Below are 144,179 nucleotides of genomic sequence, written 5' to 3' on the forward strand. Positions count from 1 at the left end.
ATTCCTTTTCATTATTTTGCAAGTACTTAACGAGAAATTAACATTTAAATCCTGGAAAAGTGATTTTTCAGCTTTTCCTCCATTTTCGTCATCATCAAATCACAGGCTATACACTTGCTCTCAGACGCTGATACCCTCAGATCTCAAGATCACAAATCAGGTTCCTTTTCATTATTTTGCAAGTACTTAACGAGAAATTAGCATTTAAATCCTGGAAAAGTGATTTTTCAGCTTTTCCTCCATTTTCGTCATCATCAAATCACAGGCTATACACTTGCTCTGAGACGCTGATACCCTCAGATCTCAAGATCACAAATCAGGTTCGTTTTCATTATTTTGCAAGTACTTAACGAGAAATTAACATTTAAATCCTGGAAAAGTGATTTTTCAGCTTTTCCTCCATTTTCGTCATCATCAAATCACAGGCTATACACTTGCTCTCAGACGCTGATACCCTCAGATCTCAAGATCACAAATCAGGTTCCTTTTCATTATTTTGCAAGTACTTAACGAGAAATTAACATTTAAATCCTGGAAAAGTGATTTTTCAGCTTTTCCTCCATTTTCGTCATCATCAAGTCTCAGGCTATACACTTGCTCTGAGACGCTGATACCCTCAGATCTCAAGATCACAAATCAGGTTCCTTTTCATTATTTTGCAAGTACTTAACGAGAAATTAACATTTAAATCCTGGAAAAGTGATTTTTCAGCTTTTCCTCCATTTTCGTCATCATCAAATCACAGGCTATACACGCTGATACCCTCAGATCTCAAGATCACAAATCAGGTTCCTTTTCATTATTTTGCAAGTACTTAACGAGAAATTAACATTTAAATCCTGGAAAAGTGATTTTTCAGCTTTTCCTCCATTTTCGTCATCATCAAATCACAGGCTATACACTTGCTCTCAGACGCTGATACCCTCAGATCTCAAGATCACAAATCAGATTCCTTTTCATTATTTTGCAAGTACTTAACGAGAAATTAACATTTAAATCCTGGAAAAGTGATTTTTCAGCTTTTCCTCCATTTTCGTCATCATCAAATCACAGGCTATACACTTGCTCTGAGACGCTGATACCCTCAGATCTCAAGATCACAAATCAGGTTCCTTTTCATTATTTTGCAAGTACTTAACGAGAAATTAACATTTAAATCCTGGAAAAGTGATTTTTCAGCTTTTCCTCCATTTTCGTCATCATCAAATCACAGGCTATACACTTGCTCTCAGACGCTGATACCCTCAGATCTCAAGATCACAAATCAGGTTCGTTTTCATTATTTTGCAAGTACTTAACGAGAAATTAACATTTAAATCCTGGAAAAGTGATTTTTCAGCTTTTCCTCCATTTTCGTCACCATCAAATCACAGGCTATACACTTGCTCTCAGACGCTGATACCCTCAGATCTCAAGATCACAAATCAGGTTCCTTTTCATTATTTTGCAAGTACTTAACGAGAAATTAACATTTAAATCCTGGAAAAGTGATTTTTCAGCTTTTCCTCCATTTTCGTCATCATCAAATCACAGGCTATACACTTGCTCTCAGACGCTGATACCCTCAGATCTCAAGATCACAAATCAGGTTCCTTTTCAATATTTTGCAAGTACTTAACGAGAAATTAACATTTAAATCCTGGAAAAGTGATTTTCCAGCTTTTCCTCCATTTTCGTCATCATCAAATCACAGGCTATACACTTGCTCTGAGACGCTGATACCCTCAGATCTCAAGATCACAAATCAGGTTCCTTTTCATTATTTTGCAAGTACTTAACGAGAAATTACCATTTAAATCCTCGAGAAGTGATTTTTCAGCTTTTCCTCCATTTTCGTCATCATCAAATCACAGACTATACACTTGCTCTCAGACGCTGATACCCTCAGATCTCAAGATCACAAATCAGGTTCCTTTTCATTGTTTTGCAAGTACTTAACGAGAAATTAACATTTAAATCCTGGAAAAGTGATTTTTCAGCTTTTCCTCCATTTTCGTCATTATCAAATCACAGACTATACACTTGCTCTCAGACGCTGATACCCTCAGATCTCAAGATCACAAATCAGGTTCCTTTTCATTATTTTGCAAGTACTTAATGAGAAATTAACATTTAAATCCTCGAAAAGTGATTTTTCAGCTTTTCCTCCATTTTCGTCACCATCAAATCACAAACTATACACTTTCTCTCAGACGCTGATACCCTCAGATCTCAAGATCACAAATCATGATTTTTCAGCTTTTCCTCCATTTTCGTCATCATCAAGTCACAGGCTATACACTTGCTCTGAGACGCTGATACCCTCAGATCTCAAGATCACAAATCAGATTCCTTTTCATTATTTTGCAAGTACTTAACGAGAAATTAACATTTAAATCCTGGAAAAGTGATTTTTCAGCTTTTCCTCCATTTTCGTCATCATCAAATCACAGGCTATACACGCTGATACCCTCAGATCTCAAGATCACAAATCAGGTTCCTTTTCATTGTTTTGCAAGTACTTAACGAGAAATTAACATTTAAATCCTGGAAAAGTGATTTTTCAGCTTTTCCTCCATTTTCGTCATTATCAAATCACAGACTATACACTTGCTCCCAGACGCTGATACCCTCAGATCTCAAGATCACAAATCAGGTTCCTTTTCATTATTTTGCAAGTACTTAATGAGAAATTAACATTTAAATCCTCGAAAAATGATTTTTCAGCTTTTCCTCCATTTTCGTCACCATCAAATCACAAACTATACACTTTCTCTCAGACGCTGATACCCTCAGATCTCAAGATCACAAATCAGGTTCCTTTTCATTGTTTTGCAAGTACTTAACGAGAAATTAACATTTAAATCCTGGAAAAGTGATTTTTCAGCTTTCCCTCCATTTTCGTCATCATCAAGTCACAGGCTATACACTTGCTCTGAGACGCTGATACCCTCAGATCTCAAGATCACAAATCAGGTTCCTTTTCATTATTTTGCAAGTACTTAACGAGAAATTAACATTTAAATCCTGGAAAAGTGATTTTTCAGCTTTTCCTCCATTTTCGTCATCATCAAATCACAGGCTATACACTTGCTCTCAGACGCTGATACCCTCAGATCTCAAGATCACAAATCAGATTCCTTTTCATTATTTTGCAAGTACTTAACGAGAAATTAACATTTAAATCCTGGAAAAGTGATTTTTCAGCTTTTCCTCCATTTTCGTCATCGTCAAATCACAGGCTATACACTTGCTCTCAGACGCTGATACCCTCAGATCTCAAGATCACAAATCAGGTTCCTTTTCATTATTTTGCAAGTACTTAACGAGAAATTAGCATTTAAATCCTGGAAAAGTGATTTTTCAGCTTTTCCTCCATTTTCGTCATCATCAAATCACAGGCTATACACTTGCTCTCAGACGCTGATACCCTCAGATCTCAAGATCACAAATCAGGTTCCTTTTCATTATTTTGCAAGTACTTAACGAGAAATTAACATTTAAATCCTGGAAAAGTGATTATTCAGCTTTTCCTCCATTTTCGTCATCATCAAATCACAGGCTATACACTTGCTCTCAGACGCTGATGCCTTCAGATCTCAAGATAACAAATCAGGTTCCTTTTCATTATTTTGCAAGTACTTAACGAGAAATTAACATTTAAATCCTGGAAAAGTGATTTTTCAGCTTTTCCTCCATTTTCGTCATCATCAAATCACAGGCTATACACTTGCTCTCAGACGCTGATACCCTCAGATCTCAAGATCACAAATCAGGTTCCTTTTCAATATTTTGCAAGTACTTAACGAGAAATTAACATTTAAATCCTGGAAAAGTGATTTTCCAGCTTTTCCTCCATTTTCGTCATCATCAAATCACAGGCTATACACTTGCTCTGAGACGCTGATACCCTCAGATCTCAAGATCATAAATCAGGTTCCTTTTCATTATTTTGCAAGTACTTAACGAGAAATTAACATTTAAATCCTGGAAAAGTGATTTTTCAGCTTTTCCTCCATTTTCGTCATCATCAAATCACAGGCTATACACTTGCTCTCAGACGCTGATACCCTCAGATCTCAAGATCACAAATCAGATTCCTTTTCATTATTTTGCAAGTACTTAACGAGAAATTAACATTTAAATCCTGGAAAAGTGATTTTTCAGCTTTTCCTCCATTTTCGTCATCATCAAATCACAGGCTATACACTTGCTCTGAGACGCTGATACCCTCAGATCTCAAGATCACAAATCAGGTTCCTTTTCATTATTTTGCAAGTACTTAACGAGAATTAACATTTAAATCATGGAAAAGTGATTTTTCAGCTTTTCCTCCATTTTCGTCATCATCAAATCACAGGCTATACACGCTGATACCCTCAGATCTCAAGATCACAAATCAGGTTCCTTTTCATTATTTTGCAAGTACTTAACGAGAAATTAACATTTAAATCCTGGAAAAGTGATTTTTCAGCTTTTCCTCCATTTTCGTCATCATCAAATCACAGGCTATACACTTGCTCTGAGACGCTGATACCCTCAGATCTCAAGATCACAAATCAGATTCCTTTTCATTATTTTGCAAGTACTTAACGAGAAATTAACATTTAAATCCTGGAAAAGTGATTTTTCAGCTTTTCCTCCATTTTCGTCATCATCAAATCACAGGCTATACACTTGCTCTCAGACGCTGATACCCTCAGATCTCAAGATCACAAATCAGGTTCCTTTTCATTATTTTGCAAGTACTTAACGAGAAATTAGCATTTAAATCCTGGAAAAGTGATTTTTCAGCTTTTCCTCCATTTTCGTCATCATCAAATCACAGGCTATACACTTGCTCTCAGACGCTGATACCCTCAGATCTCAAGATCACAAATCAGGTTCGTTTTCATTATTTTGCAAGTACTTAACGAGAAATTAACATTTAAATCCTGGAAAAGTGATTTTTCAGCTTTTCCTCGATTTTCGTCATCATCAAATCACAGGCTATACACTTGCTCTCAGACGCTGATATCCTCAGATCTCAAGATCACAAATCAGGTTCCTTTTCATTATTTTGCAAGTACTTAACGAGAAATTAACATTTAAATCCTGGAAAAGTGATTTTTCAGCTTTTCCTCCATTTTCGTCATCATCAAATCACAGGCTATACACTTGCTCTCAGACGCTGATATCCTCAGATCTCAAGATCACAAATCAGGTTCCTTTTCATTATTTTGCAAGTACTTAACGAGAAATTAACATTTAAATCCTGGAAAAGTGATTTTTCAGCTTTTCCTCCATTTTCGTCATCATCAAATCACAGGCTATACACTTGCTCTCAGACGCTGATACCCTCAGATCTCAAGATCACAAATCAGGTTCCTTTTCATTATTTTGCAAGTACTTAACGAGAAATTAACATTTAAATCCTGGAAAAGTGATTATTCAGCTTTTCCTCCATTTTCGTCATCATCAAATCACAGGCTATACACTTGCTCTCAGACGCTGATACCTTCAGATCTCAAGATCACAAATCAGGTTCCTTTTCATTATTTTGCAAGTACTTAACGAGAAATTAACATTTAAATCCTGGAAAAGTGATTTTTCAGCTTTTCCTCCATTTTCGTCATCATCAAATCACAGGCTATACACGCTGATACCCTCAGATCTCAAGATCACAAATCAGGTTCCTTTTCATTGTTTTGCAAGTACTTAACGAGAAATTAACATTTAAATCCTGGAAAAGTGATTATTCAGCTTTTCCTCCATTTTCGTCATCATCAAATCACAGGCTATACACTTGCTCTCAGACGCTGATACCCTCAGATCTCAAGATCACAAATCAGGTTCCTTTTCAATATTTTGCAAGTACTTAACGAGAAATTAACATTTAAATCCTGGAAAAGTGATTTTCCAGCTTTTCCTCCATTTTCGTCATCATCAAATCACAGGCTATACACTTGCTCTGAGACGCTGATACCCTCAGATCTCAAGATCATAAATCAGGTTCCTTTTCATTATTTTGCAAGTACTTAACGAGAAATTAACATTTAAATCCTGGAAAAGTGATTTTTCAGCTTTTCCTCCATTTTCGTCATCATCAAATCACAGGCTATACACTTGCTCTCAGACGCTGATACCCTCAGATCTCAAGATCACAAATCAGATTCCTTTTCATTATTTTGCAAGTACTTAACGAGAAATTAACATTTAAATCCTGGAAAAGTGATTTTTCAGCTTTTCCTCCATTTTCGTCATCATCAAATCACAGGCTATACACTTGCTCTCAGACGCTGATACCCTCAGATCTCAAGATCACAAATCAGGTTCCTTTTCATTATTTTGCAAGTACTTAACGAGAAATTAACATTTAAATCCTGGAAAAGTGATTTTTCAGCTTTTCCTCCATTTTCGTCATCATCAAGTCACAGGCTATACACTTGCTCTGAGACGCTGATACCCTCAGATCTCAAAATCACAAATCAGGTTCCTTTTCATTATTTTGCAAGTACTTAACGAGAAATTAACATTTAAATCCTGGAAAAGTGATTTTTCAGCTTTTCCTCCATTTTCGTCATCATCAAATCACAGGCTATACACTTGCTCTCAGACGCTGATATCCTCAGATCTCAAGATCACAAATCAGGTTCCTTTTCATTATTTTGCAAGTACTTAACGAGAAATTAGCATTTAAATCCTGGAAAAGTGATTTTTCAGCTTTTCCTCCATTTTCGTCATCATCAAATCACAGGCTATACACTTGCTCTCAGACGCTGATACCCTCAGATCTCAAGATCACAAATCAGGTTCGTTTTCATTATTTTGCAAGTACTTAACGAGAAATTAACATTTAAATCCTGGAAAAGTGATTTTTCAGCTTTTCCTCCATTTTCGTCATCATCAAATCACAGGCTATACACTTGCTCTCAGACGCTGATACCCTCAGATCTCAAGATCACAAATCAGGTTCCTTTTCATTATTTTGCAAGTACTTAACGAGAAATTAACATTTAAATCCTGGAAAAGTGATTTTTCAGCTTTTCCTCCATTTTCGTCATCATCAAATCACAGGCTATACACTTGCTCTCAGACGCTGATACCCTCAGATCTCAAGATCACAAATCAGGTTCCTTTTCAATATTTTGCAAGTACTTAACGAGAAATTAACATTTAAATCCTGGAAAAGTGATTTTCCAGCTTTTCCTCCATTTTCGTCATCATCAAATTACAGGCTATACACTTGGTCTGAGACGCTGATACCCTCAGATCTCAAGATCACAAATCAGGTTCCTTTTCATTATTTTGCAAGTACTTAACGAGAAATTAACATTTAAATCCTGGAAAAGTGATTTTTCAGCTTTTCCTCCATTTTCGTCATCATCAAATCACAGGCTATACACTTGCTCTCAGACGCTGATACCCTCAGATCTCAAGATCACAAATCAGGTTCGTTGTCATTATTTTGCAAGTACTTCACGAGAAATTACCATTTAAATCCTCGAAAAGTGACTTTTTAGCTTTTCGTCCATTTTCGTCACCATCAAATCACAGACTATACACTTGCTCTCAGACGCTGATACCCTCAGATCTCAAGATCACAAATTAGGTTCGTTTTCATTATTTTGCAAGTACTTAACGAGAAATTACCATTTAAATCCTCGAAAAGTGATTTTTCAGCTTTTCCTCCATTTTCGTCATCATCAAATCACAGACTATACACTTGCTCTCAGACGCTGATACCCTCAGATCTCAAGATCCCAAATTAGGTTCATTTTCATTATTTTGCAAGTACTTAACGAGAAATTAACATTTAAATCCTCGAAAAGTGATTTTTCAGCTTTTCCTCGATTTTCGTCATCATCAAATCACAGGCTATACACTTGCTCTCAGACGCTGATACCCTCAGATCTCAAGATCCCAAATTAGGTTCATTTTCATTATTTTGCAAGTACTTAACGAGAAATTAACATTTAAATCCTGGAAAAGTGATTTTTCAGCTTTTCCTCCATTTTCGTCGTCATCAAATCACAGGCTATACACTTGCTCTCAGACGCTGATACCCTCAGATCTCAAGATCACATATCAGGTTCCTTTTCATTATTTTGCAAGTACTTAACGAGAGATTAACATTTAAATCCTCGAAAAGTGATTTTTCAGCTTTTCCTCGATTTTCGTCATCATCAAATCACAGGCTATACACTTGCTCTCAGACGCTGATACCCTCAGATCTCAAGATCCCAAATTAGGTTCATTTTCATTATTTTGCAAGTACTTAACGAGAAATTAACATTTAAATCCTGGAAAAGTGATTTTTCAGCTTTTCCTCGATTTTCGTCATCATCAAATCACAGGCTATACACTTGCTCTCAGACGCTGATACCCTCAGATCTCAAGATCCCAAATTAGGTTCATTTTCATTATTTTGCAAGTACTTAACGAGAAATTAACATTTAAATCCTGGAAAAGTGATTTTTCAGCTTTTCCTCCATTTTCGTCATCATCAAATCACAGACTATACACTTGCTCTCAGACGCTGATACCCTCAGATCTCAAGATCACAAATCAGGTTCCTTTTCATTATTTTGCAAGTACTTAACGAGAAATTAACATTTAAATCCTGGAAAAGTGATTTTTCAGCTTTTCCTCCATTTTCGTCATCATCAAATCACAGGCTATACACTTGCTCTCAGACGCTGATACCCTCAGATCTCAAGATCACAAATCAGGTTCCTTTTCATTATTTTGCAAGTACTTAACGAGAAATTAACATTTAAATCCTGGAAAAGTGATTTTTCAGCTTTTCCTCCATTTTCGTCATCATCAAATCACAGGCTATACACTTGCTCTCAGACGCTGATACCCTCAGATCTCAAGATCACAAATCAGGTTCCTTTTCATTATTTTGCAAGTACTTAACGAGAAATTAACATTTAAATCCTCGAAAAGTGATTTTTCATCTTTTCCTCCATTTTCGTCATCATCAAATCACAGACTATACACTTGCTCTCAGACGCATTAGGGTTAGAAAGTTTAGGAAATTCGGGTGGATTAGGGAATGGGATCAACATCTAACATAAAACTGGGTCACTCACCTCAAAACAACAATTTTTTTCCGCAAAACAACAATTTTTTATTATCTAGAAATATTGATTATAAACGCTTATAGCTAACTTAGGGACTACCTTAACAGTTAAACTTAATCTAAGGAACAACATGAAGCTTAAACTAACTTATTACTAAAAAGGTTATGTGAAAACAAAAAGATATTAACATTTCATTTTGGAGGAAAAGTCGAAAAAAACCTGCACTCGTTGAGCATATATAAAAACGGGATGGGACTAGGAGGGAAAAGGACTGGGGTAGGATGGGAGGCATGCGGGAGAGGGATGGGAATTAGATGCTGGGAGGGGTGCTAATGATGGGAAGGTTTAAAAAATTGGGAGTCGGAGAAATTGGCTGTGTAGAAGACTACTCTACCTAGGGAATCGAACAGACGGTTCTGGGACTGGAGGGATAAAAGGATCTGGGGGAACAGATGAGTCCGGAGTAGGTTATCTTCAATGAACTCGATCTGCATGGCATTGGCGAGAAAAGGATTGGGATGAGCTTAGCACTTGGCCAGGAAGTTGAGGGCAAGACGAGCAAGGAAGGCGTCGATGCGTGGGGTTTGGCGGGATTCATAGAGGATCTAGTTGAAAATGTAATTGGAGCGGTCCTCGTTCTTAAAGATGTTGGCGCAGTGGGGAAATATCCTGCGCTCTCTGAGACAGAGTCGCTCCATTTGGGATCGGGAGCAATCGGACCAGAAAATGAAGCCGAAGATGAGAAGTGGGCGGATGAGCTGTTTATAGCAAAACAGCTTAACCTTTTTTGGGGTCGGGATGTTGTATTTAAGTATAGGATACAGGGACCGGAAGGCACCAGTTGCACGGCCTAGTGCCTTCGTTATGTGAGGTACGTGGGAGAGGCGGGAGTTCATTGTCACCCCGAGGTAGGTGACTTCTTTAACAGTGGGAATGGGCTGGTCGTGGATTGTGAGTGATAATGATCTGGTGTCACTCCACATCTTCGGTGTCATTCTCATGTCTCCATGGAGGACGATGGTCTCACACTTGTCGGTATTTAGGGAAAGTTTCCAACGGATGAAATAGTGGTAAAGTTCGTCCAAATAAGCATTCAGACGCGCTTCACCACGGGAGATGTCTTTGGTTGCCGTGTATATGATTAGGTCATCCGCGTATTGGAGGATCTGGATGGGACACGGGTGTGAAGGTGGTTTGGGGATGTTTGCGGTGAACAGAAAGAAAAGGGTTGCAGACAAGACTGAACCCTGGGGAATGCCGGCGGGGCAAATATAGGACGAGGAAAGGTGCTGCTGGATGCTCACTAATGATTTCCGCCCATCTAGAAAGCTAAGTATTAGCTTACAGAGGTGCAGATGGAAATTGAGGATTTCGGAAAGCTTGTACGTGAGTCCGTATTGCCATACGGAGTCGAAAGCTTTCCTTAGGTCAAGAAGACAGGCTATGGTGGGTGTCCTCCGATTGATACCCAGGAGGATATCAGTCTTGAGGACAAGTAGCGCGTGCTCAACCGAGTGTTTAGTTCGGTTGGCGAATTGGAATTCTGATAATGAGTTGTTGGAAGTATAATGCTCGTCTATGAGGGATTTGATAATCCGCTCGAAGATTTTGGTGGAGGAAAGAATAGAGATAGGCCTGTAGCTATCGGGATTGAGTGGATTAAGGTTCTTTTTTGGGATGGGAACTATGCGAGCATTTTTCCATTCGGTGGGGAAGTGAGCTTTGAGGATACAGTGGTTGATGATCGAGGAGAGTGTGGTGGAAATGTTGGGGGCGCACTTTTTTAAAACTATGGAAGGGATTTTGTCGAGACCCACTGATTTTTTGTTCTTGGAGACTGCAATTACAGCTTCCACTGAACTTGGGCTGACAAAGTGGATGGGAGAAACATTATCATGTTCATCGGGGGTTGAGTGAATAGGTTTAAGTTGGGACTGGGTTGGTAAAAAGTTGGTGTGGATTGAATTTTTCTATGTATTCGCTCACAACACTTTCGAAGTGTTGATCGCGAATGTGGAGGGTGCAATGGTGCGCTTGAAAGAAGTGGTCGGCTAAGTTGTGTTCACCTTTTCGGGAGTTGAAATATTCTGTGGAAGGATGGTGGTTTGCTGGGAGGAGTTACCTAGACAGGGGCAAGTTTTCCTGAGTTCCCTGAAGGTATCAGGGTTCAGCTCGATGTTGGAGAGGCATTTGTGGAGGTGGTTGGTATAGAGTGTTAAAATCCTATTGCGGATTGACCTGTCAAGGGAAAGGATTGCGTTACGGAGAGGAGAGGATTGCGGAGAGTATCTATTCCTAAATAGCCTCCGCCTTAAGGTACGCTTGTACTTGATATCCACGAGGATATCTTCTGGGAGAGAAATAAGGTTGCGGCAGTTAAGGGACCGAGAAGGTATCAGTTCGTCATATACTTGCTGAATTGCTTCAGTGTACTGACGAACTGTCCAATCTATAGTGTCGTTGGAAACTGTTTCATTGGTAATGAGGAGGAGAGGTTCAAGTCTGGATTTAAGGGTGCGGTTGATGAGTTTCCAGTTTGCCTTCTGGAAGTCAGGGACTAAAGTGGGTGAGGGCCTGGTGACTCTGTCGGGGAGTGAAACCTCTAAGACCACGGCATCATGGTCACTGATACCGGGGGCTGTTTCCAGGAAGGGATAAGTATTGGGATTGGTTTTGATGGTGAGGTTGCTGCTGATTAAGAAGTGGTCAAGGTAGGAATGGTAGTACCCTTTATTAAATGAAGGGAGGGCAGGGCTGAAGTGGGAGAGGTTAATATTGGGATTAGAGGTGGTTAGGAAACGGTGGAGAGTTTCCCCGTTCCGGTTCGACCGTACATCGAACCATGACGAGTGCCTGGCGTTGAGGTCTCCCCCTATAATTATGAACCAGGACTTGTTTGTTCTCGGTTGAGCGGCACAGTAGGATAGGATCGACCGGATGTCATGGGTATTAAAGGATTGGTCGGGACAGTAGACAGCAGCTACGAAGACCAGGGAGGATTGGGTTTCAAAGGAAATAAGGGTAACCTCAATCGATTTGAAGCTATTGGGCGGTGGGAACAGTTGTTTGGTAAGGAATTTGTCGGAAATAAGGATGGCCGTTCCACCACAGGTGTCTCGGCCTAGTGGATTGGATTGAGGACGGTCGGTTCTGAACAGGTTGAAATTTGGGAAGATTGGTCTATGTCTGTAGTGCAGCCTGGTTTCACACAGGAGCACTATGTGGGGTTTATGCTCGCCAAGAAATAGCTGCCTGCGGGCACGGCCGATGATTGAGTTAATGTTCAACTCGATGATCTTAACATCCATTATTGGACGTTAAAATACCGACCATCGCGTTGAACATTTGCAGGAATTCCTGCGATTACCTGGCGAACTCGAGGAAATCGTTGTTGGAAATGTTCGAGGGCTTTGGGTGTTGGGATGCCGGGGTGGACGGGTTTCTGCTCCGCACGGTGTCTGCGAAGGACACAGATGACCGCGTGAAAGCAGGGTTTTCAATTTTCCTAGGAGTAGGAATAGGACGGGTGGGTGGTGCTCGTTTTTGAGCATTCCTCCTCGCCACAACTCGGACGAACATTGGCCAGTTGGATCGCTCTGATGCTGGAGATCTGTTGCTCCGAGAACGAGGAGTCGAAGGTGACCAGCCACAGATCTAGCTGTACATTCATGGTTTTCGCCCAAGTTGTGACGAAAGGCTTGACACTCATCGCGCTGGAGGCTCCTTGTGCCTTCAGTTCTTCTAAAATCTCGGCAGGCGAGAAAGAAGCGTCCAGGCCTCTGACGGTGAGGCTTGTGGTTTTCTCTGAGGGAGGGTGTAAGTGAAGAACTTGTTCTTGTTCTCCACCAGGATTTTTTTCGCTACAGAGTAGTCTTCAGGCGTTTGTGTTATAATTTGATGGGAGTTACCTGATTTTTTAATCAGCGCACGCGCAATGGAATCTTTTATGGTTTTGAAGGTGGTTAATGGCTCAACAACTACTAGTGGGGGAATCTTTCGACATACCTCCTTTTTAGACGGCACTGCAGCAGATGATCTCGGCTGCTGTTGTCTCGGTGTTGGCTGTTTAGTTGCACCGGCGGGCTGGCGTTTTCTCGCTTCGTTGAGGGAAGGGAAGGCCTCAGGTTGCGTCCCCTCATTTGGAGTGACCAGCCCTTCACTGACTTTGGAGTACAAAGTACAACATGCAAAGTCTCGTCCCATCAGGAGCATTCTCATTTCACACTACTCTCTTCTTTCCTTTTATTTTCACTTTTATTTGATCTTGAAGTAAGATGTCGGAGGACATCGAGCTTCGATATTTATCATCCAGCCATAGGTTTGCCTTGTAGGTAATTCCTGGTTGATCCGACGAATACAAGGATGCCCATTTGGAACGAACAGCCTCTCACTGACTTTAAGGTATAAAGTACATTAGGGAAATCTCTCTCTCAGTGAAATGTAGCTGCACCTCCATATTGGACGCTCATACTATATCCAAATGAGAGGAGCAGTTGCTCCCATATGAGTAGTCTCAGTCACCTACGGTACAATCATACTCAACAGTATGAATATCTGGTAATAATATGAAAAACCAGATATCATGAAAGAATAGATCCTACTTCACTTTAATATTAAAGACTGCTACACCAGCCGTACGGCAGATAGTGTTAGCAACAACTGATAGGATGAGCTTGTAGCCAGAACACAACGGAAAAGTGCTTGCCAACGACAAGGACCCGGTACCGATAAGAGCGGGACCTTGTAAGAGAGTAACAGCTGTTGGAGTTCGTGGATATCTCTTCACGAGAACTGATATAATAATCCACAAAATGGTCAGAGGTTGATAGTCGCGGGTCAAGCCAGCTTGCAATGTAGAATGCAAGTTGTCGCCCAAACCAAAAAAAAAAATTAATCGCGCTACTGTATAAAATTGAATTGTTGAATTGTTTCCATTGATTATTCATCGTCGTCATATTTAAAATCAACATCAAGGATCAATTGGAATACATAATGCATAAATACGCATGTCTAGGATATGATGTATGTATGTACTTTCAATTAGAATACGGAAATACAAGAATACTCGTTATGTACATACTCGCCACATGTGTAGAAATATATTTCCTATATTGTATAATGCAACAGAACAGCTATCAACATCTACGTATATTCGCTTCCAATCATAGTCTGCATAACACTCTTATAATAGTGCATACTTGTACGTACATACGAATGTCATAAGTTTTTCCAATATGTACACATATATTTCACAAAAATCTAGCATACGGAAACGTTCAAAAGAGTCTAGCTGCAAGGGGAAAAGTTGTCATCATCTACATTCAATAATACACACTGTACAGGTAAATTTCGGGAATGAAAGAAAACAAACACAGATATATTTCGGAAAAACGGCAGGAAATACATTTGATTATTTCCAAAATCAAGTATAAAGTAGCGTGCGCAATATATAGTGGATCTTGGGATATCAGAGAGAGTAACGCTCGGCAGTAATATTATTTTTTCGTCGGCGATCGTATATGTTATCACACAGTGGAGCAATTATAGAGGTATCACGTTGCTGAGTACCATATATAAGATATTCTCCACTATCTTGCTAGGCCGGATAGCCCCATACGCCCAGAACATCATTGGCCCATACCAAAGAGGCTTCACTCCAGGCAAATCAGCAACAGATCAGTTTTTCTCTCTGCGGCAAGTGATGGAAAAACTGTTGGAATATGGACAACAGTTGCACCATCTGTTCATCGACTTTAAAGCCGCCTATGATAGCATAGCCAGGGTAGAACTGTACACGGCCATGAGAGAATTCGGTATCCCGACGAAATTAATAAGACTGACTAGGCTGACCCTGACCAATGTGCGAGGCCAGATAAAAGCAGCAGGATCACTCTCAAGACCACTCGACATCAACAACGGTCTACGACAAGGGGATGCGCTATCATGCGTCCTCTTTAACCTGGCCCTCGAGAAAGTGATCCGTGATGCTGAGGTAAATGCGAGGGGTACGATCCTCTTCAAGTCCACCCAACTACTGGCCTATGCTGACGATATCGACATCATGGGAAGAACCACCCGAGACGTACAAACTGCCTTCATCCAGATCGAGCAGGCGGCGCGAGATCTTGGGCTGCACATCAATGAAGGCAAGACAAAATATATGGTGGCAACGTCAGCACCGAAGACGAATCAACCAACAACATCAAAGCGCACTGGTCAAACACAAGCACGAACAAGAATAAGGATAGGGGAATACAACTTTGAGACCGTTGAGAATTTCTCCTATCTAGGGTCGAAAATCACAACCGATAACAACTACGATGATGAAATCCGCGCACGGTTGTTGTCAACCAACAGAGCCTATTTCAGCTTACAAAGACTGTTCCGTTCGAAACGTCTCACCATAGGGTTAGCTCTTACTGTACAAGACTATGATCTTGCCAGTCCTCATGTATTCCTCGGAAACTTGGCTTCTTAGCAAGAAAAATTGCGAACTCTTGGCCGCGTTCGAGAGAAGAATCCTCCGAAGAATTTTTGGCCGGATGGACGATGGACGATTCCGTAGCCTACACAATGACGAAATCTATGAGCGATACCATGACCGTCCGGTTGTGGATAAAATCCGGCTCAATAGGTTACGGTGGGCGGGTCACTTAATCCGTATGGATGAAGATGATCCCACCCGGAAAGTCTATAAGGGCAATATCTATGGTAGGAAAAGAAGACGAGGCAGACCCTGCCTAAGATGGAGCGATGGAGCGATGGCGTGGGCCAGGACGCCAGACAGCTTTTAGGGATATCGAATTGGTGGACCTCGGCGCAAAACCGGGATGTCTGGAGTTCCTTATTAAGGCAGGCCTAGACCGGATACCGGTTGTTGCGCCGTTGATGATGATGATGATGATTACTGGATGTTATATACGTGTGTATTATAGTATCTTTGCGGTTTGAATATATCGGATCCGATAAGTCTATATTCTTGTTGCCCTACTGAAAATGAAAATGAGAATATATATAAAATCATATGCTTCCAGTGGATACTCTTTTCCAAATCATTTGTACGCTTAACCATCCAGTGATTTTTACGCGAAAGTAGAATCCGCCATATGCATTGTGCATGATAAAATGCTTGCATAAATAGAACAGCTGACATATACTTACTCAAATGATATCATCACATTCCAGGAAGGAATAGTTTTTCCACTTCTGTCATTTTTTTGCAAAGTTAAATAAAGTTCTTGCTTTGCACTATTACCATATTTTGTCCCAGACACTCATTCACTACAAAGTGGACTGATATGGGATACTCATTGTTTGAAGCAATTTACTGTTCACTCTTATCACCATTGCGTCCGGAATTAATCAAAAAGTCGTCAATTTTTTTAAGACTTTCGAACAAAAGTGAAGAAAAATATTTTTCGCAAGGGAAAGTGAGTTCAAGCTTTAAAGAGTTTTGCGCCCTGCAGCAGCCGATACCGCAGCTCTCACAAACATAACAAAATTCCATCAAAATCGTGGTACTAATTCTTCACATTCTAGAATATTAGGAACCTTATCTTAAATTAAATCTGAATTGGCTCTTATGAAAGGGCGTGGTGTCATTTGGATGACGATTTCAATCAGATAATAATAAATACAATGAACAAAATTTTTCTCGTGTACAAATCACTTTGAACCACTTGTTAGATTCTACATATGGGCCTGCAAGTGAATATGAATAATTTTAGCGCAAGATTGTCTTGAAACATAACTTCACTTGCCGGTGTTCCATGACTCGCATAGATGATCCGTTCCGTCATTGTTATCAAGGAAAATACAAGTTTAGCTTCCACTACTACTTAAGGATAAAATAAAACGTCCAAATGTTACTCATCCGTAAACGAATGTTCTATTTCAGTGTTATTACGCTTCTTATTCTCTAGAATTTTTGTAGCTTGCTCTAAAGTTTCATGATAGAAAAGGGTGTTCTTTTCACCAGGCAGCGAATACTTCGATTCTTCATGGTGCCATGTCAGCCCCAGCACTATATTAAAAGCTGATACATCATAAGCGTGACATCCCGAATAACGATACTGCGGTTTCTTGTTATATTTACATCCAGCGGACTGTGCTCCTGAAAATAGTAATTTGCAATGCACAAGTTTCTCGGAGTTTCTAGTCTGCACACTTCAAATTACTCACCTATTGGATCGATACATTCGAGCGTAAGTGTACATTTTATCCACGGTAGCATTATTTTCCTATTGACGACGTGCGAGTCGGTGAAAAAAACCGAATCCAGTGTAACCATTCTTACGAAGAGAAAGCTGTTTGAGTCCGTTTCAAAATAATCAAACATTTTCGGATGTGTTCTTGTAGAAACTGCTTTCGCTATTGTCCAACCTAAAACACCGTGTGATTTTGACTTTATTTCGTTGAATTCGCGACTGCTGCCTTTTATACGAATGCTGTTTTCGGCAAAAAGTATGGATTTCGAACGAGTTAATGCATCCTTTATAATCAAGGGGCGATATGCGTGCATGCGTTCGTCAGCAACATGTGATGGGAAAGGCGATAAGTCGTACGGAATCACAGAACACTTAGAATTATTGCAAAAGGCAGACAAAGAATGTGCATCGTCTTCAGACAGACCTAAATCGTATATTAAAAAGTATTCTAAAGGAAATTTCGCCGCTATATTTTGGGATAAAAGAATTGCAGATGCTGCCTGCCCACTTCTGACATATGTTACAATTGAAAAATTCGCCTTCGTTCCATTATATATAGGAGCATTAAATCCAAGTAAAGATAGATATTTCGAGTCAACATTAAGTTTTTTTTCCTGTGTCGCGCGGAAGTTTTCCTGAGGAGAAAGAAAAATTGAACATCGTGAATTGAAATTGTGTTTAGACTGATTATCAATAAGGGTTGTTCATATGACTCTCTTTCTGCTGCTGTTAAGCAGGGTAGCATAAATAGAACAAACTGCTTAAAATCCAAATAGTTAATTTATCTTGCTTTTTATGTAAAAGGTAGCGCGGTTTGCTAACAAGTATATAAGTGAAATCCTTTACTGAAAATTTTCAAAATAAAAGCAATGAAAAACGGGAATCAAAACTTAAGTCAAATTTGCAAAAAGTTGCTCGTCAATTACGTAAAATACAACATCCAATTAAGACGACACTTTTTTTCCTCAGATTCTGCCGACAAGATTGTCCTTATTTGCTAACTCGCGCTAGAATGAGATTGCAGTGGTAACGATAATATATCTTTGATTTGTCAAATAGTTACCTGCAATTCCTTTAGTTGCATATGTGTTTGCGAAACAATGTTTTTCAGAGAGTCATTTTGCGGCCCAGCTGGACTGAGAATGATGAAAATGAGACTAGTTAAAATGATCGCAAACAAAATAAGTAGTAGATTTTTTGTTCGCATGATTAGGACTCAGATACTGGCTGATTTTGTGATTCTTCATTGCAGGCATTTCTCCCTAGCGGAATTTCCAATGTGCACATATTTCTTCAATCGTTCCATACTAAGCTTGTGGACTTTTGCCGGAACATAGGCCGAACGTTGGCGAAAAGGTAATAACAAGTGCAAACAACTGAAGCTACACTTTGAATGAATCACTCGTGGGGCACATTCACAAGGCCATAAAGGAAATGTACGAATATGCGAATACTGGTGTTGTTTCTCTAATTGACAGCAGAATTATAATTGCCGGATTTAAACTAGAAATTGCTTGTTACGATGTTGCACGACCACTGATTGGCTTATCTGCATGGAACACCCGCGGCTGTGATTTCGATGCAATCCAAATAATTCACTCCAGTTGCACTTTTGTCAAACTATGCCGATCTGTCAAACATTACACAAACACCGCAACACCGCAGGCAGTCAGTTTGAGAAGCCCTGTTCGTGGGTGCACTACCCGTGCGATGTTATCACATTCAAATTTCAGCTGCAAACAAATATTTAAAATTGCCCCACTGGCGTACGTACGCAAATCTGATCCCATGTGATCCATTGTTTGACTGCGTCTAGCAAGCGATTGAACCAATAATGAAGGTTGAGCGCATTCGTTATTAATTGATTCAAACAGTTTTTTATTACATAGACACATAAACCCAGTACGAGCTAAATCGGCCAAAGCGACGGCATTTTATGGACTGCCAAACTAAAAACTGCCCTTGACTAGGCGTTTTATGTGCCCGTTTCTCGCTTTCCAATTGATTTCATTATTCATAGATGCGGTGATCCGAGAGTGCACTTTCCGCGACATGGCTACGATGTCGGCGTTACGGAGTTTAGTACTGGTAAGTGATAAAAGAATGAAATTTAATTGGGGAAGGCAGGTTAGCATGACTTCATTTGTAAATGTTATTTCACTTCACTTATATTTTTTTCAAGATATAAAAAATCTTCGCACTATCTGGTAATTTTAACCTTCAACATAATAATAATGTCCAATTGTTGTGTTGTACGGAATTGCTTTCTAAAGAATCAATTAGGTTAACTTGCAGAGCTAACATAGAAAATATAATTTGAACGAGGGAAGCCGTAGTAAGAAGTGGATGTTGGCAACATCATTCAAGTTGAAGAGTATATTTCTATTCACCACGCATTTTACGCAGGCAACTGCTTTCCAGGAAAATAGACCACGATCATGTTGGCGAAATAGCAGTCATAAATAGATGAAAATAATTCTTGGAAGTGCTGCTAAATGGTGAAAGCACTCAGGTTATACAAGATGCACGCTAGGAACAACTACACCACAGGATATAAGGTGTCATATGATCACTTAAAATAATAATGATCCAAAGTCCAGACAACATATGTATTGCTAACATGCTCTAAATAGGGAATAGCTATGTCTACGCGGCAGTGATACAATTTTCAAAATGTTTTTCAGCTCGCTCTAGGTCCTACCGGGAAACTAAACATCTTTAATTTGATATTGATTTTGAGGAAGAAGACTACATATAAAAGAAAAAATTCAAGTATTTAGGGGGATCAATGAACTTCACTATATGTTATACGGTTGAGAACCGTGCTTATCAACATAGATGAGGATCGACCGCTAATGTCCCTGACCCGGCTATCTGAAAAATCGCGACCATCGGCAAGTTCTCGGTATGCGGTATATTATAACGAAACCATTATTATTTGCGGCTGCTTTTGTCTCCTTGACAAGCACAATGGCAAAGTCTTTTTTGTCACTGTATGTACACACTACACTTTTCGAGGTTTACCACAGTACCCCAGCTCAAAAGTATTACGTTTGCTGGCCCTTCGTTCCTTACAATCGTCGATCCCCTTCCGAGTTTCGGTAATTAGCAAGATCTTATGTGCCGCTTCGGGAGGTGGTCACCAATTTGACTTCTACTAGAGAAAAGGGCGCTTTGATAGCGATCCAGTGCTCAAAAATATTTGGCGAGCTGTTTAACATGTTTGCTGTCCGGTCAACAAGATAATTTTCTCACTATCGAACGACAGCCTGGTGTTGACCTTGGAAGTTCGAGGCCTTCCACACCTACGAGAAGATGCAGACGAAATAGGCAATTACAACTCCTCCTTTGTTTTGTACATCCAGCATACAACTCATAGACTACGATTTAATTAGATGTATATTGCCGGTCAGTTGAAACCAAATTGACCTCATGACAAAGACTGTGGTCGAATAGGGTGCCTGCAATGACAAGGCGGCCAAGGCTGCAAAATGCCGTAAACCTTTCATCACTGTCATTATGGTCCCCAGCACGGTGTTTCCCCATCACAATTCCGAGCAAATTGTTAGCAAAGCACAGTCTCAATATTAAGGAAGTTGGTGCATAACACCAGACTATTTAGATATTTCTCACTCTGAGCCGGAATCTCATGGTTAATATTCTACTTGATAGCGGTTTCCAGGATATGGTAAGTATTAATCCGACACATGATTCATATTTACTTCCAGCAGACTTCCTAGGGTACGATAGAATGGTACGGCAAAGTGGAGATGAGAATCCCACCATCCTACCTCGTTTAACTCGAGAAGGTTTACCGTGTATCGACAAAATTCTCGTTGAATTTCAAATAAGCGAGCAAGTCGAAGAACGATCGTGCATTCGTCATGTCAGCAGAACACAGAGTTTCTGGTTTAATATAGTTGTAGGCTTTAGAAATGTCAAAGACGCGATTTTTATACATGCCTCGGAAGTAAATATTCTCAAGAATATTGGGTTAAAACTTCAGAAAGATTCAGGCAATATTATCATAGTTATGTTCGGCTAATGCGAGCGAATTCGTGTATACATTACACGCAGATCTATAAGACTTCGCCTCTTTGAATATCATTTTTTAAACAAGTCAGCGATAAATGGAAACTACTATATTACATTGTAATACTGCATTTCAAAACAAAAATGATGGCCCCTTATTTTCCTTAATCGAGATTCTGAGCGTTAATAACGCATTGAATTTTGAAGCAGAATCGTCGGATAAAAACTTCTCTCAAAATCGCTTTGTTCATACGATGACAGTGATTTCCCCAAAACTCCTGTGCTGAGCCTCCTGCAATTTTCATCATTTATTGTAAACATGTAAATCTATCCTGTAAACCAGGAGTCGGAATTTAACCAATTTATTCAATGAAATTCCTAGTGTTGCACGTTTATTCGAATTATAATACCTCTTCCCACCTCCTCTACAAACTAGCTTGGATCGTTCAAGCATGTTGAAGAAAAACTAATTGAAACACTTCATGAAATTATGAAACAAGTATGGTATGGTACCATTGAGATGTACATATGAGTGCAGAATTGCGACAAACCAGAATCCGAAGACCGGGTTCTCTGAAGGAAAAGGTGGATGGATACAAGTGCTATAAGGCTTTTATAATGCCCAGCCAGACTTACCCAAAGACAACAAATATATGGTATACCAATCGAATAATAAATCGGCTATTTGTTCAATTATTCATGTGTTACTAATTTAAAAAAAATCGATTTTTTAACTAATTTGTACTGAACAACCATTTTCAATACAACGTTGAAACTATAGTCGCTACCCGCATTTTATCTATATATTCAAATACACAACTGCAAACGGCGGTATATTTTCTATGATCTCACATTATATAACAGTTTATTTCTGCATTTTTTCAAGATCGTCCAATCCCTACCAAATTTAGCCAGGACTGATTGCAACTTCTAAAATAACTTCCTTTGAAATAAAAAATCATTACGATATATGAAAAAATGCTTTAATGTTCACAATGAAGACCCATGCCCTCAAATATTCGGTACGCTCTTGTATCAAAAAGGATTTCAACGAAGGCCCACAGTAATATCCTTCCTAATCTACCGAAATAGATCATCATGGAGCTGAATTGTGTTTCCCACCATCAATGAAGCCATACGTGCTGTTGAAAACTGAAGAAAATAAACTATCCGTTTGATATTATACCGATTTTGAAAAATGTTTATTCAGATATATATAGATATATATTTAATAAATATATTTTAACATATATATCTTCATTGATTTACAATTAAAATTTCGTAAAAACTTAAGACCAAACTTTCTAAAAAAGTTGAATCTATGCAATATTTCTATGTATCACAGAGTTTACTTATATTGTAATCTAGCGCTAATATAAGAACTAAATGTTATTTCATCTGAAATCAAATCACTGAAGTGATTTTCATGAAATGAATACATTTTTCCTTAAAATAAACATATAAAGTTGCAATAACTTACAGAAAAGTAAAAAATCTTTATGTATTCTGGGCAATAAGTACTTACTATCTACAAATAGCTTGGCTTAAAAATCATCTTATTTCTACGGAAAATGTTAAAAAGGCACTTTAATTTTATACACTCTTCGATCCTATTTGAAAATATCAAAAGCGTTGAACTTTTATTTTTCATTCGCCGCACATATTTGCAATTTTTAAACCCGTAATATATTTTCTATAAGAACTTGATAAAACGGGAGAATAAGGCACAAATTGAAGTAACACAAGTGATTGCTTTGTTTTTCCACTTTAAAATCTCGTAATCGTAAAATCAAACTGTTGTTTCACTTCGATGTAAAGGTTGCAATTCGCGTTGAAGGTCGTTATAATATTCATGATCGGAACTAGTTTGTTCTCCTTCGCTTGATAATACTGGGATGCCAATTGTTTGTGTTGGCACTGCACTATCTGTATCACTGGGTCCTGGGCCAGAGCTCATTAGATACTCTGGATTATCGATACTCGCTGGAACACCTATCAAGTCCATGTAGCCGCTTGGTGCTGAATTCCCATTGGTTGGTTGGCATGTAGGCATCAGATAGTCATCCTCATCTAATGGTAAATCTAAATGCAGGTTTCCGATACCAACTTTACGATAATTGGAGTCGGTTTCATCATCACCGGATGACGTTCTGTTTAAAGAAACACTACAATATCTAAGCGATTTAGGGAGCGATTCAGATTGCTGCTGGCAACTGGGGCCTGGTTGAACTTTTGGCTGCAGATAATCTTCATTTTCAGCTTGTGGTTCTTGGTTATAAAAAGGTGAAGAAAGTCTTCGTATCAAATCTTTTTCATCCTGACTAGTATATGGAGGAAGCCTGGTGAACTTGTCACCAGGAATAACTAAGTATCGTCCCGGGTCTCGCGCATAATCAGCAAATGTATCGACCAATTGTTTGAATGAAGGCCGCATTTCCGGTTCTAGATGCCAACATTGCAGCAACGTGCAATATACATCAAGTGAACAAATTTCGGGCTGTTCTAGTTTTGCTCCACTTTCAATCAGATCGGGTATATCCTTGGCAGGAACGTTTTCGTGAGGTCGTTGACCAAATGTGAGGAGCTCCCAAATCGTCACACCGAAAGCCCAAACATCTGATTTACTCGTAAATATGCGATGTCGAATGCATTCTAATGCCAACCATTTAATTGGCATTTTCCCACCTGCAGCTTTATATTCGTTTGTCTCCGCGAGCAATTTTGCTAATCCGAAATCAGTGATTTTCACGAATGACGGCGTTTGTACTAGAACATTACGAGCTGCTAAATCCCTGTGAACAAGTCTCCTCTCTTCCAAGTAAGCCATTCCACGTGCAATTTGAGCAGACCAATTTAAAAGCGCTTTAGAGCCGATGTTATTCTTCTTTTCTCTGACATAGTTAAAAAGGCTCCCAAGAGGCATCAGCTGTGTAACCAACATCATTTGGGATGCCATGCAAACTGCAAGTAATTTCACCAAATTTGGATGTTCAACTGATGCCATTATATAGGCTTCGGCTAGAAATTCTTTACTCGACTCGAATCCCGATTCATTGAGAAGTTCTTTTATAGCAACTGGAATCTTGACATTCTCTCCTTCTGGGACCCAGACACCTTTGAATACTTTACCGAAAGCACCTGTACCTAATATGTTACTTTTACTCAACTCCGACTCTTTTATAATACGTAGTTTATTTAAATTAGGAGCGATGTTTGTCGGCCGAAGTGGCTCTGCATCCTCGCAACCTACTATTTGTTTAGACATCTTAACTGCCTCCTTTTTTGCTCTAGTTTTTTGTCGACAGTGATAAATCAGAGCAACCATTACCACCAGAAGCCCTAATAATAGCGCTAGCATACCGATCAAAATCATCGATGACTTCGCGGTGGCACCTTGCACCAATCCCTCCATTTCAGCGGCACAATATGGCCTATCCGAATAAGGAACTGTATTCACATGAGGGTAGTTGGGTGGGCATTTATCAGTGCAATTGAAGGCAGTTGTGTTATCGGGGTGATTTTCTCCGTCTAGAAATAGCTTATATGTGCGACATGAAATACAGTTATCTGGTCCTGGACCATAGCAGCCTTGACATTCTTTATGACATTCAAAACATTCTTGCTTCTCTTCATCGGCATAATAATTCATAGGACATTCATCCTCACACTGTTCTCCTCTTTTATATCCTGCACACTTTAGACAAACTGATTCGTGAAATCCATAACCTTTGCAAACCTTGCATCTTGGATGACATTTCCTGCATAAAATTTTCCCAGCTAATGCTTTCAATGCGTTGGTTTGTTCTTGAGACATAAAATATTCGAAGTAATAACCGATAGGGCAGCTTTCATTCTTCCCTAAACACCTTCCGATGCTAGCGTCGTCATTTATAATCGCTTTTTCACATGTAATACAGCCATCATGCGCAATAGTATTCCGAGGTCCTGTACAACCATTACATACGTCACTGCATGGTCGGCAGATTCCGTTATCTGAATATTTTGTTTCAGGGCACTTTGCTAAACAGATGTGACCGTCTCTTACATGACGACATTGCGTACAATTATCTGGTCCAGGTCCAATACATGATTTACATTCTCGATGACAAGTTTTGCAGGTCTTTGAATCTGCGTGGTAAGCACTGGTAAAGAAAAAATAATTGAAAATATATATTTTCACGACAAAAAATCTACATACTTTACTATGCTGTCACAACTGGCTATACATGTCCCGTTGTATTTATAATTCTTGCATTCCAGACATTGATCTGGTCCAGCACCCCAACAGCCAGAACTGTCACATTGTTCAGAGCAAATAAAATTGTCTTTTCCTGCAAATGGAAAATATATTTATGATTATTTTAATAAAGTTTACGTTGCACTTTAAGTTTAGTTTCCCTGGCGTTCCAAAACACTTTCCGCGTGGCAATAAATCTCAATTAAACTGTGTTTAGTTTTGTATTATATTCTAAACAACTATCTAGCTTTAGCCTAGCTTAGGCTCCAACTACTGACGGTTTAAACTTGGATATAATTTCCACCCTTGTCATGTTTTTGTGATTATATAAAGGAACACTTTCGGTCACGTTTCTCCCAGGCCAGAGGTGAGGCAACGTCTAATGAGTAGCCTCTGCCTTGGATGAAACCGTTAGTCTTTTATGTATTATACGATAAACACGATAGGCTTATCATCTAATTCGTTTTTCTACATGTTTATTCAACTGTATAAAATGTGGCTCAGAAAGTTGTTATTTTATTATTTAATTAAGCTTATCACTCAATTTAACAAGAAATAATAACATAAGCGGAGATCCGCCTAATTCAAAATGAACTCGTAAGATCGTAATAGAATGCTACCTTTATAAGATCTTAGTTAAATTTGTAAATAATCAATACTCACTGCACTCCTTTGGATCTCTGTTTTTAGCTATAACGTATCCGTGTTCTGAAGACTTTTGTATTTTAGACCAGTCGATTCCATCAGCATAACAAATATTTGGATTTTCTTGTATAACGACCGCTCCTGAGTTTATTCGTTTCAAAGATTTCAACTCTAAAGAAACCAGTGAAGATTTTACAACTGAGAATGAAGCAAAGTAATTTTCCATCAATTGGCGGCCATGAATAACCTCCAAGTTCCTAAAGTAAGATAGATTCTTGAAATCCGGGTGTTCGCCTTGAATATCAATAAATCCTGTAACTTCTTTCACTGTTGAAAACACTTCAAGCCTGTCTGGGTGCATTTTAACATAACGAGGGCCGAAGGAAAAATTTCTATACACCTCTTGATATCCAGCAAATGTTTGATCTAGAATTCGAATTGACCCATCAATAATAGTGCATCCTTTGAAGTCGTCAATATTTCCTGAATGAAGAATTGAATGAATTGGACATGTTTTGGGGCAGGGGCCGTTGCAGGGAACACATTCACCATCTTTTGCCATTTTCTTCGATGGGCATGTTCGGACGCAGGCCCCATTATCGCGTAGTAAGTGTTCTGGGCAGCTTTTTACGCAAGTTGCTCCATAAGCATATTTGCCTTCAGGATTTGCTTCCCACAAATAAGTGATTGGATTATAACGTTGCATTGGAGGACATTCCTGTTTACACACTCCATCGTCGTAAAAATTGCGACACGCTAAACAATCTTTCTGAGTAGGCCCTGTGCAACCACCAGCACAAAATAAATGGCAACACTCTCTTGGATTCGGCCCAAAGCACCTGCCTTGCGCACACTGTGGAGAGCATGTTAATTTGCTAAACTTTTGACAATTATGAGGCCCTTCGCCCCAACACCCCCTTTCGCATTGTTTGTCACACTTAGGACATTCACGTTCAGGAACAGTAAAATTGTAAACATATTTATACTTCCCTTCGGGATCTGAAAAATCATAAAAAATTAGCAAGTTATCGAAATATGAAACATGTTTGCCTAACTTACCGCTCATAATTTCTTCCCACTCAATTGTTTTAATATGGCACAAATTGAAATTATTATACAATCCAACTGAGCCTTGCAGAATATCCCTCAACGCAGGCAGTTCCAATGTATGCATTTGTGAGTGTGTAACGAACAATGAGAAATTTTCTTCTTGTACATTAAGTTTGAAGAATGTGCGACCGCGAATTATTTGTAATCTAAATCAAAATAATAAAAATCAAATGAGAAATATTGTCCGACAGTAATCAATTGCAGAAATCTTACTTTGGAAGTACAATATGCTCAACATCAACGTGACTTATTAAAATATAACCTGTCACCTCTCGAATATGTTCCAAAAAATTTAACTTTAAATTTTTGTCTTGAAGCCATGTCAACTCTAAGTTGCCATCAACATAAGTGCAATTTATGAACCTTTCACGTAAATTTCTGTAGTGGTGTTCTCGATTGGATGGCACTGATAAGCGACTATTCGTCCCGATACAAACTGTAAAAGAAAATATTTTTAAAAAATAATGTAAAATTCCATCTTATACAGTTTTATGATTGCGATAGGTATGAGGGACAAGACTTACAAAATTTGACTAAAATCACATAATAATTATTTTAATTATTTAAATATAAGAAATTGAAAATCAGGTAGTTTTGAAGTTTACGTGATATATAAGTTTTGAACGTATCGCTTTGACAACCTGTCTGTTTTATCCAACTTCTGAAGTCGCACATTGAGCTCTTTGGAGTTAATTTTTATTCACTGTCTTTATCCCTGTTTATCTACTCCAATCATAATGTTTTATTATTCAACATTTTCCATTGTGTATTTATCGGTTATGTGAAATATATGTGGGACATTCTACATAAGAGTCGGAACGATTTGAAAATGTATTTTTTTAATCCTTCAAGTCTGAGGAATGTCCGTTGGTTAGAAAATATCAGCTAAATCAGGAGCTGAAATACAGGTGAGCGTGTTATAAATATAACGATTGTAATTCGACGAGAGAAGAAAAACAAAGATAAAACTATGGGGATAGAGAAGGCTGCAGTCTACTACTTTTATCCAGCTTTAAAACTACAAAAGGATTTCAAGCGTGTTATTCTCTAAACCGCATTTGCGAAATTGGTGGGCAGAGTTAAATCAAACAATTATTTTGACTTGCACGAAATCGGATCTGAAGATTTCTAAGATGTAGTCACTAAAATTATCCCCCTCCTTTAATCACTTCTTCTTCAATATATTGGAAACCTGAGATATGGGGTGATAAGTCCACTAATTGACATATAAATGTCGATGCAAAGTATTTCGAAGTTTTCTTGTCAAATTTGATAATAATGCGTTGACTGAATGTGGAAAACATAGATAAAGAGGAGTGTTAATTAAACATTTTTTTAATGAGAAATGATTTTGTGCAAACCAAGCAGAATGTCTACAATTATCATTTATGCTGATGCCAAATTCTTTAACGAGTTGGCTCCAATACCAAAGGTACCATTTAAACACTAACCTTTCATTAAAAACGAAGGACGATATCGACAATGCAGTTCGAACGTCATATAGACCAGTGAAACTTCTATTAGTTATCTCAAAATGATTTAAGAACCTTTTGCTGTGCACGTTATTGTCCTATTTAAACAACATAATGCTATCTCAACAATCCTGGGCTTCAGAAGAGGACATGGGACAATAAAATACCGTTTTTCCAATTAAGAAGGATGATGGCAGTTTTTCAGAAAGTTCTACGATACAATAAAGGGAGAACGGAAAGTCCAATAATTTTATTCCACTTACAAGAATTAATGATGAAAATAATTTAATTTTTTGCTAGAAGATACACTTCACCAGGCGCATGAAGATTCCGAAATGTCTATAATCAAAACGGCTAGACGTTTAAAATCACCCCCAAGTTTTACCATGAAACAGTATGTGAAGCCGAAACCAACAAATTGATTAACTTCCTTCCGTCACCGCGCATATTACAAAAGAGCGAGACATTTGAGTCAGGGATAAAAATACTCTTAGCGCTCACCGACATCCTTCTGCTTCACGTTCAGCGTGCGGCATAAAAGCACAATAGAAGTTCTGTTAGATTCTCCAAGAGCTCTGTCACCCGCGCTTTAAGATAACTGAACTAAAGACTGAACGACAACTGCATTGAAGAAATGCCTCCTAGTTAATTTGGGACCAGAAATTCACCAACGCATAGTCTTTCATTATTTATTATTTTTCCCTCATTTCACTTTCAATAAGAAATGCTTCAATTTTATTATCATCCCACTTAACGTTGTGTAAGTGGAAAGCCTACATCATCATCAGGGATTCGAACTACGAGCAACGATCTATTGCTGATTAAAATAACAGCTGACTTTATGGCAAGTTCTGTCTTTCCTATATCGGAAATTTTCATTAGTATGTAGTACTGTACAATTTCGATGCTCATCCAAGGCATGAAAGCTCATGATAGTCTTTAGGGTATCAACAGCGGCAATATTTCCCGAAGGTTAACTCAAGTACTCTCCTATTAAATCAATGTGCTTTATTTTACTTATTTATTTAAGGACTATACTATCAGAAATTCGCGAGTAACTTCCATATAGGTTGATTTCTGCATGTCTAGATGCTTAATTTCCAAAAATCAAGAAACTTGCCCAAACACTTTCCCACTCAATAACAGCTAATGAGATAGTAACTATAAGCCTTTTAAACTCCTTGGATATATAGGTAAGCTTGTTTTCAGTATATTTTGCCACTAAGAAAAGCTCTTCGAACTGTAATAACATCCCACATATAATGTACACATCTCGACATATTTTACTAAAACAGGTAGACACTGGATATCGTGGGCGTCGATACGTTTGTAGCTTTGTCCGATTTTCGAAAGAGATATTTTGAATATGCACGAGGAAACGGGGAAAAAGTCGAAACCGGCACATGAGTTGATAGAATCGGTGGAAAGTGCGGCTTATTGTATGGGGTTTTGAATCAATTCGACACTTTCAGCTCATTACAGGTATGTATTTATTTACCAATAGATAAAGGCCATTTTTTGGTCCCGAAAAGGCCTTCTAAAATGATAATAACGGACAGAAAATGAAATTGAATAATACTTTTCATCTCCAAAAAAATATGAGATGTAAATTTATTCTCGAGTTTTGCTGTTTTCGAAAACAGTATTCATATCATATCGATGGGAAAATTGTTTTAATGTAGCTCTATTGCTGTTCATGTTTCAGTATCTTAGAAACCAGCAAATTACATAAACATTCCCTAAAACCTATAAATGGAAAGAGAACAACAATTGCAAATGCTTCAAGTATAAAACATTTGATGTTCTCGTATGTATACATATTATTCTCTACTAATGAATTCAAGCTTACTTCATATCAACAAATATTGAAAGCGTTTGCACTTTGATAGGTACCTTTCATTTCATTCTATGCATCAGATTAACCGATCTGATAGTTCCGAAATATGCTTTGAAACTTGTGGGCATTCATCCATCATTCTTCTCTTATAATGAAAAAGGGCACATTAATATTAAGTAATTCCGAAACTATCTGGTATGTCAGGGTTGATGAAAAAAATCAATTCAATATAAAGGAGGATATTTTCATGGAAAAGTAATCTAAACTTTTTTTTGTGATTTTTGTTAAAATTATGGATGATTATACCTCATCATTTTTTGATATTTAAATTAGTGTGATAAAATTATAATTATAATTTGAATTCATACACTTTAAATATATTAAGCTTTATTAAATTTTCCTATTTTTTACGGTGGTCTCAAAGTTTTGTCCGGCAATGTATATGCGTGTTTCCTGCGATAGTTAGGACAGTAGCGAATAATTAATCTTAGAGCATATTATGAAGCACCACGCGAGCTATATCAACTAAAAACAGATTGACACTAAACACAGAAGCTAAGGTGACGAATATATCTAGTAAACACAGAACGTAGTAAAACGCATATTTCATTAACCCAAACAAACAATAGGAAAAATTAGGGCAATACAACGGAAAAAAAATTATTTCAAAGTCCTTTAAAACACTTCATATTCAGTATGTAGAAAGGCAGAAAATCTTTAGTAAATAAAGAAAATCTTTAGTAAATAAAATCGTCGTACATACTACAGAAGGCACAATAGCATTACGAAAGATCCAAGACAGAAACTCGACTAAACCGTCGAAATGTAGACGTATTAGTATTTGCAGAGGTGGCATAAGTTTAGAAGAACGAATACGAATACTCACGAAATACGTGAACAATGTATGGAAACCTAAATTAATAATTTCTTTGGAGGATTTCATTGCGTTGACTTTTCCATTTCTATTCATAAAGCTGATTTAACAAAAAATAAGTATTTTTTTATCCTCTATCATAGTGTCTGTGTTCGCATTTTCAATAATATCATCCATTGTCGCACAGGCAAGGTGTACACATGGAATTATGCTTGATAAGTCACTAACATTGTTTACTGGTGTTCTCATGGTAAATACATGGCGTGCAAAACTAGTTTGTGGCGCCGCGTACTTGGTACTTTCATCTCAAATGTTTTCAATTTTATCGATATTCTCAAGCAAATCTAAAACACCATATAAGGTTGAACTGTTCCTCTGCATCGAAATCACATCTACACCTAAAGCAGCATGCGCGTCGAGCAGCCATTTTACAGAATGTATCACCTTCCAACAACTTCTAGTGGAATACAGACAAGTTTTATACAAATCTTGGTCACATTCCTAATGTGAATTTATGTTTTAGTATGTGTTTATTAGAAAATTTATATCTTTAAGAAAAACTTAAAATTTCCATGGCGAGAAAATCTTACCGAATGAAAAAAATAGAATGAAAATGTACATAATTGGAAGTCTTCGTACTTTCTAAATCGTTGTTTCAGATTGGCGATTTTCAGAGATTGACATAAGGTATGGCTTCGTGATTGACTAGAAAATATAAAAAATATTTATCACGCTTTATTTCACAATTTTATCTATATCCACCGCCATTGGATATGGTTCTCTACATAACAAAACTACTAGTTTTCAAACTTTAAGCATTCCAGTTTAGAAATACATAATATATAAAGATTTGATGTGCGCATCAGTTACATTTTTTACAGATAATGTAAATTAAACGATCAAAGCAGAAAGAACAGATCTAATCGTGGAAAAAAGGAGCTTCGTTTCTCTCAATTAGAAGGGGTATCCCCGAAATATCACTTCTTCATAAAATTATAAATTGTTCAAGTTCAGTTTTGCGCAAATCGCTTCACGGTGTTACTGTATGTATATCGAAAACGATTATATCTCCTCACAAGAAATTTGATGGAAATATTGGGTTTAAGTTAAAGGTTCGTTATAAAGAAACAAGTCGGGAAACCGGAAGCTGGACGCTGCAGGTACGAAAGGTTTTGTGTATTTCTTAGTACGTAGCACGTAATATATCCGTATATTGTGTGAGAGTATCCACTTTCGGGTGATATTGACATTCATAGTCTTCAATTTTCAAAGAAGCAACAAATTTGAGGTATTATAACTTTGTTAGTAATAGTGCGATTTCCACCAAACTTGGTAAGATCATGCTCTATATTATAGCCTATATCACTGCATTTCATGGTACTAGGATGAACTTAAGGGGGGTTTCTAACCAATTACAAAAAGTTGTAGTAATATACTATTATTAACTTTATTTAAACAGATATCGGCATGGAAGGTATTTCGGAGCCCAGGCACCATATAGTGGCAGCCTCCTGATTTTTTTCAGATTTTTCGGTTTGGTAGTTTCTGAGAATGGCCCCCTTAAAGAAGTAATCACTTTCAACCCCCCGCGCTCCCCACTCTTCCAACGAATGTCAAAACTAAGATCGGCTTTGAAAAGTACTAATCGAGACCTTTAATTTGATACCCCACATGACTATATTTGATGAAAAAAAATTTTACACCCCCCTTAGATTCAACGTAAAAGGATGTAATTCACTGTATGCGTGAGCGTTCACAGTTCCCACCTTCCTACCAAATTTGGTGTCAATCGCTATAACCGTCTCCGAGAAAAATGCGTGTGACGGACGGACAGACAGACAGACAGACAGACAGACAGACAGACAGACAGTAAACCGATTTTAATAAGGTTTTGTGTTTACACAAAACCTTAAAAACTGGAAGCTATTTGCTGGGACGGATTTATGTGTGCTATTCAGGGCGGCGTGGTCGCCACCTGAGCTTATAAATAGCTCATAATGAAAGAGCGAGTGGGGAATGTCCAGTGCAGAGTGTGTGGTTCGGCGTTAGAGACGTTGGGCCATTTCATTTTTGGCTGCACTGTAATGGCACCGGTGCAATACATAAACAGGCATAATGCTGAATGGAAGGTAATTCATCAAAGCCTTGCATATAAACATAGGAACAGTATCCGTTTTACCGATATGACACCCAGGCAGTACTTGATAGTTCTGCTTACACATGTATTGAGGGCGGCAAGTTCTGACTTCTTCTTCTTCTCTTCAGCCTTTGTCCCGTTCACAAGGGGGGTCGGCTCGTCGTGATCGGCTTCGCCATTTGGCTCCATCGAATGCCTGATCTCGGTGCAATCTCGAGGCTTTCAAATCCCCATCTAGCGTATCAAGCCACCGTTGTTTAGGTCTGCCTTTTGGTCGTTTACCATCGACTTCGATGTTCAGACCAATCTTCGCAAGTAAATTCTCGTTTGCACGAATTGCGTGACCATACCATCGAAGTCGCCTCTCTCGCAACTTTTCCACGATCGGTGCAACCCCATAACGATCGCGGATATCCTCACTTCGGATGTGATCTAAACGTGTGACGCCACTAGTCCAATGTAGCATCTTCGTCTCCATTACCGCAAGACGCCGTTCATTGTCTTTTATAGTCGGCCAATATTCAGAACCATAGAGAACGACTGGATGGACAACATTGCGGTCAATTTTCGATTTGAGACGTTCGTTGATACGTCGATCACAAAGAATACCAGTTGTGGAACGCCACTTCATCCAGGTTGCGTTAACGCGTGAAGCAATTTCATAACGCAGTTCTCCATTGGCTGATAGCGTTGACTCGATGTATTTAAATCGTTCAGTTCTGGGCAGATCACTGCCGCTGATAGTGATTATGCCTGTTTCATGGGGATCGGTCGTCAAAAATTCAGTTTTGTTTAAATTCAATCTGAGACCGTGTTGCATGAGGCGATCATTCCATTTTTGGACAAGTTGCTCGAGATCATTTTTGCTATCAGATGCTAGAAAAACATCATCTGCGTAAAGCAGTGTGTAGGGCGCTGGACCTTGGATATCCCATGTGACGGTGTTCATAACAAGAACAAAGAGGAGTGGTGAGAGGGCGCTTCTTTGATGAACACCAACAGAAACACGAAGCGGTTTTGATACACCCCCCATACTTCGAACTTTACTTTTCGGATCGTGGTAGAGTAATTGAACCCAGCGCACGAGTTCTCCTGGCACGAAGTGATGTCGTAAAGCATACCAGATGAGTTCGTGTGGTACACGGTCAAACGCTTTCTCTAGATCCAGAAAGGCAATGTAAAGAGGGCGATGCTTCTCACGGTATTTCTCCATGAGTAACCGGGCAGCGTGTATTGCGTTAGTTGTTCCGCAGTTCTTGACAAAGCCGGCTTGATTCACAGTTATTTCAATGATTTCCCGAATACAGTTGTCAAGAATGCGTTCAAAAATCTTCATGGTATGGGAAAGTAACCGGATCGGACGGTAATTTGAACATTCTGCTCGACTACTTTTCTTTTTTCATATTGGAACAATGGTACTTTCTTGCCAGTCAGATGGTGTTCTTCCTTAATAAATAACCCGGTTAAAGAATTCACTGAGCCATAGTGTTGGGTCCCAGCTCTTCGCTTTCCAGAGCTCAGATGCGATGTCGTCAGGTCCTGTTGCTTTCCCCAATTTCATTTGTTTTATTGCCTCCTCGACTTCAGTTGCGTTGACTGGTGAAACTGCTCCAAATGTCGGCAATGATTGTGGAAGTGACGGATGAGCAAATTCTTCAGTTGAAATCTGCTCGAAGTATTCTCGCCAAGTTCTGACTGATCGCCACATATCACAGAACAAGTCTGATGTGCTGCTAGTTGGCAAGATGGGTCGGTCCGTGTATATTATTGACGTTGCTATACCCCATAATGGTAACATTGAAGGGAAATACGTCGAGAAGAAAATGAACTATGAACCACTGGCTCGGGAAATCAAAGAAATTTGGTGTTTCGAGGAAGTGATTGTAGTTCCTATATGGTTGTTCCTCTGCTGTAGGCTTATCACTTACACAGTATGAAGGGTAATGATAATGACACTGAAGCGCAATCCAAAATACAGAGTGAACAGGAGACATGTGTGTATTAGTATCAGGAATTTGAGTTACTTTTTTTCGGGCTCTGGTCCACTGCTTTTCGAAGTTCAATGTTGTGTATGCAATAGCAAAAATTTCACATTATGTTGGCCAGGGAAGCAGAAGTGGCCACGAATAAGAGTAATTTCGACGCCTGATGTTGTATTTGATGATGCGATGGCCGAGTCCATTGAGCGTGAGCAGCTCACGATGTCGTCGCTCCGGGTTAGATTCCCCGTTCGCCATGGATATTTTCTTTCGCATTTGTGCTGTCTCGCTGGGTAGGCTTATTACTTGCGAAGTATTAAATGCGATGATAATTATAACTGAAGTATTGAAAATTAAAAATGGAATGGAGAGTACATAACAACGCCACAGAGGCCGTTTCAGAGGACATATATTATGTAAAGCGAATTAAGAGCTTCTTATAAACACGACGGACATCGTCGTAAGAAATGTACTCGTTTTCAGAAAGGGGGAAAAAGGAATTGTAGTCGTCTGTAGTGTCTTTTGCCCGAAATGGACTGCTCGCGAAGTCAATCGTTGACGTAATCCCACCGGTTCTCAATAATATTGCAACTCGAGGATTTTGGGGAGGTTTCGCCTATCTTCGGGAAATTGAACAATAAGCAAGTGCATCTTTTCCATGCTTTATGTTTCGGGTTATAGTTTTGCTACATCTTGAATGATTGACGAATACCCAAGTTCTGTGTGCTAGCATGATTTTTTCCTAAAAATATCAATGTACATATTCGTCCACAAATACAAAATTACCCACACCTTTCGCCCAGCATCAGTCTCACACTATAAAACTTTTCAAATTGCCCGAAAACGTTTAATTTTCAAAAAGATACTTCTGCGCAAACTTAAATCGCTTTACTTGATTGACCTCATTAACATAAGTTTTATTCCGTGCCATACGGGGGGAGTATGGATGGGAAAATGTACATCCATATTAGAAACAAAATCTGCTTACCAATGCAGACAAATTGGGTATTTGTCAAATATTCAATATATGCCAAAACAATGACCCAAAAATTAAAAGATGAAAAACGCGCGTGGGATAGTGTTCAATTGTTCGACGCTACTCGAAACTTCTCCACAATCCCCGGACTGCAATATTATTCAGAACTTGCGGAATTATGTGGACAGTAGGCTTCGCGCTTTCGAGCAAAAAATATTTGATGTTTTCTCGAATAATGAAAAAAATCAGCTGAATATCTCCAGCGTTTGTTCGAACCCATGTCATGAAGAGTGAAAGCCGTATGTTATGCTAAAATTCTCCATACGGAGTATTAATTAGTCATTTTTTTGAGTTTATTATTATGATTTGTTTGGTTCTGTCCGGATTTCAATTTTGCCTACGAAAACACGGTTTCTAGTGTAATTTGCTCTCAGTAAGGGTTTTATTTGATAATGTTTTATTAATTTTATTCGTATTGTATCCAAGGTGCTGCCCCGTTTGGAAGTTTTTGGAAAAAAAAATCAAATTCATATAATTACTTTTACCCTTTTTTGAGCACTCATGTATTTCTTACGACATTGCCGATTTCAATTTTGCTCACTTTATGTACAAAAGCCATTGATATTTTCACCTGTTAAGTAATTAAGATTAGGGTATTTAAAAGACAAGCTATAGTAAGTAAGCTAAACTCAGATTTAATGATGAAGAGGACATCTGATCCCGATATATATCGATCGATATTTGAGGAATGCAAGAAAAATGCCGGAAATATGGGAAAGATTAGTCTTTTTTTAACGATAACCAAGCCCAACAAAACCAACATACACAACAGTAGGGTTTTAGACATGTTTCATGGTAAGCGTTTATAAAATGGCTAAGCAGTTCCATAAAATTGTGATATAGGCAAAATAAGAATTAAAAACTAGAAGCGCTACAGATTTGGACATTATCTTTTATTTGTTTTTTCTTATCCAAATCACGAAAAATTGTTCGTTTAGATTTCTCATCATTGCATTAACGAAAAAATGTCCTATCCATAATCCTTGACTCTTAGTAAACATAGGAAAGTTTACTTAGTCGACCTATATTTGATATGAAATACAGATTAGAAGATATATTGTACGAAATTTACGCAATATATTTTCGTTATCTATTCACAATCGATTCAGTTTAAATCATATTATCGACTTTCCAAGAAGCGTTTTTTACTTCATCTTGGTATATCCAAGACTAAGTGTATTTGATTTTTATGTTTAATTTTCAAAGCAGGAGTGGTGAACACATTCCCTATCTAGATTTTTAATACATGTTTACGTGAATCAGCTCTCGAACCTATATGTATACGTCAAAAAGCGTCATACATATGTGTATACAAATAAGTCAATTCTTCGTGGTTGCTCCATCAACAACCGCTTGTCGAATAAGTTGGAATTGAGTAAACATTAAAAATACAATTTCAAAATCTAGAGTACACATTGTATGTCGTTTATTATAACTGTTGTGTGTAATGTAATATTTTCACCAGCGTCTTGAATTTTATCATTAACGTCCGATTACGTTATTTACATTTCATGGAATGCCACAGAAGGGATGAAGTGTCTCCAAATACTGAGCTTTAGGTACTCCGTGAAAATTGAACTCGAATGTTTTTTTTTTGGCATAACGAAAACCTATTTCGAACTTAACGCTCAAAGGTTCTGATATTTTTGTACATTCTAGTTATTTAAGGCTGGTTCGGGGAGATCCGAATTGGATATTTTACTTAGAAGACAATACATTTAAGTGGCGATTAGATGAAAGTATGTTTGTTTGCACTCCATCCATTTGATTATATGTGTATATGCGCATTAGGAATTTCTAAACAAAAATAATGGCATCCACATGAATATTTCAATGGAATTATATATAATTAAATGATATCAAATGAAGGACCTCAAAAAGTAATTTCGAACACTTCAGTTGAGATGAACCGAAAACATGGTATCCAAAGATCGGTCTTGCAGTGGTCTTTCATTGTGATTTTCGTTATTCGATTATCGAGGTTTTAGTTACGTGATGATTCCATTCTGGTTGCCTTCCGCTATTTAAAAATAAAATCAACATATGCTCTGCCGTTGGTTTCAATCTCATTCATGCTACATAGATACCTATGTTCAAGGCCCTGATCCAATTGAATGGTCGCGCCAACGATTAATATTGTTATTTTTCTATAATATGTATACCCACATTACATTTTTAACTTCGAATTGGAGATTTTTACTGTTGGTAATTTTCAACTTGATTAGTTCAACTCCATCATTTGTTCTATGGTTTTGTTGTTTAGGGCTACTTTGAAATTGCTGGCACTTGGCTTATTTGTCGAAAGTTGCATATTATATTCTCTAGCTTTTGCTTCAAATTTGTAAACAAACCTTAGTGGATTGCTTCGTTTTGAGCAATAGAAACACTTTCTTCAAATATGGCCAATTTTAGTTGTTCTGTGCCAGCTTTTACCTGGCTCCGAATGCCTTACTAGGTGAAATAACAGGATAGATCTTTCTCTGTCAATATTTTACCATTTTTGATGTAGGTACTGTCTTCAGCATTTAGTTGTTTTTGAACCTTAATACATTCATTTTGGCATGGGACTAAGTTTGGTTTCTTCGGGTTTTGTGTAAATGCCATCATTCGAGCGCAGGGCCTGCCAAAAAGGCAGGTTTACGACTGACCGACAACGAACATCTAATCGTATCGACTATGTGGTGATCAACAGTACATTTATAAGTTATGAATGTTCGCAATAAAAGATCGGCCATATCGTGATCAACAGTAAATTTAGGAGTTTTGGTGTGAATTTTTGCAACAAGAAGAGTGCTGACATCGCCTTCGAAAAGGACTGGTGGCTTACTTTCTTTTGCCCGTCGCCACTGCGTCTTCTCGCAGGGAGCAGAGACCAGAACCATCAAATTCAACACGGGCCGCCTCCGCGATCCGACTGTCCTCCAGCGAAGGGAAAACTTCGTTGCTGCGCAAATAACACAACCACGAGCAAGAATCCTTATCTCTGGCACAGATTAAGTTGTCGGGTACGTCGGAAGGGGACGCTACAAGACCTGGCTGAGTGCAGATGCAGGTAAAGGACTAAGAGTAATGTTAATAACTGCAAGCAGGACTGAGCACGACGTGAAACTCCGTTACCAAGAAACAGCAGGAGAAGTATAGCGTATCGTTAGTGAGCAAAGAGGAAGTTGCAAGCAGCAAATAGTAACGATTTCGCTACCGTATCCCGCATCATGAAAAAGCCTTTCGATGGTTCTATGAAGAACGTTAACGATTGACTTCTCATCCACAATGGTAAGCAGCTTTGTGAATGATATAACAATCAACCGTAACATGCGGATATAAACTTCTCCTTCAAACAGAAGCGAAATTATCGCTCAAACGGAGATGTGTGATCGATCTTTTCGGTTTCTCCGCACAATTTTTTCGTGCAGAGCTGCTACTTTCACTCATTCGTAAATTCTGGGAATCTGAGATTCCACTGAGAAGGAAAGGATGATCGTCGAGATTTCGAAGAAGGACCCTCGTCTTGAGTCCGACAATTGGAAGGGTAGGGCACATGCGCGCACTTGGCTAAAATCATTCTGTGGGGCGGCAGGAAACACCTTGAAAGCTTCATCGACAGGGAGCGAGCTGATTTTTGCTTTCAATCCTCCTCTACCCACCACATTAACACCCTTCGGATCAGTGTGAAGAAATGTGCAGGGTTTAGATTCCCGTTCCACCTGCTCTCGATCGATTTTGATGTCACGCCGGAGTAAATTATCAGAGGATTTTTTTTAAATTGAAGAACGTGGAGGGTTTTAATGGCTGACTTCATCTTTCCTCAAACACCTCGACTTCTCACCGAAGCAAGCAGAATTGGACTGAAAATAAACATGAGTAAGACAAACTTGTCATTATACTTTTCCTATTTGCATCAATGTTTTCGATGTTTTAGAAGCTAGCTACTGTTATTTCTGTCGACAATAGCATCGAACTTTATGATTCGTATTAAGGGGGTCATCCCATGTGAAGGCCTTTCTTTGGCTTTTTTTAGAAATTTTTTGTGAAGAACTGGAGAAAGATACAAATACGAATTTTTCGCCATGGGTTTACTAATATCTTGAGCGTGCATAGTAAGTTTTCAAGCCCGATCGCAAAGTTCATTATTGAAATACAGAGCAATTTATACACCTATCTCCAAAAAAGGTGTTTTTCTGCTGCGCCGCTAGAAGCCGCTGTGATCATCTTAAAGAAAAAAAGTAAACGGCATTTTAACGTACAGACTTAACCACAGTCCGCAAACTAGGATTATTAAAAAATATTAAAAACTAAATTGTTGGTGGCTTGTTAAATTTTTTTTTTTGAATTTTCCTGTCTTTTCACGGCTTCTTCAATGAATAAAAGAAAAACTAATGAATGAATCACAATTATCCTATCCTGGCTTCAATTCTTGTCCTTTTAACGAAGTCATTCGAACGTCATTTGGACTGATAAATACAAGCCTTATTACGGCGATCGACAAAAATCTGGCGTGTGACTTATCACGTGTTTAACACAATAATTTCCAAACGACTCCGAATATCACTACACTATATCCAGATACATTGATGCCAAAAAAAAAAATCGATTCCTCGGATCCGACACACGGGATGACCTCCTTAAAAGCGTTAAATCCGCTTTCGTCGTTTTGTCTCCCTAACACCAACAACAAGTTGAGACTGCTCCGCACCAAAGAGCAAAACTAAGGAAGATGCAGCAGTTTAAACAACTACGTCCCAAACAGGTATGTTTTGGATGGCATCAAGTCTATCAATGAAGATCTGAGCCCTTCTGAAGCGATGTTTCGGAGGTTTTACGTAGAACAACAGCGAGAGTTCGAACCAACTTATGTGGAAAATTTCAGCAAAGCACTTGAGTGGGACCTTTGTCATCGTTGATATTGCAGCTTATGTCCCACCCTGTGTTTTCAATGAAGATTCTTTGTTTTACTAACTTTTATGCAATGAATGGTAAATAGTAGTGGACCATGAATGGGCGTGATAAGCCGAGCGAGGCCGGGAGCTGAAGAACAGACTAGAGAAGACAGGATTCGTCGTAGACAGGAAAAAAAGATGTTTTAGAGATCATGGGTGTTAACAGTATACTTTATGGAGCTAAACTAAGCCGATACAACTCGCTTATGAACAATTTATTAAAATCTTTTTAGTGTTCAAAACTTCAAAGCGTTTTTTCCCCAACTCACGGTTTCAAAGTCGGTGCCCCTCATAGCTCCAAAAAATTTTCCTAAAAAGGGAAAAATTGCAATTTCGAGAATCCCTTTCAGCGTTACCTGGGAAAAGCGATCATCTAATGAAAGAACTTTGATTTTTTGATTTCAGATGATCCAGCACCGAATTATGAAGGGCACCGCAATTCTACTTTTTTCGGAAGGCTTCCGATCGTTTCACTGTATCCCTCACGCGCACTTTTCTCCAAAACGGCTAAACCGACCCGAACGATATTTGGTCATCATCATCAACGGCGCAACAACCGGTATCCGGTCTAGGACTGCCTTAATAAGGAACTCCAGACATCCCGGTTTTGCGCCGAGGTCCACCAATTCGATATCCCTAAAAGCTGTCTGGCGTCCTGGCCCACACCATCGCTCCATCTTAGGCAGGGTCTGCCTCGTCTTCTTTTTCTTTTTCTACCATAGATATTGCCCTTATAGACTTTCCGGGTGGGATCGTCTTCATCCATACGGATTAAGTGATCCGCCCGTAACCTATTGAGCCGGATTTTATCCACAACCGGACGGTCATGGTATCGCGCATAGATTTCGTCATTGTGTAGGCTACGGAATCGTCCATCCTCGTGTAGGGGGCCAAAAATTCTTCGGAGGATTCTTCTCTCGAACGCGGCCAAGAGTTCGCAATTTTTCTTGCTAAGAACCCAAGTTTCCGAGGAATACATGAGGACTGGCAAGATCATAGTCTTGTACAGTAAGAGCTTTGACCCTATGGTGAGACGTTTCGAGCGGAACAGTCTTTGTAAGCTGAAATAGGCTCTGTTGGCTGACAACAACCGTGCGCGGATTTCATCATCGTAGTTGTTATCGGTTGTGATTTTCGACCCTAGATAGGGGAAATTGTCAACGGTCTCAAAGTTGTATTCTCCTATCCTTATTCTTCTTCGTGTTTGTGTTTGACCAGTGCGGTTTGATGTTGTTGGTTGATTCGTCTTCGGTGCTGACGTTGCCACCATATATTTTGTCTTGCCTTCATTGATGTGCAGCCCAAGATCTCGAGCCGATTACCGCCTGCTCGATCTGGATGAAGGCAGTTTCTACGTCTCGGGTGGTTCTTCCCATGATGTCGATATCCTCAGCATAGGCCAGGAGTTGGGTGGACTTCTTGCATTCACCTCAGCATCACGGATCACTTTCTCGAGGGCCAGGTTAAAGAGGACGCATGATAGCGCATCCCCTTGTCGTAGACCGTTGTTGATGTCGAATGGTCTTGAGAGTGATCCTGCTGCTTTTATCTGGCCTCGCACATTGGTCAGGCTCAGCCTAGTCAGTCTTATTAATTTCGTCGGGATACCGAATTCTCTCATGGCCGTGTACAGTTTTACCCTGGCTATGCTATCATAGGCGGCTTTAAAGTCGATGAACAGATGGTGCAACTGTTGTCCATATTCCAACAGTCATGTGGGGTATTAAATAAAAGTCATGTGGGGTATTAAATAAAAGTTTTCGATTATTACTTCCAGAAATCGATGTTAGTTTGGACATGGATTGTAAAGTGCGCGAGTAAGGAGTAAAAATGTGCTCATTTAAAGTGAGATAAGGCTCATTTTCCGAAACTACCCAGTCCAAAAATCTGAGAAAAATCGTAGTGGTGCACTTACATGATATCTAGGCCTCAAAATATGTCCTATTCCGATATATGCTCGAAAAAAATACTAATAGTATATTAAAAATCCCTTAAGTTCATGCAAGCAGTACTAAATTTTGCACTATTAGAAAGGGCAGTGCATGCCTGCCAAGTTTCATGAAAATCTAGTTACTAATGTCAAGGTTATAGCAGTTCGAATTTTTCAATTTTGCGTGATTTGATAGGAGAATTTACACCCAATTGTATTTTTTTTTCATTTCAAATAGGAATGTTCCATCTCGATCTCGAGAGTTTAATCTGAACGAAATAATTTTCTTAGCAACATTCGGAGTATTCTTTTTTTAAAGAAAGGGATTACTGATCCTTATTTTCGAAGGTGGGAAAGAAATTTTTGGAGTTAGATATCCATTTTCAATTTTTTCCACTTGATAATTTGAGATGTGTATGCCATTTGCTATAACATATTGTAATGCTCCCTAATGAGTCAATTTCCAAATAACATATTTCAACATATTCCAACGTTACCATCAACGTATTACGTTGGTAGATTTCTTCCCACATAGAAAAGCCAAAAAGTCTCTCCGGTGTAAAAATGCTACATCTCGCTCACTTTTCAAAAACAGACTTTCTCATTATTTACGACTATTTGTGCTTATAATCGAGTGTTTGAAAAAATGTTCAAGTTTCTACATAACTTACTTTTCCCTTTGACGAATTCTGTGGGATTATCTTCTTGTGGATGTGAGCTTTGTGGTCCACGCAACTCTTTGCGCCGCTTTCCTTCATTATTGCGGATCTGACGATCGCCATTGTTTCGTTCGCTAGGCTCACTAGCTTGATTAGACCATACGACTAAATTCAGAAGCAATAGTCCCAATATTAGCACCAGTTTCATTCTGAACACATTCTACTTCTTCGTGTTGTTACAAATTACGTTAATTGGGAGAACATGAGATGATGATCGAAACTTCGCAAATATTTGTAGCTGCAAGTACGGGGTCACTTTCCGCGCATCGTACACCTCGTGCGGGGGGACATTTCGAAAGTTGTTGTCTTACTAGAAGCACTACAGACTTTATTCCTAATATTTTCAACAAACTTGAAATGATTTCAATTCACTCAAAAAATTCACGAAACTTTCACAAAAAGTTAACATTTGGCCAGTACAAGACACGAATGCAAAGTATATACGAATATACAGCGGGAAACCAACATGTGACGCGGACGTTCACTTTACACTTCGGTTTAAATGGGAAACACCTTTCAAATATAATTTGGAATATTCGTTGAAGAGCAGCGCAGAGGTGATATCCTTTAATTATGTTTAGTATGGAACGATAGTCACCGAAATTCGAATTTCAAAATAAACTGACCAGCAAAGAATCCGGCGCCTGCGCAGCACAATTAGAATGCCGTTGTTAACTAAAATTTAAGTCCACGAAACGTGACAAAGTGGTGAATGCAGAGTTATTAGTTCGCGAGCAAATGGCTAAGCGGCGGCCACCATCATTACTACACCTCTCTCAGACTCGAATCTTACGTACGGATTCTGTTCGTTTGACACTGAAGGCAACATTCAAAGCGGCACAACCTGAACTGTAATCAAGATCGGAAAAATCTACCGGTTTTCAGTGTACAGATTCAAGCTGAAGACAGGTATTAACTAAGGTGCGCTCTCTTCTCAGGTAAGTGTGAGTCCCGTGACGATTATGTCCAGGGCAGAACTTACGCTCACTTTTCAATTTTTATTTAAATTGAATACAGTATTAAAAAAATTGAAATCGTGCATGATTTTATTTCAATATTATACATACAGACCGCGAGGAAATGGCCACTGCTTGCTTGAGTTTGAGCGTTTTAGAGGAAAGTCTCAAATCGATCATTTTGGTAGCGTAGTAAATCAGGAGATCTTTCCCCCACCGATGATTTAAAAGATTGTCCTTATATTTTCTTATATGATGCTTTTTCTCATCTAACAGATGTACTGTCATCTATAATGAGTTTAAATCTTGGATCATATAATAAAGTTTTTATTCTCATTATCGTTAAAATACACTTGGGGTTATATTCCAATTTAACAGTTATTTTGTGAAAGCATTTGGTTACTAGTCCAGCCCTGTTCGGATATTCACTAATGCGTGGATTGCTTCGATGTTCGTGCCCCAAGTTCGTGAGGTACTCGTTTCTTCTTCTCAAGTTATGTATGTCCAACTAACCACTTATTTTGTTAGTTGCCTACAGCCAAAAATGAGCAATATATTATAGTGGAGTTTGTTGGGAGATGTTGAGATTTCTTCTTTCTTGTTGCTCGGGAATATGTATGTAAGCATGTGTATGTATATTCGGTTTTTACGGCTTTAATAGGAAAATATTTTTCGACAAAAACACTAGTCCAATCCGAGTCTTGACTTGGTTTTATCTTTCACTCTTAACTTTGAAGAGGTGAAACGGGGAGAAGGAATTTGTGATGGTGCGATGAGAGGAACTAGTGTTTTTCTGGTCCAAACGAACACGATTGTCCAGAAGATTGAAATTTTTGCTTTTGTTCTTATGGTCGACCTTTAGGTTATCCAACTTGTAACCTCTGAATATCTTTGAATATACAGACAAAAGCTTGCTTTCATTTTATGCAAGATTATTCCAAACTGCTCTGGCTGAGTATGTTTCCAGCCAAAGTATGTATGTAGTTCACGCCGACTGAAATTAGATTTGGAAAATATAAACTGCCATAGATTCACACCATCTCTATTCTGGTGTATTCTTCTACTAAAAATGAATGGATATAAAACAGTACAAAACCACAGAATCACTAACATAACTTAAAACCGGGCAGTACAAAATTACAATATGTGCGTGCACAATACGAATTGTCGGTAATACTTACATTGCCAAACATGTACTCATATTGTATATAAAACCGATATTGGTAATATTTCCTTTTAAAATGTTCCCTTGAGTCATTGTATATCTCCTTGCTTGAAAATTGGCTGTACTGGTTCAATTTTACAAGTCAATTTTCACACGGTAAACTTTACTTGGCTCTAGATCCCGTTGCGTACTAAGCAAATTGAATGCCTTTAATTCTAATAAGTACATATCGACTCTTTAACTAAGTCTGTTTTCGTTACAAAGCGGCCCACTTTAATAACCATTGTTTTAAAGAACTAAAAGTTTGGATGGCTGTATAAGTCACGATACATTTATAACAGGCCAATAAGTTATTTTAATAATAACTATCAGTTGAATCCGCCGGAAAAAATGCATGGTTGAAACTTATTCCATTTGAAATATTAAAGGTACATTTTACTGGCATCAACGTTTTCGAGCGATATTATCATACTGCTCTTGGATACAATAAAAAACTCCAGAGAAAAAGAGATACTTGATATAACAAAAACAACAAAGTTCATTTAGTCGAAAAATTAATTTTTGACGTGCTTTTAACAACTGAATTGACTCGAATTTCATGTTGCTCGTGCTGTTTCACGAATGTGGGCAATATCCTCTACTCAACGATCTAAACTTTAATTGTGTTTTTGTATCACAAAACAAGATTTCTTATAGTCCCAAATTTTTTCGGCAGTTAAATACACAAGCGCGCAAATTTTAGTAGTTAAAAATCTCTGACAAGGAATTCGTTGAAACGCTGAATTCAATTTAAAATTTGGAAAGACTTAGACAATTGGTTAATACAGAACTATTGCAGTTATTAGGATTTTATACTTTCTGATTTTATTTAGAAGAAAATAGGTTAGCTATGATCACAGATATGCTAACCCTTTCCAACCTAGATAAAAATGGCAGAAATATAAATGCTTTCATCATGAAGAAGATGTAAATTAATGTTTAGTACAAAAATACAGTAAGTGTAATTAGCGGTTGGCTTGTTTTAAAGTGTATAATAATGTAGTGAGCTGCTTCAGAGTGTTAGTAGGATAAAACGCAAATTGTCCATATTAAGTGACCTGCCCACCGTAACCTATTGAACCGGATTTTATCAACAACCTGACGATCATTGTATCGCTCATAGATTTTGCCATTATGTAGACTGCGGACATATATGCTCACCAAATTTCATCTTAGCAGGTGTAGCAGTTTCCAAGAAAAGTACGTGAGCAGGTTTTGTTTTTATACAAAATTTTAAAAAGGCATGAGATATGTAGCTCCTTCAGAAATAAGCCTCTCGTGCTATATGTCAACTATTCACGTTGATTATGACATCAGTATCACATTTCTATAGCTTCATCATCATCATCAACGGCGCAACATCCGGTATTCGGTCTAGGCGTGGCTTAGTAAGGAACTCCAGACATCCCGGTTTTGCACCAAATTCCACCAATCCGATATACCTAAAAGCTGTCTGGCACCCTAAGCTACACCATCGTTCCATCGGAGGCAGGATCTGCCACGCCTTTTTTTCTAACATAGACATTGCCCTTATATACTTATAGACTCATTTCGTATTCATATGATGAGTTTGGGGAAAGTTTTTCGGTTAGTTAAAAAAGAATTGACAAGATATTATTATTAACTTTATTTGAGTAGATATCAAAATGGAATGTATTTTAAAACCAACTCTTTTATAAGTGCATCGTCGTGAATTTTTTCAGATATTTTTCTTGATTAGTTTCTGAGAATAAATCCTGTCGAACGTTATACCTTTTCATCTTTCACAACCTTCCTATCAAAGTACTAATTGAGATTTCACATTTGATATTCTATAAGGATACGTTTGGAGAAAAAAGCATGTGAACCAACCTTAAACTGCAACTATATTTATCTTACTTACTGTATGTGTCGGTTTTTGCATATGTTCACCGAATTTCGTTTCAATCAATGCAGTCATTTTCAAGAGAAATGCATGTCACAAACGGATAGGAAACCAAACTGAATAAAAAGGCATGGCGAAAAGAAGTTCCATCGTATGGGGGTTCAATATCACATTACTATAGCTTACAATTTAGCAAATGCAAAACAGATAGTAAACGGATCTTAATAAAATTGTATTTTACTCAAAACCTTAGAAAGAGGGGGCACCAGACAAAGCTGATAGGTGAATTCCTACTAGCTAATTTAAATAAAGACAACTGTCAATCCCTCTAGCCTGCAACGGTATGCTCAGGGTTGAAGTAAGTCGTAAAAAACCAGCGTTTGGTGAGTTGTCTCTGCCCTGGACTAAACCGCAAGTCGTCTTTTTGTGAAAATTTGGATGATCGCTCAGAACATCGGATCCGTGGACCAAAAATAGTGGAAGAATATTTTTCTTCCCAATTCGTGCGGTCCATTATCAAATGGACGGTGGACTCAGGACTCCCTCAAATTTCTAAGCAAAATTAAGAGTTAGTTTTTGCAAAAAATCTAGAAGGCGTGGCACGTCGATTACGCAGGAGAAATAGTTCAAGCTAGCCAACAAGAGTTTGAAGATGGCTGTATTTAAAAACAAAAAGACAAAATTCGAACAACTCTGAAATGATCTAAACAACATTCCTTAGGAATTAGGACACAAGATCGTAATGTAGGAGCTGCAAAATAAATCCACCATCGTGCTAATGGATAGTGAAATGGAGGCATAAATGGTTGAGTCTCTGTTCCCTACGCACGAACGGCAAGGGAACAACTTGAATAACATCTAATCTGCCTCCTCTGTTCTTTGAAGAAGAATTGACCACCGCAGTGAAAATACAGAAAAATAACAAGGCACCGGGGTTTGAAGGGGTTATACTAGCAGTCGAACGTCCGTGGATGCTGCAGGATATATAACCCTCGATTATTCAAAGGAATTTTCCAAAGATATGGGAAAGCAATAGTTTTTTTTTTGCTTAATAAAGGCATATTCTACCCAACCATCCGTATACAGATTCCTATATATACTGGACAAAGCTGAAAAGCTGCTTGAAAAAATGCTACAGTCGTGACAGGCGGAAGCTATTCAAATTTTTGGCAAGTTTTCTGAGAAGTAACACGTTTTCAGACATGAAAATCGACGATGTAGTGGCCAGTCTTAGTGGTAGCGTTGGACACATAGAGGTGCACTTTTCATGTCTCGAGGCATCTGTTATGTGTCTTGATGAAGTATCACAAAGATCAAATCGAACAAACAATCTAAATCAGGGCTCCGAAAAAGCAAAATGGAATTGAAGACTTCAACAAAGTTTCAGAGCCTCGATGGCAAGCATAGGTCCTTGCCTGGAGCTAGTAAAACCAAGGCACGGTAGACACGAAAAAAAAATTAAGTCAACTCGAAGTAATGCGAAAAAGATCCAGGGGTGGATAGTCCAGTTTGAGAGGAAAGTGATTTTAGTCGGTTTCCGTCAAGAATTTTTACCCTATACGTACAAAAAATCCCCCGTGTACAGGAATACATTGAGGTAGGATGGACATTTTTGCTCGGAAATTTAAACATCCATCTAATTTCTAATAATTTTAAGCATTAAAGAAATCTTTTCCTTCATCTAAATTTGTTTTTCATTTTATTTATGTTTTTTTTTCGTAATTTGTAAATAAACCTTCTTCTATTTGGAAATGTTTTTTATTGTGATGGATTTATCCTACTTACTACAATAGATTCAACCGTTTCCGATTGTTTAACAAAGGGCCAAGTTCTGAATCGGCTCACTGTATGCATGAAAGGCACTTTGTGTTATTTCCAATTATAATTTTAATGCTTAATAAACTTATACTACATATGTGCTTCATTTTTGGCAAGTCCAAAACTCTCCACATCTTTCTTATAGATTTTATGTTTAATTTCATTTTTATATAAGACATTGTAAAGATAGTGTTTTTAATTTTGTCATCGATTCCGTTAGAGATTGGTGACTGGTGTCGTATATACTACATCCTCACTTTATTATTGGTATACGGTAAGTGCGCAAACTGTCTATTTTCTTTTCTTTTGGTCACTGTTTGGAGGAAAATTTTAGTTAGGAAAGAAAAAGTCATTTGTGATAAATGGCAATCGTCATCCATCTTTTTTCTGTTTAAAGGTATTCCACTATTCTATTCTTTTACAGGGAACATGAAACGCAACTATTTTAAACCTTTGTCTAGTGCTGCATGATCTGTACTTTAAATCCAATTTGTTCATTCTTCTCGTTCCATTATACTGCTAAAGGCATCCATCCCATTTACTCATGAAAGCGGCACAAGCAAACGAATTTCTTTCAGGCAGGTACAATCGCTTTAACGATCTCAACGATCACCTTTTCGTGATAAACAAGAAGATTTACCTGTACAAAGGCCGATGGTATAGTGAAGAGCAGTGAGATGAGAACGAATATGGTAAATTCCAATGCCAGAGGGGCATTGAAATGTTAAAAGTTAAAATCTATCAATTATGAAGACACTCAAAAACTAAGATGATGGATATCGATTTTTTTACGTTGAAGGCGATTTATCTAGCTGCCAAACGTGGCTTGTTCTTGCCTCCTTTGAAAATATTGGCAAATTAAATGGGAATTTTGTATGATATATAATGGAATGACCACCTGAGGAAAAATGTGAATACCACATACGATATAATTAAACTTCATCAATATTCGATTGTAATAAGAGAATCTCATTTTCAGCCCAAACTAGCAAGGATCTTTCTCGAAAGCTAAAATGAAAGCTGTAAGTTTAGTACATTACATATTGTTTTATACAATATTTACGATTGACAAAATATTACGAATTTATATTAAATTCTCAGAATTTATTCACTTTTCCACTGAAATACTGGCAAAGAACAATACGTGGCCCCACAAATAGAGAAAATTTATTTTTGGAAGGATTTTCGCCCGAACAAATTCTTGAAGTTTTCAAGGAAATATATGTATGTTCTTGAATAGCTCTAGAATAGGATAGTCCAATATGTTGAGAGAGCATGAAGAAACGAAATTTACATTCAGTAATAATTATTCATTTATGGACAAAATTGTTCTGTTCTTGTATGAGCGTGTTACATATAAATATGCATCTACAATATACAATACAATAAAACACGGACTTTTTGATAACAATTATGCTATTCCAGTAAATCTATATTTGTAGTCAAAATATTTGCTATTAATTTCGGTAGAATCTGTTCAATACCATAACGCGAAACTAATTTGTACTTCATTTGCTTAAGTTTCGGAATTAATTACGTAGATAAGTTTCCAAAAGTAAACACACGTTACCCCATAATATAATAAAAATTTGCTCTGCATGTAACACCGATCGGAAAGCGATAAGGATGAAAGCGATTTCTTTACTAGGGAAAAGATACCAGCTAAAACATTAAGCAATTACTAACAAACACCCATTATGAAGCGTATTCTCAATTGTGTTATAATGCGAATGCGTTTAAAGTATACATTGCGAAGTCAAATATATGCGACAATTGCTGGCAATTGCAACTTAGAGGCTACAATATTAGGCACAATGTATTTTTATGGCCCATATGATTCAAATATATTGATTCATTTTTGAAAATATAGTTTCCTACTTCTTCTTTCCTATTAACGAAGGCTGTCCCAGAAGTACCCGGCCTAACAGAGAGAGTACAAAAATGTTGGGAAAAAAATGTATTTATTTTTCAACATTATCTCTTTGAGCTCTATACGCTTTTTCCAGCGATATTCAATAAGTTCCATGCCCCTGTAATAATAAGAATTGACTTGCTCCTCAAAATAGCTATCAACTGGCGATATCACTTCTTCATGGAAAATTTTTAACATTTGAGTTGTTTTTTTAAGTTTGGGGAAGCAAATAATCCGGGGGTTAAATCTGGCAAATATGGTTCATGAAGTAGCAATTTCAACTTCAATTCCTTAGTTTTGGCCATTGCAATAACGGATTCGTGAGTTGGTGCATTGTCTTCATAAAACAACACTTTCTTCTTAGCCAAATGTGGCCGTTTCTCCTTAATTTCTTCGCTCAAATGTTGGAATAATTTTGCATAATACTCGCCATTTATTTTTTCCTTTCTGAAGATAGCTATTAAAAATTAGGCTACGCACATCTCAAAAAACCGACACGATCACCTTGCTTGCACATGAAACGGTCTTGAAGCCGATTCTCCCTTTAGAGGCCATTGTTTTAACCGTTCTTTGTCTCGGGTATGAAGTGGCGCATCCATGTTTCATCCATAGTTATGGAACGCTCAAGTGTGAGCAAACGCAAAAATGGACTGAAAAAATTCACGATTGATAGCTGCCAAAAGCAAGTACTAAATAAGATCGCGTCTTCAAACTTGAAACATAGGTTTTATAGATTGTGTACTTTCATTTTTGAAACAACTACCATCATCTCTGTCAGGCCATGTACTTTTGGGCCCAACCTCGTAATTAACAGGTTGATCAACTAATTTTTTCTTGGCATTTCCAGATAATAAAAATGGAGGATGCCTCTTAGGAAGGATAACCCCAAAAGCCGCGCCTCATGAAGAATTTTTGCTTGAGACTAGATACCATTTGTTGCGCGCTAAATGATGATGATGCAGATTTGAGGGAGGGGAAACATTGATTTTACTGAAACCAGCGCAAATATTTTTCTGACACAGAGTTTTGTACGAAATAATCAAACTTCTTCTTTTTCTTCAGCCCTTGTCCGGTTCACAAGCGGGGTCGGCTCGTCGTGATCGATTTCGCCATATAACTATCGAATGCCTGATCTGGGTGCAATATTGAAGCTTTTAAATCCACATCCAGCGTATCAATCCACAGTTGTTTCGGCCTGTCTTTTGGTCGTTTACCATCCACTTCGGTGTTCAGACCAATCTTGGCAAGCACGAATTGCATGACCATACCATCGAAGACGCCTCTCTCGCAATTTTTTCACGATCGGTGCAACTCTATAACGATCGCGGATATCCTCATTTCGGATGTGATCAAAACATGTCACGCCACTCGTGCAATGCAACATCTTCGTCTCCATTACCGCAAGACGCCGTTCATTGTCTTTTATATTTGGTCAACATTCAGAGCCACAGAGGTCGACAGGACGGACGACATTGCGGTAAATTTTAAATTAGAGACGTTCGTTGATACGTCGATTACAAAGAATACCAGTTGTGGAACGCCACTTCATTTCATAACGCAGTTCTCCATTGGCTGATAGCGTTGACTCGAGCTATTTAAATCGCTCAGTTCTGGGCAGATCACTGCCGCTGACAGTGATTGTGCCTGTTTCATGGGGATCGGTCGTCGAAAATTCAGTTTTGTTTAGATTCAATCTGAGAACGTGTTGCATGAGGCGATCATACTACTTTTGGAGAAATTCCTCGAGGTTATTTTTGCTATTAGATGCTAGGAAAACATCATCTACATAAAGCAGGGTGTAGGCCGCTGGACGTTGGATGTCCCGTGCGACGGTGTCCATAACAAGAGAAAAGAGGAGTGGTGAGAGCGCGTTTTCTTGATGAACACCAACAAAGACACGAAGCGGTTTTGGTACACCCGCCATACTTCGAACTTTACTTTTCGGATCGTGGTAGAACAAGTGAATCCAGCGCACGAGTTCTTCTGGCATTAAGTGTTGTCGTAAAGCATACCAGACGAGTTCGTGTGGCATATGGTCAAACGCTTTCTCTAGATCCAGAAATTCAATGTAAAGAGAGCGATGAAATAATCAGACATTTATCTCAAACAGGCACAAACATTTGCCCATCGGTTGTTTGAGGCAACCGGAGACATTTACATACGCCAGAAATAAAAATAATGCTTTCAATATGTATCCCTTGTAAATACACTAGGCAATATTCTGCCGTGTCGTGTCGTTCTCTATGGGCTTTAGCCAATCTGTCGTGTTGTTCCTAGTAGCCGTTAACAAAAATGTCTTGTCGTTTCCAGTGAGCGCGCTCTTTTACTCGGAAACGGCTGAAGTCACCGTCATGAAATTCCGTGAGGACGTGTGGTTTGCGCATCCTACACATGTAGAAAGGGGTTGCTAATTTTTTTTTTACAGAATATGGCTATGTGGAGTATTGAATCGAAGAGCTCAATTAGTTCTCGAAACTGATACTATTTTTGATCTTGGGGTAAACATAGTGTGTGTAGTATTACCATATCTTTAGAAATTTACCCGAATATCCTTCTTAGAGGCACAAAATATACAAGTAGTCTTCAATTCAAATGAATATACAGGGTATGCGAAAAGTCAACCATAATACTTAAAGGGCTGGTAGAGCAACTCACAAGCATCCAGAAAAAACATTGAATGGTCTTAGTAAAAAGTTGACGGCTTTCGAGATATTGGCTATTCAATGGAATTTGTTAAAATCGTTCCCTTAAATCACTCACTCCTAAAAAATTCATATTCCTAGATTCTCATATCAGTTTTTCTTTACCAATTAGCCATTTAATTAATCAAATAGCAACATTTTATAAAAAAGTCAAAATTTAATAAAAAATCTGTTTTAAACCAAATTAGGACATTTTTGTATTTTCTATCTTGAAGCTTGAATCCATACAGAAAAAAGAGAACTCAATGGATCCTCCTGGAAGATGCCTCTCCGTATGTGAATGGGCTCTGAGGCGTTAGATCCCTGAGATGAGTGTACTGATAAGTTGGTACGCCACCCTACAATGACGGTCGATAAAGACGTAGGACACGGATCAGTCAGGTGTACGGGACGCCTTGGTAAAATCGATATAGCAAATAAACAGATTCTTAAGATCTCTATTTGCCTGTCCTACAACTACTCTTGCCAATCACATGATCCGCCATCGCCATTAGCACCTCCGCTGTTCTTTGGCCAGAATATCATTAGTCTCGAGGTATACACTGATTATACCACTAACAACGGGCATTATAAATTTGCAGAAGATCTTGTGTGTGCGGGATCTCGCACAATGTCCTTCTTAGGAACGGTGTCTAAATACATTATTCTTGTATCACCTATCGGGATCTTCCCTAAGGACTGGCAAATTTGTGCGAATTAGCCATAAATACGAATAATCGAGATCGGGAATATCGGAATTCCACTGTATTATGAAAACGATCAATAATGAAAGGAAATTAAACAGAAAAGGCTATGGGAATGGTCGATACTGCAAATAAAAGTGAACAACGGGGCACTCCCAACATTATTATTCGTTTCAGTCTATTAATGTGTATCGGATAAACTTTACCACGCTAGAGTATGAATTGAATATTCAATCGAATACTAATCTTTTTTATGTTTGATAAACACAATTGCCAAAATTTAGAACTGGATTATCTACAAAAACGATTGACTACCCCTGGAATCTCAGATATAAAATTATTGGGCATATGCCTTAACACATAAGTAAGTTTATGCATATATGCTTTGCAGATATATTAGCGACGCACCAACAGCCAGGAAAAAACAATATCCGACTAGCATTACGGTCTTACTCCCAAGATTTTCTACTAGCCGAAACCACATGACATATTACACCATAATCTGCATTAGTGCCTCTAAGAACTGAAGCGCGTTCCCATCCTGCATATCGAAGCTGGAACTGCATTATGGCATCGTGTAAATTCTTTAGTTTTCTTTTCACCTCTCCAATAAACCGGTTTTCACGAAGCAAAATTCCAAAGAAACCATATAATGACCTCACCACAAGGTAAGTCTGAAGCAAACATACGCCCATCTCATTCTTATCTATTAGGACGATGGTCCAGTATGGATGCTGTGGCAGTGTTTAAATCCCCTCATAATATAACGTGTTTCTGGTCTTTATCAATAAGAAAAAGTTACAACTACTTTCAAAAGAAGAGAACGAATTTTATATTAGCGCCATCTTCACGTGAAGTAGCACATTATACAGTCAATGCTTAACAAACTTTAAAGCATGGTCGACAGCAAAGACATCGGTCTGCGTCGTGTGCATCCAATACTAGAATTAATTTCCAAGTATGCTGGAAGTTTACTCTTCTACAAAACTGTTTTTGAGGTGTGTTTGGTTTATTTGTAGGAATATATTTGATTGTGGTGAACTCGGTTTGTAAATAATCAAGCATTAGAAGTTTGAACCTCGTAATCGAAACATCTTGCTTTTTTCTGACACCCTGGACTTTTTACTTCTTTTTTTCGTATGATATGAATTTGTTTAGCATGGAATTTTCTTCGTTTTAGACCAGATTTTAATCAGAAAATCGCATATTAAAATTTTCCATTATGCGTACTTTTACTGCAAACATATTTCACCCTAACTTTGATCCTATTCTTGGAACGTTATTCGATACACCTTTCCCAAATAAACAGGAGGCTGACGGAATACAAGAGTTGTTTTTGAACAACGATTTTCAGACATGATCGACTGGAGATATTTGAAACTTAATATGACCTCAAAGCACTGAAATAATGCTTTCGCTGCCTTTTTGTTTCAATCAATTACAGATGCTCTCCTGAATGTTTATTAAGTAATTTTAGAAAGCTACTAGGTGAAAATGGAAAAGTAAAGTTTAGTTTGGGTAGGCTACTAAGAAACAAATCCGTAAATTGCGAATTCATTTTCTACAAGTTTCTTTAAGGTTATGCAGACGTGGTCAGCAACTCCGCCGATAGAATATTAAATCCAAAGGTATCGAAGAATTATAGATTTTGCAATTCTGCTTCAGAAATTTCCAAACCAATTCAACATTTTCCTAACTGATTTCAGAACTTTCCAAACCAACTCCAGATTTTTTAAAAAGCGTAAGCGCAAGGATGCCAGAGAACCATTATATTGCCAGACGGATTCGTTTAAACCAAATTATTGCAGAAAATTGATGAGCAGGACAGATATTTTTCAAAGAAGTTCCATCCTTATCCAGTAGTAAAAACTTGATAGTAAAACATTGAAAAAAGTTTGAATTTGAAATGAAATAATCCGAAATGGATTTGAAACAATCTGAAGTTAGTTCTGAAATTAGTTTGGAAAATTACGAATTTGTTAGGAAATTTCTGAATTTGATTTGCAAAATGTACATATGGTTGCCGTTCATCCCTTGATAGGGTGTAGCGCGTCAACCACACCACAAAGAAGATTTAGTGCACGGAAATGACTCTATCTGTCTAGTAGTCTGCAATTAGTAAGAATGTTAGCTAACTATGCATTTTACAAGAAGACTGACATTTTACGATATCTTAGGATGTTCCTGCAAAAAGCATAACATAATGGTTCCAAGTCCAGATAAAGGAGGAACGTTTGATGCAATGTACTTGGTATTACTCTACTACGATAAATCCCTGTACTCCTTTTACGCGGCAGGTCCCTTCACGCGGCAGATCGACTTAGAAAATGAGTTGAATGTAATTAAAAATAAAACGGATCATGCCAGCTAATAAGCCTTCAAAAAATACTAGGATGACTACCTCAGTCGACGCCGCAGGATGCGCTTTGATACTGTCGAGAAATCAGCAGAGGTTCTTAATGCATGCAAGAGCTGCGACATAGAACATGTTGTCGGCATGGCTTCTGTCACCGTAATTGAAGAAGTCAGTCAGAATTGAAGATGACTCATTCTTTTACCGCCACGGATAGATTGATTCGATGCCGAGGAAGACGCTTTCTGGCAACTGCTTGACACAAAGACTTATAACTTTTCCTGCCGATAATTATATCAATGGTAATGACTTCGTAAGGCTTCGGTATAAGCAATGGGATATCGAGGGCATTGACGACTTTGCCGAAACTCACGTTTCATTTTCTTTCATTTTATAGTGGGAACAGTAAAATGCAAACCGACTATTATCTCAGAAGATATAGCCATTTTTTCGCCGGCACTGAAAGCAAAAATATTCCCTAAGAGACCTCGCTCCCCAATTTTGGTCGTTGATTACGGTCCTGCGAATTAAGCCCCTGAACAAAGATTACTATCCGGTTGAGGTAAGATGACTCTATGTAACGTGGATTTAACAGAACGTCTCATATTACTCACTGTTCAAATAAAGTTATATATATATATAAGTATATTATTGTATTTTCGAATTTCACTGGAAAGGTGCCCTAGAATTCATTCTATAATTTTCCAGAACATAAAGCATGATAATCGAAAGATTGAAGGGAATCGTATTATTAATAATAAAGTGATAGTAAATGAAAATTGTATATTTTGTGTGAATTTACTCCTTTACTGTTATACATTGTCAAGACATGTATATTGAAGACAAAATTATTATGCTCATCCTAAACGAACAAATATTCGATATTGCAGCTTATTGTGTGCGTATGTATATAAACACCTGAATGTTGTGGTTTACTCCATTCGTATATTCAGTATGTTTCAAAACAACCAGGCAAATGGTATGCCAGCAAAAAAATATAAATAATTTTTTTTTTTATTTCCTATCCCTTTAGCTTTGACATTTGAACTTTTTTAAAAAAGATTCGTCTTCAAAATACTAAAATCACAACGCCTCAAAAACTACAATACCTAGCGTATTGAAATAAACACTGGATCATAACTAAGATTTCACTCTAAAAGATGAAAGTAAATTTGTATAAATGAAGTGAGCCGTTTGGAAGTAAAAAATTTCCAAACGCGAAAATTGTGTTTCTTTCACAAAACCTTTTCTCTATTGAACCCAATTATTCTCGAAGTTTAATATGGACAATGTATTATTTTTTGAAAAAATTAATCTTCCTTTTATTCTACTAAAATCATGTTGAGATTATTTTATCCTAAATACTAAATTACTGGCAGTTACAAACCTGTAAGAGTAAGCCAGAAGGAAAAAAATGATGAATTTTACATGGCAACGAAGAAATTGGGTCCTGACGGACAAAAAAAAACCTTGCCGATATTTTGATGGATGGAATTTCAAAGATAATTGTTATCTGAATGTTTCTATTAAAAATGTTTATAGAAAATCTTCAAAATGAGCACCCTTCATTAATAGACAATGGTAGGTATTTTTGCGGAAAATACATACACAGTAACATTAATAATTTTCGAGAGAAAACCTCTTCTAAGGATCTTTGAGTCTTCTTATAAACCATTGCTTTTAAATATCCCGACAAGAAGTAGCTCAGTGGATTTAATTCAGGCGAACTTGAAGGCCATTGCTCTGGCTCATAACGGCCTATCCGCCGTTCACCACATTCTTCGTTAAGAAGGGATATAACATTTCTGCGATTATATGCAAGTACCCCATCCTGCTCCTTCTGTTAAGTGGCACATTTTCAACTAAATCGAGTGCAACTTCTACCAAAAAAAGATTTATACCCCGGTTTGGAAGAATAAAAGGCCCTGTAAGTTGGTATCCAATACTGATATCCCAAGCTTATGAATTTCATCGGTTTTCATAATATGCATCATTGGCGACTATCGTGATAATTAAAAGTTCCCAAAAACACCATTTTTGCGTTTGGAAATTCGTAACCTCCAAACGGCTTACTTTTATTTATACAAATTAACATTCATCTTTTAGAGCGCTGTGATACAGTGTTTATTTCAATACGTTAGTTAACATACACTTGGGAGCAAGAAACATCACAATGCCAATTTTCAATGTTTATTTCTCTTAATTAAAGTGTAAAATTAAGATATTAGCTGAAAGCCAATTCCATTGGGGTATAAATCGGCCCAAAACAGTGATTATTGGAGATAACATCCAATCTGCATGAATAACACCTAAAAATTGAATTGGAAGAAAAGAAAGGCAAATCAACAGTAGACTGCAATTAATGTTTTATTTTTATCAGTCACTCCCCTTTGTTGAAATATAGTTTCCATAATAGATTCCACTAAATTTTTGATGAATTCTTATAGGATTGCCTCTCATTTTTCTTTAATGGTTTCTTCCAACTCCTGTACCTTCGCTAGGGCGCAATTTCTACCCATATTCTTCTTTTAAGTTTATCTCCAAAATGCTCGATCGGACCATGGCATTATCGGTGCATTCACTTCCTCTAAATACAATAGTAGCCATGTGCGGTTTTGCGTTATGATGTATGAAAACAAAATTTTCACCGATGAATCCCCCAAAAGAAATGACTTGTAGCCCAACACCTCGTGAACATTGCATTGTGCAGTGAGTCCGCGTGATCTACGGCCGCTACTAGACCCCGCAATGAAGACAAGATCTGTTTTCTTTTCTAATGTCATGCCTCCCCAGAAGGTACAGGATCCACCGCCAAAAGATAACCACGACAAATCGATTTAGAAATCTTCGAAATATACATACTCGACCGTCATTACTGTGCAAACACATCCTACATACTTCTGAAAATAAGACCACCGCTTATTGCTTCATCGTCCGATTCACATGTCCCCAAAGGAACTGAAAGCGAGCTCACCCTCACTGCTAAGATGTTGTCAATTTTGGGTCATGTGTTGACCTCTGGGCTACCAAGCCTTCTTCAACTAAACGTCCTCTAATTGTCTACCAGTTGATGTTGATTCCCCGAACTTCTTGTAAATGTTGTGTTGGGTTGAAAGGCATTTAGGTACCGATTCCTCAATGAAGTGGTGACAACGTAACGATCATACCTTTGAGACGTAGTGCATTTAGGGACCGATTGACACAACGTAACGATCATCCCTTTGAGACCTAGTGCATTTAGGTACCGATTCCTCAACGAAGTGGTGACAACGTAACGATCATACCTTTGAGACGTAGTGCATTTAGGGACCGATTCCTCAACGAAGCAGTGACAACCTAACGATCATCCCTTTGAGATGTAGTGCGTTTTGTCCAGATATGTGTCGTCTTGTGTAGCCTTCAGTCTCCTGTTACCACAGAACAGTGTAACAGTTGTCGGGCAATTTCACCTTGATTTTCACCAGATTCAATATGCACGACAATTGGCGCAGTTTGCATTATCTTATTTTTTACTGATAATGGAATTGATAAACTAATGTAGGCTGAGTGCTAAGATGCAAATGATAAACTTTTACCTAAAAAATACTCTTTTTTTATTTTACTTAAGAAAGATCACCAACGCTTGCTACCTGAATTGAGAGATTTGGGGGAATGCCCTTTGTTCAATGATATTGCATGGTTTTTGATGCTCAGATGAGTTTTTATGCCACATGAATGCCTACCTTGTACTACTTAAAAATACGTACGATGTATTTTGATTACAGATACAATAAAACAAAAATTAATATCTGAAGTTAAAACATAGCGACTGTGCAATTTTTTGCTCTTAAGTGTAGTTTTTCAGTTATTATGACTTCAATATTTTAAAGGCGAACCTTTTTCCAAAAGCTTAAATGCCTGTTCCAACTAAAGGGTTAAGAAATCGAAAAAAAAAAATGCTTTACATGCTTAGGATTACGTAAGAGATCACCTGGCATACCTTTGTCGGGTTGTTTTGAAACACTCTGTATACAACTATGTATGTATTTGAATTGCCCATTGCCGATTACTTCATTTGAAATCTTCTTCGGACAATAGCTGTAATTTAGTTTCAGTTATAACTAATGATTGGTAGTTGTGTTTTCTCAATAACTTTTTTCATTGTAATTAGAAATGGCAGTGTTTACAAAAAATAGTTGCTTTATACAACTACAATTTCCACAAAAATCTGGTCGGAAATGGGCCTTCAATAAAGCCAGCTATAGCGGGTACATTGAATATTGAAATAATTCATGAGAGATACGTATTATAACACATATTAAAAAGGGTCAAGAAACTACAAAAAGTCGAGAAATTCCTTCTGTAGCAAAATTAGCGGCTTCCATATCATTTAGAATATAGTGGTCGTAAATGCATAGATATGAAGGGATTCCTATTTATGTCAAATTTCGAATAACGTCGGCCCTTTGAATCCAATTTATAAGATACTTGCTTTTGGGACATTTATGCTAACTTCTCATCGTTTCTGTATTATTCCGATTCTTCATATTGTCAGCAATCCTTTACTATATCCGTTTCCATCAGTTAGTTTTCTTATAAAAATTTAGCAAGAATGTGCTTAATATCAAAATGTAAATTTCTTCTATTAACTAGCAGCAAGATAGTCACCTATTTGGCTAACAAACTACGATACAGACCATTAAAAGGTCTCTTTTTTTAGCCATCTCCTTTTTACACTGTATGTTATATCTATTTATGAAAATTGATACCATTTCCTTGAAAGGAAGGCGTCCTTCCGGTTCCCTATTCAAAAGATCCGAAACATATTCATTAAAATTTCATTATGTTGATATGCGGATAGGCATGTAATGCGCAAAGAGATTGGATTTTCCGGTTTTTAAAAATGCATTACCCTCGTGTTTTTTATGCCGCGGGATAACCTGTTTGAATCCATATATTTCTATAGTTTAATAATATCAACTTTTCAACAGTTAATTCATAATAAAACAAGTAAATGAAGTTTCAGAATAGGCAAACTCACCTGAATGACTTCTAAATTTACGAATTTCTCATGCACTCGTGCGCAAATAGATCTAGATCTAAATTTGAATAGAAGATATATAGTTTATGAGAAAGAATACTGCAGGCGCTCACAACTTGGAGCAATTAACCCAAACAATTGACTACAATTAATCGGGACTTAGATGCTCCTACTCACAATATCTTGCCTTTCGTTGTAATATATGTGTAAGTGCATAGATATACCATAGAAGCATCCGTGAATTGAAGACATTCCATCTATAAATGATTATCTTAAACCACTCATCACGCATTTTGTAAACAATTCTGTGTGTGCAATCAAGCACAAAATGGGTTCCATAAAAGTTTCTTAGTCACGACCTGGGAAGATGTGTGAGATGAAAAAGCTAACGGCTTCTTATTTCTTTCGTATCTTGGTACGTACTTGAAGCACTAATATTGCCGATATGTGCGGGATGCTTTCCACTGAGGCAACTACAATAATAATCGGTTTTGACTTAGACTCAGATTCCAGGCACCAGCATCTTTTCATTCTGAATGCTTGAGCAATAATCTTATGGGACACTACCAAGTTTCACTTCAAGAGCGCCATGTGCGTTAATTTCAATTAGAAGCAATTAAAAGTTAGCTTCTTGAGCAGTGTTTGTATATTGAATATTGTTGCTATTGGTGTCGAGTGGTAGGGTGGTGGTCATATGAATTCTGTGCTGCAGTGGGCACCTATATATGTAGTTACTTGAATCAACTCGAGCCGACGTTTTCCCTAAATATTGTATTTATTGTCGAGGTGCAGCAATGTTCATGCCGCAGTTCCTATACAATTCATCTTGCCCCCTCGAGACACTATCGTAAATTGGTACAATTAATTGGTAAAGAATTGATTGACCAACGGGGATGATTCAGATCCATAGCAACTGAAGCAGAAATTCCGTAGAAAGCTTTAATTGGTGACGTTATGTTGTTATGTACTTGATATTCTATGTATTGGATATTAAAATCACGTTACTATCAGAAGTGAATATTTTCAGGCAAGAATTAATCAAATGCACATTGAAATGAGATCCATGTAAAGATTATATTGGAAATAAGTTATTCAGAAGAGAATAAAATTGTAACCATGCGAAACACCCCACATCGGGGTATTTACGAGTATTCCGGGTCGACTAGCGAGAGATTGCTCGCTGTTTTGGCACACCTTTCAGTTTACGTGACAGTATGGACAAATATACGATAAGAAGAATTGCTACTGTATTTATGTACCCATTTATCGAGATCCGACGCCGCTTGTTTTATAGATAGCCTCAACGGATTACAAATGCTTGAGAAAATTCTAAGAAATTATTGTTCAAGCAAATTGCCATTTTTGAATGTGTGATCAACATTAATTTTGTTAGCAAGCAAAGCGTCGCCAAAGGTTGCTTTACTGTAACAAGTCCTATCAACAGATATTCTACTGCTGATCATGCGACGTGATTAGAATGGCATTTCCATATTGAAGTATGCATACGCAAACCAGGCAGTCAAGTAATTTTTTATATTTTCCATCAATTCAGTGTGTAATTGCCATTGTCAGCAATACTCTCAGGTTACTGAATTCCACATTGCAAGGTTCTAAATCTTACTGCTACGATATAGGTTTTATATGTATTTCTTATAGCCCCACGCCAGCAAATTCACATTTTGATATCGATAAATTGTTATTCATTTGCTTATTTAAGCATATTCGGTTACCGTATGAACTCCGGTGAATGTGTTACCAGCAAATTTCACTTTTGAGTTGAATACATTTCAAGATTATCTCTACGTGAATTATGCAGTGTCGTGACATTGCGACTGATACAGTGATAATTACCAACAAATAGTCCAGTTAGATACGCCTCATCTGGATGACCTCTTCTTGAATAGTCTGCTTTCGTATTCAAAGTCAAGGTTTTTATGGGATTGCGTGTAACAGAAATACTTTTCAACAATGTCTTATCCGAGAAATGAATACCTGAATTAAGTTGTTAGTATGGATTTACATTTGAAAGCGAGGCCTTTTGAGTTTCCCGACTGAGAAATGTTTCGTTTTTTAAACTGAACTTCGCTCAGGACCCCGAACGGAAATTGTGAAACGGAAGAGCATATACTTACATATATATTTTCATAGCAGAAGCCCTATTTTTCAAGTAATCAGTTTGAGTTATAGCGCAGTTTAGCGATAAACATTTAACAGCTTTATGATCATTTATACTTACTTTTCAAACTTGCAAACAAATTATCTAGTCTGGAACCATTTACATTTCCGTAAATTATAGGAAATATCTCATTCATTTAAGGGTTTGTAGAACGATATTCTTGGAAAATTGAAAAGAAAAAAAAATCAAGCAACATGGTGGAAATGGAATGGAAATTTTACACCCAGATCATGTTTCAACATAAAATCTGATATGATTGAGTACATCACTTGCTTGTTCTGCTTACTCTTAGGACGGGGATTTTTTGTCGGCGGATGCTGCAAACTCTTCAAATGATGAAATAGGAATTTCTCTGCACAGCCGTTCAAGTATACGACATATATTAAAGTGCATAAAACGCAAGCAGCAAAAAATCCGACATGAAGTGTTCTTCCCCGCAGATACCGTGTGAAATCCGAGATCGGGGAAGATTTAAATTCATCATTATATGAGAACAAGTCTGGAAACCGGGCTCTATCTGGTTTGTACTTTCTTTACTTACAGGGCATGTGATAGACATTTGACGCAACTAAAGATGGACATTTGGGAACTTTTTCTGCTTTATATTTTTTATGTTTCATTTCTTGTCTTTAGATTTATTTTCGTGAACGACGAAGAAGGTGAAAACTAAAATAGAGACATACACAATTATTGAATATTAGTGGTCGTTATGTTCAATATCAACTAATTGTGGAGACTAAGAATTTATCTCGCGGGAAATTCCAAAAGTCAGAGTGAAATTATGCGGTGTTTCCAACGATTAATTAATTGAAGTAATCAAAACTTGTTGTTTCTTTTTCGTGGTTTCCGAAATATCGGTATTTGCAAGAATAAATACCCACACAACGAAAAAGAAACAACAAGTTTTGATTACTTCAATTCCAAAAGGTTTTTCTTCTTCTGTTTTTGAAAGGTTAGGAAATGCATTTTGATAGTCGTTTAACTTAGTAATAAATAGTATTTCTATGTAAACACATAGCCATAATCACGATTATTTCCTGCATGCTTTAATTTCCATCAAAATTTCACAAATAATTCGCATTTTTCTTGAGCTTTCATATTATATAGCTTTTACTAGTAAAAGAGTTAGTGTTAGACAGAAACTAGGAAAGGTTTGAGCAAAAGTAGAGAATATTTTTTAAATACTCTGTTTTTCTAATATCCAGAGAAAACATTGTCCATAGAGTTTGATATTAGTCCAAAGGTAAACGCAGTTTCAATCCCTGGACAGAACACAAGTGGAAATGGCGACCGACACTGACCGCATCGTCATTGTTAGCGAAAGCAATAAAATCTAGCTAGATTCAGGCCAAATCCTTTCATAAAAAGGTATGACAAAGTCATTGTGTACCATCAGGAAGAATACTAATTGAATATTTTGAGACCCTGCTGCAATGAAGAACAAATAATGGGCATATGTATATAATAGCCGATGTAAAACTATCGTAGAAGGGTTACTGTTGTTTTCGGGTGCCGTAAAACCTGTTCAAATTTTGAACAAGATTAGCCGAAATGGTGAATAGTGTTGAACGCTGTAGAAATAACATTTTCTGGATAGATCCTCGATAATATTTTTTTATAACGTTTTAAGTTTCATATTATCATTATCATCGCTTTAGGTGTGCACATCCCCTTGTGACACCAAATATAAAGATGCTTTTGCTTATCAGTGTGCCATAGGGAACTATTCAGTGTCTGAAGTCCCTAAAACAATAGGATAGGTTTATTGAAAAACAAAAATAAACTGCTAAATCGATTCATATCAAAATCGGAGACCCGAGTATGCACAGATGCAGCAAGTGAGACTGATGTTAACACCAAATAAAAGTGAAAATCAGAAAAAATCCTTCTATATTTATCGTGTATATCTCAATGTGTCCATTTGATTCGATTTGTTAATGGCGAGTCCAAATCAGAAAGTTTTGTGCTCAAGCTCCATGCCGTCAATACAACGAGTACGTTAAAAATGTACATCATCTGTAGATTCATAATGGTGTGGCGTTCCAATAAAATTTTTCATATGATTTTCAATTTAGACCGGTTTGTCTCCTAGGATTTAAAGTGTGTCCTATCAGATTTATTCATAAGTTTCAGTGCCTATTTATCAAATAGTAAAATTTACAAACATACATAGGTGCCCTATACACATGGAATTTTGACATCATTTGCATCCAATATAAAACATTGAAGAGTGTGGTATATATTCATCAGATTTCGGAGCAAGAAAAGTAGTTAGTGTTCAGAAAACAAAAGTATAAATATTACAATAACACCGGCGAGACTGTGTGGATGTCCTACAATATTTTTTTGGTTAACTTAAATTACCCTAGCCTTCGTAGGCAAAAGTAATCTTCAAAAATCCTTTCTGTGTAAACCATTCCATAAAGTCTAAAATTGAACAAAGATAAAAACCAGAATAATTTTTTTCATTTTAAAACGTTTACTCGAGAATTATTTTCGAGTTAAAAGCTTGCAACAAACTATTATAGTAGAAAGCAGAATCAAAACCTTAAAAAAAATGTCGTAATTTCTAAATTTATTAAAATTGTTTTCGATATAATACGTGCATATTCTAGTATGATGAATTAGATAAGAAAGATGCGTCATACAAAAACCAATTCTTTTTCTACGAAATGATCATATACTCGTATTCTAGTCTCTCATTCCTCTCTATATTCTCTAAGTTGAATGTTATCGAAGATTCATGAGAATCTTTATAGTAGGTATTATTTTCAGCGCAAAAAAAGAGTCACTCCTGTTTCAAACGTGTGAGTATGTATAGAAAATCGTTGAAATATATTATTTTCTAGATACACACTAACTTCTCCGAGGTGGTTGTGTTTATTGATCCATATGTGACTTCTCAAATAAATTGTTTGAATTTGGATTGCCCATATTCACTTGATAAAAACAAGAAACACCGGTTAATACGACGACGAACTTGTTGAGTTAACATGAGACACACATTTCCGCTTTTACAAACAAACATTCATTCATAAATGATCGCTATAATTCCAACGAAAATAAATAATATGAAAGGGACAAAGAGCAATTGCGAATATAAATACTTTCTTGAATTCATTGCCTTTTATCGATAAGTGTTTCTCCGAAGTTTCTCATCAAAAACAATACGAACGCGAATGGAAAGTTCACACCAGGGCAATATTACTTACAGAGTTAACAAAAATTGTTTATAATTTGAGAGATAAGAAAGTCAGCTTATTTTCATTGATTTGTATGTAAGGTTTTGTAAGAATATTTGTCACAACTATTTTCAACCGTTTCAACTGATTGAGATTGTGGAGATAGGGATAAATGAGAAAATTATTAATATGATTATCAGCATGCTATTGATTTTCATTTGAATTGAATAGTTCAACGGACTATTTAGCTTTGGTAAAATGAAATTGGACATATATTTTCATTAGTTTTTAAGGCCCTTTCGTGTTTTAATATTCGCAACTACTTTACACTGGAGAAAAGTATTTTCAAAATCTCTGTAGATTTTTTAAACACATTTCACGACAGTAATTGCATAAAAGAATTACGAAACTTTTTCAGGGTCAGTTTTTGGATTAAAATAATAAATGAAATATTAACTATCCAGAAAGCGGATAAATGAGTAGCCATATATGCAGCGAATCATACATACAACATGTGCATTGTTAGACACTCATTTCCACAAATAATGAGGCCGCGAAACGTATCAAAGCAGCTATCGTACAGGGCAGTGCGCCTACGTCAGCCACTTCTATTCAACAGACGAGGTGAATACTGATGAAATGAGGATATTTCTAATATTTCTCATATAGCAATCTTTAGAGAATTGCTATTTTACAATATTTTTGATATGCCATTATGGCTTGTATCACCTAAAGTGATACATTCATTCCAAAATGTTTTACATTGAATCAATTTCTCGTTGAAAATACAAACTTGGCCTATTTCGGCTTTGTTGATGGTTCGATGGTTAGTCTTTAACAGACGGGGAAGAGTAACGTCTATTCTGTCCACTCCTTTGTGGAATATAGAACATAAACTCTTGCTTTTATTTTTAGCGAGACTGCGTTCTACTGTCATTGTTATTGCACTTGATGCTGTATAAGCGATAAGTTCACAGCAGAGAGATAAGTGCAAAGAAAAACATAAACATCCATAACAACCAGGATTTCAACCCAGAGCAACGAGTCTGAAGGGTTAGCCCGCTACCCCATCAACCATTGCATTGTCAGGATGAAATTGATAATTAGTGGCGACCTGATTAAAAGTTCCAAAATGGACGTGGGTTTCGAACAAAGCGTGATGCTCGATTCCCATGCTTTCCAACCTTGCGCTAGAGCACGCTGTAAGAAACTGATAGTCGAGGAACATTGCTATATATATAATAATATAATTTAATGGCGCGCTCAATTCCTGACATCAGGGAAGCATTTATTTGCTGGCAATCGGAAGCAGAGATGTCGGACTATTCTAACCCAAAGTATTGCGCAGAAATATGGTCTCTATAAGGATTAGCGAAAATGCAAGAGCAATGTAACGATGAGTTGTATATGCTTTATAACGATCTAGTCTTATAAAGCTCAACAAGTTGTAATGATAGTGTCCGGATAGCTCAGTGATTAGAGCACAAGGCTGTCGTACGGAAGGTCGCGGTTCAAATCTCACTGGTGACAGTGAAATTTGTATCGTGGTTTGAGGTCGGATACCAGTCGACTCAGCTGTGAATGAGTACCTGAGTCAAATCAGGGTGATAATCTCGGGCGAACACAATCCTGATCACATTGCCTTCTAATAGGGTAGTGTAATCCTGTAATGTATCGTTACGGTCTTGAATGAAGTGCACTAACACACTTCAAGGCCCTGATCCAATTGGATTGCTGCGCCATCGATTATTATTATTGAGTTATAATGACCCCGGCATGTCGATTATATAAACGATACTTAAATCCCAAAGCGAACAATATAGGCTGCGCAAGGGAACTGTCTAATTAGCAAGCTGAGGAAATACACACAGCCGATCGATTCTAATGTTCGTGGCACGGTTGAAAAATCGTTCAATAATAATAATCGTTAGCGCAACAATTCAATTGGATCAGGGGCTTAAATGGCGTTAGAGCAATTCATTTAAGACCGCAGCGGTATCCTACAGGATTACAGTACCCTGTAGGAGGCAATTTGGTTAGCTTTGAGCTCGCCCGTGATTGTCACCCTGATTTGATTCAGGTACTCATTCACAGTTGAGTCGACTGGTATCCGATGTCAAGTCACGATACAAATTCTACTACTACCAGTGTGCTTTGAAACGCGACCTTCCGTACGATAGCCTAGTGCTACCACTAAGTTATCCGGACACCTAAAATCGAATAAGTTCATCATAAAAATCTTTCCTTTTCGAAAGGAAACACTACTGTGCCTGCTGCAAAATTGTTTTTGTTTACTTTAATAGTTCTATGAAATTTAATCATTTGAGTTCTTATAGTTCTTGCTGATTTGGTATCTTACGGTCTTCCGTCGATTGCAAGGTTATTTTATTTTTAATGTTTTGTGTGAAACAAAATCTAAATAAAATCGATTAAATGCCTTTCTGTCTGTTTGTCGCACGAGCCTTACTCCGAAACGACTGGAGCTAACGTCATGAAATTTGGTGATAATATGTAGTGTGTGAACCGCTACACGTACAACCAGTTGCATCATTTCGTGTTGGGTTTAAGGGGCTCCCGATATGTGCGAAAGAGGGAATCCATTTTTTTCTACAGAATATAGAAATTCTAGAGAAACACAGTTTGGCACCAGTAAACGTAATAATATAAGACATAATTCTGCAATTTGGAGGCAATCCAACTATTATTTCACGTGAATTTATTACACTCTAAGGCATGTATGACGTTATTATCACATGAAGTGAATTGATATGAACGACGGAGTAGAGTATGGACAAAGTAATATTTTGAATTTTCAGCTGTTTAAAATTGGAAAACGTGCATAGTAGCTTCTCACCAAAGATGAACATAAAACATTTATACCTGAAACGTCAAGCTTCCGGCATTTCTTCCTATTTATTTTTAAATGCTTACTATAGATATATTGAGTAACAAGGCCCCAGAAACTCGTGATGTACAACAATTGAAGTGAAGTGCAGGCTTCTAGGAGTTGAAGTACGTTTTTCGCTTAATACACGATAATTTATCTTATTTATTAGTAGCACTGAAAGATCAGTGTTTTGTGTTATGTTGCTCTGGGCCGAGCTCCAAAGCAAACTTTTTTAAATTTGCTTCGAAACAAAGTTTAAAACAGTGTGTGGTGATAGATGAAAGGATTAGCGTGGTTAACGAATTTAGGCTAACATTATGAGCTGATACCAATTTATTCTATGATATGCATTTTTATTTCAATTGAAAGAAAGTCAGACAGTCCTATAAACGATACTATTTCTTTTGAGATCCGTGGCGGTGCTTTATTTCGCCTTGTCTGGAATTCAAAATACAACGAAATATTTTTAAAGATAGCTTAATCCTACAACCCACCCAGACCCCCTTCAATAGATACATCAGAAATTACCTTTGATTTTACAAAAGGTAAGGGTGTTCGATGAATATGAAACTTAATTTTTTTTGGGGGATCCAGAGTTCTGAACATAAGAATAAACACAGGCAAAAATTAGACTTGGAGGACTTTAACGACAGCCGAAGAGATACATTGTTTACACATTGAATGAAATATTTCTTTAGAATTTATTGATGCAATACTGCTAGTCAGTTCATTCTGCCATTCAGAATCGATTACTTCTCTAATAATTTTGTCAAATCAGAGAATTCATATTCATACCACGAGAAAAAAATTTGGTATTAAGGTGTTGTGGACGATGTGAATAGATCAATCCTTCACCCAAATTAGCTGATCCGTTGGCAAGCAGACCTATGATTCCAAGTACCCGTTATGTTTTGTAATTTTATCTTTCCTAGCTAGCACAAATCTATCTACATTCAATTGCTGAAAATCGGCTTGTGTTATTGTTTAATTATAGATTGGAATATAAGTTTGTTCCGAGAATAATCATATCTATGCTCTACCAGGAACTGGAAAATAGTAAATTCGAATGTATTTCGGGAGTGATTGTTCCTTCCTTTTAAATGAACGGCCTGACTTGTATTGTAGTAGGGAATTTAAGTCTTGCAGTTACCGAGTAGTACTTATGTTTCATTTATTTACTATAATTAGAATACCAACGAGGAAACTTGGTCCGTTTGAAGTACACACACGGGGGGAACGTTACTTGTTTGCATGACATTCATAGCAGAGGCTGTGCTACTCTCCTCAATGCTTCTTACCAAAATGCTAAGCAATTCAGGCAGTAGAATTACTTGCACTTTGTTATCTTCACGTTAGTACTAAAAAATTTAAAGGAGCGAAGAATAAATCCAGGTGTTTCCTCACGAGTAAATTCCTTTGTGTGAAAAATACTCTAAAAAACTAAGAAACCTGTCTGGGGTTCGACCTACCTGACCATTACTTTTCCCTGAAATTTTTACCTGTCTGCATCGGCTTCCTCCGCACGCAAAGATGAATGAACCACTGAATGAACTTTGTTCAAATGTGTGTCCCTTCTTTTCTATTGATTCTCTAAGAAATTGCAGTGAATTTATTTTTCTTTTCTTTTCTTAATGGAACCAAGCAAGACTTGAAAGTGGAAATTAGGTCTTACGTACATACATAGAAACATGCTTGTAGAAGTGTACATTTTAACGAAATGATTACCTTTCATGTCGGAGTGCTCCATATACTCCGATCCAATGCCGAGTGGCAGGAGAAACGCTAGAATAATCCCTAGGTGGAAAAACTGTTTCGAATTCCAACTATCCATCCTGTTCTTATTAATTTGTTCCAGATAGAAAGTATCGTTGCACAATTATTGTCACTCCGTGCCTTTATGTTTTGCCGTCACAGCACAGCACACGAAATTCGTTCAGTTGCGAGATAAAACAGGTTTTGTGCCGTCAAGCGGACAATGTACAGGTAACCACCATCGCGATAGTTGCTGGCAATAGTGTAACTGATCGATTCATTCATGCAAATCAAACTGAGTTTTGAATGAATGGAAAACACGCCGAGGATAAATCTTAAAAGTCCGTCACACTTTCTGGATTTTGAACTCTTACCAGTTTCACCAGTTTTGCTTACAAGGCAACAAATAGCGAGGGGAAGAGATCGCGACGGTACTAACCACGATAAGCGCAACTACCAACAAACGACGATTCTACCTGCGATTGCGCGCAGCCTCACCTTTGTGCAATTTTTTCCCGAACCCACTTGATGACGTAGTTCAGCGCGAATATTATCCGCAATTTTTTTCGCAATTACATTTGGCTCTACGCGTCCATTGTCACTATATGTTTTTACCGCAGACCGACACTAGCGATATTGGCATTTTCAACCAGAACATCCGCAACTCAATCCAAGGCAGGTCGTAAGGGAACTGAGTGGGAACCCCGAAATTGCCACAATATCTCACGCACAAATTTTTGAGTACCACTTGACTTCTTCTACACCAGCCAATTCAAAATGGTTTTACCGTATGCCTACAACTGGCTTCACTTATCTTGTGCAATAAAATCCGATAGTTCCAAGGAAAATAAGAACATCCTTACTAAGCCACCCGACATTCGCTAAACCCCTACGTCCACTCAACGGAACACACCGTAAACAAGTGTTTCAGTCGTTGGCGTCAGCGCTCAGCGGTTGGCGTTGCCCGACGCGCGTTTCCCTTCGAAGCAGTTCAGCATTCCGCAGACGACGGCGCTTAGGATCCGTCGCTACTGCGTGATGAGATCAACAGGTAGCCTTGTCAGCAAAGAGCCAATTCAAAAGCTATGGTTCGAGTATAAAAATAAGAGAGGAGCGAGCCGCCGCTAAGTTACTTCTCACAAATGTTGATCTCACCATAGATTTCAGATTTCAGATTTATTTATTGAGCAAAGAAAAGAAATACATCTGCGGCACAAAAGGAATAATAACTTAAAAGCTCAAGCGGCCTAGCCGGTTACATGTTATAAAGTGAAAAGGTGGTGCATGTCAGTGCTCATTTGACATAACATGTGCTTAAACCTAAGAATAATTTATAACTAAACAAACTAAACAAACATAACACAAAATAGTACTCCGTACTGGGAAACGGGAAAAAGGGAGTTCTTAGGCACCGGTGGACAGGATTGATTAACGGAATTGGAGTAAAGCGCAGTCCTTTCTCAATGGTGTTAGCATTCTGAGAAAGGGCTACCTTTTACTCGATTTGGGCCTGTGCGAGGACCGTGACCCAAGGAGGGAAGGATGAAAAGGACTGTGGGATTGCGGGGCATTTATTGTGGGGCTTAATTGGTAGAAGGAGGAACCTTAATTTAGGGTAGAAATTAATGCTTGTAGGTATTACATTATGTACAGGCTAATTAGTGTCTACTGTCTTAATCTGGACTAAGTAAAGAAAAAATAATAGAAGGTGATCTACACCTGCGCGGGGGATTGACTGCCAGAACATTGGACTTATGCGGTTAGCCTCTGTGAAAGTCCGGGGAGGAGTTTTGATAAAAGGAGGGGATGAAGGAGGGAGAGGAGGCGTGATGGTTGAGAGGAGAGTTAGTGTCCGAGAGGAGAGTCAGCCCTGACACGTACTACCTCTGCTCGAGTAATAGTGCATTGCGTTTAGCGAGATTTTTTATCAGCGGGTTAGGATGGCACAGCCACTTTTTCAGTCTGACGCGCGACAACTTGATCATGTGCGGAATTATGGGGCAAACCCCGGAAAGGTCGTACAGAAGAGAGTTTTGATGAAATTTTAGGTTTGGCCTTCTGTATTTGGCCGTGCATTTCCTGAGTATCGTCCTTTCAAAGCGTTGGAGGGCTTCTGCTACGTTCGGTGACATGTTAGCCCATGCTGGGAAACCGTAGGTCAGGATTGGACGAATGAGAGTCTTGTATAAAAGGGTTTTGGTGGCAGGGGGCAGGGCCCGGGATGAGAGGAGGTTTTTTAAGGCAGCTGAGGCCTTAGAGGCCTTGGCGATAGCAGATCTGACGTGAGGGTTGAATTTGAGTTTGTTGTTGAGGGAGATTCCCAGGTATTTAATATTTGATTTCGGCTTGAGATTGTGGTTAGCAATGCGTAAATGCAGGTTTTTGCTTTCTGGAACTGTGCGCCAGTGGCACTTCCCACTGGGGTTTCTGAAGCAAATAACCTCAGACTTAAGGGAATTAACGGTAAGGGCCCACCGGTTGAAATAAGCGATTACCCTATTGGTTAGGATATTGAGAGAGAGGGAGGCTATTGAGGGCCTGAGACCACTCGCATATAGGATGGTGTCATCGGCGAAGAGGATCCCTCCTGACGCGGGAGGACCATTGTCGTTGGGGGGAACAGGGAGGGAGAAGGGCTGCCTGAGTTGCCGTTGTCGTGGGTTGATCTCACCATAAATTTATTTGGCTGAAAGCCCATCCAAAAACCAAACGCCAGTCTCGTATGTTGAGTTCGCATGCTATGGAAATCGGATGATTAACGGAATGTTTAATGAAACTGCGGCGATTGACAATTATAGGCAGAATGGCGCACTGTTGTAATGATTTTCTTCCACCATGCAACATAGGGTCGGGAGTTGGATCTTCTGTGTGTATCAGTCTTCCTGGGCTGGCATTGAAAGCCTGATGTCGTTTATCAGCTTTTTATTTTGTTTTGAATCTTTGAATTTTCATCCTTCTTATAATAACGAAACGTCTAATTCAGCTTAGATTGTTTGGTTTTGTATAATGTAGTGTTCAGTACTGCTGGCTTGAGGTCACCGATGTTATTATAGGCCGTGTTGTCGTTACAAATACTGGCAACATCTTGTGTGAATCTAAACGAGTACAAAGGGAATTCAATGAAAATGATGGATCATCATAACTTCTGACTTCAAGAGTCTTATAACATTACTGGACGAGAAGGAATATGTAAGTAGGTCATTATCTTTGGGAGAGTATTATAATATGCATCAAAATACCCCTGAAATTAGCCTTTTTTATGGATCAATATCCTCGAACAATTAAATCATTAGAATACCCTTCAGAAAATTAGAACAATTAATCTGATTTGTTAAGTATGACTGTATCTTGGAGGTGAAGGTACAAGTTTAGAAAATTTGAGACTTTGATGAGGAATTCATTTATGTAGATAGATAAGACGTGAATGAAGCAAGTTTAAGAGTAAATTTAAATTATGCTGTCCTAAAAATATTTCACGCCACCTATCGGATGAAGTAAAATGCGTTGGGATGGTAGCAACTTCATTGGGTATTTTTCGAAATTCGTAGATGCCTGACGTTTTGACAGTTGAAATCAGTCGGAAGAGAATAAATAGCGGGGTTGTGTATTCTGCAGTTTGGGTGGACGGTGCAAAATTCGGCTCTCCCTTCATTTGTGCGATATGTTGCAATTTTCGTTGGGAAGCGTGTAACATGGGAAATAATCTAGATGAAGGATTTGTGTGGAATAGCACGGTGGTATGAGTGAAGAACGAATTATGGGAATATGGTTGCTGCGACCTTAGTCTGATTATTCCGATTGCGCAAAACGTCGTGGACCGAATGTGCGCCCCTACTTTTGCTGACGGACTGCAGTCACCTTTATGTAAGTTTAAAATCAACAGACCAGTATTCCCTAAAAAAACGTTAAATGCCAAATGATTTCAGGAGTGCTTGAGCGTAGTAGGGGGTTATTTTACTTTGCATCCATTGTGTTGACATACATGGGTTGCACTCAACGGTAATGTAGGGAAATCTCGGTAATTCAATTGCTTCTAAAATGTCCTATTGTAATGCAAATCTGCCGCTCATCCTATTATCAGCTGTGAAAAACTATTCAGCCGACAAATGAATGCATGCGAATGCCATAAATGATTTTCAGGTCGATTAAACTTGGTCTTCGAAACTCTGCTATTGGAAGTAATACCAATATTGCTCTTGATCACTGCTCTGGCTTTAATCTCTCCGTCAATACCAATGTAGTGCAAAACCGTCTAAACAATTGCTTATAATATTTCAGGCATAGTAACCTTCCTATTTGGGTGAACATGGGCACATAATGTAAATAAATTGATTGTTGACTATTTGGAAAACACTTGTTTGATCTAAATAATTTGACGCCTCATTTTGAAAATGCTTGCAATGTCTTGATTAGCACACGCTAATTTCTCCCTGCTCCCTGCTCATACGTAAATATTGTGCTCATCCTAGATAAACAAACATTGTATATTACCGCATTGATAGATTGATCTAACGCATCTTCACGCATTTCCATTTTACTTTAAAACCGATGGGAACCAGGTACAAGATGCACATATCTATTATATGAGTTACTACTCGCAAGCTCTATTACACATATACATACATACACAAGTCTTCCTCGGGTAATTGATACAAGTAATTGCAAAAAAGCCAAAAAAGAAAAACTAAAACATCCCCATGGACCCCGCCGTTCATATAAGTTCAATTTATATGATGATGACGTCATACATTTCTTAGGGTGCCATAAATCTACCGGAAATGCGAAATCTCGACCTTTTTTAATAATAGTCGGATTGCGTTCAAACTATCGAGAGTTATGTCCTATATTATTGCTATGCTGATGCCAAATTTTGTACTTCTGGGATGAATTTAAGGGGGGTTTTCCGGTAAATTTCTAAAACATGGTAATATACTATTATTCATTTTATTTGTGCAGATGTCGGAATGGGACGTATTTTGAGGCCTAGATTTCATATAGATTCATCACTATGATATTCTTCAGATTTTGGTTGGATAGGTTCTGAGAACGAGACCTGTTTCACTTTTTGCGGCACACATTTTGAGCCCTATCTCCCCTGTGTTTCACCCAATATCAAAAATAAAACCAGTTTGGGAAAATACTATTCGAGCCCTTTCATTTGATAACCCACATGACTATACTCTTTAAAAAAAAATTACACCCCCCTTTCGTATTTAACTTAACACAAAATGGTGTCACACGCTTCATGTGAAGGGGCACACAGACCACATGTTTTCACCAAATTTCGTGACAATCGGTTTAGTCGTATCTGTGTAAATTGAGTGTGATAGACTGACAGACAGAGAGATATTAAATCAATTTTAATAAACCTTAAAAACATCTGCATTTGTTCCATCTAACAAATAACTTCCTTAAACTTGATAACAAGTTCGGCGAATCAGAGTGTATAATTAGTAATTTTGATATCGATCAATAAATGAGTTTTATTCGAGCAGCAATTTACAGCTATATGTATGTATATATAGTATGTGGCCCTTCAATCTGTGATTATAACGGTAGCGTGCAGTGAGTGCAAAGGAAACGACTTTGACTTGGATCTTTGTTAGTAATAGCAGGAGCAATTCACCGAATTTTTCGGTTCGTTCCATGAAACTTCGCAAAGGTGAGGACTGTATTACGGCTGATATTCATGCCAAATTTTGGCTTGCTAGGATAGTGGTTTGACACTAAATTGTGCCCCTTGGAGGCTTCAATGTCAATGTTTGGCAATAAGAAATTTTTGGTGTGTGCTCTCTGTGAATGAATTCTTCTTTCCACATACCGATCTTCTTCTGGAATGTAGATCGCAGTTTCTGTTTTTAATTCTAAGGCGTTAAGTTATTAACTGTTAAGATGACAGCCTGACGTATTTCGCAAGAAGACTGTTTTTCATAGAAAAACTGACAAAGAGACTATACTCGATCTTAGCGTAACTTGCCACTTTTGTCCTTTATTACGTGGAGTAAATAGTAAACCCAAACTTTTCGGTAGAATTTGTTGATTGCAACATGCAGAGATATTTGTATGTGATTTATGATAGTTTTGACTGTATCCTCCAATGTTGATGGCTGTCCCACGAAAAATTATCTTCGTCCGACATTTCCCAAATCCAACTGCCCTTCTGAAAGTTATAGTGATAGTGTTATCTAGCAATGAACTTCTTCTTTCATTTTCTTTAGCCTTTGCCTCGTTTACAAGCGGGGTCGGCTCGTCGTGATCGATTCCACCATTTTGTTCTATCAAAAACCTGATCTGAATGTAATCGCGAGGCTTTTAAATCCCCATCCAGCGTATCAAGCCACCGTTGTTTCAGCTGGCCTTTTGTTCGCTTACCATCAACTTCGATGTTCAGACCAATCTTGACAAGCGAATTCTCGTTAGCGCGAATTACATGACCATACCATCGATGACGCCCCTCTCGCAATTTTTTCACGATCGATGCAACTCCATATCGATCGCGCTCATTTCGGATGTGATCAAAGCATGTTTCGCCACTAGTTCAACGTAATATCTTCATGTCCATTACCTCAAGATGTCGTTCATTGTCTTTTTTAGTCGGCCAACATTCAGATAGAGTTCGAAGAGCGCAATAGAAGGTAGGCATGTGATTTTCACCCAGTGTCTGGATTCTCTAATGGTTTATTGATCTTTGGCGACAAAGCTTTCTAGCATTGTTAGGGAATGAAGTGCTTTAACACATTTTCAGACCTTAATTCAAGTTTGACGTGTGCACTATTACTTCTTCTTTTTCTTCAGCCTTTGTCCCGTTCACAAGCGGGGTCGGCTCGTCGTGATCGGCTTCGCCATTTGGCTCTATCGAATGCCTGATCTGGGTGCAATCTCAAGGTTTTCAAATCGCCATCCAGCGTATCAAGCCACCGTTGCTTAGGTCTGCCTTTTGGTCGTTTACCATCGACTTCGATGTTCAGACCAATCTTGGCAAGTGAATTCTCATTTGCACGAACTGCGTGACCATACCATCGAAGACGCCTCTCTTGCAACTTTTCCACGATCGGTGCAACCCCATAACGATCGCGGATATCCTCCTTTCGTTGTGAAAGTAAGTGTGAAAAGTAAATACTGGAATTAACTGGTGAAAATATATCTCTGGTTCAAATCGTACTGGTTAACATAAATCTTATTTTAGATTTCATCTTGCATTTCCCAGCATAAAATTTTCCAAATACAATTTATACATTTTGCTCAATTTCCTTTCCAGTGGCGAAAGTAAGTTAATAATGACCTATGACCTATGATGTTGCGATATTCAGAAATACCACATGATTTTTCAGCAGAGGACATAAAATTTGTTGCAGTAGGTCGATTTGGAAATTTGAAGAGGTTTCACTGTTGACATTTTTTATTCGCTTTAGTTTAGGGACGATTATGCATATGAGAACTTCGAGAACGATCCACGACATGAATCAAATTTAGCGCAGGGCACTATTTCTAGTCCTTATAAGCTGAAATTGAAAGCGAGTGCGGTAAATGATGAGCATGTTATAGACAATAATTCAGTGGATATGAATAGAGAGGACAAAAGGAATACCAAAGTAAATAAAGTTCGTGACGCAAAAGGCATACGGCGGAAAACTTCAGACGAAGTTTCCATTGCGAACGCAATGAACACTTCGTCTGGATATAATGGCAATGGGTAAGTGTATTGGTATGGTATTTGGTGTTTGGAGGGGTAATTTTTGCTGCAGATCTTTACAAGCAGGAAAAACTCAGAGCTTACCACCGAACACTTCGATGAAGGATTACGACTCGGTCATTTTGAATGCACTTCGCGTGCCCGCAGAAGATTTGGCTAGACAAATTACACTTTTAGATCTTCCTATATTTGCCGCAATATTGCCTGATGAATTGACAAGTTGTGGATGGACGAAGAAAAATAAACTGGAAACGGCACCGAATATTGTGGCATTCACTAAACGCTTCAACAACACGAGCTTTTGGACGGTGCAAGAAATTTTGAGTGGTCAATCTGCGAAACAGCGAGCTGAAACAATAAATCATTTTATTAAAGTATGAAATTAGATGTAATTTTGATTTGAAATTTTGAATGAATACTATTTTAGGTAGCAAAAAAATTATATGATCTCAACAATTTGCACTCATTGTTTGCAATAATTTCGGCGCTACAGAGCGCAAGTGTCTTTCGCCTAAAGAGGACGTGGTCGTGTCTTTCGAAGAAGGATAAGCAAACTTTTGATCGTCTGGCAGATATTTTCACAGATTGTAACAATTGGGAACTACTGCGAAAATATTTAGACAGCTTACGCTTGCCTTGCATACCTTATCTGGGCTTATTTCTTACTGACCTAGTATATATCGACCTAGCGCATCCACATTCTGGTGGGTTGGAATCAGAGCAACGAAAAAATAAAATGAATAATATTCTACGAATAATATCAAATTATCAACAGTCGGACTATAGTCACATACAAGCTAACGAAGGCATCCAAAGTTATTTAAAATCCATTCGTTACATTGAAGAGTTGCAGAACATTTTTGAGGAAGAACAATATAAGTAAGTGGATAGAAGTTTCATATGCCCCAGTTGCTTATAGCTCTAAATTTGTTGCCATCATATAGAAAGTCGTTAATGTTGGAGCCGTTATCGTCAGTTCCTAGTTCTTCGTCCTGCAGTTCAAAAGAATCATTCAGTGTGGACATATCTGGCATCGCATGTTTGAACCTGTCTCCCGCTAAGACTCTTGGGTCTCTGAGGATACCGTCGACATCCGGGTCAAAATTCATACCGACTCATCGCAAATGCCGCAGTCTTGGTTCAAAGTGCGTATTTCTACCATACATTTTATTATATTGTAAATTCTTCCATTGATCATCAATTAATATGTTTCTATCATGAATTGCATTCGTTTCTAACACATTCCATATTTCATATGTGTTTGTGTGTGAAAATGTTGCGGTTGTTGTTTGAATTTTAAAAAGATTTCGTAGTACAAGCTTACCTCGAAATTTTGATGAAAAATGTCCGGTTATCATGATTGCATCAGGTTTTGGAACAATCTCCAATAAACGATGTAAATGTCGGTGAGTGCTGTCCATCATATGCTATGTAAATAAGTCATTTTTTTATAAAGTTTGGAGCACGAAACTTGATTTATGTCTCTAGTTTTATTTAAAATTTACCCTTTCGTTGCTAACAGCACGCATTCCATACAAACATTCTGTGTAGTGGTAATAGGATCTTGAGGGGACTATATTTTTCATTTTTGCTTGATAAATTAAATTTAATTTGAAACTCTTCGATAAGCTGTTAAGCGAGTCGTTTGTTTAATAGATCGCTAGAATTCATTACATTAATACTTTTTATAAGTTGCCTAATTTGATTTCAATTCCTAAAAACATGACCACCATGTTATGCGATGTAATGTTTTCAATGGAAATTACTTCCCCGAACGCCCCTGTTTTCATGTAAAAATATTTATAAAATTTTATTTAATTAATCTGTTGGCAATTTTGTTTTTATTTAGCATATTCGGAAAGGGGAATGTACACCAGGTTAATTCGCAAACGATGTTGTATGGAAGTGACACGGTTCAGCCCCGTCATCTATTAGATGATTCGGTAATAGAGAATAACGCAAATGCAGTACATTCGTGTGACACTATTTCAATAGAAAGTTCGGATGGTGGAACTAGTCCAGTGGAAGGTGATAGAGACGTTTTACTCAATGATAATCAGCACAGTTTCCAGGGCTGCGTCAGACGAAAAACTGTATTGAAAGACGGGAGAAAACCAGCAGTAGCATCATGGCAGAGATACTGGTTACAGATTTGGGCCAACTCTTTAGTTTATTTTGCACCAAAGTCATTTAAAGGTTCAGAGCGAAGCGACTTTAAACATGAACCATGTAAAGTTTGTCCTCTTGATGGATGGGCAACTAGACGGGTTGATAATCCTAAACATAAAAACACGTTTGAATTAGTGAATTCACAAATAGGAACGATATACAGATTTCGGACGGATTGCCCTCAAATGATATTTTCTTGGATGGAGAAAATTCGTCTTGCTTCCCAGAAAAATACGACTAAATGTACATCGATAAACCTAATGTCTTTTGAATAATGTTTTTTTATTTATGAATGGTACGTAAATACTTAATTGGCTTACTCATTTTACACAAGCGTCAAGTTAGGTGCCTGATAAAGGTGTGTATAGAGATTAGCATTAGTTTTAAGAAAATATTAAACTATTCCGTGATTTGAACGTACTCATTGGAACTATATTTGTTGGAGGGTATCACCTTCTATACAAGAACTAGAATCTTGCCATTAAATGCTCTCTTTTTTCTACATGAGGTAAAAATACCTATTTACCATACTATATATGGGAAATTATAACAAAAACTAATCTAGGACACTAAATGTAAGTTTCTTTTTATATGAATCTCGATTAATGTAGAGAGAGATTCGAGGAATATATGTGATTAGACAAAACGAATATGAATAAATGTGAACAAATTTTTACTCGTAAAATGGAGTATTTATTTTTTGTGTTCAGAAAAGAATCAGGTGTCTGCAAAGAGTAGTTACACTCTGGAATTCTAATTAGAAGAAATCACTTCTGGTATATCAAAAAGCAATTTCGACTGCAATGGCGAGAACTATAGCAAAAAGGGACCAGTGGAATTTCGAGCATTCAAAAGGCTCACTCAAGTTTGATTTTATTTGTTGATTTGTCATTGTTTGTTCATGTATACACTTTTGTTTATTTTTCTCTGTGGACTCGTTTAATATTCAGCAAATGTAATTTTAATCGCAAAACTGCATAGGTTGGCAAAATATTTCTTCTCTCGTATTGGGAATACGACGTGAATTCAAAATGAGTCGGATTTAACTATTTTGAGCAGCTGGGAGACGTCTTGAAAGTTATAAATGTGAAATGCTGTGCCTTTTGATGGTAGAGTTGACTTAACTTTAGAAACTTACACATAATGAATCTTCGAGTGAGTGAATACAATTGAAATTTGAAGTTGTTATAAATGTAGAATTAATTCTTTCAGGGATTTTATGCTTTCATCGTCGTTCTGCTTATTTGTGGAGTTAGTGCTGCTTCAGTGAGCAGGTATGTAACTGAGAATTATTGTTGCTTGTTAAACATGTGCAAAGGTTTCTTGCTTTTATATGTTTACATTGTAAAACAAGGAAACTTCCGTTTCTCGCCAAAGACGTTTATACGTTTATAAACGTAGTAAAATATTTGTTTTGCAAGGAGTGAAATTTCTTCTCTTGACTTATATTTAAAAATTCACTAGCAAACCTACTCCATACATAAGAATGATGTTAACATTGCAATATACATACATATTCTGTTGTTCAACTAAAACTAATAAGGCGATGCGTTCAGAGCGAGAATATTATGAGTAGTGATTCATAGGTACATTGGATTAGAATTAAAAAAAACATTCTTTGGCCTTATCTTGTTTTAGTTAATGGCTGTTTTCGAGCGCTGTTTGAACCTAAAATCTACATTAATTTTTATCGTTCGCTATTATAGAGTAGTTCATATTGACGCAAATACTGGAGCAGACAAGGGATTTTGGCGGAAAAAAGTCATCTGGAAACCACGAATGGTTAAGGATTGGGAAGAACGGCGATATGTTGTAGGAATTTGGAAAAAAGTTTGGGGGCCAGTTGAAGTAAAGGAGTGGGTGCCGTTTCCGAAACCTCTTCCCAGTTGGTGAACCGATGAGTATTGATAAAACAAAGAGAATTGCCAGTTTATGGAGCTGAGATAATGTAATTGTAAACATATTTATTTTTCATTTGTTAAGCAAACATAGTAGTGAAGTAAAAAAGAATATGTCTATAAAAGTGATTTACATATTCCAAATCATAAACATAATAAATTTTTTATTTGGTTGTACGGTAGAATTACTCAAATTAGCTTTTGACAATTTTATGTCTATTGTCGGCTCCACACGTTTGGCACTTACCGAAAGCCACCAAACCACCAAAAACATTTGGCGGACCAAACATGTTTCTGAGGGGTTCCAGTCAATTTCCCCAAAATATTTACATATAATATTATTAACTTTGAACGGATATCGGAATGATGGGTGTTTCGTGGCCTAGACACCGTGTAGGGGAAGCTTCATTATTTTTTTTCAAAGTTAAATAATCGATCATTTTGTAGCATCCGAACTATTGTTGTAAATACTATTTGTATTTGGAAGGTTAGATGTAAATCTTTTTGTAAAAGTCTTCCTTTCAACGGGCAGCCCCGTAGACGGCAGAAGCGTGTGATAGGCCCCGCATCGGCTGGTATGAATATCAAACCGGCACTTAGTGTAATCCGGTACTTTAACCTTGCTGACGGACGTCTTTCTCTCCTGTTGTTTGATCCTTAAATGGGCAGTGAAATCAAGCTATTCTAGTAGATATTCACTGAGAACTATTTATTCCTGTAAATCCTACTATTAACAAAGTCAAATTATGTTACAGATGTGTCATTCATCAGGAAACACTTTACACGAGACTATCCAACGATAGTCTGTATATTTTGTCAGATAACTGACTTTGGGATTTAGCGTTCCAAAAAACAGTTTTTAGTGACCTTATAATTTAGTATGCTTTTGAGTAACATGAAATTATTCCATTACAATTAGAAGAAGTGACTTTAATTTTATTTTTATTTTCCAACCGTGGGGTTTTACTTAATGTAATTTCTAATAACGACGGCTTAACGTATGGTGTAAGGAATTCTCGTCATCGCAGTCACATTGTTATTGGAAAAGAGTGGCAGGACAAACAAGTTGTGTAGACACATAGACTAATTCGGACAATATATTATTGTCCGAAAGGCGAACATCCATCAAAACATCGACACTGAAGCGTGAATTGCAAGCGTGGGTAATGGGGCTAGTGGGTGGAAAACTATTATAAATATTTTTCCGTGAATTTTGGACCTTGTTTCAGGTTTGAAAGCATCGTCAGTCGTCATTCCATTGGATGCAAGGTCTTTATAAACATGAGCAAATAGAGAATAAACGGCAGAATAGATATTGGCAATTTTTTTTTTTGAAAACAATTTATTTTAACAAAGGTAATAATAACAATAACATTTGACATCACCTAAAAGCGGTCCATATAAATATTGAGTTATTTCTATGACTGGTATGTACAATGGGATAATTTAATTTCATGGAAATATAAAATAAAAGTATGAAACTGTCAATAAATAGTTTAACTACTTTTTTGTTCTTCTGGATGTATGATTGACTTTGATGAAGATTTGTCAATTAATGGTGGTTTGATTTCAGTATCTTTGCGATCCCAGTCATGTGAGACAACATGATCATGATGAATATGATCGTGATGAATGTGATCATGGTGATCAGGTGAAGGGAACCATTCGGATATCCACACTGGTCTCCAGATTTTTTTCCAAGCAGGCACCCAGATCTCTTTCCAGCCTGGAATCCACGTTTGTTTCCATGCTGATTTCCATTCTAAACGCTTGGAATCTTCATAATCTAATTTCTTGCTATGTTTATAAATTTGTTTCCAAGCTTCCTTCCAAACTAATTTCTTAGAATCAACCCATATTTGTTTTTTTTCAGGACGCCATATTTGCTTCCAATCTTCACGCCAATCAAGCTTTTTCTTGGGTACCCATATTTGCTTTTTAGCTGGCTTCCAAATTTTTTTCCAATGAGATTTCCAAACAATTTTAGACTTCCATAAGTCATGGCTTGTATATTCCCAACCATGATGATCTTGCCCTAAGTATTTCTCTCCTGGAATTCCAACTTTGATGCGTTCGGGTAGCCAGTATTGTTTCCAAGCGGGCACCTGGATTTCCTTCCAAGCTTCCACTTTAACTTCTTTCCACACAGGAACCCAGATTCGCTTCCAGTCTGGAACTTGTATCTCTTTCCTAAAAATATATAGAAAATATATAAAAAATCGATATCGAATATCCAATATGCTATAGACTCAACTTACCAGGCCGGAACTTTAATAGGTTGCCATACTGGTTTGAATATTTGTTTCCAAGCTGGAACTTGTACGTCACGCCATACTGGAACCTTTGTCGGTACCCAAATAGGTTTCCAAATTTGTTTCCAAGATGGTTTCCAGATTTGTTTTTTAGATGGTTTCCAAATTTTCTTCCAACCTTCTTTCCATATCAATTTTTTCTTCCAGAAACCGGGATCATGGTCTTCGTGGTAATGATGATGACTATGATGATGATCATCGATTACATCAAAACCAATCCTTTGCTGAATCACCTGGCTGTTTGAGGATTGTGACTCTTCAGCATTTTGATCTAAAACTGCTTTGCCATACACTAGTTGTGCTAAATATATACTGCAATAGAATGCAATCTACAAACAAAGGAAAATGAAAGGATTCAGACTTATTTATAATCGTGCTACGGTAACTTTGAGAAATCCAAAATTTTTCCTATCTCAACAGTTGCACTTTCATACAGGAATGTAAATTGAACTGTATATGTATGATTTTTTAAATATCTGCGGGCAGGTAAAATGTATAAGATATCCAGAAGAAGTATGGATTCCATTTTCTTGAGCAACATTAATCCACTTGAAATCGAAACAGAGCTCTTTAAGTATTAAATATATGGCTGCCTAAAGTTGGTATATATAGCAAAGCGCATCAAACACACCATCTAAATATCTATTAGGTAGACTGTGCTGGTACGTCCAAAAGTATTTGATCTGTACCCTGACTCACCCTTTCTTTTGAAATTGTAATAAGTTAGGGTTTGGAACTTTGAAGTGCAATACCCGCCGCACGCCTTCCAGGTTTACTTATTTATTATATTTGATATATTTGATCAACAATAAACGGAGAATACTCCAATTACTGATTGCATATAGGAACACATAAAAAAATATAACGCGTCAATAACTCTACTTTTGTGAATGGCTAGGGATGAAGTGGGAGAACCAAGCTTCAAACGGCTATAATCACGTAATATTCTGGGGAAGGGAGGGTTGAATATTAAGGTTTCGAATATTGTGTAATGTGTCCCGGTATTGAATTTCGGCCACAGAGCTGTCCATCAAGTCGTTACAAAGTTTGAAAATCGCACATGGTCAACACAAGTCAGGAATCTTCGAGACTACTGATGTCAGATTAAGAAAAACCAGACGATCGGAATAAGTGAAGCAGGAAAGATTCTTTTAAAAGTTAGGCATCGAATAAACCCCCTTTGCACAGATTAAATAATTCTGGTAAGAGGATCACACTACGGAAGCAAATTTAAGAATATTGCGGACGAAGGAATTATAAAGGATAACTGAGGAATGGATATCCAAGAATTAATGGCAGTAACAATGGATTAAGTGTCCGGATAGCTGAGTGGTTAGAGCACAAGGCTGTCGGTCGGAAGGTCGCGGTTCAAATCTCGCTGGCGGCAGTGGGATTTGCATCGTGATTTGATGTCGGATACCAGTCGACTCTGTTGTGAATGAGTACCTGAGTCAAATCAGGGTAATAATCTCGGGCGAGCGTAATGCTGACCACATTGCCTCCTACAGTGTTCTGTAGTGTACCGTTACGGTCTTGAGTGAAGTGCTCTAACACACTTCAAGGCCCTGATCCAATCTGGATTGTTGTGCCAACGATTATTATAATTATTAACAACGGATTAAGTCGATCATTCCAGGAGCGCGAGTATCTCGACATAATGAAAATTAAATCGGAGTTTGGTGTCAAAGGCCAGACAGAGATCCTTGTAAAAGCCTATCACCGTAAAGAACGGATGTTGGGGCAGAGGTTATTACTAAATAGCAGATTGAGTAGCATTTCCTCACATTAAGTGGAAACTTGTTCTGAACACACCGAAGATATGTGTCAAGGTTTGACTGAAGGCTGCAGTAACCAGTAGTCGAATCGATTACAGAAAATAGTTTTAAATCGCCCTCATATAAAAGATTAGGACAAGTACGGAAGGATTATTCATGAAAAATGAAAACAGAAATGTACCGAAGATGGGGCCCTGAGGTAATCCCAATGAGGGAAAAAAGGCGATGAAATGCGACCATTGGAGAAGACGCGATTTACTCTAGTGTTAAGTCCATGCGATCGGATTTTTGTGAGTAGCAAGGAGTGGCCAATAGAATCGAAAGCTTTAAAAAGTCAGTGTAGATTTACCTACATAGTTTCTTGTATTCAGAGACTTCGCAACGAAATCGATGTATTCCAGAAAATTAGTCACAGTTCAGCGAACGTGTTAAAACCTATGCTATTCTTTCACACTGACGTCGACACGACAACGGGTCGAAAGGCATCCGTTTGAATTCTTGTTGCTCAAGCGAGTTTCGATGCTCTCTAAAGACTTTTGCATGCATTTTTAATTAGAATTTTCGTAGGTTGCAACGAAGTGGCGCGTCTGTGGTTGCTCGTTCAAGTTGCACCAACGGCTGCAATATCAGAAAATTTTGATGTGCGGCCGAAGCCTTCGGTTGGCAACATTATCTCGATGTCCGGTGTAGTCGGTGTAATAGGCACTTTTGACATTAAGTTACAATTAATTTGCAACAGACCATGCAACTTAATTAGAAACCTCAGTATGTTTTCAGATTTTGAATAGTTTAGTTGCTGGAACTTGAACGAGCAAATGCAACTTGCTCACAGATGCACAGCTTGGTTGCAACCAGGAAATTTGGTTGGCGATGTTATCGACAAGTGCTGAAAAAGAGACAGGAAGAGAAAAAATAGCCTTATAGGTTTGGGCTCTCAAATTCTAGGCAAATCACCAAAGTCCATTTTAGTGCTGTTTACAATAAGCGACATCAAGTTCATCTAAAAACACTACAGACAGTCTGAGTGAAATTATGCGGTGTTTCCAACGATTAATTAATTGAAGTAATAAAAACTTGTTGTTTCTTTTTCGTTGGTGTGGATATTTATTCTTGCAAATACCGATATTTCGGGAACCACTTGTTCCCTTCATCAGTGCAAACAAGTTTCTACAGACAGGAGACTCAATTCGAGATTCAAGGCAGACCGGGGAACGGGCAGCAGTCATCATTAGGTACGAGAAGACTTTGGCTTATATTTTTATGTGTTGGTGTGTTGGCGTGTCGTAGGCGCCTATATGTTTTTTTTTGGGGATGTGTACCTATAAACAGCTATGCTCATGCAACCATATGCACGTAGATATACACGGCGATAAACTTTTGAACGGAGATGCGCTGAATCGCAATAATTTTCTTCCACCGTAAAAATTCAATCATTGAACAGTTGGACATGGTCTTCTTAAGTTTGTGTCAGTCAGAAAGATGGTTATCCACAGGAGGGACAAATTTGATGGCCCTTGAGATTGCCAGTGTTGGATTCGTTTGTGATAATCTTCAGTTCGAACCTTCTTGCCCCTATTCAGGAGGAATTTGGCAAAGGTTCAAAACTAAGAAGACGTAACTGTTGATTGGACTCCTCTACATCTTTCGGATAAGGAAGAGTGAAGAACATTAACGATCACCAAATGAGGTAGGGTAGGTCAAAGATAAAATAATCCTCAATATTTGATAGCATCCCAGATAGCTATTGGAGACGCCTTAGGGGTCAGCTGCAGAAAAACCCAAATTTCGGTATCGTAATAATATTTTTCAGGCAGAGTATACTTAAAAAAATCGCGCATAATGCAATGAAGTTGTTTGTTGCACGTATTTACATACATAATACATCGCCACAGCATTAATCATAAGTATTATTATGAATACCATTAAAGCTCCACCATGCTAATGCTACTGCCTCAATTCAAATGTGATAATAAGATGCATGAGAGTGTGAGCGGAAGAGGTATCGAACTGACCACTTTCACTTTTAGCTGTAACCGCTGATTGCTCCGACCTACACGAGACGTGGTCGCGAAGACGCCAGCTGAATGCCTTATGAGGTATGTCTGTGAACGTTCAAAATTTCACGTGTATGGCTATCTATTTATAGGATGTTTACATGAGATAACTATGCAAGCAGTTATGTAATTTGAATAAAGGTGCTTTCTTGTTACCATTAATTGCTGCTGATCATCATTAAACCAAGCACCTGATCATTTGAAATGAAGGGCAGCTTGGATTTTGCTTTCATCATGAGTTACGAATTTTATGGAAGTGTGCTTAAGTTAAAATTTTGCGTTTGCAATTTAACATCGATCAGTCGATGTGTTTATAACAATGTACAATGGGAAGGATGCGTATTTTTTGTGTTACATAGTTCAAAAGTCCTGAATATATCTCTCTGAAAATTGGTGTTCCCTAGACGGTAACAACCTCCGCGGAGTTTTCACATAATCAATATCGGTTTGATTGGATGGTTGGAATCATGTATAACCCCTTAAGTTTGAAACGCTAATGAGAGAAGCATGATTTTAGGTCAATTTTGCTATCGGCTCCTCTTATTGTTGGAGAGTGAAAGTGAAGAGGTTGTGGATATGTTAATCAACATCTTCTGTTTACTCTTGAAAATATTGATTTTTGTGCACAAATCGTGCATCTTTAATTGAAGACTTACGGCATGCAAGCAATACCTCGCATTGCTGAATTGTCCTTCAATGGGAGTTCCAATCAAAAAGTGTTTTTTTGAGGTTTTTTAATTAACAGATTTGCTCTGCTCAAGAAATCGTAAGCGACAATATTCACAATTCAGTTCCTAATTAGGTTCATGAGGTCAACAGTTTTATGTATAATGTTGGAAACAACTACTACTCCTCAAATGCTACAATAATTTAAATTTTTTACGTCACTAAAGCAGCTACATAAGTGTGTGAATTAGGACTTTTTCTCGCCGTTCTTCATGAAATCTCACACATTTTTCGTAATGAAGTTTTAAACTGAAAACCCGTCCATATCACTCTTATGGCCTTCATCCAGGCTATTGCTATCCCTAACCGTTTCGACTTTTCGAATAAAGAACTCACTATCCAGATCCAGTTGAAGATATCTCCTTTTTCTTCAACTGAAAAATTAGCTACTTATTTGCATTTACGCGTCGAACTATGGGACCAGCACTAAAATCACCAAAAGCTTTCAACCTGATTCAACACAAGCACTTTCGCTCACATCCGAAATAAATAAATTCACAAAAAGAATTTTACCACAAAACTCCATCGGGACTTCATGTTTCCCGGAGCTGGTGACTTTAGAAACTAGTAGACAACAAAAGAAAGTTTAACTATTGTCGGGTCCTCTTTGAGGAAAAAACTGAGCCTGCATGCAGATACCAATCAGTTAAATACTAATGAAAGATACAATTGATGGTGGGTACAAACTTGCTAACCATTTTCTCCGACCTCTAAGAGTGGCGACGAAAATAGGGGGTGTTTCGGTACAGTGACAAGACCATTTAGGTTAAGCTCCATTTCGGGCTACCACCATGCCTAAATGCAACTGTACTATTACCCACAACTAATAATATTTTGCTGGCGACGCGAGGCGTTTTGTTTTGATGGCATTGGAGATGGTGAAATTCTTTCACAACCGCCTTTCTTCGAATGTGCTGGCGATCGTATTCGCGCATCGTAATATTACATACAAGTATAATACATTTATGGCAGCATCGCCAAACCATACGGATTCAGTTTTGATGTTACATAATTTGGAGGGTCCACTAGAAGCTTAGTTAGTGGAGTTTCCAAAATGAGTCATTGGGTGAACTGAAAACTTTGATTTTGGTCAAATTTCGGTGCAAATGGCTTGGAAGATCTTCATGGTAAATAATGGTTATTTTAAGTTCGAATGCAAAAGTTCAACTTTGTTAATTGATTTAGCTCAGACGTTTGTATTATAGCATTAGTGCAATTGAATTACGGTTGCGATGCATGGTAAAAAACCTTGATCAGACTCAACATAAAGATTCATAAATTCCAGTTTGATGTGTACAGAATAGACATAAAAGTTCCTAAATACTGACCGAGTGTAGTCAGTTCGACATTGTTATAAAGGTGTACAAAGGTAGGAGAGAAGAGTAATATGGATGCTAAGAGGATGTAGACGTGATAGCCGTTAGTTGATTTTTACTGTATCTGACTGCATGTTCATTTGCCGAAGAAGTAGTTTTAATGATTTTCTCACTTCTTTTTCTTCAGCCTTTGTCCCGTTCACAAGCGGGGTCGGTTCGTCGCCATCCAGCGTATCAAGCCACCGTTGCTTAGGTCTGCCTTTTGGTCGTTTACCATCGACTTCGATGTTCAGACCAATATTGGCAAGTGAATTCTCGTTTGCACGAATTGCGTGACCATACCATCGAAGACGCCTCTCTCGCAACTTTTCCACGATCGGTGAAACCCCATAACGATCGCGGATATCCTCATTTCGGATGTGATCTAAACGTGTGACGCCACTAGTCCAACATAGCATCTTCGTCTCCATTACCGCAAGACGGCGTTCATTGTCTTTTATGGTCAGCCAACACTCAGAACCATAGAAAGCGACTGGACGGACGACATTGCGGTAAATTTTAGATTTGAGACGTTCGTTGATACGTCGATCACAAAGGACACCAGTTGTGGAACGCCACTTCATCCAGGTTGCGTTAACGCGTGAAGCAATTTCATAACGCAGTTCTCCATTGGCTGATAGCGTTGACCCGAGGTATTTAAATCGCTCAGTTCTGGGCAGATCACTGCCACTGACAGTGATTGTTCCTGTTTCATGGGGATCGGTCGTCAAAAATTCAGTTTTGTTTAAATTCAATCTGAGACCGTGTTGCATGAGGCGATCATTCCATTTTTGAACAAGTTGCTCGAGATCATTTTTGCTATCAGATGCTAGGAAAACATCATCTGCATAAAGCAGTGTGTAGGGCGCTGGACGTTGGATATCCCGTGTGACGGTGTCCATAACAAGGACAAAGAGGAATGGTGAGATGGCACTTCCTTGATGAACACCAACAGAGACACGAAGCGGTTTTGATACACCCGCCATACTTCGAACTTTACTTTTTGGATCGTGGTAGAGCAATTGAACCCAGCGCACGAGTTCTTCTGGCACGATATTAAAAACTGACGGGGTACTAAAAAATAATTTAATTGAATGTTGATTGCAGATGCCAAATAATACGTTTGATTAAAATAAAATTGAACTACAGGATGCGCTCCATTTTTTCCTGTTGGTCAAATAAGTGATAGCAACTCTTCCTTTTTCTTCCAGTTTTTGTTTCCGCGCATAAAGTATGATTAGCCGATTTATATCCATAAATGTCTTTTTACGTCTTAACATAGATTCACTTGGAGAAGCTTATCATCTGTCCCTCTGAACTATTTCTAGGATGTAGTTGAGTTTCTGATCATACTATTGTTTAGTGAGGGTGAGGGAGAGCATTCTACTTAACGTGAGTGGTATGATGCCATTTTGTGGGCGAAACAATGTGTGATTGAACAAAATGTATATTGGCGGTGTTTTCAACAAGACGCATTCTTATTTTCATCATCATCATTATCAACGGTGCAACAAACGGTATCCGGTCTAGATCTGCCTTAGTAAGGAACTCCCCCTCCCGGTTTGGCGTCGAGATCCAGCATTTCGATATCCCTAAAAGCTGTCTGGCGTCCTGACCTACACCATCGCTTCATCTCAGGCAGAGTCTGTCTCGCCTTCTTTTTCTACCGTAGATATTGCCCTTATAGACTTTCCGGGTGGGATCATCCTCATCCATACGGATTAAGTGACCCACCCACCGTAACCTATTGAGCCGGATTTTATCCACAACCTGACGGCCGTGATATCGCTCATAGATTTCTCGAACGATCTCGAACGCGGCCAAGATTTCGCAATTATTTTTGCTAAGAACTCAAGTCTCCGAAGAATACATAAGGAATGGCAAAATGATAGTTTTATACAGTAAGAGCTTTGACCCTATGGTGAGACATTTCGAGCGAAACAGTTTTTAAAAGCTGAAATAGGTTCTGTTGGCAGCCAACAACCGTGCGCGGATTTCATCGTCATAGCTGTTATCGGTTGTGATTTTCAACCCTAGATAGGAGAAATTTTCAACGGTCTCAAAGTTGTAGTTTCGCATCTTTATTGTTTTCGTTTGACCATTGCGATTCGATGTTTTTGGTTGTTTGGTTTTTGGTGTCGACGTTGCCACCATGTACTTCGCCTTGCCTTCATTAATGTGCAGCTCGAGATCTCGTACCCCCTGCTCGATCTGGATGAAGGTAGACTGTACATGTCGGGTTGTTCTTCCCATGATGTCAATATCGTCAGCATAGGCCAGTAGTTGGGTGAACTTGAAGAGGATGGTGCCTCTCGCATTGACATCTGAATCGCAAATCACTTTCTCCAGGGCCAGGTTAAAGAGGACGCATGATAGGGCGTCCCTTTGCCTTAAACCGTTGTTGATGTTGCATAGTTTCGAGATTAATCCTGCTGCTTTTATCTGGCCTCACACATTGGTCAGGGGCAGCGTAGTCAATCTTATCAATTTCGCCGGATACCGAATTCTCTCATGGCCGTGTACAATTTTACTCTGCCTATGCTAGGCATAGGCATTAGAGTATTATTAGACTTGCAGATACCTGTAATATCGGTAACTGCCAGGGTAATAATACCATATACTATATAGAAAAAACATAAATCATTGTGTGGGGCATAGAACGACAATCAAAGTCATGAGCTATTGTTGTTAGTTTATAGCAATGTGCTTAAATTGTGCCACGTAAAGTTAAGGCGATAAATTTTTCAATCATCTTGGGGTAATGAGTTCCATGCTATGACATAGCTAACAATGAATTGGTCGCTCTTTCTCAATGTGTCACGTTCATGGGTACTTGACCTTTTTGCTGCCGATGTACTTCATTTACCATAGTCTCAACCCAAGGCGCCCCGAGGACATGACGCAGGCATGCGTTGATGAAGGCTTGGAACTTTTAACGTTTGTGTTTATCTTCAACTTGTCTCTGGGCTTCTTTTTCCAAATGCAGGTCCATGACTCAATGAGTGAGTGGTGTCATCAGCGAAATAGAGGCGATTGGGGCCAGATGATGTATTCCATTGAATCCCTGCACATTCTCCCGCTAAGGTAGCATGAAGAACGTCACTGATATCGAGAAGAAAAAGTAGCGGTGACAAAATGCAACCCTCACATACTTCACCTCGTACTTCAAATTCCTCAGAGATTTCATCTTGGTCGAGCTTTTTGCCGCCCTAATAACTGCTAGCCGTTTCTTTGTAATGCCAGTCCTGTGTAGGATTTTCCAGATACACTCTTTATTCATTCCATCACGTAAAGGAAGGAAGCTCATGTAAAGCGGCTAATTTTAAAAAAAGTTGGTACTTTTACTATGATTAAGTTTATTTGAAGGGATGTCGGCATGGGATGTATTTTGGACGCAGTGTAACTTCCCTTGACAATATTATTATTGTTAGCATGTAGTTAATAAGCGTGTAAAAAACTATTTGCACTAAATGCACTCTTGTGGTTTGGGTTGTAATTTTTTGCATGCTCATGGAATTGTGTGTATTTGGGGCAATCAATTTGCATGCTTTACAGGCTTATATCCGCTTACACGCTTGATGCTAATACACCCTTTGAACTGTAACCGCAGTCTTAGGTTTGAAATGCCATCGTTTTGATCTTAAGGAATTTAGGAATATTTTTTTTGAATGATATTTTACTGCCAGCTTGTCATCCAATTGCTGTAGTTCGGACTTGGGCAACTGGAGAAATTGTTTGATATATGAAAAAGTTTTGTCTTGTTTTCGACAAAATTATTTATTTAATAATTTTGTGTTATCGATTACGTGGACTTATGGACTTATTGGAGAAAATAATAAGTGTAAGATGATTGTTTTTTTCCTGTAATGATATAATATGTATAAATATAATAGTTCAATTTGTTTGCGATTTTTCGGTTGATGAAATATTGGATTGCATAACATACATATTGATGTGCATGTTGTGATGGAGATTACAATAAAATTTTTCCATTTGGGGATTTCAAAACACATTTCAAATGGAAATCTATTTAATAAAATAAGGAAAGACAAGATACGGTGATATATATCAAGTCAACCTGATTTGGATATTTTGGCCACTGTTCTGATTTATTTAAAAGTTAATTTAATTTATCAGCTTCATGTGTCCATTTCAATCTCTCTTTTCTTGTAAAACTGGTTTGCGAACACTAACGATTGCTAGATAGTGACATCTCAAGAAAAATGCATTTCGGAAATCAGAAAACTATTTGTACCGGAGAACTATGTAGCCGTCATGATACCTTTTCCAAAATATGTGCATTTGTAACACACTTTTAGGGAAACTAGAATATATAGATCTAGAAATTTATAGACTAGTGGTTATATATAATATATAATTTAGAATTATGGAATCATTGGGATGGCTTGGAAAGGATTACATATTTAGCTTCTGGTACTGCTTACATCCGAAGGATTCGGTCACGAAGAAACACTTGCAATTTAGCACTTCCTGCTTTACGTTTAAATTCACCCACCTTTTTTGGAGTAAGCAACTTTCATTTTCGTAGATATCTATTCCGCACATTTCTCGAATGAATCGCAATGAAGCTGTGATCTTGCTCTTGGCAGTTAAATCATGCCTCGGTAACGAGTGCACCGTTTCTTACTCTAATAGTTTCAAGTACGGCATACAAAAATATACAAGACAATTTCTTGTGCATATGTGAATGTACAAAATGCAGTCTTCCTGAACATCCAGACGTGGCTACGCTTGTTGCTTTTACGGCCTAACAGCGTCGTACACTCAAGACGTTTCAAGACCGGTTGCAATCACTTTTACTTTCCTTTGGGGGAAATAAACATTATTGTACCGCTTACTTCACGAGGCAGATAAGCAGTCCTGCTTGCTGCATTGAAATTACTTGCAATTATTCGTTCGATTTGATCACTAACATTATTTAAGGCTTTATATATACTATATAAATGAATTAGGTACATATTTTTGATGGATTCCATTTCGAGAAGTGTATTGGCCGAATATCGATTTAGGAGGCCGTTTAAATTACTCAAATTTCGGTGTAGTGAAATCGAAACAATTCAAATTGATGTCACAACTCCAGACATGAATGTACGTATTGTATATGAATACATTTAGTAGAAGCATTTCTGAAATGCACGTAGTTCAGTAGGGGGTGAATATTGAGAAGAAATGTTTAAAATAAAAATAAATTATTTAAATTTCCAGAAATACTGCATCGAGTTAAAATCGATGAGAAATTTCAAAGTTTCAGAGTGGAATCCGTTTAGAAATTATTCTGTCCATTTACATATTTCATGACTCTTCGCCAAAAGGACTTAAAGGAGTCCAATAGACATTTCTCAAACATCTCGACAATACTGATGACATCTGTTTCGTCCCTCACCCAGTCTGATAGGTATGGTCTGAGAAATTACTGTAATCATACCTTGGAAAAAATTCGGTGTGGAAGTTATAATGATTCACTCTGCGATGTGTAATTTGTATTTTTAATTATTTTTGCCATGTCTTACTAAATCATGGAACGAGACTTTTTCTTGTTCGATGTATTTCTTATTTTCTTAATCTTTTTAAGCTTTTGTGTGAAACAAAACCTTAGTAAAGATGTTTGCCTGTCTGTGCGTCTCGTCCGTCCGCCTGTCACATGCAAAAGGGAAATGGAAAATTATTTGCTAGGATGTGGTCATGTTGGGTGCCAAATGAACCGGTTCGATTAGTTTTTTTCGAAACTGGTCGAACTGGTTGAAAAATCAAGGAGGCAGGACTGAAATGTACAAATAATAAAATGAAGCTGGTCTCGTTACACGATAACCTCAAAAGAAAATCCTGTCTATGTATGCAGGCATAGATGACGAACAAACTTAGAACAATATGTATGGAGGGAACCCCAGTGTATATGTATGCACCAAGAAGGAGCTTTGTTTCCCGGTATATTGCGTGAATTTGTATGATGGAAAAAAATCATCGCATCGTTACGCGCCTCGTACCTAACTTGCGTTTGGAAGCTAGAAAAACATCATCTGCATAAATCAGTGTAAAGGGCACTGGACATGGGATGTCCCGTATAACAGTGTCCATAACAAGAACAAAGTGGAGTGGTGAGAGGGCGTGTTGCTTACATAACTGAGTTGGCGCCCAACGTACGGGTCGAAAGGTGGCATTCCCGATATCATTTCGGGTTTATACCCACCGGGCTTATTAGTATTTGGATCAAAGCTTCGTTCGCTTGTGAAGTTCCTAAAGGAACTTAGGAGGATTCTGTTCACCAAGTGAACATCCTCTTCTAAGTTCGAGCTTGTCGGTCAAAACAGGGGTCTTCAGCGGATTCCTCTGCATAGCAGGCTCAAATTATTGCCAAGGCGATGCAAAGCCATACTCACTTCATAACAGGCGCTTCCTTAATGGACATCAACAGAGACACAAAGCGGTTTTGATATACCTGCTACACTTCGAGTTTTACTTTTCGAATTGTGGTAGAGCAGTGGGACCTAGCGCATGAGTTCCTCTGGCACTAAGTTTTCTCGTAGAATATACCAGATGAGTTCATGTGGTAGGCGGTCAAAAGCTTTCTTTAGATCCAGAAATGCAGTGTAAAGAGGGTGATGTTTCTCACGGTGTTTCTCCATAAATAACGGCGCAGGGTGTATTATGCCAGTAGTTCAGTAGTGCAGTTCTTGGAAAATCTCGCTTGATTCACGTTATTTGAGCGATTTCGCAAATATGGTCATCAAGAATACGTTCAAAAATCTTCATGGTATGGGAGAGTAACCGAATCGGATGGTAGTCAAATTTCTGCTGGACTACTTCTCTTTTTGCATATTGGAGCAGTGGTACTTTCTTGCCAGTCAGATGTTGTTCAACCTTCCTAAATAACCAAATCGAAGAATTCGCTGAACCACAGTGGTGGGTACCAGCTAATTGCTTTCCAGAGCTCAGATGCGATAATAGATATAGTAATGGACCGCTCGGGTGAAAGCGATCGCTTAGAGACGTTTCTATTCATGGACCTTCAATTCATTGGAATGACGATCCAAAGTCAAGTATCTCGGTTGATGAACCGCTTACTTGGTTTGGTGACGCCGAGGGTTGAAGAGGTCGCTTTTTGGATCATGTCTTTAATTTGGTTCTAAGATTCTTTCACATTCGTAATGGTTGGTAATCGCCACCATTTAATGCGCGGCGGGCCAGTGTGTTCCTCACGCTGTTTTATCGGTGGCTTCGTTCACAAGACGTCAATCAACGGTCCATGATGAGATGCGATGGTCTCATAGGAAACGGTTTTGTAATCAGTGACGGTGGTAAAATGTAACTATAAAATGTAGGAAGATGAGACAATCGTTTCATAAGTACAAGATCATGAGTGTCTGCAAGATCTATTACATGCTCGCCACCCTCATTTCGCGCTTCACACCCCTTTCCCCCATGACACCTATTACCGTCTGCCTTTTCAGGTTAAGGTTTAAAGTCACCGGCAACTTCTTTAATGGCGTCACGCAAAACCTTTGGGATGGCAATGCCAACACCATATTGAATGTGTAGGCTACCAAAATAGGGAAATTTATAGCCGAAGGGCTCTTGGGAGTTCCTCGGTCTTTCCAGTTAGGGTGTCAATATTTAGCGTGCCCACACGTATTTGTTTTGCTCGGACTAACTTATTTATGTCCTGACATCATCCGTGCGTCAAGAAGCGGAGCCCGTCTTGCCGCGTGGACTGAGGTGGATGACCTAGCATTTTTTCAAGGCTTGTTATTTAATCCGATCATGTTGTTTTTACCGACATTGGATGCATTTTCTTGGTCGGCCCGCGCCTCCAGATCCCGCGGATGTGTCACCAAGAGAGATCAAGTTGAATTTAGCATAGTGGAATAACTCCAACTATATTTTATTTATCTCTTTCCCTGATCTCAGCATTTTATTTTTGTTGATTCAAATCCTCCTTCTTTACCTGCGCTTGGGACCCGCATGTTATGTTAATAGCATGGCGGAGTTAAAACTCTGGAATGCTTCATTATTTTACGTATCATCCTTGCGCAGGGGCCATGCTAATCTTTTCTATATCGTTCCCCTAATATAACTGCTATCTCTCCTTTCTTTTGCGCAGTAATCATTTGGGGAACATGTCCACTTTGTCACCATATCTTCTCTATTGACGGATGGATGCCGCTTATGTACGTTTTCGCAAGGTACCCATACATTAGACATTTGAAGCACCCCTTTAGTGATATCCAATTTTCTTAGATAACAGAACAACAACTCCATGTAAAATTTTCTGCCAGACAACATCTCCTGGGCTCTTGTGTTATCTATAATACTATCCAAATTTGATTGAATTCTAATTCGGTGTAAAGATCTCGTTTCTTATTATTGGCGAAAGTCTACCAGAATTTGATATTCTACCGCTTTTGATTGAATTTCGATTCAGAGAGCTTGGATTGTATATCTAGGAAGTGTTGTTTCTTCCGGCGGCGGCATCGACGCATTAACAACGCTAAATCCGTTTCGCGGTTTTGACAAAAATTGCAACTATCTCAACACTAACATCTAGTTGAGGCTGTTCCGTACCACCGTACACTATATGGAAGTAATTCATGGAAAGTGAAACAGTTACTCAAACACTTCAAGCTTTCATCAATTAAGGTATACGTCATATCATGGGGTTATTTAGGGTTGAGTCAATAATTGGTCGACGTACGGGACAGATACCCGTGGACGTGTTGATTAGGAAAGGCAACAACTTCATTGCGGGTTATGCCATCCAACGGAACCCACTCTCCGAAGATGGAACTTTTCGGAAATTCGAGGGGAGAATTGAAGTACTTTGGAGAAGGATTATGGCAACTTTGTGAAAATAAAAAACGAAGAGCGAATCTTTAATTTGAACAAATATCGTCATGATTTTTGATTGCGCTATCGAAAATCTTATGACTACCGTCGTCTTTATTTGTAAAGGCTCCACCGTGTACGCTATACTGCTGGAATTTGTCCCGGCGTTGCAGCTCTGCCACATCGCGCTTGTCCATACTTACAGTGAGCAGAGCCCTTAGTCTTTTACATTCGTCGATCCTCCTTTGTATTTCTGTAGTCAGCCCTTTTAGCGTCCTTTTGAATGTGACTAACACTTGACTAGCATCAGAAGAGGAAGCACTTTTGATGATGGTTCTACACTTATCAATACTTTCTGGGGGACTGTCTAAAATGCCGCTTATCCGCGTACCAAGAAAGTTTTCCCGTCACTGTACGACAACAAAAGCGATTTGTGTTGAATGGGCGTCAAATTTCTTCAACTCTGTAGAGTGGACGCAAATACGACATGTAAGTGAAGGTAAGTAGCGATCATACAATGGGTTTTTGGAGTCGATGTCAGTGCCTCTGTTAATACGCACATCCGAAGACCAATTACCAAATCTACTGCTGAAGGCGATATAGTCGATCTGATCAGTTGTTCGGAGCTGAAACTCAATTGATTTTATAGAATACAAATAATGTGCCGTTAATGACGAGGTGGTGATAGCTGAGAATCTTTCAGCGTAGTTGTTGCGGTCATGAAGATCATGACTTCCAACAAACATTTGAGGAAAGCGCTGGTCGATTTTTGGAATTTAGATCACCCAACACGACCAAAATGTCGTCTTGAGGAAGTTCCTTTTGGATTGCAATCATGGGATCCCTTATTCCGTTATTGAAGCGTGTGCAGATCCCAAAAAAAAGATCATATTCGTCTTTATTTGATAGCCAGAGGTCATAGCCGTAAAGTTTGTTCTTATCCGAGGCGCGGACAACGTTTCTAAATCAACTTCGAATAACGTTGTTTGTTGTTCCCTTTGGACGGGTTTCAAGATAAGCAGGGAATATTTTGTGCGAGTATCTAATCTAAGGGAATCAGAATCAGTTGTATATTTGCTACTTTACACGAATAGGGAATAATATTAATGCAAGTGTCCGGATGGCACAAGTGGTTAGAGCGCTGGGGAACCGGAAGGTCGCGATTCAAATCTTACTGGTATCAGAGGGATTTGTTGTCGTGACTGGATGTCGGATACCAGTCAACTCAGCTGTGAATAAGTACATGAGTCAAATCAGGATAATAATCTCGGGCAAGTGCAATGCTGATCACATTGTCCCCTACAGCGTACTGTAGTGCACCGTCACGGTTTTGAACCAGTGATCTAGCGCACTTCCAGACCCTGATCCAATTGGATTGTGTGCCAGCGATTATTATTATTAATGCAAGTGAGGTTTACTCCACCCATTTCTTGAGATGTCCATACGTTATAGTTAAAATACAATAGATAGATATAATAGTGGAAAATGTCACGTGCTAAATCTAGCTACAGTTTCTGAGGAATTTTGAGTTGAACATGGAATCGCAGCATTGCATTCTGTCACCGATACTATTCCTTCTTGTTATCGATGACGTTCTTCATGCTGCTTTGTCCCGATGGCGTGAAGGAGTTCAATGGACGATAACATCTTTCCTCAAACACGACTACCCTGATGTCATGTGATTACTCTTTTACCGGGTTATGGACTTAGGCCAAATAGCTCTGGATCGGGAAGAAGCAGCAAGTAGAGTTGTACTGAAAATAAAAACCGGTTGCTCAAAAGTTTCAAGTCTTACTTAACACCTTTCACTGCTATGTGATCGGTGCAATCTGGCCCGAGTTACTGGTAAACGTGTTAATTCACGTGAAATGGCAGTGGGACTAAATTTCCCACGCCTTAGAATCACATGGCGCAGAACAATGCAGCAGGAGTGTAGGATTCTCAGAAGGACCTGGACGAGGTAAAGAAGATTCTGTCACCACAGGAAACAATGCCGCGTAGGCATGGTTGACGCTCTCTCCTTTTAAGTAATACTGGCCACCCTTTACGGGCAAAGCTTTTCTATTTGAACTTGATCGGCAATGAACTGATGCTTCAGGTTCACAACTACCCATTGTGCAGGTACTACTCTACTACAGAGGCGAATTATAGGTTAATGATCGAAAAGTCTGTCTTCAAGCAGATGAAAAACAGAATCAGTAGAAACATTTGCTCATACTAATCCTCCAGTGGCATAACAATGACAACCAATAACCAAGCAGCCATCAATGGAATTTACTTGAATGATGATAAGATTAATTGGAATTTAATATTTCTAACATTAGTGTAGTATTTATTATTAGTATTTGGAATATTGCTGGTACCCCTTGCAAACAGAATGGCATGCGTTTAAGCTCGAAAGGTCCTTAATTTATACAACAAGTGCTCTTGGTCCGATCTTTCAGGTGTAGTAATACTCGATAGTATCCCCTCGCCAGTGTGGAAATTTACCTTGAGTGTCCCAACTGGTCCACTATGTCCTGTATTCGAAGAACGTGGTTTCATTTAATTTATCGGAATTGACCACTACTCTTCATTTCCTTTCTTCGTTATTTCCAGATTTTTTCAGAGAGAAAAGGGAGAGACATTGATTGACCAAGGTGGACTATAGAGTTAGACCCTCTTCAAGTGCGTCAATTTTCGAGTGTTTATATCTGATACCCCTGAAGCTGGTTAATGTGTGTTTTATTTACAACTAGGATTGCTATTTCACCAGTATGTCCGGGTAGTAAACTACACATTTCTAATCGGACAGACAGAGTATGTCTTTTGCGAAGTAAACCGGCATCCTGACCGACGCCTGAATGCTTGATGGTATCCTCATTGACTGTTTCATTTTTATCTCCATAGTGTTGTATTCTCGCTTATTTCCGCACTTATTCGTTGCCATTTCACGTCTTTGCTCCGAAAAGTCAGTTCTCTCACTATCCCCCTAAAGCTGTATACAACTTTCTGTTAACACTGACTAAGCTCCTCGGCAACTGTGTTCGCTATTCCTTGCGAGGAATCCGCTGGATCATTGAAGTCTCGGCAGTAGGGTTATCCTCCTGGAGTTTTAACTTTTAGCCTGGGTCCGATATTAGTACCTACTTTTGCTGTGGTCAGGAAATCGCGGTCTCATTAGTGGTATTCTGGTATATGTTCTATTCTATTATATGTTCTTGGTGAATTATAAAGTACTTATTCGGGAGGATGAGGTGAAGTGAATATCATTCAAACCTTCCTTCGACATACCTTCGACTTAAATTCAATTTTTTCGAATGCAGTTGACGAAAATAATGCAAATGACATAATAATTAGCACTTGCAAATAGTCTTTTCTACATTTCTCAAGACGAATTAATTCAAATTAAATACATCCAAAAATAACTGCCGAAAAACGAAAAGTGCCGCCAAACTGCCCGTCGTGGAGCGAACTTCGCCGACCTTAATATAGGAGCGTCATCTATCTGCGCATTAATTCTGCCGCGCTTGCAAATGGCGGATGCTTTATGACCATATAGACCATATAAACTTTTTATCTGCCAATAAAACCTTAAGAAAACTTTCTAATGAAAAATCAGTAGACATGGAGGCTTTTAAATCACTACTAGTGGTAATAGATTGCGGTTGATGCACATAAAAATTGGTGGAGTGTATAGTTTCAGGCGTGCTTTATTCATAAAAAGTTCAAAATGCTTTTAACACTTTTGTGAAATAGAACTTTAATTTTAAATGTTTATTCCGAATGCAAGGCCCATATTTCATTCATTATTTGATAACCTCCTTCGATTTGCTGGGCTTTTAAAGTTACGATTAAGAGGTCTTTTGGAAGTTACTAACAATGCTTCTGGTTTTACTAACTTACTGAAACTAATCTTGATAAGGTTCCTAGCTTTTGAAATATATAATATATAATATAAGTATAATTTCAATTATCTGCAATAACTTGGTATACATAAATACCAAACAATGATAAAATGAATGGCTCCGTATGGTAGATTCCTGATTGCATAGGATTTTGCATTTATTGTTAAAGTAAGAATTTGGAACGTTTACAAACCCTGCATGCATGCATGTACTCGTTTATGCATAAATAGAAGGGTAACAATGATTGATGGATTTCATTTATTTAGGTGTTGCTACTCCGATACTGACTGCTTCTTTGATACATCGAAAATAAAATATTTTGAAGGACATTTTCTCACATTTGTATATTATATTATATGTACCCATAATAATATTCGATGGCGTAACAGTCCAATTTTGACTTGAGAATTGAAATCTGTTACAGCGCTTCATTTTTAGGCCGCAACGGTACATTGGACGACAATGGTTAGTATTGTGCTCATCTGGAATTATTATCCTGATTTGGTTTAAGTACTCATTCCCAGTTGAAGTGACCAAGCCTCCATTTGAGCCGCAACTTTTTGTTTAGATGTAGTATGTATGTACATGTATATAGTACCATTACCCCATTATTATGCAGATACTTCAACATCAGCATACAGTTGAGGTTGAAATATTAAGAGACTTAAGAGTTGATTTTATAATAAATCCAGGCTTGCCGAAAGAGGATGGAAAGGGGGATTGACCTACTTTGAGTGAAAAAAGGACTAAAAGGGGGTCTGTGTCATTTTCGCCCCCACCCATATAATTTTCTCCACTGGCACTTTTTTTGCATAATTGTCGCCCCGGGCCACAATTTTCTCTCTCCGGTCCTGAATAGATCCGAGATTTTCATTTAAAATAATATCGGTGACAAAAGTGCACTGATCTGTATTTACGGTAGTCTAGCGGGAGCTTAGTAAATGTAAAGCTTTGCTCATGATGGAGCATTTTAATTTGAACGTGAGTTTTAACATCTTATTCGAGAAAGGTTTATCTATTTTCACGAGAATACGGGAAAAATATTTGATTTTTTTCATATTAGATAAAAGTGTTCATGGACTTCCAAAAATTTCCTGTTTTAATTTTGTATCTGAAATACTTGGAATCATTTTGTGTAAATATTTAAAAGCAACATAGATTTCAGTTAAATTTAATGTGTAATCGCGGTAAAATTATATGTTGCAGATAAACTAAAGATGTATGTTTCGCATTCATTTTCCTTGAAGTAAATTCACTCCGAGGCAATCCTTTTTAACTTTATAATGTTCTTTGTCTTGACTGTCCCTTGTTTGATAGGTTTCTTTACTGTTTACAGAAGGGCAATAGATAAAGATATAAAATCATCATTGCCCAAAGTCATCCCTGCTTACCGTAAAAATCGAATAAAAGGGATAGAACGTTGCGATTCTTATAACCAGCAAGTATTGGAACTTTACTGCTACCGAAACGAGTACGGCTTCGGTTATCGAAATTAGACTGTGATTGTTTTTTGTTGAAGGTTTGATGACGGACCAGACCACTTGGAAGCAACTTACTTTCTCTCTTGTGGTCGAAGGATCCCACTTTTTGAGTTAAACATTCAAGTTTTTAAAAAAGTTGACTGACGGTCAGAGGCAACTCATCAGACGCTGCTTCACCTTTATCCTGGGAGCAGCGTGATCGAAAGTGGCGACAGGTGGTAATCGCTCTATTTATATATAATCGGAAATACGACATGAGTGCGAGTTATATTGGAGCGAAACCTGTCGTATGTCAGACCTAAGCTAGGCCAAAGTGAATTTTTTTGTTGAGGATGCAGGTAGTGCTGAGTCCGCGTCCACTTGATGGTGGGAATCTCAAGAGGACTCCTCTTCCTCTTCCAGCAATCTGCTTTTGTACTCTGTAGAACCAGGAGCACAGGTCAGTTACTCGTGGGCGACGTGATCAGAAGGCGGAAGTGGCAATTTACAGGTCCACATTAAGGAAGGGTGACAAGTCCATTACTGACACCGCCATGCAATAGAACCCATTGTCCCAAAATGGTCAACGGGTAGGGATTCAAAATAATGCGAATATGCTGTGTAAAGATCCAAACGTAATCAAAACGTCTACACACGTAACAAAAATGATCAGAATTTAATTTACACAATTTGTGAGGTATTTTATCAAAAATAAATTCATAAATCCACAATTTTTTCAATCACCGCCTATTATTAGTATGAGTTAGTGTTATAAGAAAATAGATGTTTCACCAAAAGTAAATAAAAAGAGTTACAATTTGTAAAGTAGGGTAATGTGAGATTCTCGTGTGATATCGGCAACAGTAGTAACACCGTTGAAACTTTGTAAATTTATATGATGATAATAGCGAATGTTTAGCACACTGTCCAAAGGTTAGAGATAGGTAGGTGATGTATGTAATGCCACAAATGTGATATTACCCTAAAGTTTAATATCACATTACCATTAGGCACTCACTTTAAACCCCCAGAACTTTCATCATATTACCATCACCGAGCATGATGCAAAGATTACAATATTACAACCGCATTTCCTAAATCACTGTATTTCCAAACATGCAATCCACCGCATTTCGACGAGAGAACGCATGGCGTGGCTATTCGGCCGCGGTCGATTGGCGGATTTCAAATCGATCGCGGCGCCCTCCCTTCTTTGCAGTGCCGTCTACCTCCTGGAAGATATGCTTCAGTCTGCCCAAGGAAATCGTCTTGGGCCTGCTATTAACACCCAGACTGAACGCGTACTCCTTACGCTTCAGGACCTTATAGGGGTCGTCGTATGGTGATTGCAGCACTTTCGAACGAGCAGACACGATTTTTTTCATACGATTCACAACTGACACGTTATCTACTACCTCTATCAAAGTGAGATGATCAAAATTGTTAAACGGACCGTAATATTTTTGATCATCTCACTTTGATAGAAATCGATATGATCGAAAATGTTACGGTCCGTTTAAAGTAGTTTAGTAAATAAATACTCTATTTCTAAATCACACAGATCTTGTAAAATTCTGTAAGCAGTAAACGTATTGCAAAGGGGCGAACTGAAGCCATATTCCCACAATACCGGTGTTTCCTCTTACCAAGGATCGAACTCTTTCTAGCTGCTTTGTTGAGCTATATAAATGTTGTTCATGTTAATGACAATGTTTCTAATGCGGTCACAACACAATCTAACGATGTGTGGTTCCTACATTAAGAAAAATTCCTACCTTTTCCTTTTCAAAAATGTTAGACAACCGATACATTCAATAGTTTTAATTGATACTCGTATCGAAAGTTTATCAATTGAAAACAGCCTGGAGATAATAACAATTGGCAAGTCATAGATACTTAAAAAATGTGAATGAAAGATTATTATATTTCAAAATCAGTTCCAGCCCAACTTGTAAGTAAATGCTAGTATATAAACTACTTGCTCGTGTGGAATATCTATCAATGTATATTGAATCTATTTTAACGACCTTACCTTCTTCTGGCGCAATTGCCCACTTGAGGTAAGTAGCACTTATTACACGATATTTTAAGCATCTATTTATTCATTGAATGCCGCATATTGCTAATGGAGTTATACAATATTTTTGAGCCGATTAATCTACCTTCGTAGAAACTATACAATACTATAAAAAGTTTACGACATTACCCCAACTTCTCATTCTTCGAATGATTCAATAAATAATAAAATAACACCATGGTTTCATGGTGTGATCAGGGAATGAGCAAATATATTAATAAGTGCCTGTTAAAAATATAGAAATTATGAATAAATTTCAATACAACCTAAGTTCCATTATTTTTCGTGCAGCACACCCCATTGAAAAACCTGAGGGTACAACAGCTGCAGATGAATATACACATTGAATAGAGTCCTCTTTCTTTGGATATTGTCTCTATTTCCTAATGAAATATTAATATGATTTAAAGAGTGGCGTTCTTCCTTGTAGTATTGAGTTTTAAGGGCATTCCATTTTTCTGCTGGCGGTAAAATTATCTTATCATTTCAACTTCATTTATTGGCTCTGGTTCTTTCTACTATTTTAATTGGTGGATTTCGGATCTCAACACCTTGAAATGTCTATCGATGCTTTCTTGCGTGGTTTTAATTTCAACGAATAAAGGGTTGGGCAGTTTCTGAAAGTATTATGGTATATGCGTCATTTTCCATGATGTAAATTGGAGATCGAATTTTCCACTGATTGAAAAAAAGATTTCCCTTTCATTCCTGCCTTATCTGTTAACTTATTGATTTCCTACTTTCAATTCACCATTTTCAACTGACGTTGCGAGGCTTCTTTAAATTATGAGACAGTTGATGATGAAACTGAATTTTTAAATGCTGTCAGGTTTGCATGCAACTCTAGCACGCAACTTACTGGTACGCATTCAGTCATGTAGCTGAAAATGTTATTGCAATTTTTTTGTGTATCAGATCATTCATGGCCGATTTTGGAAACCTTGAACGTTTAACTGTATAGTCGGTAGTAGAAAGTGTTTCAAGCAGTTTTTATGTTAATATTTTAGAACCGATTTTTCGAAGAAAGATGTTTTCAGGAATGGTGTGCAGGATTACTTGAAAGCTGATGATATTACATCTGGGTCACGCAAAACATCAGATTTCCCTTCGGTTTCATATTTTCTTGAAATTTGGACAAAAAAAAACAGTTTGTTTGTAGCAAAATTGGCATTAGAATCGACATGATAATAAAATTTTCAATTTAAAATGATCTTATTTAACTGCACATTACATATTTGTATGCATTACATCAACTGTGCGTATCTGGGTTTTTTTTTCTGGGGCAGTCAGTACGATGTTTAAAACTCGGAACGCTACATGCTGACACCGTTATGGAAAATACGGAAATAGAGATGATGAAGCTATTGTTTCCGCCTAAAGGTATATGATAGATATTGAGTCATCACGTTTGGTTAGTAGCAGCCGTTTCAAAATACTCTACTATCTGCCCCTAGGCATGCCTAAAAGAGAGTTGTGGTACCGTGAACACTCGCGAACATTTTATATCAAAGAAAATATTACTTATTATATGTTAAATAGTTGACTATCCATTTTTCACATTAATATTAATTAATTAATTATAATCTATTTAACGAAACCTGTGGCGAGCATTTAAGTAAAGTGAAGTGATAAATTATATTAAATCCCGATTTTCTTCCTTTAACTTTACTAATTTATTTTTATTTCGACCTTTACTTGTTGTTTTCTTCAATGCTAGAATCCAGGTTGTAATTTAATATTTAACTATAGTTATCAATGCACATTGCAAAATTGTGCAGGTAACTGATTTTGTATCTTTGATATAATTGAACACAATCTAATCGATTAGTTGACCAAAGTGTCTAAGAAGTTGAATATCGGATATGATATAATTCCTACATATGTCTGTTCGTATGTATTGCACATATTATGTATATTTGAATTGTATCTGCGAATGTGCATATGCATTGAACAAGACATAACTATAATCTGCTAATAATCGGGAGAAACTTTCGAAATTAAAAATCAGAAATTGGTCTAGCTTCATTGACGACCACTCCTTAAATTACATATCGTACTCCGATTTGGTAAAGGTTGGACTTTTTTCCAGTCCCGTTGAAAACCGCGACCTATCTTAGATTTTCCCTATATTTGCCGAGCATGAGATTTTATATCAAAAATTGCTTTTAAAAATAAAATACAACTGAACAGAAAATAGTTAGATGTAAATGTATGTGATGTATGTATCAGTAACCCTAAACATAAACGTCGATCAGGACTCCATATTATTCGGAGTTGTTATTGCCCCTAAAATGTACGAGTAGTATCTATCCAATTAATAACCTATTTTATACTTAGATCACCCTGGAAATATTTCACACACTCAATTACCATGGAACTGAATGTTTCCTAACATTTTGCCTGGAAAATTTTCACAGAGTGAATATTGTTTACAAGCAACCCGCGTAAGAGTAAGATGATCTGCAATAATGATTATAGAGTTATATAAGTGAATGTTTTGGTGGACCTGTAAGCCAGTTGAAGTGGACTTGCTCTTAGCTGTACTGTGAACTTTTCTTTCCGTACATTGAAATAATGCCATGATCAAGTCACACCACCAAATGAAATAATGTAGGAATGAAAAAAAGAATAACTGGTGCCCTTCGGAAAGTGAAAGCTGATCACAATACGTCTGTTGGGCTTCCGAGAAGAGAAATAAACTTGTAACTGTTATTTGTACTTGGGCGCAAGTAAGTTGATTTGAATGAAGTAATTGTTGTACAAACCATCATTACTTGTCAAGCACCCTTATTGCGATAACGATCAAATAAGCTGTATCCATATTCGTAGATCCTCTGAACATATTTCACATCTAATTGCGGAGTAATAGACTTGACAAAAAGAATTTCATTATTTTAGCCATACACAATCTCGACCGAAGCCGGAGTTATCTATAATATAATATATTGTACGTGGAGTAATTGGGCAGTGGCTTGGTGAGACGTCCAATGGTTAGAAAACCTTTTATCGGGCAGTTCCCGCAACATTGGGTACGGTTAATGAATTCGACTTCATTTAAATTTTTATAAATGATATATAGATATTTGTAATCATTACTTGACTTATAACCACTAGATTAAAAACTGGTGCAAGAATGATTAAACTAAATAATAGCTATCCCACATTATGATGAAGATGAAATTCAAACTTCACAAAATGTTTAGTAGGTGGGCATATGTATGTAGATGAACTTTAAGTAAATTTTGAAAGGAGCGCAAATGGGCCGACTTTTTGAATAAATAGTTTACTCATCAGTCGTCAAATCCAACCCCGCCAACAGGGTTAATAGTATTTTCATTATACTTTTCTCCTCCACTTCCACATAGCAGTATATCTAATCTCGTCACCATTGTTAGATAATATCTTCTATCTTTAAATGGAAAAAATGTCGACTCTCTATAACTCTGGACGACGAAATCACGGCTGAAGATATATAGTTGCCTGGAAGGGAGAGGTGAGGTCTCTATGAGGGAATATACACCTCTTCACGGGCAAATGTTATATACAGGAAAATTTTTACTATGAAATATTTTACAATTTCAATCAGTGGTTAATAAAATAGATTGAGGTAAAGTTTAATTGGCTTAGCATATTGAGGTAAATAAGGAAAATGAGCAGTACTCGTTTTTTTTCAAACTCCTTCGTTTGAACTGAGATAAACATCTTTCCGTGATGGATGAAACTATATATATATATATGTAGTACAAACTTATAAATGTGTTATTCAACAAAACCTGGCATTGAAAATAAGCATCCATCATAAACCAAATTATAGAAATCATAGTATCTACATGATGAAAGCTGTTGTTATTTGCACCTCTAATGATGTGTCCGTAACTTCGAATGTAACTCGATTGAATTGAAAAATTGCAAAACATTAAAGTATTTCACCCTTTTCTTGCTCAAAGGTGTCAACTTTTAAATTTTTTGAGTCACATAATCTAATGGGCTTTTGAGCGAATTTACAAATTTGTTTAAAGGCACATATGATGAGTAGATTTGAATGGCTGGTGATGGTTTGACGGTTCAATGTTCAATTTTTAATTCATTAGACAGTGATATATGTACATTCAATTATCACTAATTATATAAGGATTTCGTGTATAACAAAAGTTCTGACCTGTTTGATGGAAATGTAGGACGACGAAATAAAAGATGGACTCAAGCAGTGCCGATGTGATATGTACTTAAAGGTTGATTTTGAATTAATGTAAGTTGATCAGATGTCTTATTTTTAATGGACAGCCCGTAAATTAAATTGTGCCGCGAATCAGCCTTTGTATTCAGTTCTGAAGCCAATCAATCAATCAATTCTCGACGATAAAGATGTTACTATTTTTTAGTTTAGATGAAGAGTAAGATATTTCTTTTTTCATAATATACTATATTGTACATAGTCATATGAGATATCAAATGAAAAGTCTTCGTACACTTTTTCAATGGTATCCTAGATTAGAGGGTTTGACGAATGGGGGGTTAATGCCAAATATATGCTTAAATACAGTCGATAATAAGTAACATTTTACCATGTTTATGAAATGTACTAAGAAACTCCCTTAAACTCATTCTAGGAAGACACAATTTTGCATCATTTTTTGGGAAATTGAATTTTATGTCCCCTATCTAAAATGTGATAATTGAGGGGGGGGGGGGGTACTGATGTGCACCATTCTGTCAGAAAAATAATAGCCAAAATAACTAAGGCCTGAACGGTCGGTAGAAGATGCTAAAGAATCTTGAAATATGGATAGCATTGATCCTGTGACGATGGCCGATGTATCGTGCCTTAAATAACGGTTTATCGCAACCTTATATGCATATACTGTTAAAATAAATAAGTATGTAATAGGATGCAATTTTAGCTGCCCTTGGTATTTATCGTACCCTAAAACATTGAACACTATGACAAAGCTTGTAAATATATCTACCTGTAAGCACCTACCTTTGCCACTTGTTTGCGGATGTGCTCTCTGTATTTCGTTATACTTGTACAACTTATCTTTTTGGAAGTTTAGCACTCACTAGGTTCATGCTGTTGCCAGTTTCCAATATTGCTAACATTTTTTGAATTGACTTCTTCTCACAGGTCCATGATTTTTATGGAAATTGTGTCCTGTAAACGAATTATAATATACTATAATAATAGTATTAATAACAAAACTATCCAAATTTTTTTATATTTTCATATCTGGGTTTAATTTGTGATCCTTTTATTCGTTATACTTGAAATTTGTCAAAAAATCCCCACATACATACCTCTTAAAATTTGCTTTTGCGGTGTTGGTAATAGTGCGAATTTAGTAGAAAATTGTAGGTCACATTAATGACTAAAATATGATTTTCAATTCGCATAGGAGGAATCAAACCTCAATTTATAATTCTCATGAAAGATTGGAATTTGCTTCGAAAAGAGAAGCATTTATCGGTTAGGACTTTCAGTTATCCATCTAAGGCAAAGATTATTTTTTGGAAAATTCGTGAGCTTCTCGTCAACTGTATCGAGAATTATACAAATGTCCGCTTCCCCCAACTTGGCCGAAGATTGTAGGGCTGTAAATTGGACATTCTGGGGTTAAGGGACGTAGGAACTAGCTGTTTTCCGCTTTGGATAGCGATTCTCTCCCTCTTACAATTCCACCTGCCACCATCAAAATTGCTATATTCTGTGAGGCTAGTCAAGTCATCGGCCTGATATGGAAGGATTCATAAGACCTACCTGACTGCAAGATCATAAAAGCGGATCGATGAGGGCAAAGAATTAATCGTTTTAATGATCTCTGCGAGTGGAAGGATAAAATCGGTCAGATGCAGCATAGAAGGCGTGTCAGAAAGGAAATGTACCATTGCAGTTGTGAGTGAAACAAAAGCTGCCAAATGTTCTGTTTGGAAAAGTGATTCAGTTTCAGGATGAATGCCTGACGGATGCGTTGTCGAGTCGGTATCTACACTCTGCGAGGTTTCAATGTCCATCTGCGAGGCGGGTAGCTGGTAGTTTATGATACCAAACATCTAAAGGCAAAGAGTCACTGTGTATCCTTTGGTAAACCAATATAGGGTTTATGGGGCATATATATCTCTTAAATAGCACAGACTCTACACCTGTAATTCTATAAATGTCTGGAACATCTACAGGGATATTCCTGATTTTAAATGTCGAGCTCCTCTCCCACGGCAGTCTTATGAGAAGAGTCATTTGAAAAGTCGTTGTAATCACCAATAGATTTTATGTTAGTTTTCCTAATTGCATTACCCAATACAGATGTTGAGCAATTGTGGATGATTAGTGGAATTTCTCCTATAACATACAGTCCGACGAATAGTGAATCGTCATCTACTCGTAGTTTATTTATCTATAATACTTGTGTATCCAGCACCATCTCCCTTCATTGTGTACACAAATTCTGGAGGTATTTAGAAGTACTTCAGAGGTCGATTCAGATGTTTGTTATATTTTTATATTATAATTATTTTTGATAGCCTTGAATCTATTGCAGTGCAACTTTCACTTCCAGCTTTACGTGTTGATGCACTTGGCTCTAACCGCAACGGTGAAATATTGCTTCAGTTAAAGTATAAAATTACTTGCAAGTATGATTATCGGCACCATATGGTGTATGGTCGCGTATATAAATGCGACTTGGACGTACATATATGTGCGTTCATATATATGCAAGTGCACTGCATATAGAGATACTCTGAAGCACACATATATGTATATGAGCAATGATGCTAAGAAAAACCTTTTGCTTTTGAAATCGCATAAATTTTATATTTTTTTTTTGCATTTATTATGCTTGTATATATCCATCAGATATTTTGTACAACTACACAAAGAACATTGTTCCTTGGAGGTATTGTAGGCTACATACATATAAGAAACCTTCATTCTATGGAATTCCATCAGTAAAAAAATCAGCTGTGACGCGAAGCTGAGGAAAATGCCAGTGGCAATTCAATCAAGTCGCCGGCAAAGCCTGGAGGCCGCACCGTATCCAAATCTGTGGAAAGATGCTCATCACTTCTATGGAAAACCTGTGCCTGCACAGTCAACGAGAAGGGAGACTACGATAATTCCCATGAGGGGGGAAACTGGAAATCCGACTACGGCTGTCCGACCCTGGTTCCCGTCCAAAAGAGGGAAGAGGAGGAACTACAGACAAAAGCCTGCCTGTCAGAACTTTCTCTTCCGCCTCTATCAGGAAAAGCGTAAGAAACGGAGGCTGGTGATGGCGACGGCAGAGGATAATGCAGCAGTTTCTTCGGTCAGTGGCAATCCGTGAAGAAAAGCGTAAGACCAACAAATCTGTGGTGGGTAACAATTTGAAGTGCTCAGCAAATGGGTCTACTTGGACGGTTTCCACGGGGCTAGGTCCGATGTCTTAAAAGGGGATGAAATCTGCGAGTGAGATGGCAACGACCGCAGCCGCGGAAGTACGTGTGAAGAAAAATTCTGAACCGTGGAATAAAGTCAAGGTTTGAAAATGATGGATTTCGTGATGAACTCCTGCATTAGTGCGAATGACGATACCTTGTGGTCCGATGTGCTAGAAGGGGATCAAATCTGCGAGGAAGATGGCAACGACCTTGGTACAGCTGCGGGAGTGCGTGTGAAGAAAAATTATGAACCGGGGATCAAGCTCAAGGTTTAATAATCATGGATTTCGTGATGGACTCCTCCGTGAGTGCGCGGATGACGCTGCCTTAAACTAACACTATTGTGAACACCGACCTGAACAGGATAGAGAAGGTAGGTGATGTCCTCTGCATGTTTGATGAGTAATAACTGAGAATTTATCACGAGTACTGGAGGGTAAAGCTCATGACTGCCCAAAAGCATAGGTTTGCTGCTGTGGGGGTTTCAGCTTGGTATTCAATAGCTAAGCAGTCCTTGGGGATTTCAGCATTCTATATATGAATTTAAAACGTTGGAAGTACTCTGGGTACCTGGCCACTATGGTGTAGTGAAAAATGAAGTTTTGAATGCCTCAGCAAAAAGGGTTTAATTTCTCCTCTGCCTGGACAGGAACCAGCAATTCGAGTGGCAATGGCAGTGTTTATTCTTGTTATCAAAAACTTGAAGTAAGCTTTATAAGGCCGAGTGAGAGACACTAAATATTGCTAGATGAATTTAACTTTTCCTGTTAAAACCAAAGAAACTTGTTGTAAAGTTTATCCTGACGGCAAGTATGAAGAAATATAAAAATATTGCCATTTTGATTGACCATAATTAACTAGCATGTTCCGTTAGACGGAGACGTCAAGTGCAACGGACTATTACAGTCTCATTAATCTTAGGCTTAGCCTCTCCCCAACCTCATACACACACACATACATGCTTCAGTTCAATTAACAACACAATTAATATTGCGCAAATTATAAGTCTTCAACGGCGGGACAATCACAAATTCAAACATTCATGACCTAGGATGACTGAATTCGAATTCGAGTTCGTTCCCGGTTCGACGAAATACACTTTAGCTCTCTTCAGATTTTCATAAGCCCGCTCTCTGTCGATTAAGCTTTCGAGATGTTCTTTAATGCGTTACAGGATAATACCGCTCCAATTGTCGCATTGAAAACGGCTGTCCTTTTTCAGAATTTTGACGATCATCTCCTTGTTCCACTCACTGGCAAAGATCTAAGATTCACAGGATGAGTGGAAGAAGCAACTCTGTAGGGTGCTATGAAAAGTTCCGCGGGAAACCTTAAAGCCCAACGTCTTGTTCCGCTTGAGCACATTGTGGGCCGAAGTTTCTTTTCTATTTTCCATTTTATTCTGAGGAGATGAAACTTCACTAGATGTTATACGGTTGAGAACCGAGGTAGAATGTTGTCTCTTAAGTTGCTCGGTACGGTAGCGAAATGATAATCATTTGCGGCAAATAAGCAAGTGAGCATTCTGGATAGCCTTGATTCCGTCATCATGACACGTTCGCACATTCTGTAATACAATCCAATCATAACACGTTGACAAGAGCAGAAAGCCCTAATCGAAAGACCAGTCCGATTTCGAGGCGTCGTAGTTGTTTCTGAAACATAATCAATTTCGAGAGTTGCAGGTTAATAGTCGCTTTTAAAGACAAGCGGGGAATATTTTGAGTGAATTTTACATCCTTAAGTCAGAGGGGCGTCTTAATAGAAAACACCATTAGCCCATGTGTGTCCAGATAACTGAGTGGTTAGAGCACAAGGCTGTCGTACGGAAGGTCGCGTTTCAAATTTCACTGGTGGCAGTGGGATTTATATCGTGATTTGACTTCGGATAGCAGTTGACTCAGCTGTGAATGAGTACCTGAGTCAAATCAGGTTAATAATCCCAGGCGAGCGCAATGCTAACCACATTGCCTGCTATAGGGTACTGTAATCCTGTAGTGTACCGTTACGGTCTTGAATGAACAGCTCTAACATACTTCGAGGCGCTGATCCAATTGGATTGTTGCGCCAACGATTATTATTATTATTATTAGCCCACATGGGGTTGGCCCGTGGTGTTGTACAGCAATTCAGACTGTAGTGCAAGAAGACTGTATACAGGGAATTCGACTGCGAGCGCATTCTTGGAAATTTTATGGAGAGAAAAATAATTGTACATTTTCGACTGCGACGTTAATTGCGGGAGAAAAATTCCGCGCATAAGGTGTGAGGTCAGTGCGGTGTATGTGATGCAGTGCATTGATGTACGCCCACATGGTTGCGGGCTATTGGCATTGTACATCTGTATATGGCTTATTACATAAGATAGGGAAAAACACACGAGAAAACCGTCTAAGCGCCATTGAAACACCGACACATCAATACATTAACCATATGGGTCAAAGATGCACAGTGAAATTCCGCGCCATTTTACCGCTGGATTTGCTCCTTCTTTATACAGTCTTCTTGCTGTAGTGACTCTTCCGTCCTGCTTTTTCAAACGGGCTCGGGACCGTCTATGAAGGTGTTAAAGTATAAAGGTTGAGGGTAATTTGATGAACAGGGACTTGGAAACAATAGTTTTCGTATAAATGCACATTATCTGACTAAATAGAAAACATAATGGGCAATAGCGAAGAAGTTAACGTAAATTGAATCGAACTTGTTTGTTGCTCTCTGGAATTTTTATTTGGCGAAGATACTATTCTTTTTCAGCATTTGTAATGAGCATTTATTGCTATGAAGATACAGATTGTTAAAAGATGCTACTTTCAAAGATTTGTTCGTAATTTCTAATCATGTAGCGTCTTTTGGAAAATGTTAATATCATTTACACGTTGGGCTTGAAGGCAACATTAGAATGGGATGGCTTTACCATAAAAAGCTTTCGAATAATATACATCTATGCGTGTGATTCGCGAAATTTGCTGTTTTCATTCCAAGCAGGTAACGTGATTTAAGTTATACAATAGCTTTTGAGCTTGAGTTACGGAAGAAGGTCTTTAACCGGTCGCCGATGCAATACATGTTTGCTATTCGAAGTAACTCACGAATTCCTTGGTTTCGTCTTCAATTTCTGCAATTTCTGTCGTTGTGCATGGAGCCCCAGTACTTACTTCAATTACAAATTTACGACGACATTATTCGACACTTCCTGCTTACAATCGCTACTCAAGGAGGGAAAGTTGTTTCCAAAGAAGATCTATCCCAAGTGGTACAATATGATTGGGTTTCTATGTATATGTATTTTCAATAGAAAAAGGCTTAACCCTATTTTTAAAATATTAATACATATTTGATTTTTTATTAAATACTTCGAAACGAACAGAGTACAATACTGAGGTGCGCAGTAGACATCTTTGGCATGATATCATTTGTAAACATTACATATGAAAGGTCGTTTAACGGCCTTGTATTATTGCAAAGTTTGCCTCATTGTACCCAAGAAGTTGACGTAAATATTTCAACGCAAGTACGAAAAGTGAAATTCCATATGTTTTCATATGAAAGTAAATAGTAGTTGAGTTAGTGGCTGCAAATGTGCCACCCGCTACTAGTTTTGGTATGATCAATTTTAGACAATTAGCCTGTGGCATTTATCAGTGACGAATATGTGTATATGTTGTGTAAATCCGTGTTTTGCTTGGACTATTGAGAGATGTTTATTATTTTTTTCTAGTTTATCATGTCTTGATCCTTGGACTGAGTTTTCCAGGTAAAAATGTTACTTAAAGCGTATATAGATGGGTGCAATAATTAACCCTGGTAATTTCTGAACATCAATCAGACCATTGAATTAATACCACACCATGTGAGTTGGGTTTTGAAATTTGCCATATCGTAAAGGTAGATGTGTTAAAAGTCCCGTGTTGAGCGAAATCATACAATGTATTATTGCATTTACCGTTACAAAAAAAATTGAAATTACTTCGGTTCCTCGTACTGTTGCCTCACTACAACGAGAAAAAAGGGGGTAAAAGCATTTTTTAGGCACTGATTGCAGTCATTCAAAAAAAGGAACCTGGAAATTATTCAACATGCTACAAAATATAAATTTATCGTTTTGTTAAATATGAATCAAAATATGTAGGTTACAATTTGCTAGTTCCGAAAATTATTCAGCTAATATTGCTAAAAATTTCGAAAACCTGGGGCAGGGATTCATTTTCATATCGACGATTGCATCGCATCGAAAGGCTAGACCATATTTGCAACCAACAATAGCAAAAGTGTACCATCATGCTTTCGACATTCATAATTCGTAATTTTAAATGAACCTTTTGCTGTAGCATAATTTAAATAATTTTCGGCGTCAATGAAAATCGCTTTTGTGTATTTGAAATTAATTATTCTGGATATTCAAAATTTGAAATATTCTGGAAATACATATGTTAATTATACATGTAAAAAGCAAGATATTAGAAATTATGCAAGTTCCTAATTAAATAGCAGTAATATGCCCCTGGAAAAGGCCAATCCTGGCAAAGGTGAGATCACCATGGTGTATACATAACCAAAGCAGCCATCAAAGAGGAGAATAACAGAAATCCATTCTTTCGGAAATCTTGTCTATGGTTGCCAATGAGTCCTGCCTAACAGAGGAGTTGTGGCCCTTTCTACTGTCATTCTCGTCTTCTGATCAATACCTTTACATTATTGTAAATTTCCGTTAGAGATTGTATCGAAACAGAGTACTCCGTTCACAGCACCAAGGGAAGTCAAGATGAAAATTTGAATGTTTCGAGTAACAGAAGAGACCGCTTACCAATTTGAATGCTCTATTCATTGGTGCAAATAGTAAAATTGCGGTGACCTGACAGACTGAAAATCGGCATTGTTGACATTTGTCATCAATTTGAGTCTCCTTGCCTCTTCCTTTAAATCCGGAGCCATTTAACAAAAATTCACAACTGGATCAGAGAACGAGAAGAAATCATCAACATAGTCAAGGTGTTTTAGGAAAGATGTCATAGTCTCTTGAAGAATCCGACGTCTTCAGGCGAAGGCAGTATGAGAAAGACATCGATAATGAAAGAAATTGTATCAATCACAGAATGCAGTTCAAATTTCTCCAAGATTCTTCCTCGGCAACACATTTTGTGCCATCATACGAGCATATCGCACGGTAAAAGTGGTTTATTTATTTGGGATGCTTCTCTAGCCAAAAACATTCTTGATACACTCTCTGTTCAAGGTGTTGAAACTTTTCCCAAAATCAGTTAAGACCCAAATTGCACACACTGTTCTGGAATTACCTACTACAGGATATTGATGAAGTCAATACAGGGGTATCTAGAGCGGAAATCAGCTTGTGTGCTCTGTAGATGAAGCTTTCTAGGATTATTTTAACTATAACCTTTCCGAAGCAAAGAGTACGCAACAGCGTCTATAATTGTCGCATTCAAGTTGGAGGCCCTTAACTCTGCCATGCTTTCGACAAAAATGTTGGTCCTAAGCCATATAAAGAACAGGGGTTTGACGCGATATACTCAGCACTGTTCTGAGCAAAATAAAAAGAAAATACTGCGATCATGGAATGCTGCTGAATGCTATCTGACCTGTCCAGGTAAAGCGTTTGATGTCGGTAAAAAAATCCTATGCCATATAATATGTCTTGGGAGATTACTAGGAGGTGGTTGGGCGGGGCCTCCGATAGGGAAGGCATATAAAGGTGATCTCTTTTCATGTTCTAGTCAATAAATACCAATTGATTCACTCTGGGTGGATTGAGACCCTCGGTTTAGTTGATGCCCCCACCATGCATGACGATTACAAGTACGAGTATAGAATGTCGGTAGATTTAAGCTTCGTATTGATTTACCTACATACTGCTTTCTATTAAACCCAAACCGGTTCTATTTAATTTTGCTAGACCACTTCTCGGTTATTTTCGAATTTCTTCTTGCCGGACTGCTATGAAACTTCTCTACCTACAATACGCTAATGTCGTGATCTTTTTGAACGCAATTTTATATGAATTGCGAATGCCGTCGCGTTGTTTCCAAAATGCCAGCTTCCGTAATAGGTAGTTCTACTTGATGCCCAAATTAGTGGCTTATATTATATATTTTATGATATAGTGATCTGTATCAACTTGCCAAAAGCCGGAATGAACACACACAGGATGTCGAATACTTCTGTTGCGTTAATGACAAGAACGGCACTTTGCTTACCAACCGTTGAGCCGCGACGGATAGATGGCGAGAGTACTTCGAGCAGATTTCAACTGAAGAATTTGCTTAACCTCCACTTCCACAATCATTGTCGACATTTGGAGCAGTTCCACCTGGCAGCGCAACTGAAGCCGAGGAGGCAATAAAACGAATGAAATAGGGGAAAGCCACAGGACCTAACGACTGACGACATCGCATCTGAGCTCTGGAAAGAGAAGAGCTGGGACCCAACACTGTGGCTCAGTGAATTCTTTAATCGGGTTCAGGAAGGTAGAACATCATCTGATTGGCAAGAAAGTACCACAGTTCCTATATGGAAAAAGAAAGGTAATCCAGGAACCACTTGTTCCCTTCATCAGTGCAAACAAGTTTCAACAACCCGAAATATCGGTATTTGCAAGAATAAATACTCACACCAACGAATAAGAAACAACAAGTTTTTATTATTTCAATTCATTCAGTATTCCTAGCCCGGAACCACATTTTGCATTGGACATGGCCTGACGAGAGAGGGGGACCTAGATTTTTCTCGGGGGCCCGAAGCAGAAATTTCCATGAAATCAAGGGCTAATTGCAGGATCCCCATAATTTTCACCTCCGACCCGGATAATTTTTATTCCGGGCCACGTTTTCCGCATAATTTCCCCCCAGGGCCCGGATTTTGTCTCTACAGCCCTGCTCTTGCATAATAAGCTCTCGGCAAGTATGGACCGCGGTTTTAACAAATTGGGCTCCGGTGCACAGGTATCAGAAACATTTCACGTGTTTCTATGCGTTTCTTTTGCTTTCCCCTCATCGATTTGCTCATGATCCGAATTTACCCCACTCAAAGAATTGAATGGTCGGTTTTCAAGTTAAATGCAGACAGTTCGTAATTTGAATTATAAGCAGTCACATGTAAGAAAGAGTCTTGCCTGTTCCTCCATGTAAAAATGAGCGTGCAGCGAGTTGAATTGTGCGTGCAATCTCGAGGCTTTCAAATCCCCATCTAGCGTATCAAGCCACCGTTGTTTAGGTCTGCCTTTTGGTCGATTGGTCGGTAAGTGAATTCTCGTTGGCACGAATTGCGTGGCCATACCATCGAAGACGTCTCTCTCACAACCTTTCCACGATCGCTACAATCCCATAACGATCGCGGATATCCTCATTTCGGATGTGATCTAAACATGTGATGCCACTAGTCCAACGTAACATCTTCGTCTCCATTACCGAAAGACGTCGTTCATTGTCTTTTATATTCGGCCAACACTCAGAACCATAGAGAGCGACTGGACGGACGACATTGCGGTAAATTTTAGATTTGAGACGTTCGTTGATATGTCGATCACAAAGAACACCAGTTGTGGAACGCCACTTCATGCAGGTTGCGTTAATGCGTGAAGCAATTTCATAACGCAGTTCTCCATTGGCTGATAGCGTTGACTCGAGCTATTTAAATCGCTCAGTTCTGGGCAGATCACTGCCGCTGACAGTGATTGTGCCTGTTTCATGGGGATCGGTCGTCAAAAATTCAGTTTTGTTTAAATTCAATCTGAGACCGTGTTTCATGAGGCGATCATTCCATTTTTGAACAAGCTGCTCGAGATCATTTTTGCTATCAGATGCTACGAAAACATCATCGACAGAAAGCAGTGTGTAGGGTGTTGGACATTGGATATCCCGTGTGACATAACAAGAAAAAAGAGGAATGGTGAGAGGGCGCTTCCTTGATGAACACCAACAGAGACACGAAGCGGTTTTGATACACCCGCCATACTTCGAACTTTACTTTTCGGATCGTGGTAGAGCAATTGAACCCAGTGCACCAGGTCTTCTGGCACGAAGTGTTGTCGTAAAGCTTACCAGATTCGTATGGTACACGGTCAAACGCTTTCTTTAGATCCAGAAATGCAATGTAAAGAGGGCGATGTTTCTCACGGTATTTCTCCATGAGTAACCGCGCAGCGTGTATTGCAACAGTAGTTCTGCAGTTCTTGACAAATCCGGCTTGATTCACGGTTATTTCAACGATTTCGCGAATACGGTTGTCAAGAATGCGTTCAAAAATCTTCATGGTATGGGAAAGTAACCGGATCGGACGGTAATTTGAACATTCTGCTGGGCTACCTTTCTTTTCCCATATTGGAACAGTGGTACTTTCTTGCCAGTCAGATGGTGTTCTTCCTTCCTGAATAACCCGGTTAAATAATTCACTGAGCCATAGTGTTGGGTCCCAGCTTTTCGCTTTCCAGAGCTCATATGCGATGTCGTCAGCTCCTGTTGCTTTCCCCGATTTCATTCGTTTTATTGCCTCCTCGGCTTCAGTTGCGCTGCCAAGTGGAACTGCTCCAAATGTCGGGAATGATTGTGGAAGTGGAGGATGAGCGAATTCTTCAGTTGAAATCTGCTCGAAGTATTCTCGCCACCTATCCGTTGCGGCTCGACGGTTGGTAAGCAAAGTACCGTTCCTGTCATTAACGCAACAGAAGTGTTCGATATCCTGTGTCCGTTCGATACAGATCTCTCTCGCCATCCCGAGTGTACAAAATTTTCCTATATAAAAATTTCCAATATAATTAGTCATAAAGTGGTCAGAAAAAGAGGTCATCAGAAATTCGTGCGTCATTACATCTGATTCAAACGCAGTTTAACTGTTTAAAAATGTATGTATGCCCGAAAAGACTTTCTCTCTCCAAGAATGGGAAACCAAAATTGAAGTAAAAGATGGTGAAAATTTGAAAAACCAAGGTCTTAGTAGGTTGGTAAAGCAACGTCCCACAATGCGATTTATTTCCTGTCATCAGTCATGTTGAAGAACCAAGTCTACTTTAGATAAGTGCGGAAAACATGTATACGTATTCAAAAGTGCAATCTTTTGTATGTAGATGAAATATTCTTTGATTGAAAATTCCTTAGATTTTTCTAAATTGGTTTTGTTATATTCTTTAGGAAGATTGTATCGCTCAACAATTCATTGTTAGGCCATGGTACATTGCATTGCATAATTATCACCATCCGCTCAACGCTCTGTACGAGTGTTGTTGTCAATCATCAAACGTCCATGATGAGCTTAGTTCGATCTTTTTCCTTTTAGGTGTTGGATTTTATCCATTCCGTTATGCATGGGAATGGATCAATGTATGTATACATATATAGCTGAAGTTAGTTTTAAGGTATACTCGTAGATAAAAGTAAGATTGCCACCATTGGATGCTATTTGACCCTGGGGTAAACTCGTGTAGTTTTATTTTACAAGGAAGGAAGCTTTTTTCTGGTAGTTCTAGCAAACAACACAAATACTGCTTTCAAACGGAAATTGGCATTCGATTTGCATCTATAGTATGTATACTCAGAAGAAAATTTAGAAACTAAAATGCTCCACCTATGTGTGTACGTATGGATGCACATTCTTACTTATTCGCAGATTTGAATTTAATAAAGTTGGTAGAATGTAGGGGATATGAAAATTTCCAGTAATAGGTATTCTTGAAAAGAAGATGAGGGACTTAACCAAAAACAAATAGGTAGGTTACAAATAGGAATGTCTTAAAGAATTTTTTAGAATCTCACTGGGTGTTTCACTCCGGGCTAAGGATATGACTTAGATTTCGAATATAATTTCTAGTTCATAAAATCTAACTACGCATGTAATACTTATGGTACATAGAAGTCAGTGTATACTTAGGTCCGGTAAGCATCTAAATAATATGTACATTGAAATGAAGACTTCACTTTTGTTGGAATTGTCTTTTTTGCGTGCTCATCTAATCGGGTCGAACCAATCGTGGCCACCCTAAAAATTACAGCAAAAAGCAAGTAAAATGAGGCGCCTAATTTTCGTGATGAAATGTGTAATGTTAAGAGTGGATATAGGAGGATTATGTCGATCATCCTAAGTGGCCGATAACGACCTAGAGGTCAGAGCTATCCCAAAAATCTAAACAAATTGGCTAAATTGACCGTGAAGGTCCGTCCACAAAGATTGAAGCTCCATCAAAGTGCTCGGTCGACACGTTCTTGCACGCCTCTGTGCTAACCAGGCTCGGGAATGTGGGGGGGGGGGGGGGGGTCCTTTGGGCGCTTTGATCCCTCACGCTTCACTACTACAAAACAACGTGTCTATTCCGATGCGTGGGTCCGCACCGGATTCTACAATAGACGTTAATTAGGATTTCGCGACGGCATATCGAATGATAAACAGAACGCGAACTAAAATTGGAAATTAGAAAAAAAAACGGCTCGACCGCGCGCGTGGCGCCGTAAGTCTCCGGACCCGAGTGCCGCGATCAAGGAGGGGAAGATCCACGACGGATCACCGTCTCAATTATTGTCTCTTCCGCCTCAGATCTTGTATGAGGCGCGGCCTCTGAGGTTCCCACCCTTCCTCGACATCCTCAGGCCAGTTATTCATTTTGAGGATGTCCCTTTTAGAAATTCCGCGGGAGAAAGGAGGATACGAAAGGGAGGAAGTCCTCAAACTTCGATTAGACTATTTACTCATCATTATTCATCGTTCCTGCAAATTTCATAACAATTATTATAATAAAGAAAATGAAAATAAAAATAGACAATAGGTAAAATTCAAAGAAGGAAAAGAAAATAAAAAAAAAGAAAATAAAAACAATGACTCACCCAGGTCGTCACTCCGAGCTCGGATTGATGCTGGTGTACAAATTCTAAAAAAAAATTTTATAAAAAAAAACAATTATATAAAAAATATAATTCATCCTTATCAATTTATGTTACGCTAACTTGATGATTCGTTCTTGGACAAAATATGAACCACTTGGCATCCAGCAGGCGTATTGCTTAAATTCTTCAAGAAACGATCAATATTTTATGCTAGAATCTGCACGTTTCTTAGCTGTTCAAAATCTGTTCTTTTTCTATTAACGAAAATTTACCCGGAATTTCTCCACAACGTTCGAAAATCACAACCAATCCCGTCACACAAAGCAAAGCACTCGACTTTCTTCTGCCTGAATTTATTCAGAATAATTCCTTTAAAATACACTCGAATTATGGTTTAACACGATGCGGCGTTAGTTTTCTGGGTCGGATTCTCCTATTTTCCTCCGAAAAATCTTCACTTATTTTCCCTCCAACTGTCACTTTTCCTTTTTTTCACTCTGTCGTTTGTGCCGCTTCGCCTCCTTTTCTCTCATTTTTTTCTGCACTGCTTCAACGTTCCCAAAAGAAAAAACCTCTCTCCTTACACAGCGCTTCACTCGCTTCCACAAGAAACCAAACTCCCGCAGAATTCTCAGATGACCTAAAAGCCATCCCAACCTCATACATTTTTTTTCAACTGTGTGCAGAAAACTTCCATACACAGTGTTTTTTTTTTATGAAAAGATAAAATCGAGTTGCTCCCCGTCGCAGAATATTAAATAAAAACAAGTCGGGAAACCGGAAGCTAGGCGCTTCAGGTATAAAAGGTTTTGTGTTTCCCTATGTGAGGAGCACAACGTAGTTCTCCATTGGTTTATAGCATTGACCCGAGATATTGAAATCGCTCAGTTCTGGGCAGGTTATTGCCATTGCCAGAACTAAGCGATTTAAAAATCTCGAACGGCAGGTTACTGCCACTACCAGAACTCAGCGATTTAAATATCTCGAGTCAATGCTATCAGCCAATGGAGACCTGGGTAATGAAATTGTTTCACGCATTAATGCAACCTGGATGAAGTAGCATTCCCCAACTGGTGTTCTTTGTGATCGACGTATCAGCACACGTCCCAAATCTAAAATTTACTGCAATGTCGTCCGTCTGCCTCTGTCTATAGTTCTAAGTGTTGGCCGACTATAAAGGTAATGGGGACGAAGATGTTGCATTGCACTGGTGGCGTGACACGTTTTGATTACGTCTGAAATGAGAATATCCCCATCGATATGGGTTTGCACCGATCGTGGAAAAACTGCAAGAGAGGCGTTTTTGATGTTGTGGTCACGTAATTCACGCTAACGAGAATTCAACAACCAGTATTGGTCAGAACATTGAAGTCAATGGTAAGCAACCAAAAAGCCGGCCAAAACAATGGTCGCTTGGTACGCTGGATGGGGATTTAAAGGTCTCGCGATTACATCCTGATCAGGCATTTGATAAAGTAAAATGACGAAACCGATCACCACGAGCCGACCCCGCTTGTGAACTGAAAGCTGAACAAAAAGAAAAAGATGTGAGGAGCAACGAGTGCATGACGGCTCCGTGTAATATAGCTAAAAATTCCATTGCGCTCTATTTTCTAGAAAGCGATTTAAATAAATCATTTGATGGAAAGCCCTGTGTTGATAATGGCCAACCTCATACGCTTCACGCCCTCAGGTTACTATTATTAGCGAATGAAAACAATTTAACCAACATCAAATATAAATAAATGTTTTACAAAAAACCTTAAAAAGGGCTGCAGATAAATAGATTCTTCATAAATGTGACTTTAATATTCCACGCGAATGTCAATTATTCCGGGTAATTATGACGTCAGCATCTGATTTGCATGGCTTTGGAAGCAGTAAACTCGTGCGAAATTGCTAAGTTTGAACTGCGATAACTTTGGCGTTAATTGCCTAATTTCTATGAAATTTAGCGCATATACACGAAATATTGTCCTCTATGCTGGTACAGAATCCGGAAGTCCTAGGATGAATTTAAGGGGGGTTTTTCAGTAAATTTCTAAAAAGTAGTAATATACTATTAGTAAGTTTATTTGAGCAGATATCGGAATGGGACATATTTTGAGGCCTAGATTTCATCTAGGCGCACCACCCTGATTTTTTTCGGATTTTTGGGTTGGGTAGTTTCCGAAAATGAGTCCTGTCTCACTTCAAATGCGTACATTTTGACTCCTTACTCAAGCACTTTGCAATTTATGCCGAAACTAATGTCAGTTTCGGAAAGCACAAATCGAGACCTTTCATTTGATATCCTACACAACTATATCCGGTGAAAAAAATTTTTGAACCCCCCCTTTACATGTATGGGGAGCCCCCCTTTAAACTCCACCTAAATTTATGCCACTCGCTGTATGCGTGGGATTTCATAGGTCCCATCTGTCCACCAAATTTCGTTCGAATCGGTTTAGCTGTTTTGGAGAAAAATGCGTTTGACAGACAGACAGACAGACATTGAATCGATTTTAATAAGGTTTTGTTTTACACAAAACCTTAAAAACTAGCAAAAAGGGATCGCGAGAATTCAGTCTTCCTCGTCTGAAGTCAGAGAACAAAGTGAAGATGAGTCATTGAGGACGGAACGGCACAGCCGACTACCTCCGTATTCCATCAAGGATTCATCTCACCCGTCACTTCATCCCTACGAAGAAGAAAGAATATTTAATTTTCTTCAAATTCTGAAACGAAGAGATAGCCGTTTCACATAAAGGTAGGGAAGGACACTCCTCAGAAGCTCGGACGGCAATACCTTTCAGCTTATAGCCGCAAAGGCCCGTAGATCCAGAGGCTTCTGGAAGGCAATCACCTACGAGACGTTAAATCTCAAGACAAACACAACAAACGACTGGCTCTTATGGTATTCTACCAAGGATAGGACAGGAAACTCTACGTTAAAAGGTGGGAAAGGAAATTGAGGCTTAGGAACACTTGCTTCCGGGGAAAAAGCCGTGAAACCTAAAACTAGAAATCTGAAGGCAAGTGTACGTGGAGCCTAGCCGGGAACAATATTGAGAATCTATTGATTCTCTATCCGACACCACCAAATGAAGTTGTGAGCCGGAATAGGCTATCTTCCACTTGATTCAGAAAACCTGCAAACAAGAAATTAAGCCTGAATCCAGGAAATGTTACGGCCCCACGTTGGGCGCCATGTGGCGCGGCAGGATTCGCAGCATTCGAAATTTATTTCGAATGTTGCGAATGCGAACGAATAGATGGCGCGGATCTATCCACTTTGCGGAGCTCGCCACGGGAGTGGAGGACCGGCGAGAAAAGTGTGCCATGAGTTAGGGGCAGAAAAGAAACACATGAAGCGAGACTCTCTTCTGCCTCTAACGAGCATACAGTCACAGTCACACAAATTATTTAATAAAGTCACACAAATTATTTAATAAAGTCTAATGGTTAAATATATGGAGTATTGATTGTAAAAACCCAGTCTATGTTCCGGTGTACCTAAAAGTGTGGTTTGCAAAGAAATTAATATTAAAATTAAAGCCATTTGTAATGATAAGAGTGGAAGTAGGAGATCAGGTCGATCATCCTGAGTGGCCGATAACGACCATGTGGGCGGACCTTCACGGTAAATTTAGCCAATTTGTTTAGATTTTTGGGATAGCTTTGCCCTCAGGTCGTTATCGGCCACTCAGGATGATCGACCTGATCTCCTATAACCACAGTACATTGAAATGAAGACTTCATTTTTGTTGGAATTGTCTATTTTGCTTGCTCATCTAATCGGGTCGAACCAATCGTGGCCACCCTAAAAATTACAGCAAAAGCAAGTAAAGTGAGGCGCCTAATTTTCGTGATGAAATGATACGACCCATTATCATGAAGTGGTTTCAATGTACGCACAACGAATGAAGTCTCATTTGATATTCTTGACCTGACTTAACAAGAAATCTAAGCACGATTGCGCTTATTTAATTTTACTCATGTTCAATTGCGATCATTACACACTCATCATTTCCAAATATTTTCCGATCCATACAGCTTGGGTTGCTTGTTTACTGCGTTCCCACGAAACGTGTTAGACTCTTAGCGCACGTTAATTCGTACTTGAAAAAGATCAGAGTGGGCCCACCGTCGCTATGTTGGCTCACCATGTATGCACTAATGTGCGTCTAGATACGGATAATGGCATTTAAATTGTACGCTTCTTATTATGTAATGCATTTTCATTTTAATTGAAACAATTAAAAGTTTTACGTCACACGGGTTCAGCTCGAGGAGCAAACAATACTTCCGTCTGAAAGAAAGTGGTTATGGACCATGAGGCTGCTGGCCCTTCCTGCGAATACCTTGCCTGATGTGAAACCTGTTGGTTGCGCACACGTAGTTTCTTCTACCAAAAAGGGTAGAAGAGCCTCGCTCGACGAGTAGTGTGGGTTATGTGGAAGCGCAGAAAATACCTGAATGGCTTGCGAGGAAGCACAGAGTAGAGATCGTTGTCAATTCTGATAAAAATGATAGCGTGGAGCGGAAGTCATACAGTTCACATTATTGTAGCACTAGGGAGTTGTGAGGTGATTGCGAAGAATGGAGTTATTGCAGATTCACTTGGCATTGTTTGTTGGTTAGTGGTCGGAAGTGGGGCATGGAGGCATTTGTGCCGGCATGATGTGAATAAGTACATAATCACTATGTAATTAGGAGCCTCGTAACAGGTGCCAGTAATGCGCCGGCGTATGGGCGCATCTGCTGTATGGTTTCATGGCATTGGAGCACTTAATTGCAGAAAGCAAGAGTTTGACCTGCGATGGCGCTTCCGAATGCCATGACATCATGGCAATATAGCACTTGGCAAGCTATGGAATTGCTTCCAAAAACTTGCATTTGCACATCAGGGAGAGCAACAGGTGGTGGTTGAAGATGGTTTTGCTTACAAGTTGATTTCATCGCTGCTTGGCGGGAATTTTCATATCAGGTAGCTCTGCATGTATTAAATCTTTATTCGTTCAGTCAGTTTCTGTAATATAAATACAAACGGTAAACTTACAATTTGGATAGTTGCATTAGACGACGAGATTCGTTCGGAAGGTAGTCTATAGTTTCACCGGCGCCAACGTGTGGGAGGATGTTAATATGAAGTCCCTTGTGGTTTTGGTTAGTGCTGTTTATCCTTTTTACTGATTTGTACTGGATATCAATTTGGACTTTATCGTAAATTAAAATTGATAATGTGAAGTGATATATAGATATATAGTGGCTGTTTAAAGTGTTCTATGGCTGATGGATATATTTGATTGAAACTTCACTTGACACTCTGTGACTGAGTATATGGATATTTGGGAAAAAACTTGGGCAACGGACTGAATCATATTGCTTTTGATGGAATCTGTTTCGGAATGTTTTGTGAAAACGATGTGGAATATGGATATAATTGAAAAAAAAATATGCATTATGTTGGACAGAAAGTTTATTTGGGACTCTGATTTTACACAATATTAACTTGGGTTTGTCTATTGCAGATTTGTGTTCTTTGCGCCACCATCGTCGCTTCGCATCCACCTGAAGGAGTCTGGAAGAAAAAATTGGTTTGGAAGGAAGAGTGGGTTCAGATTTGGAAAACAGCGAAAAAGGAAGCTTGGGAAACTAAATGGAAGAAAATTCAAGTTCCGGCGTGGACCACAGTAGAAATACCTATTTGGAAAGACGTGAAAGTCCCCGATTGGAAGATAATAAAAAAACCGCATATCGAAGAACGTGAAATTCCTGTGTGGAAAGAAGAGAAAGTACCCGAATGGAAAAAGATTACAAAACCTGTATGGCGTGAAATCCAAGTGCCTGTTTGGAAAGAAGTTCAAGTGCCTGAATGGAAACAACAATGGATCCCAGAATGGGTGAAAATGGGAATTCCAGGTGAAAAATTTCTGGGGAAGGATCATGAAGGATGGGAATATACAAGTCACGATCTTTGGCGAAAGAAATTGGTGTGGAAACCCGTTTGGAAGAAAATTTGGCGAACAGAGAAGAAACAAGAATGGGTGCCGGATAAGAAGCTTGAATGGAAGGATGAATGGATTCAAGTATGGAAACCTGTGAAAAAACAAATCTGGGTGAAAGAAAAACGGGAAACGTGGGTAGAAGAAAAAATTCAAATTTGGCGAATCGAAAAGAAACAGGAATGGGCAACCGAGAAGAAGCAAATTTGGAAAGACGAATGGAAAGCTATTCAGGTACCTGTTTGGAAGGAAGTCAAGGTGCCAGCTTGGAAGAAAATTTATAAGCCAGTTTGGGAGAAAGTTTGGGTGCCGCACAGTCATGGATGGGACTAAAATATTTATGGTCCTGATCAATAGCATAATTTATTGTTAAGATGTTTTGCATACATTTAAGTCACATTTGTACATATGTCACATAATACAATCAACTTCATCTGTTTGATTTGCCGAAATGAGTTTAACGTCTATGCAATGTAAAGGTTACCATTTACATGTTGTGTTATCGTTGCAATTATGTTAATAAATAGAAAAAGTATTGAATTCCTAGTTAGTGATGAGTTTTTTTTTTTGGTGCCACCCGATTTGTTGGCCACTTTCTGAAGGGGCATTATGAGACCTGGCTGACTGGGGAACATGGATGCAGGTTGAAGGGCATAGAGATCTCTATTGATTATTGCAATTGGTAGGGAACACGACTTGTTAGAGTTCGAATACCATGATAAATCCTGTAAAGTACAGCGCTGTATGCGATAAGACAAAGGGAAATTTGATTTTGCGCTTTTTAGGGCAGCAGAAATTGCTGCAAGTAATAACAATTTAAGAACCGTGTTCGTTGTCGTTGCAAAGGTAATAGCTAAAGTAATCTTGGATCGTATCCTCGAAAGCTTGATAAATAGAGGGCAGGCTGTTTCTCCTCTGGATGCTTCTGTACTGACTGATCAGTTTGGAACAGTGGAAGAAGTATAGAATTTCACTTCACTTGCTCTATGCTATTTTGAGAAGGCTTTCGACAGCAGGAGTAGACAGTACATTTGGAGCACTTTTAAGTAGAAAGTGAGATACGTCGCGGTTGCATCCTGCCGCCAGTATTGTTTGTTGTTGTTAACGGTGATCTTCATCGCGCTGCTTTGTTTAGAAGACGTAGAGGGCTTCAGTGGGCTATGCCATTTTTCTTCAAACACCTCGACTACGATGATGACTTCCGCTTGCTCTCTGGAGTTGGAGGAGGAGTTGATATATTTAGAACCATATACGGCATCATAAAAAAATTATTCAATGGTCGCAAATCTTTCGATGATCCTATGAGCGATATTATAGGCGTTTTCACGTATTCTCTGCTATCACCAAGATACTAGTTGAAATAATCTTAAGAAACATCAAAGAGCACTTCGAAAGCTTGGTCTACAGAATACAGTCTAATTTCCGCGAGTACAGTTAGTAGACCACATTGACAGTCGTTAAGTCATTATGGAACAACGCTTCATCTGCTGTTAGCTTTTACCAAAACGAAAATCTTGAATGAATTTGAAATCCAAAGTGGAGTTTACCAAGTTATATTCAATCCTTGATATTATATGAAGACCAGAAAAGTCAGACTTAAGATAAATACCAATAATACCAAGTACTTTAATCTGATCGGTCATCGCACTATTCCTATCTGCATCAATGGACACAACATTGTACATGGTTGTTACTGCCGATGGTAGCACCAAACCTGATGACATTCAACGGGTTAGCAGCGGGAGACCTGCCTTCGATGTTCTGACAAAAAAGGAAATGCAACTATCTCAACACAATCAAATCAAGGCTATTCCGTGCTAACGTCCTGTCCATGTTGTCATATGAACTAGCGTATGGGAAGTTGCTTCCACTTTTACCGAAAGAGTCCTGGTAAAAAGTAAAGGCACTTGTTTGCGTCATATCGTCGGAGTACTCTGACCTGACTGAATCTCGAACGGAAAACTTCGTCAACATATGAGCCAGATACCCATTGGCATGGTGAACAGAAGGCCGAATTGGCAGTGAATAGATGATGCATTAAGGTGGGCAAGATCCCCATTGCAAGCTGCAAGCACAGGACAGCCACATCGTGGAGACGAGTGTAGGAGAAGCGCATCCTCTTCCCGGAAGATCTTCAGATCGAAGGTGTCATAATATATAGCCCTAAATTGCCACAGCGCGTAAGAGATTTTTAATTTTATTATTATTTTGTTAAGAGAAGTTGCACTGCATTCTTAAAGAACTATTGTGACCCTATTGTGGAACTATTGTGCACCTATTAACTAGAGTATGTCTAGCAAGCATATAACCGTCATGAATTTTTATATATCCCCTACTTCCAAGTACTTCAACTTGGATTTGATATTAAGTATTCTCCCAGGTACATCGACCTACTTTGCACAAGTGGCGAATACGATCCCAAAACGTGCATGGAGGTGTTAACACACTTCGCACAGGTGTTTTAAAACCTCCATCCAAAACGTGCAGGCAGTGCCCGTAGATATCCGTAGTGGTAGTTTTGTCGGCATTGAGTATTTCTAGTATAATTCGGAGGTTCTTCTTGGTCTAGTTTAAACAATCCTTTGTGCACTTGGGTTCGTATCCCCCCATAATCACCTTGGACTGCTCCGTTCCTGGTAGGTTGGTCTAGTGTCGTTCCCCCTACGTTTCCTCTTCTTGTTTTAATGTCATAGCTACGAACCCATTTCTGATTCCACAGAATAGTTCTGCTCCGTGTGGAAGCGTGCCTGCTCCCTTTCTGGCTAGCTCGTACGCTGCCTGCGAAGGCAATAGCCTTCCAGCCTTTTATGGCCTAGGATCCATAAATTCAGATCTTATTGTTCCGTTGGAGATTAAAGAAGGCACATCTGTCTATGCCGTATATTTCGTCCTGGAATATGGTAATGTGCTTAACTATTGGCTCCAAGTACATCTTCCTTGAGCCAGTAACCCCGGCGCTTGCTTCCTCTGCTGTGAGAGATTTGCTAACGTATAAGGTCAGTTGTTGGTTTAAGCCGTATGTGAAAGCCAGACACTCCCAGTTTGCCCTGTTGCTCCTGCATGTTTCAAAATTCTAATCGAAATGAACTAACCTCATTTTTCCTACTATGGACTTACAAGTCATCAGAACCCTGGTAGCTTTCCGACCAGTATTTCCGACATGTGTCTTCCAGGGTAATTTTTGGTCTAGTGTAATTCCCAAATATTTGATCTCTGTTTCTCGTTTCACCTCCATGCTATGTAATCTTACGGCTCTCAGGTGATCAAGCTTACACTTCCTAGTGAATGGTGCCATGGTGGTTTTAGCCGGATTGATGCACACAGCCCAGTCTTCCTGCACCAGGCACTAACACCCTCTTATTCCAGTTTGGATTGTATCGCATAGGGTATCCTCGTATGATGGGCGTTAGCATCGCAGTCGAGTACAGTACTTCTAGCGACTAGCTGCAGTGGGATTCGGATGTCGTCTCCTGGGAAGTAGCCCGATGCCACGTCTGACTTTCGAGTTTTTCCCCCGCCTTCCAGTGAGACTTGGACAGTCACATGGTCTCTGGTCTGGTACTCTGGAAGACGTATATATTTAAAATTACGTTTAAGAATAATGCCCGCTCTTGGTTTTTCCCCAGAGGAGCCAACACTATTCTAATGTTTTATCCCTGGAACTCGCCCTTGCAATTCCTGGAGCTCTTCTTCACGGTCGGAATATCGCCCTTCTTTTCCGGCATGGCGCTTTCCTGCACTTCGCTGTCCTCTCTTGGCTCTAGAAGATCTAGGGCCCTCTAGCTTCTTTTCTTCACTGAGGAGCAAGTCTACTTCCCTGCTTGATCCAGTCTCTATGGCCTCGGAGATTCCTTCGGAGACCTTGAAGTTTCCTTCGAAGTATCTTCCATAATCACGTATGGAGATTCTCATTCTAAGCAACTAGAAGTCCCATAATATCTTCCGTCTTTAGTGCTGTTTCTTTAGGAAGAAACCCTGCCACCATGTCTGCTCCTGGTATATGATATACTGCACCACATGCCGATAATTCTGCTCCTCCCAGCCTGGCAATTTAGGGACTATATTCCTATGCGACTTCACAGTGCCATGTGGGCTAATCTCCACTGTTTTCTCGGCTCCGATAACGATGGCTCAGCTCTATGCTGAGCATTCTTAAGCGCCTTTCTGTTCTTGGACCTCCTTTCCGGCAACGCAGGTACCATTTAGAACATAAACCACAGTGTTCATGATTTGTTCACTGATTTGATCCCCACGGCTATGGGGGTTAGCAGGTCCGCGTGTTACTATGCTTTCGAATTTTATTGAATGTATGTAATTAAATATTTCTTCTTTTTCAGGATTTAGATATAAGTCTTTAGAAATTAACTTAGTAATATAATTAATTAGAATAGTATTATAGATTTAGGTTACTATAAGAATAGTTAATAAACCCGCTGATTAACAGACTTGCTAGCGTTGATAAAGGGAATAAGTGGATCCCGAAATATCGGTATTTGCAAGACCAATAAATAACAATAGCGAATAGACGAAGCAAGTTTTTATTATTTCAAATCCTTACATATGCCATGCACAAAACCGGCCATACCTGATGTGCCGAGCTCCCGGTGTCCGACTTGTTTAATTGTTAATCTCTAGTTGATATGCAAAAAACATTCATATGACGTCATTCACATGTGTAATGTAGACATCGAATTTCGGTTCCACACCACTTAAGCAAAGGGACAACGTTTCGCCACATATGAAACAATTTTGACTAGAGTTGATCCTACTTAACTCATTAGACGCCTTACCATCGATCATTGTAAAGAGTCATTTAAAATGAGTCGTTATTTGTCAGCCATGGCCAGCCTCCAGAAGTTCGTAGGGAATCAGTTGCTCTATTCTTCAGTTTACCCTTTCATATTCAAAAAGAAACATTGCTGAAGAATTTTCTCGGAATTTCTACCGGCAACTTCCGCGGCAAATAACAACTTTATTGAAATAATAAAAACTTGTTTCTTTTTCGTTGGTGTGGATATTTATTCTTGCAAATACCGATATTTCGGGAACCACTTGTTCCCGAACGAAAAAGAAACAACAAGTTTTTATTATTTCAATTAATTAATCGTTGGAAACACCTCATAATTTCACTCAGAACAACTTTATACTTCTGTTTTCCAAAAAGTTGGAAACTTTACTTTTTTTTTATTTGCCAGAGCAATGCTCAAGTTATTTTATAGGGCCTCCTACTGAATTAGTATCCAGATCAAGCGAAGTATAATCGAAGTATAATTGACATACAACGAGTGTACATAGAAATATGAAGAAGCTATTCAAAGCCTTGTTGCATTACTCAAATTAAATATAATTTTTTAAAAAAACTATCGTTTTCCTGTAGTTTGCTACAAAAATTGCTATTTACAATTGAAGGTGCGGTTGAAGCTAAATTCTTTATATATATGTAAATAGCTTTTTAATCGCGATTAGCTGGAAAACAATATGCGGGCGCAATGATCGGTGAAAAATAACAATTCATTTACGGAAAGCAAATACATGCATATCTGTAGGTATACTTCACAAGTATCAAAGCTAGCAAAGGTGACTTTACAAATGGGAAAGCTTTTTTTCTAGCAGATCACTTGAAAGTATGCAAAACAGAATGAACTTAGCGGAATAAGCTAAAATTTTCCAAAATTTTTGTACCGTATAATACCATATCAAAATTAAATTGTGGATTTAAGGGATAATATTATCTTGTGTGCAGTAAATGTAGAGTAATTTTACGGAATTTATTACAAAAAAATTAAAAAAAATTTTACGGAATTTATTATAAAAAATTAGAAGATTGTGTTCAGGTTTATACGTTTAAAAGAACATACAACATAATGTAACATGAATAAGTCTTAAAAAAAATTCCTTTTCCACCGCAAAATAATTCTAGCCGAACCTGCCGTGACTGCCAATTCCACGGATTGTCGTCAAAATCTTTGGCTTGGGGATACCATTTTAAATGGACATTTTTACACAATGCGAACATGCAGACGGTCCTGGGTCCCAGTTGATTTCCTCAGATGTCTGCTGCCTTCCCTTCTTGCCACGGGGTCCGTGTTATGGAATCGGTCTGCGGAATGTTGAGTTCCTTAGCAACCACTCTTTGACTAGAGCCTTTTTGTACCACTTTAACGCTAAAGGGCTCCAGCTTCTCGGGCATTGGTTTTCTAACAACTTAATAAACTAAGAAAATTATATTGAGTACGTTTTTTTTCAATAAATGAAATGTAAACTTGGAAAAATTACTTCAAGCACATTTTTTTCCGCCCAAAAAAATGACGCAAATAGCAATAATGAAACGAGGTTATTTTATGACAACTTTTTTTCAAAAATTGAAATTATCCATCTCATTCTATATAAAATATGCTACAAAATCATATGTAACACATAATATAAAAATTAAAAGTACATGGCGACATGTCTTCTGCAAAACTGCAAAATTGAAATCCGGACACCGTCATAGGAAACACAAAGTGTTCAGAAAGGGATTAAAAGGAGTTGTATGTCAATATACACAGACTAGACAAGGTAATATCATTTGAACATTTGCGGACGTTACTTGGGTTATGATAATCGAGTAGTACGTTCCGGTTTAAAAATCGTTGCGAATATTTTATTGAGAATTGTTGAAATTTGTGGTTTTAATTTTTTTATCAATCAATCAATCTTTAGTGACAGTGTAGTCTTTGTACACTGGTTTTACAAGAAAGTAATGTACAGTCTGTTGGATGCAATGCAAAAAAAAAAAATCAAACAAAAAGGTTAAAATAAAACCCTTACTGAGGGCTCCATTTTCGTAAGCAAAATTGAATTCCGGATAGAGCTAAGAAATAGTAATAGTAATAATTACTTTAAAAATTCAAAAAAAAATATGACTAGTTAATTCTCCGATTGGAGACTTTTAGCATTATATGCAGCCTTCATTGGCCAGCGAAAATATTGGACATAGCTGCCTAGATTTTTTCTCCATTATTCGAGAAGACGTTCCATCAAGTATTTTTCGCTGGAAATAGGACCGTGCGAACCTAATCTTCGGCTGGTTCGCACTAGTATTGCAGTCCGAGGATTATGGAAAGGTTATCAGCAGTTTCGAATAATTGAAAATTATTTCAAACGTTTTTTGAATGTTTGACAAATACCCGATTTCTCTGCGCTAGCATGAAGACTTTTTTTAAAACTTTTCGATGTACATATTCGTATCTATATTCCTACCGGCGAATACCACATTACCCGCGCTAATTGTATGTTTTTTTTTTCTATTGGCCTACTGACCGAACCACTACAGGTTCCAATTTGCACATAGAACATTTTTTCCTCTCAAAATGGCTCAAAATGTAGTGAGGATCGCAAGTTTTTTTTCGAAAGGGTCAAATTATTTGTATTCTTGTTTGGATTTTTTTTTCGAAAAAAATATATCTGTTTAACCTTTTTATCAGACAGGACTGTGGCTATAATTCGGCTGGACCATTTACGTTATCTTCGTAATATTTGCGTGAATGAATCGGAGAGACAAACGTTGAACTTATTGTTATCCGGCACGTCATTCCAATATTCTTTGAGTTTCAAAATTTAATATGGTATATTTACTCCCTTTTTTAGCTTTTCCGGTCATTTGTTAGGGAAATCAGATTATCTAGATTGAGTTCGCCACTTTTCACGTTGATAGGCTTAGTCCAAGTGGAGTTGAGAGGTTTCCTATCATATCGAATGATCGCTGTTTCGGTCAGCCTTTGGGTCGTTTCCCATCGTCTTCGATATTCATACCCATCTTTCGCGATGCGTTCCCCATTTCGGACGTGATATAGAATTTTGCCACTGATATGTAACATATGTACATAACATATTCACTCATGAATTCCAGTCACTTCCTTTGGTTTCCCTCACTGCTTTATGTGTGCACGATGTAAACTTAAGTATATTCAGCTTTGTTTTAAGGTCTTGTATAAAGTAAAACCTTATTAAGATCGGTTTACTGTCTGTCTGCCTATCAAACTTGCTTTTCTGAAAACAGCTGCATTTATCGACCCAAAAGTAAGTGTGCATTTTACGTATATATACTGAAGGCATGCTTTCGAGCGGAGTTTCAGTGTCATCACATAAACGAAGAGTGGCTGGTATTTTTTTTCTTTGAATGTAGCTACCTGGGGTATCATATGTTACGAAGCTTATGTTAGAATTGTCTTAGATTTGAAAAGCAACACCTAATTTTGAAATGCATCTCATTCCGATATCTGTTCAATTAAAATTAATAATTAGTATATTATTGCATTTTCGAAATTTACTGGAAAATTTCTCTTAAATTCATCCTAGTAAATATAGTAATATACCTTTATTAACTTTATTTGTGCAGATATCGGAACCTGATATATTTTAAGGCCTTGATTTCGTATATTTGTTTTTTTTTCTTCAGATTTTTCGGTTGAATGCTGTGAGAAGAAGACTTGATTCATGTTTTGGAGCCTACACTGAACCCCTTTTCAAAAATAACTGCTGTGCATTCAAGGTTACTTACATAAGGAAATATAAAATCTTGCATATGTGAAGCGTCCAGCTTCCGGTTTCTCGATCTGTGCCTTCATAGTTGGCATCGGTCTCGATGCGATACATGTCCCTTATTAATTGGCTTTATAAAATCATTTGTATTTGCCGACAGTATACATTGGATGACATTATTTATACTTTTTTGGGCTCTTTTCTTTTATATTTGCAAATCAGAACTGCTACTTCAATACTTCCTCTGTTCTCTTACTTTTAGAACATTTGCGCCTATGAGCTTGTCACATCATTGCCTAGCATGACGAACAATTCCTATTCGTCGCAATCTTCATACAATATTTTTGTTTTGTCCTCCGCCTTTTGGCATACCTGAACCGTGATGTTGTGACCTTCGGATTCCTTCTTTTCCTTCAGATTTTCAGTTCATAGCTCAATTTCAGTTCGACTGGTAACGCCTTCTGGTTAGCATAGTACACCGAACGAAATTTCCTATACTGGAAGTTTTGTTGGAGTTCACCTCAGTGTTGTCTCCGCTTGGGCGAATGTTGCTTCTTGGGCTGTCTCTTAAGAGATTCTACAGGGGCCTAACGATTATTGAGTACTGCAGAGTGAAATTCTGAAAGTAATCTGTCAGTTCCTGTGAACCGGTTTTAAAAATGTTGTCACCGTATATATAAAAAACTCGAGTCGCCTTTCCTGCTAGTTTGATCTTTCCTTCCCCGTAACCTAAATACCCTACTAAACACCCTATTCTCCTCGTCAGCAAATTATATTTCCAGTTTCTGAATAACCCAAGCCATTCAGCGCGTCACAGTACTCTGATTAATTTTACGAGCCCATCGTCTGTCAATTTGGTGAATTCGATCTGGACGAGCTGATCTCGGTGCCGAACAGAACAACCACTAACAAAGAACATGATCGTCTTCCGACTTGGCTGGAATAATGAAATCTTCCAGTCTCGCATGCAATCTCTTTTTAAACATCACTTGGGTAAATCTGAAACACACAAAGGAATCTTTAGGAACCCGTAATGACCGTCCGGCGTCAGGAGCATAATGTATCTTTGGATAAGTTTTCTATTGGAATCTGAACAAATCCATCCAAACCTCAATAGACCAAAAGGAACCGCTAAGAACTCGTAACGGCCGTCCGGCGGAATATGAACAAATCTATCCTTCGAATCTAACATGCAGAATACTTTTGTCTCTTGTAATCTGTTCAAATGGTCCGCTTTCCTTTCCTCTAATATTTCCTTATAGACCCTGTAGACCATCCGGTAATTCAATCCGACCGCGTTTCTGAACGGAATAAAAGCTGAAGGAGAAAAAAATTGAATATCCGGGAGTTAGCGCATAATCTCCACTGTTCGCTATTTTTTACTAGAACAAAGGGAGTGGCATGTTCCAAAGTACTGTGCTTAGTGACACCTTCTTGATCATCTCTTCAACTATGTCATTTACGAACTTTTGTTGTTCTGTGGAAGGATTTTTTGCATTCTGGAATACTGATACGTAACCCATTAACACAATTTTTATCTTGGCCTTTGTGCCTTGAGTCTTTGTTGATGTGTAATAGTCTTGTATAGTATATACGTGATATATGTTACCACTGTATCTTGGGAATCTCATGGATGAAAATCCGGTTGAGTCCTCAAATGTAGAAGAAGATTCATGAGTCCAGTGAGACCACTGCGAAAAATACGCGTCTAACTTTGTCTTATTCATCATGGTCGCATTTGAACTATTGCTATGATACCTGCTCTACCTGTTTTGTTTTTGCTAATTCCCAATTTTTTCTATTATTTTTCGTGCTGCTTTTTCTCCAATCTGTGTTTTTCGACCCCGAAGTTTTATCTTTATTAGAAGGTTTTCAATTGCTTTTAAGCCTGCATGCATTTTTACAAGTGCATTCCGAATAATATCCATTTATTCACACATTTGTCTTTTTCTTTCTTTGTGTTTTTAGAGAATTCACTGTGAATAAAGAACAAATTCTGCAATTATTTTCCGGTGTCTGAATATTTGTTTGAGGAACCACATTAAACCCTTGCTCAATAACCTGCCCCGATTAGCACGTAGGAATTTTGAATTGAATTTATTGTTTATTACCTTACCTTAACGCAACTGATGCTATTCACCACCAAGCCAAGGATACCTGAATTCCATCTACCATGGCTGAATGAACAAAGATTGGTTCTTTCCTCTACTGTAAAGTATCTGGGTATAATCTTGGATCCTAAGCTAAATTGGAGGTTGAACATAGAACTGAGGGTTAAGAAGGCCTGTATAGCGAAGAAATGGGGTCTCCGGCCGAGGATGGTTCTCTGGATGTACACCGCCGTAGTGCGTCCGATCCTGACGTACGGATCTATTGTATGGTGGCAGGCTTTGAAGAAGAAATACAATAGAACGAAGCTTAATAGGATTCAAAGAACCGCGTGTGCAGGTGCTACGGGGGCTCTGCAGTCCTGCCCGG

General features: G+C 38.3%; 6 protein-coding genes and 1 pseudogene across 8 annotated transcripts; 3 read left to right on the forward strand and 4 right to left on the reverse strand.

Annotated features, from left to right (window-relative positions):
* Nucleotides 1-16,910: 16,910 nt before the first annotated feature.
* On the reverse strand, nucleotides 16,911-18,901 carry LOC119646963. The gene is made up of 3 exons (XM_038047664.1): nucleotides 18,318-18,901; nucleotides 17,229-17,889; nucleotides 16,911-17,160 (listed from the first exon to the last, which is right to left on the reverse strand). Exons 1-3 carry the CDS (start codon nucleotides 18,459-18,461, stop codon nucleotides 16,913-16,915), a joined length of 1,053 nt encoding a protein of 350 aa, XP_037903592.1. The 5' UTR covers nucleotides 18,462-18,901; the 3' UTR covers nucleotides 16,911-16,912.
* Nucleotides 18,902-22,453: 3,552 nt separating this feature from the next.
* On the reverse strand, nucleotides 22,454-73,625 carry LOC119646962 (epidermal growth factor receptor). 2 transcript variants are annotated; one of them, XM_038047662.1, is made up of 6 exons: nucleotides 72,682-73,625; nucleotides 27,492-27,714; nucleotides 27,228-27,424; nucleotides 26,187-27,167; nucleotides 25,485-25,617; nucleotides 22,454-25,428 (listed from the first exon to the last, which is right to left on the reverse strand). In XM_038047662.1, exons 1-6 carry the CDS (start codon nucleotides 72,785-72,787, stop codon nucleotides 23,076-23,078), a joined length of 3,993 nt encoding a protein of 1,330 aa, XP_037903590.1. In that variant the 5' UTR covers nucleotides 72,788-73,625; the 3' UTR covers nucleotides 22,454-23,075. The 2 variants fall into 2 exon arrangements, with proteins under 2 accessions (XP_037903590.1, XP_037903589.1); XM_038047661.1 differs by lacking the exon at nucleotides 72,682-73,625 and adding an exon at nucleotides 44,152-45,090.
* Nucleotides 73,626-76,280: 2,655 nt separating this feature from the next.
* LOC119661302 (ras-specific guanine nucleotide-releasing factor RalGPS2) lies at nucleotides 76,281-83,255 on the forward strand. 2 transcript variants are annotated; one of them, XM_038070590.1, is made up of 8 exons: nucleotides 76,281-76,572; nucleotides 79,967-80,062; nucleotides 80,121-80,401; nucleotides 80,454-80,775; nucleotides 80,829-81,280; nucleotides 81,346-81,546; nucleotides 81,706-81,807; nucleotides 82,251-83,255. In XM_038070590.1, exons 2-8 carry the CDS (start codon nucleotides 80,000-80,002, stop codon nucleotides 82,843-82,845), a joined length of 2,016 nt encoding a protein of 671 aa, XP_037926518.1. In that variant the 5' UTR covers nucleotides 76,281-76,572; nucleotides 79,967-79,999; the 3' UTR covers nucleotides 82,846-83,255. The 2 variants fall into 2 exon arrangements, with proteins under 2 accessions (XP_037926518.1, XP_037926519.1); XM_038070591.1 differs by lacking the exon at nucleotides 81,706-81,807.
* Nucleotides 83,256-83,628: 373 nt separating this feature from the next.
* On the forward strand, nucleotides 83,629-84,645 carry LOC119661193. The gene is made up of 3 exons (XM_038070415.1): nucleotides 83,629-83,725; nucleotides 83,783-83,844; nucleotides 84,277-84,645. Exons 1-3 carry the CDS (start codon nucleotides 83,714-83,716, stop codon nucleotides 84,461-84,463), a joined length of 261 nt encoding a protein of 86 aa, XP_037926343.1. The 5' UTR covers nucleotides 83,629-83,713; the 3' UTR covers nucleotides 84,464-84,645.
* Nucleotides 84,646-85,808: 1,163 nt separating this feature from the next.
* LOC119646916 lies at nucleotides 85,809-92,004 on the reverse strand. Its single transcript, XM_038047588.1, has 3 exons — nucleotides 91,849-92,004; nucleotides 86,727-87,109; nucleotides 85,809-86,658 (listed from the first exon to the last, which is right to left on the reverse strand). Exons 1-3 carry the CDS (start codon nucleotides 91,870-91,872, stop codon nucleotides 85,965-85,967), a joined length of 1,101 nt encoding a protein of 366 aa, XP_037903516.1. The 5' UTR covers nucleotides 91,873-92,004; the 3' UTR covers nucleotides 85,809-85,964.
* An 8,693-nt stretch (nucleotides 92,005-100,697) lies between these two features.
* On the reverse strand, nucleotides 100,698-100,789 carry LOC119647334 (annotated as a pseudogene).
* A 31,394-nt stretch (nucleotides 100,790-132,183) lies between these two features.
* On the forward strand, nucleotides 132,184-133,728 carry LOC119646833. Its single transcript, XM_038047449.1, has 2 exons — nucleotides 132,184-132,339; nucleotides 132,705-133,728. Exons 1-2 carry the CDS (start codon nucleotides 132,319-132,321, stop codon nucleotides 133,509-133,511), a joined length of 828 nt encoding a protein of 275 aa, XP_037903377.1. The 5' UTR covers nucleotides 132,184-132,318; the 3' UTR covers nucleotides 133,512-133,728.
* Nucleotides 133,729-144,179: the final 10,451 nt, after the last annotated feature.

The sequence above is a fragment of the Hermetia illucens genome, chromosome 1 (assembly GCF_905115235.1).
Source record: "Hermetia illucens chromosome 1, iHerIll2.2.curated.20191125, whole genome shotgun sequence".
In the NCBI taxonomy this organism is placed as follows: Eukaryota; Metazoa; Arthropoda; class Insecta; order Diptera; family Stratiomyidae; genus Hermetia; species Hermetia illucens.

Coding starts and splice junctions, on each gene's coding strand:
- LOC119646963 (XM_038047664.1), bottom strand. CDS start 18,461: ATGCGAACAAAAAATCTACTACTTATTTTGTTTGCGATCATTTTAACT. Junction 17,890..18,317: donor TGCAACTAAAGGAATTGCAG/GTAACTATTTGA, acceptor CTTTCTCCTCAG/GAAAACTTCCGCGCGACACA. Junction 17,161..17,228: donor CGAATGTATCGATCCAATAG/GTGAGTAATTTG, acceptor TACTATTTTCAG/GAGCACAGTCCGCTGGATGT.
- LOC119646962 (XM_038047661.1), bottom strand. CDS start 44,347: ATGAAACTGGTGCTAATATTGGGACTATTGCTTCTGAATTTAGTCGTA. Junction 25,618..26,186: donor CAGAGATCCAAAGGAGTGCA/GTGAGTATTGAT, acceptor TTCCATTTGCAG/GAAAAGACAATTTTATTTGC. Junction 25,429..25,484: donor AGTTGTGACAGCATAGTAAA/GTATGTAGATTT, acceptor TTTCTTTACCAG/TGCTTACCACGCAGATTCAA.
- LOC119661302 (XM_038070590.1), top strand. CDS start 80,000: ATGATGTTGCGATATTCAGAAATACCACATGATTTTTCAGCAGAGGAC. Junction 80,402..80,453: donor TCTGGATATAATGGCAATGG/GTAAGTGTATTG, acceptor TTTTTGCTGCAG/ATCTTTACAAGCAGGAAAAA. Junction 81,808..82,250: donor AATAAACGATGTAAATGTCG/GTGAGTGCTGTC, acceptor GTTTTTATTTAG/CATATTCGGAAAGGGGAATG.
- LOC119661193 (XM_038070415.1), top strand. Junction 83,845..84,276: donor AGTGCTGCTTCAGTGAGCAG/GTATGTAACTGA, acceptor TCGCTATTATAG/AGTAGTTCATATTGACGCAA.
- LOC119646916 (XM_038047588.1), bottom strand. CDS start 91,872: ATGAAGTCCCGATGGAGTTTTGTG. Junction 87,110..91,848: donor AGTCCCGATGGAGTTTTGTG/GTAAAATTCTTT, acceptor CTTTGTTTGTAG/ATTGCATTCTATTGCAGTAT. Junction 86,659..86,726: donor CCTATTAAAGTTCCGGCCTG/GTAAGTTGAGTC, acceptor ATATATTTTTAG/GAAAGAGATACAAGTTCCAG.
- LOC119646833 (XM_038047449.1), top strand. CDS start 132,319: ATGAAGTCCCTTGTGGTTTTG. Junction 132,340..132,704: donor TGAAGTCCCTTGTGGTTTTG/GTTAGTGCTGTT, acceptor TGTCTATTGCAG/ATTTGTGTTCTTTGCGCCAC.